The 144,179-nt window shown below is 48.9% G+C and overlaps 2 protein-coding genes across 2 annotated transcripts; one reads left to right on the top strand and one right to left on the bottom strand.

Moving 5' to 3' along the window:
* Window positions 1-12,554: 12,554 nt before the first annotated feature.
* On the top strand, window positions 12,555-16,251 carry LOC134929683 (uncharacterized). The gene is given in 2 exon segments (XM_063925263.1): window positions 12,555-15,068; window positions 15,070-16,251. Coding segments are annotated over 2 exon segments (3,696 nt in total).
* A 35,882-nt stretch (window positions 16,252-52,133) lies between these two features.
* On the bottom strand, window positions 52,134-136,624 carry CCDC13 (coiled-coil domain containing 13). Its single transcript, XM_063924350.1, has 15 exons — window positions 136,509-136,624; window positions 132,335-132,556; window positions 131,948-132,096; window positions 128,916-129,058; window positions 128,665-128,742; window positions 113,613-113,729; window positions 106,165-106,269; window positions 105,110-105,274; window positions 104,182-104,358; window positions 100,031-100,237; window positions 67,154-67,290; window positions 66,681-66,764; window positions 64,534-64,799; window positions 57,075-57,177; window positions 52,134-53,970 (listed from the first exon to the last, which is right to left on the bottom strand). The coding sequence occupies exons 2-15, from the start codon at window positions 132,547-132,549 to the stop codon at window positions 53,805-53,807; spliced, it is 2,112 nt and encodes a 703-aa protein (XP_063780420.1). The 5' UTR covers window positions 132,550-132,556; window positions 136,509-136,624; the 3' UTR covers window positions 52,134-53,804.
* Between the last annotated feature and the right edge of the window lie 7,555 nt (window positions 136,625-144,179).

Here is a 144,179-nt window from a genome sequence, read left to right as displayed (position 1 = left end):
TGTGGACTACGACTGGAACGGTAACCTGTTCCGAGATGCGAGGGGACACGGTGCACTAATTGGGGTTCCCCGTCACTTTACGAAGAAAACAACACCAAAAACAGTCCAATAACTCATGTCGACCTTTTCGCCTGTCGACCTAATACAAGTCGACCTAATTCCTATGTCGACCTAGTGCATGTCCACCTAATGCCCATGTCGACCTTCATTGGTCGACCTAAGTTGAGTCGACCCAACAACCCATACCCTGAGGGGTAAAGTCATCCAGCTCTGGGAAGAGAGCAGATAGACAGCAATACATAAAAAATAGGATTTTAATACCTACCGGTAAATCCTTTTCTCTTAGTCCGTAGAGGATGTTGGGGACTCCAAAAGGACCATGGGGTATAGACGGGATCCGCAGGAGACATGGGCACTTTAAGACTTTAATGGGCGTGAACTGGCTCCTCCCTCTATGCCCCTCCTCCAGACCTCAGTTATAGGAACTGTGCCCAGAGGAGACGGACATTTCGAGGAAAACAACACACCGTACAAAATGGTATACAACTAAAACCAGTTAACAGCGTGAACCAAAGAGATCAGCAACAGGCTGACCTCTACCAAACACAACCTTTGTGCAACATAAGCAATAACTATTTACAATTACTGCAGATAGAGTCCGCACTGGGACGGGCACCCAGCATCCTCTACGGACCAAGAGAAAAGGATTTACCGGTAGGTATTAAAATCCTATTTTCTCCTTCGTCCTAGAGGATGCTGGGGACTCCAAAAGGACCATGGGGTTTATACCAAAGCTCCAGACCGGGCGGGAGAGTGCGGATGACTCTGCAGCACCGATTGAGCAAACATGAGGTCCTCACCAGCCAGGGTATCAAACTTGTAGAATTTTGCAAAAGTGTTTGAACCCGACCAAGTAGTCGCTCGGCAAAGCTGTAATGCCGAGACGCCTCGGGTAGCCGCCCAAGATGAGCCCACCTTCCTAGTGGAATGGGCTTTCACCGATTTCGGTAACGGTAATCCAGCCGTAGAAAGAGCCTGCTGAATCGTATTACAGATCCAGCGTGCAATAGTCTGCTTAGAAGCAGGAGCGCCAACCTTGTTGGCCGCATACAGGACAAACAGCGCCTCTGTTTTCCTAACACGAGCCGTTCTGGCTACCTAAATTTTCAAAGCTCTGACCACATCAAGAGACTTTGAATCCACCAAGGCTTCAGTAGCCACAGGCACCACAATAGGTTGGTTCATGTGAAACAACGAAACCACCCTAGGCAGAAATTGTTGACGAGTTCTCAATTCCGCTCTATCCACATGGAAAATCAGATAGGGGCTTTTGTGAGACAAAGCCGCCAATTCGGACACCCGCCTTGCGGACACCAAGGCCAATAGCATGACTACTTTCCAAGTGAGAAATTTCAACTCAACCTTTTGTAAAGGTTCAAACCAGTGGTGCAAGTAGAAATATTGTCTTAGTGGTACTGAGTGCCGAAAAATGGGCGTGGTCATGTGTTGTGATGGGGCATGGTCACATGCTGCTAGTGGGAGTGGCTACATGACACTAGCTGCGTGGCCACATGACACAGCTCCTTTTTTGGGGGTATTCTGGAGGCAAGGCTAAAAATATATAGTAATTCCTCCAGTATAATAGAAATATATAGTAATACCCCCAGTATAATCTCCTATATATTTGCCTACATCTGTGACTCTGTGCCTCTGCCTGGCCGTAACGCTGGGTGGAGTCACAGGCCTGTCTGGGGCGGAGCCACCTGCTACTGACCAGTGGCTAGAGCACAGGGAACCAGCATTGGACGGACACCCCACTGAGCAAGGTAGCACACACCCTTCCCTTGCTTTCACCCCCACAAACAGGCACTAACCCACTACACCCACACTCCGCTAACCCCCCTCCCTAGCTCCCACCTGCAGCTTCTCAACGGCCGCAGCATGGGACACCTCGCACACCCCTCCCCGACCCAACACACGCAGCCTCCACTTACTTAAGGGGTTTGGGAGGCCTGTCAGATAGGGCAACGTTAAAACCCCATTTAAAAAACACACAGGGAGCCTACAGTGATTGTCCAGCGGATCCGTCACTGGATCCGCTGTCAATCACTGTTGTGGGTGCGGCGGAGGTGCGACGGTCGGCGTGGGCGCTGGCGGCGTGGGTGCGGCCGGCCTGGGTGCGGACAGCGGGGGTACGGCCGCCGGGGGTACGCCCGCCGTGGTTTCTGTTGTGCGGCCGCCGTCAGTGCGGCCGCAGGAGCAGAGTTGGAGCAGCGGAGCGGAAAACCAATTCAAAAATGGCGCCTCCGCGTCATTTTTGAATTTGAAGATGGCCGCCGCGAGCCAATCACGGCTCGCTGCGTCATCGCTCCGCCCCCTCTGGCTGACTTATATAAGTCAGCGCGAGGGAGCGGCCGTCAGTCTGACGGCGGAGGAGGAGCGGAGAAGAGCTCCTGAAGGAAGAAGACGGCGGAAGTCCTGGATGGGCGGCGGCTATGCAAAAGAGCTTAGCAGCCGCCGCCCACCAGGTGAAGACGCTGGAAGCCCTGGGGAAGGCGGCGGCCATGCAAAAGAGCTTTAAGGCCGCCGCCTCCCAGGTGAAGACTTCGGAGAAAGACGCAGGAAGCCCTGGGGAGGTGGCGCCCCCCCAGGTGAAGACGCCTGAAGCCCTGGGGAAGCGGCGGCCAGGCAAAAGAGCTTAAAGGCCGCCGCCCCCAGGTGAAGACCCTGTGAAATAAAACTTATTTGTCAAGACTCTGGTGTTTTTATTTTAATATTTTCTTTACAGGTGGCCACCAGGTGCCAGCGGCCCATTTAGGTCCGGGCATGCTGGCAATTGTGGTTCTCCAAGTGCTAGCATGCTGGGACAGGCTTGCTGGCACCTGTCGGCCACCTGTAAAGAACAATATTACGCTTCTTTACAGGCGGACTACAGGTGCCAGCGGGCCCATTCGGTCCGGCCATGCTGGCACTTGTGGTTCTCCAAGTGCCAGCATGCTGGGACAGCCTTGCTGGCACCTGTCGGCCACCTGTAAAGAACAATATTACGCTTCTTTACAGGCGGACTACAGGTGCCAGCGGGCCCATTCGGTCCAGCCATGCTGGCACTTGTGGTTCTCCAAGTGCCAGCATGCTGGGACAGCCTTGCTGGCACCTGTCGGCCACCTGTAAAGAACAATATTACGCTTCTTTACAGGCGGACTACAGGTGCCAGCGGGCCCATTCGGTCCGGCCATGCTGGCACTTGTGGTTCTCCAAGTGCCAGCATGCTGGGACAGCCTTGCTGGCACCTGTCGGCCACCTGTAAAGAACAATATTACGCTTCTTTACAGGCGGACTACAGGTGCCAGCGGGCCCATTCGGTCCGGCCATGCTGGCACTTGTGGTTCTCCAAGTGCCAGCATGCTGGGACAGCCTTGCTGGCACCTGTCGGCCACCTGTAAAGAACAATATTACGCTTCTTTACAGGCGGACCACAGGTGCCAGCGGGCCCATTAGGTCCGGGCATGCTGGCACTTGTGGTTCTCCAAGTGCCAGCATGCTGGGACAGGCTTGCTGGGGTCTGTAGCCCACCAGTAAAGAACAATTTACCAATGAACCCCGCACCCACCGCCACCAGGGGTGCGGGGCATAGCTCCGGCCTATCAGCCCAGTGCTGGTTATTGCTTGGGAGGGGGACCCCATGTTTATTTTATGGAGTCCCCACTTCCGAGGAATTCCAACCCTGGGCTGACTAGCTTGGGGGGGGGGGGGGGGGGGTTGATTAATGCTATGGCAGGGGGACCCCATACCGAGTGTCCCCTGCTATGGTATTTCCCCTCCCTGGCTGGCTCTGCCTGGTGCTGGTTTCAGGAGTCAAGGGGGGCCCGCGCTTTTTAAAAATTCCCTTCTCCTTTATGGGGGGGGGGGGGGGGGAGGTTACCTGCTTGTGCCTCCCCAGCCACTCGCCTCACCTCACCCCACTGCTCAGCAGCAACCTCCTCCGCTATCTCTGCTGCCGCCACACGCAAAACCCAAGCACCCAAACCCGCAGCACGGGACACACCCGCACCACCCACCCAGACCCAACACACGCAGCCTCCACTTACTCCCCCTCCCCACCTCTCACCTCTAACATGAAGCAGGAAACGCCACCCGCAAATACCTGCGCTGCCGGACTCCAACACCCTCCCTCTACAGCAACCTCCTCCACTCTCTCTGCAGCCACCACACGCAAACCCCAGGCACCCCCAACACCAACACACCACACCCACACTACCCTCATCACCCTACACACCTCCCACCTGCAGCTTCTCATCACCCGCAGCACAGGACCAGCCCGCAACCCCCACCCCACTACCAACACACCTACCCTCCCCTAAACCCCCTCCCCAGCTCAAACCTCCAGCCCCTGTACGGGAGCAGCCCACACACCCAACATCCAGCCTCCTCTAACCCCCCTCCACACCTCCCACCTCTCACACACACCACCCACCACATCCATCCTCCACTAACCCCCCTCCCCAGCTTCCACCTCCAGCCTGTCATAACCCACAGCACGGGGGCAACATGCACGCCCCAAATCCACCCACTCACCACATCCAGCCTCTGCTACCCACCCTCCCCAGCTCCCACCTCTATCCTCTCATAACCCAGCCCAAGAGGCCCCACCGCACCCCACAACACCAAACCACCCCATCCACCCTCTCATCTGCTGCAGCATGCAAACAGCCTGCACCCCCCACACCTAGCCAGAATATGGAGCCTACAATAACCCCCCTCCCCACCTGCCCACTCTCACACACACACCCTACACCAATTTACCACATCCAGCCTACAATAAGCACCCTCCCCAGCTACCTCCTACTGCCTCTCAACAGCCCCAGTACGGGAGCCACCCGCACCTCAAACCACCACACCCACGCTGTCTATGACCAACACACTTTAACCACTTTTTAACACACACATCCTACCAAATCCTTGCCTTTGCAAACCACAGGTAACACAATTTTCAAACACTATCCTCTACAATATACCCTCTTCCCTAACAACAGTCTACTGTCCACCCTTGCTACACTGCATGGAACTAACATATTATGTACACTACACTAGATTGCTATGAATTTGGATGAGGATCCCGTCTTACGAAAAAAACGCAAAAACAAAGAGCGCCAAGCAAGATGGCGAGCCAAACAAAGCCAAGCCTCGCAAGCCACATTTTCAGCAACAACGCCACTACCTCCCCAAACACATAATATCCAAAACATCCAACAAGCAACAACGCACACAAAAGCCAAAGCTGCATCTCAAGCCAGACTCCTAAAACAGACATTGGAGACAACCAAACTAAAAAAAAATAAACATGCAGACTCTCAACTAGAGATGAGCGGGTTCGGTTTCTTTGAATCCGAACCCGCACGAGCTTCACTTTTTTTTCCACGGGTCCGAGCGACTCGGATCTTCCCGCCTTGCTCGGTTAACCCGAGCGCGCCCGAACGTCATCATGACGCTGTCGGATTCTCGCGAGGCTCGGATTCTATCGCGAGACTCGGATTCTATATAAGGAGCCGCGCGTCGCCGCCATTTTCACTCGTGCATTGAGATTGATAGGGAGAGGACGTGTCTGGCGTCCTCTCCATTAGAATAGAGATAGATAGATTAGATAGAGAGAGATTGTGCAGAGTCGCAGACAGAGTTAGTTTACCACAGTCAGTGACCAGTGCAGTTGCTAGTTAACTTTTATTTAATATAATATATCCGTTCACTTCTCTCTGCTATATCCGTTCTCTGCCTGAAAAAAAAAACGATACACAGCACAGTCAGTCACACAGTGTGACTCAGTCTGTGTGCACTCAGCTCAGCCCAGTGTGCTGCACAGTCATCAATGTATAAATTAAAAGCTTATAATTAATTGTGGGGGAGACTGGGGAGCACTGCAGGTTGTTAGCAGGAGCCAGGAGTACAATTATATTAATTAACAGTGCACACTTTTGCTGCAGGAGTGGTGACCAGTGCCTGACCACCAGTATAGTATTGTTGTATACTACTAATATCTCTTTAAATATCAACCAGTCTATATTAGCAGCAGACACAGTACAGTGCGGTAGTTCACGGCTGTGGCTACCTCTGTGTCGGCACACGGCAGGCAGTCCGTCCGACCAGAATTGTATTATTTATTATTATATACCTACCACCTAACCGTGGTTTTTTTTTCATTCTTTATACCGTCATAGTGTCATCCTAATTGTTACGAGTATACTACTATCTCTTTATCAACCAGTGTACAGTGCGGTAGTTCACGGCTGTGGCTACCTCTGTGTCGGCACACGGCAGGCAGTCCGTCCGACCAGAATTGTATTATTTATTATTATATACCTACCACCTAACCGTGGTTTTTTTTTCATTCTTTATACCGTCATAGTGTCATCCTAATTGTTACGAGTATACTACTATCTCTTTATCAACCAGTGTACAGTGCGGTAGTTCACGGCTGTGGCTACCTCTGTGACGGCACACGGCAGGCAGTCCGTCCGACCAGAATTGTATTATTTATTATTATATACCTACCACCTAACCGTGGTTTTTTTTTCATTCTTTATACCGTCATAGTGTCATCCTAATTGTTACGAGTATACTACTATCTCTTTATCAACCAGTGTACAGTGCGGTAGTTCACGGCTGTGGCTACCTCTGTGTCGGCACACGGCAGGCAGTCCGTCCGACCAGAATTGTATTATTTATTATTATATACCTACCACCTAACCGTGGTTTTTTTTTCATTCTTTATACCGTCATAGTGTCATCCTAATTGTTACGAGTATACTACTATCTCTTTATCAACCAGTGTACAGTGCGGTAGTTCACGGCTGTGGCTACCTCTGTGTCGGCACACGGCAGGCAGTCCGTCCGACCAGAATTGTATTATTTATTATTATATACCTACCACCTAACCGTGGTTTTTTTTTCATTCTTTATACCGTCATAGTGTCATCCTAATTGTTACGAGTATACTACTATCTCTTTATCAACCAGTGTACAGTGCGGTAGTTCACGGCTGTGGCTACCTCTGTGTCGGCAGTCGGCAGGCAGTCCGTCCATCCATAATTGTATTATTATTATAATATATACCACCTAACCGTGGTTTTTTTTTCATTCTTTATACCGTCGTCATAGTGTCATACTAGTTGTTACGAGTATACTACTATCTCTTTATCAACCAGTGTACAGTGCGGTAGTTCACGGCTGTGGCTACCTCTGTGTCGGCAGTCGGCAGGCAGTCCGTCCATCCATAATTGTATTATTATTATAATATATACCACCTAACCGTGGTTTTTTTTGCATTCTTTATACCGTCGTCATAGTGTCATACTAGTTGTTACGAGTATACTACTATCTCTTTATCAACCAGTGTACAGTGCGGTAGTTCACGGCTGTGGCTACCTCTGTGTCGGCAGTCGGCAGGCAGTCCGTCCATCCATAATTGTATTATTATTATAATATATACCACCTAACCGTGGTTTTTTTTGCATTCTTTATACCGTCGTCATAGTGTCATACTAGTTGTTACGAGTATACTACTATCTCTTTATCAACCAGTGTACAGTGCGGTAGTTCACGGCTGTGGCTACCTCTGTGTCGGCAGTCGGCAGGCAGTCCGTCCATCCATAATTGTATTATTATTATAATATATACCACCTAACCGTGGTTTTTTTATACCACCTAACCGTGGCAGTCCGTCCATAATTGTATACTAGTATCCAATCCATCCATCTCCATTGTTTACCTGAGGTGCCTTTTAGTTCTGCCTATAAAATATGGAGAACAAAAAAGTTGAGGTTCCAAAATTAGGGAAAGATCAAGATCCACTTCCACCTCGTGCTGAAGCTGCTGCCACTAGTCATGGCCGAGACGATGAAATGCCAGCAACGTCGTCTGCCAAGGCCGATGCCCAATGTCATAGTACAGAGCATGTCAAATCCAAAACACCAAATATCAGAAAAAAAAGGACTCCAAAACCTAAAATAAAATTGTCGGAGGAGAAGCGTAAACTTGCCAATATGCCATTTACCACACGGAGTGGCAAGGAACGGCTGAGGCCCTGGCCTATGTTCATGGCTAGTGGTTCAGCTTCACATGAGGATGGAAGCACTCAGCCTCTCGCTAGAAAACTGAAAAGACTCAAGCTGGCAAAAGCACCGCAAAGAACTGTGCGTTCTTTGAAATCCCAAATCCACAAGGAGAGTCCAATTGTGTCGTTTGCGATGCCTGACCTTCCCAACACTGGACGTGAAGAGCATGCGCCTTCCACTATTTGCATGCCCCCTGCAAGTGCTGGAAGGAGCACCCGCAGTCCAGTTCCTGATAGTCAGATTGAAGATGTCAGTGTTGAAGTACACCAGGATGAGGAGGATATGGGTGTTGCTGGCGCTGGGGAGGAAATTGACCAGGAGGATTCTGATGGTGAGGTGGTTTGTTTAAGTCAGGCACCCGGGGAGACACCTGTTGTCCGTGGGAGGAATATGGCCGTTGACATGCCAGGTGAAAATACCAAAAAAATCAGCTCTTCGGTGTGGAGGTATTTCACCAGAAATGCGGACAACAGGTGTCAAGCCGTGTGTTCCCTTTGTCAAGCTGTAATATGTAGGGGTAAGGACGTTAACCACCTCGGAACATCCTCCCTTATACGTCACCTGCAGCGCATTCATAATAAGTCAGTGACAAGTTCAAAAACTTTGGGTGACAGCGGAAGCAGTCCACTGACCAGTAAATCCCTTCCTCTTGTAACCAAGCTCACGCAAACCACCCCACCAACTCCCTCAGTGTCAATTTCCTCCTTCCCCAGGAATGCCAATAGTCCTGCAGGCCATGTCACTGGCAAGTCTGACGAGTCCTCTCCTGCCTGGGATTCCTCCGATGCATCCTTGCGTGTAACGCCTACTGCTGCTGGCGCTGCTGTTGTTGCCGCTGGGAGTCGATGGTCATCCCAGAGGGGAAGTCGTAAGCCCACTTGTACTACTTCCAGTAAGCAATTGACTGTTCAACAGTCCTTTGCGAGGAAGATGAAATATCACAGCAGTCATCCTACTGCAAAGCGGATAACTGAGTCCTTGACAACTATGTTGGTGTTAGACGTGCGTCCGGTATCCGCCGTTAGTTCACAGGGAACTAGACAATTTATTGAGGCAGTGTGCCCCCGTTACCAAATACCATCTAGGTTCCACTTCTCTAGGCAGGCGATACCGAGAATGTACACGGACGTCAGAAAAAGACTCACCAGTCTCCTAAAAAATGCAGTTGTACCCAATGTCCACTTAACCACGGACATGTGGACAAGTGGAGCAGGGCAGGGTCAGGACTATATGACTGTGACAGCCCACTGGGTAGATGTATGGACTCCCGCCGCAAGAACAGCAGCGGCGGCACCAGTAGCAGCATCTCGCAAACGCCAACTCTTTCCTAGGCAGGCTACGCTTTGTATCACCGCTTTCCAGAATACGCACACAGCTGAAAACCTCTTACGGCAACTGAGGAAGATCATCGCGGAATGGCTTACCCCAATTGGACTCTCCTGTGGATTTGTGGCATCGGACAACGCCAGCAATATTGTGTGTGCATTAAATATGGGCAAATTCCAGCACGTCCCATGTTTTGCACATACCTTGAATTTGGTGGTGCAGAATTTTTTAAAAAACGACAGGGGCGTGCAAGAGATGCTGTCGGTGGCCAGAAAAATTGCGGGACACTTTCGGCGTACAGGCACCACGTACAGAAGACTGGAGCACCACCAAAAACTACTGAACCTGCCCTGCCATCATCTGAAGCAAGAAGTGGTAACGAGGTGGAATTCAACCCTCTATATGCTTCAGAGGTTGGAGGAGCAGCAAAAGGCCATTCAAGCCTATACAATTGAGCACGATATAGGAGATGGAATGCACCTGTCTCAAGTGCAGTGGAGAATGATTTCAACGTTGTGCAAGGTTCTGATGCCCTTTGAACTTGCCACACGTGAAGTCAGTTCAGACACTGCCAGCCTGAGTCAGGTCATTCCCCTCATCAGGCTTTTGCAGAAGAAGCTGGAGGCATTGAAGAAGGAGCTAACACGGAGCGATTCCGCTAGGCATGTGGGACTTGTGGATGCAGCCCTTAATTCGCTTAACAAGGATTCACGGGTGGTCAATCTGTTGAAATCAGAGCACTACATTTTGGCCACCGTGCTCGATCCTAGATTTAAAGCCTACCTTGGATCTCTCTTTCCGGCAGACACAGGTCTGCTGGGGTTGAAAGACCTGCTGGTGACAAAATTGTCAAGTCAAGCGGAACGCGACCTGTCAACATCTCCTCCTTCACATTCTCCCGCAACTGGGGGTGCGAGGAAAAGGCTCAGAATTCCGAGCCCACCCGCTGGCGGTGATGCAGGGCAGTCTGGAGCGACTGCTGATGCTGACATCTGGTCCGGACTGAAGGACCTGACAACGATTACGGACATGTCGTCTACTGTCACTGCATATGATTCTCTCAACATTGATAGAATGGTGGAGGATTATATGAGTGACCGCATCCAAGTAGGCACGTCACACAGTCCGTACTTATACTGGCAGGAAAAAGAGGCAATTTGGAGGCCCTTGCACAAACTGGCTTTATTCTACCTAAGTTGCCCTCCCACAAGTGTGTACTCCGAAAGAGTGTTTAGTGCCGCCGCTCACCTTGTCAGCAATCGGCGTACGAGGTTACATCCAGAAAATGTGGAGAAGATGATGTTCATTAAAATGAATTATAATCAATTCCTCCGCGGAGACATTGACCAGCAGCAATTGCCTCCACAAAGTACACAGGGAGCTGAGATGGTGGATTCCAGTGGGGACGAATTGATAATCTGTGAGGAGGGGGATGTACACGGTGATATATCGGAGGGTGAAGATGAGGTGGACATCTTGCCTCTGTAGAGCCAGTTTGTGCAAGGAGAGATTAATTGCTTCTTTTTTGGGGGGGGTCCAAACCAACCCGTCATATCAGTCACAGTCGTGTGGCAGACCCTGTCACTGAAATGATGGGTTGGTTAAAGTGTGCATGTCCTGTTTTGTTTATACAACATAAGGGTGGGTGGGAGGGCCCAAGGATAATTCCATCTTGCACCTCTTTTTTCTTTTCTTTTTCTTTGCATCATGTGCTGATTGGGGAGGGTTTTTTGGAAGGGACATCCTGCGTGACACTGCAGTGCCACTCCTAGATGGGCCCGGTGTTTGTGTCGGCCACTAGGGTCGCTAATCTTACTCACACAGCTACCTCATTGCGCCTCTTTTTTTCTTTGCGTCATGTGCTGTTTGGGGAGGGTTTTTTGGAAGGGACATCCTGCGTGACACTGCAGTGCCACTCCTAGATGTGCCCGGTGTTTGTGTCGGCCACTAGGGTCGCTAATCTTACTCACACAGTCAGCTACCTCATTGCGCCTCTTTTTTTCTTTGCGTCATGTGCTGTTTGGGGAGGGTTTTTTGGAAGGGCCATCCTGCGTGACACTGCAGTGCCACTCCTAGATGGGCCCGGTGTTTGTGTCGGCCACTAGGGTCGCTTATCTTACTCACACAGCGACCTCGGTGCAAATTTTAGGACTAAAAATAATATTGTGAGGTGTGATGTGTTCAGAATAGGCTGAAAATGAGTGTAAATTATGTTTTTTGAGGTTAATAATACTTTGGGATCAAAATTACCCCCAAATTCTATGATTTAAGCTGTTTTTTAGGGTTTTTTTAAAAAAACACCCGAATCCAAAACACACCCGAATCCGACAAAAAAAATTCGGTGAGGTTTTGCCAAAACGCGGTCGAACCCAAAACACGGCCGCGGAACCGAACCCAAAACCAAAACACAAAACCCGAAAAATTTCCGGCGCTCATCTCTACTCTCAACGCATTCGCCGTCACAACCAAACATATACACAGGGTCAGTCACGGAGAACTAAAGATGCACTCAATCACAAACGTAGACTCCAAGAAGAAACACTGGAACAATTCACAGTACGCCGCAATGCACATGCTAATTCTCAGCGGCGGAGCCTTGCTACCCAATCTGAAAGCAAAACTAAAGCAAGACGTTTAGCAGATGCACAACACCAGCTCACAATTCGAAAGCAAAACACACACATTCTACATAATGTGGACATACCTTTACAAGACCAGCAAGTCACCACACACACTTGCGGACCATTCAACATCATGTGCCAGTTCTGTGGATCTCGGAATTTTCTAGCAGAGCGTCCATCCGATTTTAAATTCACAAGCTGCTGCCGCAAAGGCAAACTTCAGTTGCCAAAACCACAAGACATAAATGGAGTGCATTTACACTATCCACAGTTTCTATGCAACTTACTATCGGACACAACTGACCCCAACCACAATCATTTCCGTGACAATATCCGATCTTATAACAGTGCTGTTTCCTTTGCATCAATTGGAGCAAAAATTGTTAGTTTACAAGGAAAAGGCCCTTACGTGTTCAAAGTACACGGCCAGACATATCATCGCACTTCCCACCTACAGCCTGTTAATAATCATACACCCCAATTCGCACAACTATACGTTATGGACAGCACACAAGCAGCCAACTTTCGGGAGGAACATGTCGCCAATGATGACTGTCGGCCCAACATCATGGACACCATTGACCGTTTTTTTCGCACACACAATCGCCTTGCTCATAGCTATCAGCTTATTCGGAACATTCATAAACAACAAGTCCAACTTGCTGCTGAAACAGGACAACAGGTTCCAGTCGTTAGCATGGCCCTCAGACGGGATCGCCACTCGGATTACAGACGATACAACAAACCCACATCCAACGAAGTTGCAATGATCTTTGTCAACGAAGATGGAGAACCACCATTCCATCGCGACATCAGAATATATCCAATAAATCCTGACGATCCAAACCAACCATTTATTAACCTTAACATTCTAAGCCCAAACATGGATCCTATGACATATGCTCTTCTTTTCCCTTATGGCGAACCTGGCTGGCAACCTAATTGGCACTGTGCTTCTTATAATGGAGCACAACTCAATCCAAAACGCACCTATGTTACCATGTTGCAGTACAAAGCCGCCTTAACAGCCATTAGAGATGAATTCAGCCCCATAATGTATGCAGGAAAATTAACACAACAGTGGTTAGTCGATTCCTATCTGCAGGTAGAGGCTAATCGATTAAACTACATTCGACACAATCAAAAACGCTTAAGAGCAGAACAGTATCAGGGACTAGCTGACCACGTTGCAAACATGGCAGACCATAATCACATTGCCGCTGGGGTTCCCATCATTCTACCATCTACCTTTGAAGGTTCACCAAGACATATGCGCGAACGTTGCTGTGACGCCATGTCCATTTTTGCAAAATGGGGAGCTCCAGATGTTTTTGTTACTTTCACCGCTAATCCAACTTGGCCCGAAATAATTGACAACTTAAGGCCAGGCGAACACACTTCAGATAGACCTGACTTAGTTGCACGCGTGTTCAAAATTAAACTCGATGCACTCATTGATGACCTAACCAAACATAGCCTTTTTGGACAGGCACAAGCCTTTGTCTATACTATTGAGTTTCAGAAAAGAGGCCTTCCACACGCTCACATACTGCTTGCACTGAGAGCAGAGGACAAATTTACCACTGCTGAAAAAATTGATAAAATTGTTTCTGCAGAAATACCCCATGTGGGACATCTACTTTTGCGGCAAATCATAACCCGCTGCATGCTACATGGTCCATGCGGCACAAACTATCCACGCGCACCCTGTATGCAAAATGGCAAATGTACCAAGCAATTCCCAAAAGAATTTAATGACAACACCCTCATACACCGTAATACATATCCTGTATACCGACGTCGCCCTACAGAAACAGTAGAGGTTCGAGGCGTACTTATGTCCAATCAAAATGTGGTACCATACAATCCATACTTAGCCCTAAAGTACAACGCACACATAAACGTGGAAGTGTGCACTTCACTGTACGCTATCAAGTACATCTACAAGTACATTTTTAAGGGCTTTGATTGTGCAAATGTGGTCATAACACCAAATGGTCAACCAGAGCAACAATACAATGAAATACAAAATTTCATTGACTGCCGCTATGTAAGCCCTCCAGAAGCTATTTGGAGATTAAGAGAATATGTCATGCACGATCGCTCACACGCTGTAATAAGACTTCCCGTACTTCTACCTCACCAGCAAACAATCATCTTTGAACACGGTCATGAGGAAGAAGCCCTCCTTGCAGCCCGAACAGGCAGAACAAAACTAGAATCTTGGTTTGCACTAAATGAACATGATCCACATGCACACCAAAAAAGACAACGAGGAGGTGATAACATTGTTGCCAGAATGTACACTGTCAATGTGAAAAATGAAGAACGCTTCTACCTACGCATTTTACTTCTACATGTTCCCGGTGCAATCAGTTTCCAGGCATTGCGCACAGTCAATAATGTTGTCTGTGAAACCTTTAAAGCAGCAGCTTTTGCACAAGGACTACTTGCATCCGATGACGAATGGCATCACTGTTTAACCGATGGAGCCACTTACCTTATGGCTAAACAGTTAAGGGAAATGTTCGCATACATCTGCTGCTTTTGTCAGCCTGCTCAACCACTCAAATTGTGGGAACATCACATAATTGATCTGACTGTTGACTTAATGCAACACAATTCTGAAAACATTGCCCAAAACAACGCACTACATGACATCAACACAATCCTTCAACAACATGGATTATCCTGTTCTGTGCTTGCCTTGCCAACTCCTACGGGAAATGCACCAGCACAACAAAAATATAATCTCATTGAGGAAGCACACGAAGCAAAGAAACTCATAGCAATGCTCAACAACCAGCAGTTACATGCATTCAACACAATTATCATAGCAGCGGATAACAGCCATGTTACCAACCATTGTTTTTATCTGGATGGGCCCGGGGGCTCAGGTAAAACATTCCTGTACACCACACTCATAGCATACATACGAGGAAAGGGACAAATTGTATTGCCATTTGCAACCACTGGCATTGCAGCTACCTTACTCAAAGGAGGACGCACTGTGTGTTCACAGTGGCTTTAAACTTCCTGTCCCACTTCTTGATACCTCTGTTTCTTCACTACGTCTAACTTCACCAGAAGCTGATGTATTCCGTAAATCAACCCTCATCATAATTGACGGAATTACTATGCTTCCAAAACATGGACTACGCTGTATTGACACACTCCTGCGTGACATCATGAACATCAACACACCATTTGGAAACAAAATCATCGTTTTGGGCGGAGATTTTCGACAAACACTTCCTGTTGTTGCCCGAGGAACCCAAACCGATATTCTAGAATGCTGCATTAAAGCAAGTCACCTGTGGAAACATTTCACTCATCTCACTCTTACTACCAACATGCGCACCGAAGGACAAGTTGAACACAATAAATGGCTTCTACAAGTTGGTATGGGTACTCTGCCACCAATATCCAATTTCACCGACAATACCACCATTCTAATACCACAACATATGGTCACAACAGACGATCTAATAGAAACCATTTTTACAAATGCAAGCCATATATCGGAGGAGGACCTAGCAAAACGAGTCATTATTGCACCCACAAACGCTCACACTCTCGACATTAACCGCAAGATTATTGATTTACTAGGAGAACATGGCACCATTTATTACAGTGCAGATTCTGTTGTCACTGAAGATCCAAACGATACTTTAAACTTACCCATTGAATTTCTCCACAGCCAAACACCTTCAGGAATGCCTCCACATGTTCTGCTCTTAAAAAAAGGCGTTATTATAATGCTTTTACGCAACCTTAACCCACTGAAGGGATTATGTAATGGAACACGCCTAATTGTCGAAAAACTAGAACATCACTTCATAACGTGCAGAATTCTATCAGAGTGCAACAGAGGCGACGTTGTATTTATTCCACGAATTGATTTAGCTGCCAATGATACGACATTACCATTTATCCTACACCGTAGGCAGTTTCCCGTCATTCCCGCATACGCAATCACCATAAACAAATCTCAAGGACAAACTTTTGATCACGTTGGCATTCTTCTTCAAACAACAGTTTTCTCACATGGACAACTGTATGTTGCATTATCACGCTCTCGCAACCAACATCACGTCAAACTACACATTACACCAACAGACCAACAAGGACAGCTCCTGGGTGACGACCGTCACTTTACCAAAAATGTTGTTTTCAATCAAGTGTTTCAAATGTAAAACATGCCTTCACATACTTTACCGACTCAAAGCGTTTTCATTTACATTTCATTCCCATCCTAATTCTCTACATCGTACCCTACACACACTCACAACCCCCTACACACCATTCACCATCACATTTCCCTTTTGCCAAACAACATTTAACCAACATCAATACCAACAGTCCACCACAATACATTTGACAACTACTATTCTATACTCCTTAACCTTTATATAGGGGTTACGGGGGCGTAGCCCCTTTCGACGGTGTGAAGAGCGCCCGCAGGGCGCGATGAATCGCCTAGTAGAAATATATAGTGATACCTCTAGTATAATAGAAATATATAGTAATGCCCCCAATTTAATAAGAATATATAGTAATGCCTCCATTATAACAGGAAAATACAGCCACTGTCACACTCCCGGTAACCCTGACAAAGTGGGAGGAGCCGTCATGCTGCCAAGCACCATGGTCTTGTTGCTTTGTGGCACATTATAATTGTGGTATTGGCAAAGTGTATGGCAGGTGGTACTGCGTACCCGCTGCCAAATTCTTAAGGGTACTCCGTACCCAAGTGTACCCGCATACTTGCACCACTGGTTCAAACCAATGTGACGTAAGGAACTGTAACACCACGTTAAGGTCCCACGGTGCCACTGGGGGCACAAAGGGAGGTTGAATGTGCAGCACACCCTTCACAAAAGTCTGTACTTCTGGAAGTGAGGCCAATTCCCTTTGAAAGAAAATTGATAAGGCCGAAACCTGCACTTTAATAGAGCCTAACTTCAGGCCCGCATCCACACCTGCTTGCAAAAAGTGGAGAAAACAACCCAGCTGAAAATCTTCCGTAGGAGCCTTCTTGGATTCGCACCAAGACACATATTTTCTACAAATACGGTGATAATGCTTCGCCGTTTCCTCCTTTCTAGCTTTAAGTAGAGTGGGGATGACTTCCCCGGGAGTACCCTTTCTAGATAGGATTTTGCGTTAAACCGCCATGCCGTCAAACGCAACCGCGGTAAGTCCTGGAACACGCATGGCCCCTGCTGTAACAGGTCCTCTCTTAGAGGAAGAGGCCAGGGATCTCCTGTGAGTACTTCCTGAAGATCCGGATACCAGGCCCTCCGTGGCCAATCAGGAACAACGAGTATCGCCTGAACCCTTGTTCTTCTTATGATCCTTATGACCTTTGGGATGAGTGGAAGTGGAGGGAACACATAGACCGGCTGAAACACCCACGGTGTCATCAGTGCGTCCACTGCTATTGCTTGAGGGTCCCTCGACCTGGAACATTATGTCTGAAGCTTCTTGTTGAGGCGAGATGCCATAATGTCTATTTGAGGAAGTCCCCAATGACTTGTCACTTCTGCAAAGACCTCTTGATGAAGACCCCACTCTCCTGGATGGAGATCGTGTCTGCTGAGGAAGTCTGCTTCCCAGTTGTCCACTCCTGGAATGAAGACAGCTGACATGTGCTTGCATATTTTTCCACCCAGCAAAGAATCTTGGTGGCCTCCGCCATCGCCACTCTGCTCTGACGGGCAGGTCGCGAAGATGTTCCGCTTGCCGAAGGCTGTTGTAGATTGCCCTTAACTCCAGCACGTTTATGTGCAGACAAGCTTCCTGGCTTGACCATTTTCCCTGGAAATTTTGTCCCTGTGTGACTGCTCCCCAACCTCGGAGATTCGCGTCCGTGGTCACCAGAACCCAATCCTGGATCCCGAACCTGCGACCCTCTAGAAGGTGAGAACGTTGGAGCCACCACAGGAGGGAAACCCTGGCCCTGGGTGACAGGCTTATCTTCCGGTGCATGTGCAGATGGGACCCGGACCACTTGTCCAGCAGGTCCCACTGAAAAGTTCTTGCATGGAATCTGCCAAACGGAATGGCCTCGTAGGCAGCCACCATTTTCCCCAGTACTCGAGTGCAGTGATGAATCGACACTCTTGGCGGTTTCAGAAGTTCCTTGACCATGTTCTGGAGTTCCTGAGCCTTTTCCAACGGGAGAAAGATCCTCTGCAGCTCCGTGTCCAGAATCATGCCCAAAAACGACAGCCGAGTTGTCGGAATCAACTGCGACTTTGGTAAATTTAGGAGCCAGCCATGTTGTTGCAGCACCTTCAGGGAGAGCGCAACGCTTTTTAGTAACTGCTCCCTTGATCTCGCCTTTCTCAGGAGATCGTCCAAGTATGGGATAATTGTGACCACTTGCTTGCGCAGGAGCACCATCATTTACGCCATAACTTTGGTGAAAATCCTCGGGGCCGTGGAAAGACCAAACGGCAACGTCTGAAATTGGTAGTGACAATCCTGAACCGCAAACCTCAGGAACGCCTGATGAGGAGGATATATGGGGACATGTAGGTATGCATCCTTTATGTCGACTGACACCATAAAATCCCCCCCCCCCTTCCCTCCAGACTGGAGATCACAGCTCGGAGAGATTCCATCTTGAATTTGAATCTTTTTAAATACAGGTTGAGGGATTTTAAGTTCAGAATCGGTCTGACCGAGCCATCCGGCTTCGGGACCACGAACAGGGTTGAATAAAATCCTTTCCCCTGTTGTAACGGGGGAACTGTGACAATGACTTGCCGGTGACATAGCTTTTGCATCGCAGCACACACTACCTCTCTCTCTGGCTCTCTGGGTGAGAAACTGGTAAGGCCGATTTTAAAAATCGGTGTGGAGGCACGTCTTGGAACTCCAGTTTGTATCCTTGGGTCACAATTTCCAGCACCCAAGGATCCAGGCCCGAGCGAACTCAGACTTGACCGAAGAGCTGAAGACGTGCCCCCACCAGTGCGGACTCCCGCAGAGGAGCCCCAGCGTCATGCGGTGGATTTGGTAGAAGCCGGGGAGGACTTCTGCTCCAGCAGCGCTCCCTGAAAATAATAAACCTAACAAAAGTCTCAGTAGAGCTCCCCTAGTGTGCACCCAGTCTCCCCTGGGCACAGAATCGAACTGATGTCTGGAGGAGGGGCATAGAGGGAGGAGCCACTACACGCCCATTAAAGTCTTAAAGTGCCCATGTCTCCTGCGGATCCTGTCTATACCCCATGGTTCTTTTGGAGTCCCCAGCATCCTCTAGGACGAAGGAGAAATGTAATTAATAATAACATAAATAAAAAAACAGGTACAATGAAGGGCCTGATTCAGAGATGTAAGCAAATGTGATATTTTTGTAGTAGATTGTTAGCAGTGTGTGCAAGTACAGATGGAGCCACGCTAGTCGTGGCTCCGTCTGTGACTAGGCACGCCCGCCTGGGAGCATCTAGTCACTGTGAGCGCCTCCGTCTGGACGGGCGCGCGCGCCCGGACGGAGATGCTTCCTATTCACTTGAATGGAGAGCGTCTCCATCCAGGAGGGCGCACGAGCCCAGACAGAGACGCTTACAATGGGAAGCGGCTCTGTGCACTCCCAGCGTGACTAGGCGGACGGATCACAGAGGCTCCATCTGTATGTGCTGTGATGGTCATGAGGACTTACTTGTAAAGCGATTCATACTCAAAGAACGTTTGAGGGAGGTAAAGGGGAACGGTGGCAAAAACGCAGACATGTTGCAAACGTTTTGGGGGGCGCGTATGAGGCTGCAACCACAATCCCTTACACAGCTGTTATGTCTCCGGCGTCGTACTTCCTGCGGCCATGCTGCGCGACCAGAAGTTTCATAACCGACTGACCTGCGAGCGACGCTGCCTCTTTGTACGCAGTGGCTGGGATATGCAAAGCTGCCGGTGGACGCCTCAATAGAAATCCAGGCAGCTGCAATATTGCATATTTCTCAGGATAAAATGCTCGTGTGTATCATTTCTAACATATTCACTTTTACTCACTGAAATACAAACAACGTGATCAAATTCCTCAGAGACAAACTCAATTCTTGGGTAATTTAACTACAACAGTTAATTACAGCATATGGGGGCAGAACAGGTTTCCGGTTATCAAAGTTACAAACTAATAAGACTGATGGGTCTTTCTGCAGAAAATTCATATCCCTGGTCCTAAATCTCTATATTTTCTGCAATGCCCATAAACAATGACAGAAATTACCATCAGGTCAGTGGCGTATCTAGAATGGGTGCAGGGGGCCCACATTACACCCATTTTTTCAATACCCACCTCTCCGGAGTCCCCAGTCAGCAGCAGAACCTCTCCTCAAATCACCAGGAATATGAAGCAGCGGCCATTTTCCCGGTATTTTGCTCACATGCAGTAAGGAAATTTCAGGGAAAATGCCAGCTGCGCCATTGACCTAGAGTTCTGCACATATGCATCTGTGGGCCTAGTGCTCAGACTTTACTGCGCTGCCGGCTGCAGAGGCGGGGGCCCGGACGGAGGAGGCTGCACACAGGCCCCTGCATCAGGTGATTACACTACAGACATAACCCCACATCTCTTTCCATCATATGTTTCTCCTGGGACTGGGAAACCTTAGATGTGTGAACTAGTAATTCCAGATACAGGCCTTACGATACGATACAGAGTATTTGGAGCCTGATTCAGTATGGATCGCAAAAGCAAAATGTTTTTCTAATGGGCAAAACCATGTGCACTGCAGGTGGGGCAGATATAACGGTGGTCATTCCGAGTTGTTCGCTCGTTGCCGATTTTCGCTATGCTGCGACTTGTTGCTAAATGTGCATGGTACGCAGAGCGCATGCGCTAAGTTATTTAACACAAAACTTAGCAGTTTTGCTGGTGTTCGTGCGGCGCTTTTCAGTCGCACTGCTGATCGGTGAATGATTGACAGGAAAGGGGCGTTTCTGGGTGGTAACTGAGCGTTTTCCGGGAGTGTGCTAAAAAACGCAGGCGTGTCAGGCAAAAACGCAGGAGTGTCTGGAGAAATTTGGGAGTAGCTGGCCGAACGCAGGGCGTGTTTGTGACGTCAAACCAGGAACTAAACGGACTGAGCTGATCGAAATCTAGGAGTAGGTCTGGAGCTACTCAGAAACTGCAAGAAAATATTTAGTAGCAGTTCTACTAATCTTTCGTTCGCTATTCTGCTAAGCTAAGATACACTCCCAGAGGGCGGCGGCCTAGCGTTTGCAATGCTGCTAAAAGCAGCTAGCGAGCGAACAACTCGGGATGACCACCAACATGTGCAGAGAGAGTTAGATTTGGGTGGGTTATATTGTTTCTGTGCAGGGTAAATACTGACTGTTTTATTTTTAAACTGCAATTTAGACTTCAGTTTGAACATACCAAACCCAAATCTAACTCTCTCTGCACATGTTACATCTGCCCCACCTGCAGTGTACATGGTTTTGCCCTTTAGAGAAAGATTTTGCTTTTGTGATACATGCTGAATCAGGCCCTTGGTTTGGTTATCACCGGTAGGTGTTTCTGACAGGGTTTACAGGCCATCACCTCAGGATGTCATCACATAGGACATCTTAAATGTGGACATATTAGTTAAATCATACCACCAAACATCTGTATCTTCTAAGTCGGGAGCCCCGGAAAAGGGGGCATGGTAGGTGGGGAAATGGGCGTGGCTTTGTGGCAATGCCGCGATTGCCGGCCACGCCTCCAATTTTAGTCACAGTGGTGGCATGGCCAGCGGTCTGTGAGCTGGCGGCCATGCCCCCAGTCCCTCTGGCCAGGGCCGGCTCCAGGCATACTAGCACCCTGAGCGAGAAAATGTAAAAGCGCCCCCCAACCCCTATGCGCGCGCCGAAGGCGCGCGCGCTTCGGGAAAAGTGGGCGTGGTCTCCTGGGAAAGTGGGTGTGGCCTCGTAACTTCATATTATTAAACTATAAATAAATATATTTTTTCACACCCCCTCTATGCACACAATTAGCAGCCTTATGCAGAACAGCCACAGTAGTGTTCCTTACACACAATGTCTCCAGTGTAGTGCCAGCTACACATGACATGCCCCGCAGCAGTGCCAGCAACACATGACATGCCCCGCAGCAGTGCCAGCTACACATGACATGCCCCGCAGCAGTGCCAGCTACACACAATAGACCCCCAGCAGTGCCAGCTACACATGATAGTGTTCACGTTTTAGGGCAGGGTGCTGATCACAAGGAGGGCACATTTTTAAGTAAGGAGGGCAAAATGATGTACATACTGTAATGCTTGGTGCTCCTCCACCCACATGCTGAAGCAGGGACAGTGCGCGCCGAAGGCGCGCAGCAAAAATTTAGGGGCGTTGCTTCGTGGGGAAGGTGCATGACCACAGAATAGTGGCAATTCGCATTACACCACATAGTAGTGCAGCTAATACACTTTGCACCAGGTAGAACCTCCTATACACTTTGCGCCAGGCAGAGCACGTTAGACACTTTGCGCCAGGCAGAGCACGATAGACACTTTGCGCCAGGCAGCGCACGATAGACACTTTGCGCCAGGCAGCGCACGATAGACACATTGCCTAGCCACAGACGCCTAGTAGATACACTACATGATATGCCCCCCAGCAGTGCCAGCTACACGTGACATGCCCCCCAGCAGTGCCAGCTACACGTGACATACCCCCAGCAGTGCCAGCTACACGTGACATGCCCCCCAGCAGTGCCAGATACATAAATGGCCACACAGTGCAGATATGCCCCCAGTGCCAGATACATAAATGCCCCCACAATGCCAGATACATAAATGACCACACAATGCCAGATACATAAGTGCCCCCACAGTGCCAGATGCATCAATGACCCCACAGTGCCAGATACATAAGTGCCAGATCCATAAATGCCCCCAGTGCCACAAAACATAAATGCCCCCACAGTGCCAGATAAATAAATGCCCGCCGTGCCACAAAACATAAAAGCCCCCACAGTGCAGATATGCCCCCACAGTGCCAGATACATAAATGCCCCCAGTGCCAGAAACATAAATGCCCCCACAGTGCCAGAAACATAAATGCCCCCACAGTGCAGATATGCCCCCACAGTGCCAGAAACATAATGCCCCCACTGTGCCAGAAACATAATGCCCCCACAGTGCAGATATGCCCCCACAGTACCAGAAAAATAATGCCCCCACAGTGCAGATATGCCCCCACAGTGCCAGAAAAATAATGCCCCCACAGTGCAGATATGCCCCCACAGTGCCAGAAAAATAATGCCCCCACAGTGCAGATATGCCCCCACAGTGCCAGAAAAATAATGCCCCCACAGTGCAGATATGCCCCCACAGTGCCAGAAAAATAATGCCCCCACAGTGCCAGAAAAATAATGCCCCCACAGTGCAGATATGCCCCCACAGTGCCAGAAAAATAATGCCCCCACAGTGCCAGAAAAATAATGCCCCCACAGTGCAGATATGCCCCCACAGTGCCAGAAAAATAATGCCCCCACAGTGCAGATATGCCCCCACAGTGCCAGAAAAATAATGCCCCCACAGTGCAGATATGCCCCCACAGTGCCAGAAAAATAATGCCCCCACAGTGCCAGAAAAATAATGCCCCCACAGTGCAGATATGCCCCCACAGTGCCAGAAAAATAATGCCCCCACAGTGCCAGAAAAATAATGCCCCCACAGTGCAGATATGCCCCCACAGTGCCAGAAAAATAATGCCCCCACAGTGCAGATATGCCCCCACGGTGCCAGAAAAATAATGCCCCCACAGTGCCAGAAAAATAATGCCCCCACAGTGCCAGAAACATAAACGGCCCCACACAGTGCCAGACAGATTTTAACTTACCTGTCACTGCGGTGCTGCTGGGAGCAGGGAATACTGCTGTGGGCGCGGGCGGGCCGCGGACGGAGGATCGAAACTGTCTGCACGCTATGCACGCTGCGCGGCGCCGGCGTCCAACGTCAGACGCCGGCGCCGCACAGCGCGCTGCATAGCGCACACAAGCGGCCGGGAGTGGGACACACAGAGGCTGGCTCCAGGCAGGAATATGGCGGCCGCAGCGTGCGGCGCCCTGTAAGAGTGGCGCCCCGCGCGGCCGCTCTAGTCAAACATGCCTGGAGCCGGCCCTGCCTCTGGCTCCCAGGAATAGCGTCTATTTACGGCTGCTCTGCTTTGCACTAAGCAGAGCAGCAAATTATAGGGGATCTACCAACTGCCCCCCCCACCCCGGACCTCTGCACACTGCGGCCCGCGGGAGGGACAGCGGGACAGACCCAAAAATAAGAGACTGTCCTGCGAAAATTGGGACAGTTGGGAGGTATGGTTAAATACAGGACACAGGAACGCCTGGGCTGGTGTATAAGGGAATTGCCCTTAGAATGCCATGAAAACAAATTCTGATTGTGACCAAAATAACAATGCAGATTAATCCCAAAGAGAGACATGTTTTACATACAGTAGTGATTTCCATTTTTTATTTCTTGCATACTTGCACTGAGTTGTATGTATCCACGTACTGTATAAGCTGGATATTAGAAGATACAAATGTCAGGATCTCACCTCCAAACTGTCCCAATATCTGTGGAAAGCTTAAATTTCAGCCGGAAGGTCGACGCATTTGTCCTCACTTCGGGGAAGATGAGCGGTGCGAGCAGGTGCCTCTGGTGACAATCCAAGGGTGTCTTGGGGGAGGGCGGAGGTGCATGCGGCTTGTCACACTTAGTGTCTGAGTTAGACGCAGTGGCGTCCGTGTGTGTTTTCTGCAGCACTCAGCTTTTCCTAATACCGCTACATAGCCCTTCCCTGGTGTACAGCCGTGCGTCTGAATGTGCAAGTTCCGGGACTCCCACGGTCAGCGTCTCTAGCTGCTTAAATACAGCTTGGTGCATCTTTAAAGGCTACCAGCACCATGGAAACTTGCATCTGCCCCGTGCTAAGGGGGTCATTCCGAGTTGATCACTCGCTGCCGTTTTTCGCAGCGCAGCGAACAGGTTACTACTGCGCATGCACCGCAATGCGCAGGCGCGTCGTACGGGTACAAAGCGAATCGTTGCCCACCTACCATGCCCCCTTGCTGGGTGATATATTTAAGTAAGAATCCATTCGCACAGCCGATCGCAAGGAGATTGACAGGAAGAAGGCGTTTATGGGTGTCAACTGACCGTTTTCTGGGAGTGTTTGGGAAAACTCAGGCGTGTCCAGGCGTTTGCAGGGCGGGTGTCTGACGTCAGTTCTGGGACCGGACAGGCTGAAGTGATCGCAACGGCTGAGTAAGTTCTGGGCAACTCAGAAACTGCACAAAACGTTTTCGTCCCACTCGGCTGCAAAGGCATTCGCACACATGCAAAGCGAAGATACACTCCCCCGTGGGCGGCGACTATGCGTTTGCACGGCTGCTAAAAGTAGCTAGCGAGCGATCAACTCGGAATGACCCCCTAAGTGTAGATTCTCCGCCAGAGTATGGCCTCCAATGTGGGCGATTGAGCGTCTGAGTTCGCAACCATCTCTGCAGCACGCCTGAGACACCTGACTAGCAACCTCCCAGTCACTGCATGGCAACGCCCAATACATTTCTGTGACTGTGCATCTCAATCAGTCCGCGGCTTTGTGTGCTAATGTATGATGTGCGACTTGTTTATGTGCAGATTAAAGACACTGGCCCGTTGTGTGAATATCACGATAGCGTCCAAACCAAGTCCTTCGTGTGAATTTATAGGGAGCAGTTAATATATAAAACAGTGCATTGCTTTTGTGGGGCATCTGCCCTGATAATTGCACTCTTGATACCATAGAATGGGAAATGCTGCGAGACATTGGACCAGGTTTGCTCTCTGTGCCCACAAAGCTTCTGGCTCCTCTCTCCCAGGTATCTTGCAGGACAAGGACGGTAGGTACAGGGCTACGATTGTGCACTGGATAGACAACAATTTAGTTGGTGCTGAAAGTTCTGCTGGTCAGGGGGGAAGTAGCGGTTTTGTATTACAAAGTGACAAAAGCCAAAACAGTCGTAATGTGGGTCAGGATACGTGAGAGGCCGAAACTCTGCAAGAATAGACTCAGCATTGTACCAGATGGAAATTGCTTTAGTAATCACAGAGAAACCGGAATCTGCTGCTGGAACACGGGGGGTAATTCAAAGTTGATCGCAGTAGGAATTTTTTAGCATTTGGGCAAAACCATGTGCACTGCAGGGGTGGCAGATATAACATGTGCAGAAAGAGTTAGATTTGGGTGTGTTATTTTATTTCTGTGCAGGGTAAATACTGGCTGCTTTATTTTTACACTGCAAATTAGATTGCAGATTGAACACACCCCACCCAAATCTCTCTCTCTCTGCACATGTTACATCTGCCTCCCCTGCAGTGCACATGGGGGGTAATTCCAAGTTGATCGCAGCAGGAATTCTGTTAGCAATTGGGCAAAACAATGTGCACTGCAGGGGAGGCAGATATAACATGTGCAGAGAGAGTTAGATTTGGGTGTGGTGTGTTCAATCTGCAATCTAATTTGCAGTGTAAAAATAAAGCAGCCAGTATTTACCCTGCACAGAAATAAAATAACCCACCCAAATCTAACTATCTCTGCAAATGTTATATCTGCCACACCTGCAGTGCACATGGTTTTGCCCAACTGCTAAAAAATTTCCTGCTGCGATCAACTTGGAATTACCCCCACAGTTCACACATCAGCCCTCTCTCTGTATATTCCTGGCATTACACAGTACTGGACACTAAGGATTTACTAGAGCTTCTAACACAGAGAATTGCTCATGTTGCCCATAACAACCAATCAGACGCTGTCTATCATTTCTCTATTGCCTTTTAGAAAATGGTAGACAGCGTCTTATTGGTTGCTATTGGCAACATCACCAAGGCTCTGTTTTAGAAGCTTTAGTAAATTTACCCCTAATGCTGCATGCTTTGTGTCCTGTGATAAAATACTATAATGATGCATTTTGTTTCCTTGTCAATCAATTCTTTAATATAATATTTTTTCCTACAACATCGCCATCACCTGTATAGTCCTATAAGAGTATTTAGTATCAAACAATGGGGGTAATTCAGATCTGATCGCAGCAGCAAATTTGTTAGTAGTTGGGCAAAACCATGTGGACTGCAGGTGGGGCAGATATAACATGTGCAGAGAGAGTTAGATTTGGGTGGGATGTGTTCAATCTGAATTGCAGTGTAAAAATAAAGCAGCCAGTATTTACCCTGCACAGAAACAATATAACCCACCCAAATCTAACTCTTTCTGCAAATGTTGTATCTGCCCCCCCTCCCTGCAGTGCACATGGGGGGTAATTCAGAGTTGATCGCAGCAGCAAATTTGTTAGCTATTGGGCAAAACCATGTGCACTGCAGGGGGGGCAGATATAACACGTGCAGAGAGAGTTAGATTTGGGTGGGTTATTTTGTTTCTGTGCAGGGTAAATACTGGCTACTTTATTTTTACACTGCAATTTAGATTTCAGTTTGAACACACCACACCCAAATCTAACTCTCTCTGCACATGTTACATCTGCCCCCCCCTGCAGTGCACATGGTTTTGCCCTACTGATAACAAATTTGCTGCTGCGATCAGGTCTGAATTACCCCCAATATCCATTTCCTTCAAAGACTTTCCTGTATTCCAGCGAGATGTCAGGTCATTTCCATATAAGGGCCACATAGAGATCACCACGTAGCCCGGGGACCTTCATGCTCATTTAATAGTTTGTATTTATTGGCAAACGTTGTTAGTATGTGAACAGAAACCTTTGTTGGTTGAGGCTGCAGTGAGATTGTGGCTTATTAATTCTGGAATGCAAAGTAATTCATTCTGACAAAGTAAGATCTGCGACCTTGGAAATGTAACGATGCACCGTCCACTGACAGGCATGTTTGTAAATGTGGTCCAGAAATTAGGAGTTATTAAGGAATAATGAGTCCAAAACCCATGGAAAAAGTTATCATTTTCCTTTTACAGACCAAGGTTCCATGGCTAAAGTAGTCCCAACAAGGCATCGCACCTGCAGACCTCCGCCAACGCCCCATACACCCTGTATATAAGAGAAATTAACCTCTTTTAGCCCGGCAGGCATACATAAGGGGGAGGTAATCACTAGACCGCCTGTTGGGATCCTGGCAGTCACAATGCCGACGCCGGAATCCCGACAGGTGGTGAAATACAGACGCTGGTATCCTGGCGCCACAGGCTTTTCTCCCCCTACGCCCATAGAGGGAGAATATAACCTGTGGCGAGCGTAGCGGGACACCGTGTCCACAGCGTGGCGAGCCTGTAAGGGGCTTTCTAGCGCTCGCCCCGCTGCCGGCCGGAATACCGATGTTGGGATCATGATAGCCGGGATCCCGGCCACCGGTAATACGTAGTATTCCACATAAGGTAGTGCTGTATGCCGGCAGCGTTCTCTCCTTTATTACTCATATTTGGGGGCCTAGTCATCAACATTAATGGGAAGTTCTAGCTTCCAGGCACGATTATTATAAGGGGCCCGATGGGAGAGCCTAGCATTCAGCGAACTCTAAAAACTGAAATGACATTAACCACGGAGCCTCGCACCTTCCCAGGACAGAAACTAGGATTTTTGTCACACGGTGTCTCTGCAGCAGGCTGTGCCTCCCCCCCTCCTCCTCCTGGTGTCTCTAATGTAGCTGCAACTCACAGCAAGTTGGATACCTAATCCTGCCCCTGATGATAAATACGCCCCCAAGAGATTCAAGCTGGCAATCTAGGGTCCAAAAAGATGTTTATAATATACATTTTCTTAATTTTTTTAATGAATACAAATAGAATATTTTAAATCACAATTTTCTACTGAATTCCAAACCTTTCTCAACACAACCTTTTGAAGCGGATTTGCTAGCTGCCAAACACAGACATTTGTAGACAGGGTCGGACTGGCCCACAGAGGTACAGGGGAACCCCCCGGCGGACCCCATTGCCATTATAAAGACAATACTACAAAATGATTAAATGTAATATTCCAATGACCCTGCTGCCAGACACGACGGGCAGCAGACTGGTGAGAATGCACAAGTTCGACTTATGCATACATCTTAGATTGACTGGCAGGTCGGCCGTGCAGCCAATCCGTCGGCTAAATGTGTACACAGCCTTCGGGATGGCCATCGACCTTGTTTTGCCGCTGATGGTTTTGCCATTGATGGCGAAGGCCCGCAAAACCCCGCCCCTTTCCCTGATTGGCTAGTCACCTGCTGTTCTCCACAGCAGTTATCCTTTGACATGTGCAAGCCATTAATAAATCCCCCCCCCCCCCATTCATGGTTTAATGCCATGGTTTCATGTTAGGCACCGATAGCCAACCCTAGTAGGTATCATATATATTTCAAGATTTGTGGAACTCAAAATAAAACACAAATCAAAGAGACAGGCGTAACTCGTGTCTGCATACCTGTACTGTACTTGCGCCCTATTTAGAAATCACAGAGGGAACCAATTTATGCGCATGTGTAGTGCATCCATTTTGCACCAAGACGCATTCAAGACGTTGCAATCAGACCCTGAAATTTGAAATAATAGGATTTTGGTACATACCGGTAAATCCTTTTCTCCTAGTCCGTAGAGGATGCTGGGGACTCCAAAAGGACCATGGGGTATAGACGGGATCTGTAGGAGCTTGGGCACACTGAAAAGACTTAAACTGGGTGTGAACTGGCTCCTCCCTCTATGCCCCTCCTCCAGACCTCAGTTATAGGAACTGTGCCCAGGAGAGACGGACATTTCGAGGAACGGATTTTGTTGTTTAACTAAGGGCTACAATACATATACATATATATACCAGCCCACACCACAAACATACCGTACAACCGGAGTAACAGTAAACCAGATAACAGTATGACAGAACAACAGCAACAAGCTGAAAACCATAAATACACAAACCATGTATAAACTAACTTAACCCGCAAGAATTCTGCAAGTAACAGTCCGCACTGGGATGGGCGCCCAGCATCCTCTACGGACTAGGAGAAAAAGATTTACCGGTAGGTACCAAAATCCTATTTTCTCTTACGTCCTAGAGGATGCTGGGGACTCCAAAAGGACCATGGGGTTTATACCAAAGCTCCAGACCGGGCGGGAGAGTGCGGACGACTCTGCAGCACCGACTGAGCAAACTCAAGGTCCTCCTCAGCCAGGGTATCAAACTTATAGAACTTTGCAGGTAGCTGCTCGGCAAAGCTGTAAGGCCGAGATGCCTCGGGCAGCCGCCCAAGATGAGCCCACCTTCCTGGTAGAATGGGCTTTTACTGACTTCGGCACTGGTAGCCTGGCCGAAGAATGAGCTTGCTGAATTGTACTACAAATCCAGCGAGCAATAGTCTGTTTTGAAGCAGGATGACCAATCTTGTTGGAAGCATACAGGACAAACAGCGCCTCAGTTTTCCTGGCAACAGCCGTTCTGGCCGATGTAGATTTTCAAAGCTCTCACAACATCAAGAGACTTCGGAACTGGTACAGCATCCGTAGCCACCGGCACCACAATAGGTTGGTTAATGTGAAACGAAGAAACCACCTTCGGCAGAAATTGCTGACGAGTCCTCAATTTCGCCCTATCCAAATGAAAAATCAAGTACGGCTCTTATGAGATAAGACCGCCAGCTCTGACACTCGGCTGGCAGATGCCAGAGCCAACAACATGACTACCTTCCAAGTGAGAAATCTCAACTCAACCTTACGCAAAGGTTCAAATGAGGAAGACATGAGAAACTGCAAGACCACCTCAAGGTCCCATGGTGCTACAGGAGGCACAAACGGAGGATTGATATGCATCACTCCTTTCACAAAAGTCTGCACCTCTGGGAGGACAGCTAATTCCTTTTGAAAGAAAATAGACAAAGCCGAAATCTGCACCTTGATGGAACCTAATTTCAGGCCTGCATCTACGCCTGCCTGCAAAAAGTGGAGAAATCGACCCAAGTGAAATTCTTCTGCAGGCGCCGTCTTATTCTCACACCAGGAAATATACTTTCTCCAAATACGGTGATAATGTCTCGCCGTAACCTCCTTCCGAGCCTTAATGAGAATGGGAATGACCTCCCCTGGAATACCCTTAGGAGCTAAGATCTGGCGCTCAACTTCCATGCTGTCAAACGCAGCCGCGGTAAGTCTGGAAACACACATGGACCCTGCAGTAACAGGTCCTCTCTTAGAGGAAGCGGCCAAGGATCTTCCACCAGTAATTCCTGAAGAGCCGGATACCAGGCCCTTCTTGGCCAATCTGGAACGACGAGAATCGCCTGAACCCTTGCTCGTCGAATGATCCCCAGTACCTTTGGAATGAGAGGAAGTGGAGGGAACACATAGACCAATTGGAACACCCACGGAGATACCAGGGCTTCCACTGCACTGGCTTGGGGGTCCCTTGACCTGGAACAATACCTCGGAAGCTTTTTGTTGAGACGAGATGCCATCATGTCGATCAGCGGAAATCCCCAACGCTATGTCACCTCTGCAAACACCTCTTGGTGAAAAGCCCACTCTCCCGGATGAAGCTCGTGTCTGCTGAGGAAATATGCTTCCCAGTTGTCCACTCCCAGAAGGAAGACTGCTGACAGGGCGCTCACGTGTTGTTCCGCCCAGCGAAGGATTCTTGTGGCCTCCGCCATAGCCGCCCTGCTCCTTGTTCCGCCTTGACGGTTTATATGTGCCACCGCTGTGATGTTGTCCGACTGTACCAGGACAGGTCGACCCTGAAGAAGGCTTCTTGCTTGTAGCAGGCCATTGTAAATGGCTCTTAACTCGAGAACATTTATGTGGAGACAAGCTTCCTGGAGCGACCATTTCCCCTGGAAGTTTCTTCCTTGGGTGACTGCGCCCCAGCCCCGGAGACTTGCATCTGTTGTCAGAAGTACCCAGTCCTGGATACCGAACCTGCGTCCCTCTTGCAGGTGAGAACTTTGTAGCCACCGCAGGAGAGAAATTCTGGCTCTGGGAGATAGACTTATCTTCCGGTGCATGTGCAGGTGAGACCCGGACCATTTGCTCAGCAAGTCCCACTGAAACACCCGGGCATGAAACCTGCCAAATGGAATGGCTTCGTACGCCGCAACCATTTTCCCCAGAACCCGAGTACAGTGATGGACCGACACACTTGTTGGCCTCAAAAGTTCCCTGACCATCGTCTGCAGTTCCAGAGCCTTTTCTTCTGGAAGAAATACTCTCCGTAACTCCGTGTCCAGAATCATGCCCAGAAAAGGCAGCCGAGTGGTCGGAATCAACTGAGATTTTGGCAAATTTAGCACCCAACCGTGCTGTCGCAGAACCGAAAGCGACAAATTCACACTTCTCAGCAACTGTTCCTTGGACCTCGCCTTTATCAGGAGATCGTCCAAGTACGGGATAATTGTAATCCCTTGCTTGCAAGAGAGAACCATCATTTCTGCCATGACCTTGGTGAAAATCCTCGGGGCCGTGGAAAGCCCAAACGGCAACGTCTGAAATTGGTAATGAGAATCCTGTATCGCAAACCTGAGGAAGGCCTGATGCGCAGGATATATTGGGACGTGTAAGTAGGCATCCTTTATGTCGACTGACGCCATAAAATCCCCCCCTTCTAGGCTGGAAATCACAGCTCAAAGAGATTCCATTTTGAACTTGAAAACTTTCAAGTATGGATTGAGGGATTTTAGATTCAGAATCGGTCTGACCGAACCGTCCGGTTTCGGTACGACAAAGAGGCTCGAGTAGAACCCCTCCCCCCGTTGGGACGGGGGAACGGGAACAATGACCCTCTGTTGACACAACTTTTTTATCGCTGCCAGCACCACCTCTCTATCCGGAAAAAACACTGGTAAGGCCGAAATGAAAAAACGGTGAGGGGGCACCTCCCGAAACTCCAGCTTGTATCCCTGAGACATAATCTCTAGGACCCAAGGATCCAGGTCTGATTGAACCCAGACCTGACTGAAGATACACAGACGGCCCCCCACCGGTCCGGACTCCCCCAGGGAAGCCCCAGCGTCATGCGGTGGACTTGGTAGAGGTAGGGGAGGACTTTTGGTCCTGGGCGCCTGACACGGCAGGCGACTTCCTTCCCCTTCCTCTTCCCTTTGAAGTGAGGAAGGACGAACCCTTTCCACGCCTGTATTTATTTGGATGAAAAGGACTGCATCTGCTGATGAGGTGCCTTCTTCTGTTGTGTGGGAACATAGGGAAGAAAAGAGGACTTACCCGCAGTCGCGGTAGAAACCAGGTCAGCCAAGCCGTCCCCAAACAAGACATTACCTTTGAAGGGTAAAGCTTCCATAGCTCTCTTGGAGTCGGCATCAGCATTCCATTGATGGATCCACAACGCCCTCCTGGCTGATATCGACATGGCATTGGCTCTTGATCCCAAGAGACAAACATCCCTCGCCGCATCCTTCAGGTAATCTGCAGCGTCCTTGATATAACCAAGAGTCAAAATAACATTATCTTTATCAAGGGTATCCATATCATGAGCTACATTCTCAGCCCATTTAGCAATAGCACTACTCACCCATACCGACGCCACAGCAGGTCTGAGCAATGCACCCGAATTAGCGAAAATGGACTTCAGAGACGTCTCCAGCTTGCGATCCGCCGGATCCTTGAGAGCTGCCGTGTCAGGAGACGGAAGCGACACTTTCTTAGACAAACGAGATAGAGCCTTGTCAACATTTGGAGACGATTCCCATTTTTCCCTGTCATCAGTGGGGAAAGGATACGCCATGTAAATTCTCTTGGGAATCTGCCACCTCTTGTCCGGTGACTCCCAAGCCTTTTCACAAAGAGTATTCATTTCATGAGAGGGGGGAAACTTCACCTCAGGTTTTTTCCCTTTGAACAAGCAAATCCTTGTTTCCTGTACCGCAGGTTCATCAGAAATGCGTAAAACATCTTTTATAGCCACAATCATGTATTGAATACTCTTAACTAATCGTGGATGTAAAGCAGCCTCAGTGAAATCGACCTTGAAATCAGAGTCCGTGTCGGTATCAGTATTTATCACTTGATAAAATGGGCGCTTTTGCGACCCCGATGGGGTCTGTACCTGAGACAAAGCATCCTCCATGAATTTTTTCCACACCTGTGTCTGTGACTCAGATTTATCCAACCTCTTTGACAAAGAAGCAACATTTGTATTAATTGTATTTAGTAAAGTGAGTAAACTCTAGACCCGCATCTGCTCCCCCAATGACCTCCTCCGGTGAATAGCATTCAGCCTCAGACATGCCGACACGTATTATCGACACACGGACACACACAACCAGGGGACAGGCCCACAATGAAGCCCAGATAGAGACACACAGAGGGAGTATGCCAGCTCACACCCCAGCACCCATATATCCCGTAAAGGGATATATGTGACCAGCGCTGCACAAATTATAACAAAATGCACCACAAACTGCGCCCCCCCCCCCCCCTTATTAGCTCCCCGTTAGTTTCAGAAGAACAGTGGAGGTCCCGGGCAGCGTCTCCTTCAGCCGCGTGTGGAGGAGAAAATGGCGCTGTGAGCCGCGCGGCTAAGCTCCGCCCCTTCCCGGCGTGCTTCAACCCGCCAAATTTGAAAACCTGAAAATGCCGGCGCGGGTCCGAAAAAGCTTCTGCCGGCTCCCAGACCTCAGTAACATGCTGCCCAGGGCGCCACCCAGCGCCTTGTGAGTGCCGTTGGTGATAGCGTGTGGGAGCATGGAGCGCAGCGCTACCGCTGCGCAGTACCTCCGTTACTGAAGTTTTCTGCCGTCCTGAAGTCTTCTGCCTTCTGCATACTCACCCAGCTTCTGTCTTCTGTGAGGGGGGTGACGGCGCGGCTCCGGGAACAAGCAGCTAGGCGCACCAAGTGATCGAACCCTCTGAAGCTAATGGTGTCCAGTAGCCTGATCGAACCCTCTGAAGCTAATGGTGTCCAGTAGCCTAAGGAGCAGAGCCCTTAACTAAGTAGAAGTAGGTCTGACTTCTCTCCCCTCAGTCCCTCGATGCAGGGAGCCTGTAGCCAGCAGGTCTCCCTGAAAATAAAAAACCTAACAAAAGTCTTTTCTAGAGAAACTCAGGAGAGCTCCCCTAGTGAGTGTCCAGTCAGTCCTGGGCACAAAGTCTAACTGAGGTCTGGAGGAGGGGCATAGAGGGAGGAGCCAGTTCACACCCAGTTTAAGTCTTTTCAGTGTGCCCAAGCTCCTGCGGATCCCGTCTATACCCCATGGTCCTTTTGGAGTCCCCAGCATCCTCTAGGACATAAGAGAAAATAGGGATCATTCCGAGTTGATCGCTAGCTGCATTCGGTCGCTGCGCAGCGATCAGGCAAAAAATCGGCACTTCTGCGCATGCGGCGCAATGCGCACACACGTCGTACTATTACAACAAACTATGTAGTTTCACACAAGGTCTAGTGAAGCTTTTCAGTCACGCTGCTGGCCGCAGAGTGATTGACAGGAAGAGGGCGTTTCTGGGTGTCAACTGACCGTTTTCAGGGAGTGTTTGGAAAAACGCATGCGTGGCTGGCCGAACGCAGGGCGTGTTCGTGAGGTCAAAACAGGAACTGAATAGTCTGAAGTGATCGCAAGCACTGAGTAGGTCTGAAGGGGTTCACTACGATCTGCCGGCGGCCGGCCTCCCGGCGACCAACATACCGGCGCCGGGAGGCCGGCCGCCGGCTTACCGACAGTGTGGCGAGCGCAAATGAGCCTCTTGCGGGCTCGCTGCGCTCGCCACGCTACGGGCACGGTGGCGCGCGCGCCACACTATTTTATTCTCCCTCCAGGGGGGTCGTGGACCCCCACGAGGGAGAATAAGTGTCGGTATGCCGGCTGTCGGGCTCCCGGCGCCGGTATGCTGGTCGCCGGGAGCCCGACCGCCGGCATACTGAAGACCACCCGGTCTGAAGCTACTCTGAAATGCACTTTTTTTTTTGTAGCCGCTCTGCGATCCTTTCGTTCGCACTTCTGCTTAACTAAAATACACTCCCAGTGGGCGGCGGCATAGCGTTTGCACGGCTGCTAAATACAGCTAGCGAGCGAACAACTCGGAATGACCACCAATATATTTGCACTATGCCGATTTATATTTAAATAATGAAATACCAGTGTGAAATCCCAGCACAGGACTATACATCTCTCTTCTGTATCTGATGTGACAATGAATCCAGCGACAGCATTATTAGGAGTGAAAGTGCATACACATGCGTGTTGTATGTTAAAGGTGAATTTCTCCCAGAGGAACGAGCGGACGTATAATTCCCTGGACAGCAGGTGCAGTTACAGTCTGTCACTAGCAGCCACTCCCTGTCTCCGTAACCAAACTCCTCTCCTGGCTCAGAGGGGCCTTAATATAGAGCTGAGCAGGGATCAGTTTCAGGGCTATATTAGTATTTATGACTGGCCGCTTCTCTCCTTGGATACAGAAGTCCCTGACAAGAGGGTTTACCTTCACAATTAAATGATCACTCTAAAGTCTACCTACTGCCAACTCACAGTGGAAATCATTTACAAATCATTCCCTATGTGTCTCCGCAGACCAGAAGTGCTCCAAGGTGTGTCCGGTGGGCGCAAATGCCGAAGAGAGGCGCTGTGGGGTTGGAGACGATTCCAGTGGCAGAACTAGAGAGTGGAGGGCCAAGATGCAATTAAATGCATTGCCCCCCCCCCATATTTTACATGGACAGTTACACAAAGGCACATGACCAAAAAATGTGTCATGGCCTCACTGAGAAGCGGTGTGGCTTCACTGAGTAGGAGCATGGCCACACAGTAGTGCTCCTTATACACCTTACGCCACACAGTAGAGCTCCTTATACACCTTACGCCACACAGTAGAGCTCCTTATACACCTTACGCCACACAGTAGAGCTCCTTATACTCCTTACGCCACACAGTAGAGCTCCTTATACACCTTACGCCACACAGTAGAGCTCCTTATACACATTACACCACACAGTAGAGCTCCTTATACACCTTACACCACACAGCAGAGCTCCTTATACTCCTTACACCACACAGTAGAGTTTCTTATACAAGTTACACCACATGGTAGAGCTCCTTATACACCTTACGCCACACAGTAGAGCTCCTTATACACTTTACACCACAGTAGAGCTTCTTATACACCTTACGCCACACAGTAGAGCTCCTTATACACCTTACGCCACACAGTAGAGCTCCTTATACACCTTACGCCACACAGTAGAGCTCCTTATACATCTTACACCACACAGTAGAGCTCCTTATACACCTTACACCACACAGTAGAGCTCCTTATACACCTTACACCACACAGTAGAGTTCCTATACAAGTTACACCACACAGTAGAGCTCCTTATACACCTTACACCACACAGTAGAGTTCCTATACAAGTTATACCACATGGTAGAGCTCCTTATACACCTTATGCCACACAGTAGAGCTCCTTATACAAGTTACGCACACAGTAGAGCTCCTTATACACCTTTGGTGTTTTAGTTAAACTTGTGTAGTAGGTAAGCGCATAATTACTGGACTTGTACTGTGATTCTGAGTATTCCTGAATGTATAATCCTTTACCTCTTGCTGCATTCCTGTGTTATTGCGCACTTCTCTAAGGTTTCACTACTTCTAACAGAAATAGGTAGCAGGACCTGTGCCATATTACCTTGCTCTGATAAGCTGAAAGCCCTGTGCAATCATTAGTTTCCCATGACAACCGAAGCCCCAAAACAGTGTTAACAATGCACCCTGCAAAATTATATACACAGTGCAGTAGAGGGAGGAGCTTAAACGGGATGTGGTCAGCATCCCGCCGTTCTGGATCCCGGCAGTCATGTGACCGACACTGTAATTCCGACACCACACAGAATCCAGATGCCAGAACACTGTCCGCCGACATTAGGCTTTAGGGTGTCACGGTGCTAGGGTTAGGCACCCCCCCTCCCGAGTCTTAGCCCTCGCTGTCACCACCTGTGACTTAGCCGTAGCCGCCACCCCCATTATCTTAGCCATAGCCACCACCCCAGGCAGGTTAGGGTAGGGGGCAGGAGAGGGGTAAATGAATTACCCTGTTCTCTGTCGGCATTCTAAAAGTCGGGATACATCCGGACCACCGGCATCAGGTATCACACTCGCTTAAATAGCTACAGATATTTTAAAGAGCCAAAGTCATAATGGAGACTCTATACCCCCCATGATATCAGTGTCCCACAAAAAGATTAATGACAAACTGTGATTCCTAACAAAGAACCCGGTCAGGCCGGCCCCTAAATGCTGTATCCCAACATTGCATCATTAGAGTTGGCCAGGGGACAATGAACATAGGCCCTCATTCCGAGTTGTTCGCTCGGTAATTTTCTTCGCATCGCAGCGATTTTCCGCTAATTGCGCATGCGCAATGTTCGCACTGCGACTGCGCCAAGTAAATTTGCTAAGAAGTTTGGTATTTTACTCACGGCATTACAAGGTTTTTTCTTCGTTCTGGTGATCGGAGTGTGATTGACAGGAAGTGGGTGTTTCTGGGCGGAAACTGGCCGTTTTATGGGAGTGTGTGAAAAAACGCAGCCGTTTCAGGGAAAAACGCGGGAGTGGCTGAAGAAACGGGGGAGTGTCTGGGCGAACGCTGGGTGTGTTTGTGACGTCAAACCAGGAACGACAAGCACTGAACTGATCGCACTGGAAGAGTAAGTCTCGAGCTACTCAGAAACTGCACAGAAAAATCTTGTGAATACTTCGTTCGCAATTCTGCTAAGCTAAGATACACTCCCAGAGGGCGGCGGCTTAGCGTGTGTACTGCTGCGAAAAGCGGCTAGCGAGCGAACAACTCGGAATAAGGGCCCTAGTAAGGGACCTTGCCTACTCATGATTTGGTAAATGTGGTCAGTGGTTGTAGGGTGCAAAAAGATAACAAAGGTCACAATCATGCCTTAAACTATTAATATTACTGACCCAATAAGCTTTCTACCCCCTACAGTATATTATAAACACTTTTAGAGGACTACACTTATGAGTGCACAGACCCTTATTCTTTCTATAAAATATTTTCCAATTTTTTTGTCCATTTAGTTACCCTTTAATTTCTTAATGAAAACAAAAAAGTATCCGAAACATCATCATCATCATCAATTTAATGCCTGGGTCCTCGTATGGATTAACTCCCACGGTGTAACCTCTATAGTGCGCCCAACATGGCTGCCTCACCTGGTACGCTCATGAATGGGATAAGAAACACATAGACCTGACCGGTATTTTAGGACCATACTCCTAGTGTTAGGACGCTGCAACCCCCTAACACTCATCTCTGTCGTGTCATCTCTTCTAGGCGTGACCTATGCCACCCAGGGTAATGCTACGTAGTGCACCCAATATGGCTGCCTCACCTGGTACCTTACGTAGGTGGAATATGTAACACCTGGAAGTTGTTACCCAGAATGCCGGCAGCAGCCCTGCATTGTGTTCTAATTTTTTTTTCTCTTTTACTTCTGTATTATTCTTTCGTAGGGATGCAGTTAAAATGCCGCCGGACAGGATCCCGGCAGTTGAAATGCCGACACCGGAATCACGAACAACGGCATAAGCCTGGCGTCTAAATAACGATGGGGGTTCTTATGAGATTTATGGTAAGAACTTACCGTTGTTAAATCTCTGTCTGCGAGGTACACTGGGCTCCACAGGGAATGACATTGGGGTGTAGAGTAGGATCTTGATCCGAGGCACCAACAGGCTCAAAGCTTTGACCTTCTTCCCAGAATGCCTAGCGCCGCCTCCTCTATAACCCCGCCTCCGTGCACAGGATCTCAGTTTTTGTTAACCAGTCCAATGCAGTAGCAGGCAAAAGAGACGACAACTGTTAGTAGCCACATACACCACATTCTCACGACAGGAGAAAGTGTCAGCGGCTAATGCCATACCAACCCAAAGAAGCTAAGTTCGTCAGGGTGGGCGCCCTGTGGAGCCCAGTGTACCTCGCAGAAAGAGATTTAACAACGGTAAGTTCTTACCATAAATCTCCTTTTCTGCTGCGGGGTACACTGGGCTCCACAGGGAATGACATTGGGGATGTCCTAAAGCAGTTCCTTATGGGAGGGGACGCACTGTAGCGGGCACAAGAACCCGGCGTCCAAAGGAAACATCCTGGGAGGCGGAAGTATCGAAGGCATAAAACCTTATGAAAGTGTTCACTGAGGACCATGTAGCGGCCTTGCACAATTGTTCAAGGGTCGCACCATGGCGGGCCGCCCAAGAAAGTCCAACCGACCGAGTAGAATGGGCCTTTATGGTAGCAGGAGCTGGAAGGCCAGCCTGTACATAAGCATGTGCAATCACCATTCTAATCCATCTGGTTATGGTCTGCTTGTGAGCAGGCCAGCCACGTTTGTGAAAACCAATCAGAACAAAGAGAGAATCCGACTTCCTAATGGAGGCAGTTCTCTTCACGTAGATACGGAGAGCCCGTACCACATCCAAAGACCGCTCTTTGGAAGACAATTCAGGAGAGGCAAAGGCCTGAACCACAATCTCCTGATTAAGGTGGAAAGAAGACACCACCTTAGGTAAATACCCGGGACGTGTTCTAAGAACCGCCCAATCACGGTGGAAAATCAGATATGGTGACCTACAAGATAAGGCACCCAAATCAGACACCCGTCTAGCAGAGGCAATAGCCAGCAGAAACAAAGCCTTAAGAGAAAGCCACTTAAGGTCTGCAGATTCAAGGGGCTCAAACGGAGACTCTTGTAACGCCTCTAGAACCACCGACAAGTCCCAAGGAGCCACAGGCGGGACATAAGGAGGTTGAATCCGCAACACACCCTGAGTGAACGTATGAACATCAGGTAAAATCGCAATTTTTCTCTGGAACTAAACCGACAAGGCAGAAATATGAACCTTGATGTAGGCCAGACGAAGGCCCAAGTCCATGCCCTGTTGTAGAAAGGCCAAAAGTTTGGCCGTACTAAACTTGTAAGCATCATGATTGTTAGTGGTGCACAAAGCAAAGTAAGAATTCCAAACCCTATGGTAAATCCGAGCAGTAGCCGGTTTCCGGGCCTTCAACATGGTTTGAATGACCGCCTCAGAAAATACTTTGGCCCTCAAGACAGAAGCTTCAAGAGCCACGCCGTCAAAGCCAACCGGGCTAAATCCTGATATACACAGGGGCTCTGAACAAGGAGATCTGGGCGCTGCGGAAGTAAAAGGGGACACTCTATCGAGAGACCCTGAAGGTCTGAAAACCAATGCCGTCTGGGCCACGCGGGAGCGATCAGAAGTAGGATTCCTCCTTCTTGCTTGGACTTCCTTATTACTCTGGGCAGGAGTGACACCGGAGGGAACACATATGGCAGCTGAAAGTTCCATGGAATTGCCAGTGCGTCCATGAACACTGCTAGAGGATCCCTTGTACTTGCTCCGAAGACCGGAACCTTGTGATTGTGTCGAGACGCCATCAGGTCCACATCTGGAAGGCCCCACCTGTCCACGAGGAGTTGAAACACTTCTGGATGGAGGCTCCACTCTCCGGCGTGTACGTCCTGACGACTGAGAAAGTCCGCTTCCCAGTTTAGGACCCCCGGAATGAATACTGCCGACATGGCTGGCAGATGGCGTTCTGCCCACTGAAGAATCCTTAATACTTCCCTTATTGTCATGCGGCTACGAGTGCCGCCTTGATGATTGATGTACGCCACTGTGGTGGCGTTGTCCAACTGTACTTGAACAGGCCTGTCTGTATTAAATGCTGGGCCAAGTTCAGAGAATTGAACACCGCCCGCAGTTCCAGAATGTTTATCGGGAGGAGAGACTCCTCCTGGGTCCACCGACCCTGAAGGGAGTGTTGCCCCAACACTGCGCCCCAACTTCTCAGACTGGCATCCGTCGTCAGAAGGACCCAGTTGGAGATCCAGAAGGGACGACCCCTGCTCAATCGTTGGTCCTGAAGCCACCAGCTCAATGACAGACGGACCTCCGGAGACTAGGAGATCATTTGAGACCTGATCCGGTGAGGCAGGCTGTCCCACTTGCCAAGAATCAACTTTTGCAGAGGGCGGGAATGGAATTGAGCGTACGCCACCATTTCGAAAGCCGACACCATTAGACCTAGTACTTGCACTGCCAAATGTATCGACACTTGTGGACGAGATAGGAAGCATCGAATCCTGTCCTGAAGCTCCAGGACTTTCTCCTGAGACAAGAACAACCACTGGTTGTGAGTGTCCAACAACGCCCCTAGGTGCACCATGCTCTGAGCAGGGACCAGGGAAGATTTCTTCCAGTTGATGACCCACCTGTGGGCTTGCCGAAATTGGATAGTCAGATCCAGATGGCGTAGGAGAATTTCTGGGGAATTTGCCAGGATCAACAAGTCATCCAGGTACGCTAGGATCCTGACCCCTTGACGGCGGAGTACAGCCATCATTACCGCCATGACCTTGGTGAAGACTCGCGGAGCCGTGGTCAAACCAAAAGGTATCGCCCAAAATTGGTAATGGAGGTTGCCAACCGCAAACCTCAGGTACTGCTGATGCGACACTGCGATGGGAATATGCAGTTAAGCATCCTGTATGTCCAGGGAGACCATATAATCCCCAGGTTCCAAGACCAGAACAATTGAGCGAAGAGTTTCCATACAAAACTTGGAGACACTCACAAATTTGTTCAAGGACTTGAGGTTGAGAATGGGCCGGGAGGATCCATTCAGTTTCGGGACTAGGAACAGCAGTGAAGAGTTTTTGCCTTCACCTGATCCGAAGGGACGTCTGTCAGGCAAAATCGATGAGGGGGACGATTCTTGAAGGATACGGCGTAACCTCGAGTGACGACTTCCCGTACCCAGACATCGGAACTGGTCCTCAACCATTCCTGGGTATACCCTAGAGGTCGGCCCCCCACCCTGGGATCCCCCAGAGGGAGGCCCGCTCCGTCAGGCTTGTCAGTTTTGGAAGCAGGCTGACGGGCAGCCCAGGCCCTTTTGGGTTTGGGCTTACTGGGTTTGGAAGTGCGAAACTGTTTCGGGCACGCCTGACCTTTTGCTTTCCCTGAAGTACGAAAGGAGCAAAATGGAGTACTTTTAGCCTTCAGCACCGAAGGAGCAGTACTAGGTATACATGCTGTTTTAGCAGAGGCTAAGTCAGCCACTATCTTGTTGAGATCTTTTCCGAAAAGAATGTCTCCCTTAAAAGGGAGTATCTCCAGGGTTTTCTTAAGAGTCCAGATCCACAGACCAGGACCGTAACCAGAGAATCCGGTGAGCCAAAATGGACGTAGTAGAAGCCTTGGCCGCCAGCATACCGGTATCAGAAGCCGCCTCCTTAATGTAATGAGAAGCTGTGAAAATATAAGACAGACATTGTCTAGCATGATCAGAAGCGTTGGAAGGCAACTCTGCCTGCAGCTCCTGGGCCCACGCTTCAACAGCCTCTGCAGCCCATGTCGCTGCAATGGTGGGCCTATGTGCAGCACCAGTTAGGGTGTAAATTGCCTTTAAACAACCCTCCACACGCTTATCCGTCGGTTCTTTCAGAGACGTGACGGCAGTTACCAGCAGAGCTGTGGATACCACCAGCCGCACCACCTGCGAATCCACTGGCGGGGGTGTCTCACAATTTTTACTTAGCTCCGCAGCGAGGGGGTAGCGAGCAAGCATCTTCTTGTGAAGAGTGAATTTCTTTCCTGGATTTTCCCAGGACTCTTGACGTATATCAACCAAATGGTCAGAATGAGGTAAAACTTGTTTAGCCACATTCTGACATTTAAACCTGTCCGGTTTCTTAGGGGCAGCATCAGGCTCCGGATCATCAGTAATTTTAAAAATGGTCCTGATAGCCTCCAACAAGTCAGGAACATCCACCTGTGAAACAGAATTCCCATCAGAATCGTCCGGATCAGAATCTGTGGGGTCAGTATAAACACCATCCTCATCAGACGAGGAGTCTGGGACGTTGGTGGATTGTGAGGAAGTAATGGCCCGCTTAGAGGTCTTAGGCGGGCGAGGGTTAGACTTCTGAGTAGTCAGTGATTGGTTCAATTGCTGTAACTGAGCGGACAGTTGATCTGCCCATGGCGGGTTAACCACAGGGACCATAAGCGGTTGCACCAGCACAGGAGGTCCCATAGGGGGCGTTAGTCTAGTTACCAGCGTATTCGATAGCGTGGAGAAGGTAGACCAAGGTGGGTAATTATGAACCCCCGTTGATACAGTCCTACTTGGGGGTAAGGATCCCCCAGAACCTGAACCCTCAGCTGCTATGTTTTCCTCAAATGTGTCTGCAGTGTCACCACCACGCAATGTAGGATCAGCTCCAGCACCATTGCCCTTTGTAGCTGACATATTCAAAAGCTCAATGCAGGACAACCCAGTACAATATCAGCAGCACAATACCTGACAAGAACCCCCTGTACAGTGTATCAGCACAAACAGGGAATTCAAGAGGTATATGGTGGCTAAAAATCACAGAGAAAAATACACACTGAGTATATCCTGTGAACGGGTGTAGTATGGTTTGCCGACAGGTCGGGGTCCCGGCAACCAACATACCGGCACCGGAATCCCGTCCGCCGGCATACACCGGGAGCCCGGCCGCCGGCAACCTGAAGACCACCCCCTGTGAACTACAGTACCTATATTAAATGATAAACCTGACGCACTTAGCCCCCCTCAGGTTATAGAATGTAGGGATAGCAATCTGAGTGAGATACACGAAATGGAGGTCGCACAGCAGCTATATGCACACACATTGTACAATGCAGAAATTATGACACGCAATAAAACTGCACTTGACTAGCAATACAGAGTAGCACTATGTATAGCTATACACTCAAAAGATATAACAATGCACAGTAAAGACTGGATGTATATCACAGGGTACTTGTACTATATAACCCTGACTAAATGCACTCTTTCTTAACTAACACTGTCAGCAAACATGTAGAATACTTAAGTGTCCTGTAAAATGCACACGCTGACATGCAGGCGGCTTTACAGAGGAGGATTTGCCCAAACAGTCCCAGGATCAGCTCAGGTTGTCCTTATGGCGCCCAAACGCTGACAGGGAGGGAGAGATATGCAGCTCGAGGTCGGGAACATTTACTCTAAATGGCGCCCTGTGGCTGGGGGAGGGGCTACAGGTCAAAGCCTTATCCCCCTGCTGGACTTCACCACCGGGTACTGTGGGCTTATAGAAACGGTTTATGAGAGAAAACCGACCTGTGCCCTTGCCCTGGTGGTCTAGTGGGGTCCCTGTACTACCACAGTGTCCATGCCAGCGCGATTTACAGTGGGTCCCGCCGGGGGGACCCACTTACCTCCTCCCTGAGTGCGGCCACGCAATCCAGGAGAACAGCGGTCGTGTGTGTGACTAACTGGAAGAAAACCGGTGCCTCCGCTGTAGGTACCCGGCAACCAGAGCATGGGAGTGTACAGCGCCGCTGGGGGAGGTGATGGAGCTGCAGCAGGAGATGTCTGACTGAGGGCTGCTGAAGCAGCCCCCCTGTTGTATGCCTGCACTGCATGGCACCAACTACAAAACTGAGCTCCTGTGCACGGAGGCGGGGTTCTAGAGGAGGCGGCGCTAGGCATTCTGGCAAGAAGGTCCAAGCTTTGAGCCTGTTGGTGCCTCGGATCAAGATCCTACTCTACACCCCAATGTCATTCCCTGTGGAGCCCAGTGTACCCAGCGGCAGAAATATCGACGCCCAGAATCTCAATCGTTCTTTTAGCAGGACGCGCTTGCGCTGCTGCGGGGGGGTTACGTTTAGACATAAGAAGGGGGTTTAGGGTGCAGGAATGGGAAGGGTAGGGTTAGGTGCCGGGCAGAGGGGGTTAGGAACTTACAAGGGGTGGTTAGGGTTAGGCACCAAGTGGATAGGATTAGGGTTAGGCAGCGGGGAAGAGAGGGTTAGGGTTAGGCACCAACGGGGAGGGTTAGGCACCCACAAGGGAGGAATAGGGTACTTTCTGGGGGGCTGTCAGGATTCTGATGGCCGGGACGCCGCTGTCAGTATTCTGACCATAATAATAAGATTTTACTTACCGGTAAATCTATTTCTCGTAGTCCGTAGTGGATGCTGGGGACTCCGTAAGGACCATGGGGAATAGACGGGCTCTGCAGGGGACATGGGCACTTTAAGAAAGAATTTAGATTCTGGTGTGCTCTGGCTCCTCCCTCTATGCCCCTCCTCCAGACCTCAGTTAGAGAAACTATGCCCGGAAGAGCTGACAGTACAAGGAAAGGATTTTGGAAATCCAGGGCAAGACTCATACCAGTCACACCAATCACACCGTATAACTTGTGATAAACTTACCCAGTCAACAGTATGAACAACAACAGAGCATCAGTTCAACCATGATGCAACAATAACATAGCCCTTATTGCAGCAATAACTATATACAAGTATTGCAGAAGAAGTCCGCACTTGGGACGGGCGCCCAGCATCCACTACGGACTACGAGAAATAGATTTACCGGTAAGTAAAATCTTATTTTCTCTAACGTCCTAGTGGATGCTGGGTACTCCGTAAGGACCATGGGGATTATACCAAAGCTCCCAAACGGGCGGGAGTGCGGATGACTCTGCAGCACCGATTGAGCAAACAATAGGTCCTCATCAGCCAGGGTATCAAACTTGTAGAACTTTGCAAAAGTGTTTGAACCTGACCAAGTAGCAGCTCGGCATAGTTGTAATGCCGAGAGCCCTCGGGCAGCCGCCCAAGAAGAGCCCACCTTCCTAGTGGAATGGGCTTTAACTGATTTTGGCAGCGGCAATCCCGCCGCAGAATGAGCCTGCTGAATCGTGTTACAGATCCAGCGAGCAATAGTTTGCTTTGAAGCAGAAGCACCCAGCTTGTTGGATGCATACAGGATAAACAGCGACTCCGTTTTCCTGACTCTAGCCGTTCTGGCTACATAAACCTTCAAAGCCCTGACCACATCCAGTAACTCGGAATCCTCCAAGTCACGAGTATCCACAGGCACCACGATAGGTTGGTTCATATGAAAAGATGACACCACTTTTGGCAGAAATTGTGGACGGGTCCGCAATTCTGCTCTATCCATATGGAAAACCAGATAGGGGCTTTTATGTGACGAAGCCGCTAATTCTGACACACGCCTAGCCGAAGCCAAGGCTAATAGCATGACCACCTTCCACGTGAGATATTTTAACTCCACCGTTTTAAGTGGTTCAAACCAGTGTGATTTCAGGAAACTTAACACCACATTAAGATCCCAAGGTGCCACTGGAGGCACAAAAGGAGGCTGAATATGCAGCACTCCTTTTACAAACGTCTGAACTTCTGGTAGAGAAGCCAACTCTTTTTGCAAGAAAATGGATAGGGCCGAAATCTGGACCTTAATGGAGCCCAATTTTAGGCCCAAATTCACTCCTGACTGTAGGAAGTGAAGGAAACGGCCCAGCTGGAATTCCTCTGTAGGAACATTCCTGGCCTCACACCAAGAAACATATTTTCGCCATATACGGTGATAAAGTTTAGCTGTCACGTCCTTCCTAGCCTTTATCAGCGTAGGAATGACCTCGTCCGGAATGCCCTTTTCTGCTACGATCCGGCGTTCAACCGCCATGCCGTCAAACGCAGCTGCGGTAAGACTTGGAACAGACAGGGCCCCTGTTGCAACAGGTCCTGTGTTAGAGGAAGAGGCCACGGGTCCTCTGTGAGCATTTCTTGCAGATCTGGATACCAGGTCCTTCGAGGCCAATCTGGAACAATGAGGATTGTTCTCACTCCTCCTTTTCTTATTATCCTCAGCACCTTGGGAATGAGAGGATGAGGAGGAAATACATAGACAGACTGGAACACCCACGGTGTCACCAGGGCGTCTACCGCTATTGCTTGAGAGTCTCTTGACCTGGCGCAATACCTCTGTAGTTTTTTGTTGAGGCGGGATGCCATCATGTCCACCTGTGGCAGTTCCCACCGATATGTGATCTGTGTGAAGACTTCCTGATGAAGTCCCCACTCTCCCGGGTGGAGGTCGTGTCTGCTGAGGAAGTCTGCTTCCCAGTTGTCTACTCCCGAGATGAACACTGCTGACAGAGTTTACGTGATTCTCCGCCCAGCGAAGAATTCTGGTGGCTTCTGCCCTCGCCACTCTGCTCCTTGTGCTGCCTTGGCGGTTCACCTGAGCCACTGCGGTGATGTTGTCTGACTGAATCAGAACCGGTTGGTCGCGAAGCAAGTGCTCCGCTTGACGTAGGGCGTTGTATACGGCCCTTAGTTCCAGGATGTTGATGTGAAGGCAAGTCTCTTGACTTGACCACAGACCTTTGAAATTTCTTCCCTGTGTGACTGCTCCCCACCCTCGGAGGCTAGCGTCCGTGGTCACCAGGACCCAATCCTGAATTCCGAATCTGCATCCCTTTAGAAGGTGAGAACTCTGCAGCCACCACAGGAGTGACACCCTGGCCCTGGGGGGCAGGGTGATTAACCGATGCATCTGAAGATGTGATCCGGACCACTTGTCCAGTAAATCCCATTGGAAGGTCCTCGCATGGAACCTGCCGAAGGGAATAGCCTCGTATGATGCCACCATCCTTCCCAGGACTCGAGTGCAGTGATGCACTGACACCTGTTTTGGTTTTAATAGATTCCTGACCAGTGTCATGAGCTCCTAAGCTCTCTCTATCGGGAGATAAACCCTTTTCTGGTCTGTGTCTAGGATCATGCCTAGGAAAGGCAGATGAGCCGTAGGAACCAACTGCGACTTTGGAATATATAGAATCCAGCCGTGTTGCCGTTACACTTCCAGAGAAAGTGATACGCTGTTCAGCAACTGCTCTCTTGATCTCGCTTTTATGAGGAGATCGCCCAAGTACGGGATAATTGTGACACCTTGCTTCCGCAGGAGCACCATCATTTCCGCCATTACCTTGGTGAATATTCTCGGGTCCGTGGAGAGACCAAACGGCAACGTCTGAAATTGGTAATGACAATCCTGTACCGCAAATCTAAGGTACGTCTGATGAGGTGGATAAATGGGGACATGAAGGTATGCATCCTTTATGTCCAGAGACACCATAAAATCTCCCCCTTTCAGGCTTACGATGACCGCTCTTAGCGATTCCACCTTGAACTTGAACCTTTTCAGGTATATGTTCAGGGATTTTAAATTCAATATGGGTCTGACCGAACCGTCCGGTTTCGGGACTACAACATGGTCGAATAATAACCCCCTCCTTGTTGAAGGAGGGGAACCTTGACCACCACCTGTTGAAGATGCAATTCACAAATTGTAGTTAACACTATTTCCTTCTCGTGGGGGGAAGCCGGCAGGGCCGTCGGTGAGGGGGCATCTCCTCAAAGTCCAGCTTGTATCCCTGAGACACAATATCTATTGCCCAGGGATCCAACAGGGAGTGAACCCACTTGTGGCTGAAATTACGAAGACGTGCCCCCGCCGGGCCTAGCTCCGCCTGTGGAGCCCCAGCGACATGCGGTGGATTTTGTAGAGGCCGGGGAGGACTTCTGTTCCTGGGAAAGAGCTGTGTTGTGCAGCTTCTTTCCTCTGCCCCTGCCTCTGGCAAGAAAGGACGCACCTCGGACTTTCTTGTTTCTTTGTGTTCGAAAGGCTGCATTTGATAATGCTTTCCTAGGCTGTGCAGGAATATAAGGCAAAAGATCAGAATTACCAGCTATAGCTGTGGAGACCAGGTCCGAGATCCCTTCTCCACACAATCCTCAGCCTTCCATATGCCTCTTAAGTCGGCATCACCTGTCCATTGCATATTCTACAGGACACGTCAAGCAGAAATCGACATAGTGTTGACTCTAGAACCCAGTAGACTAATGTCTCTTTGGGCATGTTTAATATATATATATATCTTAAGACAGCATCTTTAATATATATATCTATATATATACATATATATATATACATACTAGGGTCTCAATCTGTGCTGATAAGGTACCTGTCCACGCTGCTACAGCGCTATAAACCCATGCCGACACAATCGCCGGTCTGAGTAGTGTACCAGAATGTGCACGCTATCTGCAGGATCCCTGAGGATAGCTGTTAAGTCAGGGCTACCTTTTGGGCAAACGTGACACCCTAGGGGAAGGTTCCCATCGTATCCTGGTCCTAGTAGGGAAAGGATACTCCCTGAGAATTCTTTGTGGAAAACTGCAGTCTCTTGTCTGGAGATTCCCGCTCTTTTTCATCATGAGAGGAGGGAAATTTACTTCAGCTTTCTTCCCCTTAAACATGTGTACCCTTGTGTCAGGGACAGATGAGTCATCAGTGATATGCAAATCATCTTTATTACAATAATCATATATTGAATACTTTCCTGCCCTTTTGGCTGTAACTTTGCATTATCGTAGTCGACACTGGAGTCAGACCCTGTGTCGATATCAGTGTCTATTATTTTGGATAGTGAGCAGAGAGACTCTGAAGGTCTCTGCGACATAGGGACAGACATGGGTAGATTCCCTGTCTGTTCTCTAATCTTTTGTGCAATAAATTCACCTTAGCACTTAATTACACATATCCAAACAGGTGTCGGCGTTGTCGACGGAGACACCCCTCGCACACACATTTGCTCCATCTCCTCCTTAGGGGAGCCTTTTACCTCAGACATGTCGACAGATGCTCATCTGAAGACAATTCCCCCATAAGGCCCTTTGGAGAGACAGAGAGAGAGTATGCCAGCACACACCCCAGCGCTATTAACCCAGGAATAACACAGTAACTTAATTTTAACCCAGTAGCTGTTGTTTATATTGATTTTTGCGCCTAATTATGTGCCCCCCCTCTCTTTTTACCCTCTTCTACCGTGTATCTGCAGGGGAGAGGCTGGGGAGCTTCCTCTCAGCGGTGCTGTAGAGAAAAAAACATGGCGCTGGTGAGTGCTGAGGAAGAAGCTCCGCCCCCTCGACGGCGGGCTTCTGTCCCGCTTAACTATACATTTACTTGGCGGGGGCTCATACATATATACAGTGCCCAACTGTATATATGCTAAACTTTTGCCAAAGGGGTCCCAATTGCTGCCCAGGGCGCCCCCCCCCCCCCCTGCGCCCTTACAGTGACCGGAGTATGTGAGGTGTGTGTGGGAGCAATGGCACACAGCTGCAGTGCTGTGCGCTACCTCAGTGAAGACTGGAGTCTTCTGCCGCCTATTTCGAATTCTTCTTGCTTCTTATGCTCACCCGGCTTCTGTCTTCCGGCTCTGCGAGGGGGACGGCGGCGCGGCTCTGGGATCGGACGACGAGGGTGAGATCCTGTGTACGATCCCCCTGGAGCTAATGGTGTCCAGTAGCCTAAGAAGCAGGACCTATCTTCAGAGAGTAGGGCTGCTTCTCTCCCCTCAGTCCCACGATGCAGGGAGTCTGTTGCCAGCAGAGCTCCCTGAAAATAAAAAACCTAACAAAATACTTTCTTACAGCAAGCTCAGGAGAGCTCACTGAACAGCACCCAGCTCGTCCGGGCACAGATTCAAACTGAGGTCTGGAGGAGGGACATAGAGGGAGGAGCCAGAGCACACCAGAATCTAAATTCTTTCTTAAAGTGCCCATGTCTCCTGCGGAGCCCATGGTCCTTACGGAGTCCCCAGCATCCACTAGGACGTTAGAGAAAATAATAATAATAATAATAATAATCCTTTTGTAGTATGTGCTATATTTTTGATGCCTGTAAAGCACATTGGCCCAAATGTATTACGCCTTAAAAAGTGATAAAGTGGAGATGAACAAAGGGGTCTATTCATGAAGCAGTGAAAAGATTGGAGAAGTTGCCCATGGCAACCAACCAGCTGCTCCGTACAATTGTATAGTATGCAAGTTATAAATGTTACTTTAATGCTGATTGGTTGCCATGGGCAACTTCTCCACTGGCTCACTTCTCCACACTTTTCAGTGCTTCATAAATAGACCCCATTGAGTGATAAATGACCAGCCAATCAGCTTCCTAACTGCCATGTCACTGGCTGTGTTTGAAAAATGACAGTTAGGAGCTGATTGGCTGGCCAATTATCACCCTTTATCCTTTTCCACTCTATTACTTTTTAAGGTTTAATACATTTAGGCCATTGAGCCCTGTTGAAGAAAGAGCGTTATATAAATAAAATTATTAATGCGTGACAAACGTGGTAACACAGACACAAAGCTTTCGGCAGTGAGATAAATCTTTCCAAAAAATATGAGCCAATAAGAAATATGTCATTACATTTCAATATCAAAACAAAACTAATCAAGATACATTTCTGAACACATAATGTAAAACAAACTGCATTCAGGCGCCTCTATATACAGCACAAACCTTCTACTGCACTGTACATGTTATACAGATATCAATATTGATGTGAGCAATTGCGCCCCCTAGGGACCAATGAGGGTAGTGTTTACAAGTCACAGCTTGTTAAAGGAAATGTAATAAAGCTCAATATCCTAAAACAATCCAGGTTTTAAGGATATCTTTGCTTGAGCACAGGTGACTGAATTATTACCTTAATCAATTTGATTTAACCATCTGGGATCAAACATGGATATCCTTAAAACCGGGACTGTAAGGGTGGAGTTTGGGACACCTGCCTTAAAAGGAGGTAACAGTATTTGTCCTTTATCTTATTTTAGTTTGTAGATGCTGTTTTACACCTAACATTTTCTCAAAACATTTGAAATGTCCGTCTTTGAAATATTAAACATTATATACACATACTGTATCCTACTAACTCCTTTTTATGAAATATGCAACATTTACGTGTGGCAATATAGTTATAACGTGTCCGCCGTCTAACAAATTGATCTGAAAACGCCATCAGTGGCAGATTACTGTGATCATAAGCATTGCGCAGCCGTACCACTGACTGCTCCAAAGGGGCGATACAGGATCAGGCACCTGGGCACTGTGTGTAGTGATGTGGCATGTGTATTGCCAGTCTTAATGATAGAGAAGGTGGGATCAGGATTAGACAGGGCTCATACTATTAATAGTGCTCATTTAATTACTGTTCGTAGCCATGATTGCTCTGGTAACAAACATGTGCACGTCCTATATGTCAGTGTCTGGCGCACTGGCATTCTACTGTATGTGCCCATGTCTGGCACACTGGCGTCCTATATGCCCGTGTCTGGCACACTAGCGTTCTATATGCCCGTGTCTGGCACACTGGCATCCTATATGCCCTTGTCTGATGCACTGGCGCCCTATATGCCTGTGTCTGGCACACTGGCATCCTATATGTCAGTGTCTGGCACACTGGCATCCTATATGCGCATATCTGACATACTGGTATCCTATATGCCCGTATCTGGGGCACTGGCATCCTATATGCCCCTGTCAGGCACAGTGGCGTCCTATATGCGCATGTCTGACATACTGGTATCCTATATGCCCATGTCTGCGGCGCAGGCATCCTATATACCCCTCTCTGGCAGTGGCATCCTATATGCGCATGTCTGACATACTGGTATCCTTTATGCCCGTGACTGGGGCACTGGCATCCTATATGCCCATGTCTGGCACACTGGCGTTCTATTTGCCCGTTTCTGGCACACTGGTATCCTATATGCCTGTGTCTGGGGGACTGGTGTCCTATATGTCCCTGTCTGGCACAGTGGCATCCTATATGCGCATGTCTGACATACTGGTATTCTATATGTCCGTATCTGGTGCACTGGCGTTCTACATGTCCGTGTCTGGCACACTGGCGTTCTATTTGCCCGTTTCTGGCACACTGGTATCCTATATGCCCGTGTCTGGGGGACTGGTGTCCTATATGCCCCTGTCTGGCACAGTGGTGTCCTATATGTCCGTATCTGGTGCACTGGCGTTCTACATGTCCGTGTCTGGAGCACTGGCATCGCTGTGGCCGGAACGCTAGAGTATGTTCCGTTCCTGCTTGTGCTGGCGCAGGGCCTGCAGGAAGATCTGCTTCACTTGCGACATCATCTCGTGGTAAATCTTCAGGTCCTCTTCCTTTGTTCTCAGGGTGCTCTGCAGAGCCATCTTCAGGGCCTGATTGTCATCTACCTGTATCGCCAGCCTGAAATATGGAGGCCTCAATCAATATAATATCATCTACAAAGAAACACCGGAGCATCTACTTGTCAGTTGCTGGTTGTTACTGAAGGCGACAGTGCGGGTTACCTGGTTGCCAGTACAGCATTGCTCACCAAGGGCTTCATTCAGACTGGCACACAAGCCCGTTTTGCACACAGATCTTGTGATATTTTGCACTGAGCATGCGCCCAAGCCGAGCGTATGCAACTAAGAGCTACTGCGAGCGTTTCAGTCATATACATCTCGTGTCCACTTGTAGCTGGTTGGGTGGCAAAACGGTGTTCGCACAGAGGTAAGTTGCAGGCTATGCTGAGCTGTGAATACGCAGAGATCTGGCTGACGAATCTCTTGCACCAGGTATAGGGCAGGTGCAGATGGGTGCAGGCAGTAGTGACGGATGGGTGAGGGTGGTGGAGGTGCATAGATGCGGGAAAGGATTTCCATACATGCAGAGCGGACAGCTGGCTAATCTGAGTCAGGCCCTGAATAACTGAGAATACCCCACTGGATTCTGCCATGTACATTTGTTGGGATGTAGCCAAAAGGTTGACAATGAAAATGTTGACTTTCATAATGTCTACATCACAATGTCGACAGGCAACATGTTGACATTTTGATAATGTCGACAAGAGTAATGTCAACATTGTCAGAAATTCGACATTAGGGTTAGGTTGCAGGGGAAGGTTAGTTTTATGCTGCGGGTGGGGGTTTGGCTGCGGGTGGGGAGTTCGGTTGCAGGGTAAGGCTGCGCGAGGGAGATTGGGGTTATGCTACGGGGGGAGGTTACAGATAGGCTGCGCGAGGAGGAGGGGTTGGTGTTAGGCTTCGGGAGAGCTTAGAGTTAGGCCTAGGGGGTTGGTGTTAGGCTGCGGGAGAGGTTAGAGTTAGGCTGGAGGGGGTTGGGGTTAGGCTGCGGGGGGAGGTTACAGTTAGGCTGAGCGAGGGGGGGTTGGGATTAGGCTGTGGGAGAGTGTTAGGCTTAGGGGGTGTTGGCGTTAGGCTGCGGGAGAGGTTTGAGCTAGGCTGAGGGTGGGGTTGGGGTTAGGCTGCGGGAGAGGTTAGAGTTAGGCTGCAGGAGAGTTAAGCTGCGGGAGAGGTTAGAATTAGGCTGAGGGGGGGGTTGGTATTAAGCTGCGGGAGAGGTTAGAGTTAGGCTGAGGGGGGGTTGGGGTTAGGCTGCGGGAGAGTGTTAGGCTGAGGGGGGGTTGGGGATAGGCTGCGGGAGAGGTTAGGCTGGGGGGGTTGGGGTTAGGCTGCGGGGGGAGGTTACAGTTAGGCTGCGTGAGGGGGGGTTGGGGTTAGGCTGCGGGCGAGTTAGGCTGGGGGGTTGTGGTTAGGCTGCGGGAGAGAGAGAGTTAGGCTGAGGGGGGGTCGGGGTTAGGCTGCGGGAGAGGTTAGAGCTAGGCTGAGGGGGGGGGTTGGGGTTAGGCTGCGGGAGAGGTTAGAGTTAGGCTGAGGGGTGGTTGGGGTTAGGCTGCGGGAGAGGATAGAGTTAGGCTGAGGGGGGTTGGGGTTAGGCTGCGGGAGAGGTTAGAGTTAGGCTGAGGGGGGGTCGGGGTTAGGCTGTGGGAAAGGTTAGAATTAGTCTGAGGGGGGGTTGGGGTTAGACTGCGGGAGAGGTCAGAGTTAGGCTGAGGGGGGGTTGGGGTTAGGCTGCGGGAGAGGTTAGAGTTAGGCTGAGGGGGTTGGGGTTAGGCTGCGGGAGAGGTCAGAGTTAGGCTGAGGGGGGGTTGGGGTTAGGCTGCGGGAGAGGTTAGAGGTAGGCTGAGGGGGGGTTGGCGTTAGACTGCGTGAGCGGTTAGAGATATACTGAGGCGGGGTTGGGGTTAGGCCGCGGGAAAGGTTAGAGTTAGGCTGAGGGGGGTTGGGGTTAGGCTGCGGGAGAGGTTAGAATTAGGCTGAGGGGGGGTTGGGATTAGGCTGCGGGAGAGGTTAGAGTTAGGCTGAGGGGGGGTTGGGATTAGGCTGCGGGAGAGGTTAGAGTTAGGCTCAGGGGGTGCTGGGGTTAGACTGCGGGAGAGGTTAGAGTTAGGCTGAGGGGGGTTGGGGCTAGGCTGCGGGAGAGAGAGTTAGACTGAGGGGGGGTTGAGGTTAGGCTGCGGGAGAGAGAGTTAGGCTGAGGGGGGGTCGTGGTTAGGCTGCGGGAGAGGTTCGAGTTAGGCTGAGGGGGGGTCAGGGTTAGGCTGCGGGAAAGGTTAGAGTTAGGCTGAGGGGGGGTTGGGGTTAGGCTGCGGGAGAGGTTAGAGTTAGGCTGCCGGAGAGTTAAGCTGCCGGAGAGGTTAGAGTTAGGCTGAGGGGAGGTTGGGGTTAGGCTGTGGGAGAGGTTAGAGTTAGGCTGAGGGGGGGTTGGGGTTAGGCTGTGGGAGAGGTTAGAGTTAGGCTGACGGGGGGGTTGGGGTTAGACTGCGGGAGAGGTTAGAGTTAGGCTGCGGGAGAGTTAAGCAGCCGGAGAGGTTAGAGTTAGGCTGAGGGGAGGTTGGGGTTAGGCTGTGGGAGAGGTTAGAGTTAGGCTGAGGGGGGGTTGGGGTCAGGCTGTGGGAGAGGTTAGAGTTAGGCTGAGGGGGGGTTGGGGTTAGGCTGCGGGAGAGGTTAGAGTTAGGCTGCCGGAGAGTTAAGCTGCGGGAGAGGTTAGAGTTAGGCTGAGGGGGGGTTGGGGTTAGGCTGCGGGAGAGGTTAGAGTTAGGCTGAGGGGGGGTTGGGGTTAGGCTGCGGGAGAGGTTAGAGTTAGGCTTCCGGAGAGTTAAGCTGCGGGAGAGGTTAGAGTTAGGTTGAGGGGGGGTTGGGGTTAGGCTGCGGGAGAGAGAATTAGGCTGAGGGGGATGGGGGGGGGGGGATTAGGCACTAGGGGGAGATTAGGGTAAAATGCTAGAGGGAGGTATTGGGGTTAAGGCTAGGGAAGAAACCTCACCAGACTGCTGCAGCCGTCAGGAACAGGTAAATCACCCGCTGGGCCACCAGAGACATTTTTTTCGACATATCACACCCATCCCATATAACAGGTCATATAACCATGTTCCCACATGCTTGATGCAGAATGAACCGTCCTGTGAGCAGAAATAGCCCCGTGAGATGACAGCGCAGCCTTACTGTGTAGTGAGCTCCTCTATCTGTGTCTCCAGTGGGACATTGGAGGACATCTCAGAGATCTCATTGAAATTCAGGAAGGATCTGGAGCTGCTGACAGAGAGTCCTGTAGAGAGAATCTGGCGTTAGTCACAGAGCGGATGAATTCACCCATTACATGCAGGACAATACGTGGATTGGAAAGTGACAAGTGCCGGTCACCATATCTGCAGGCTATAAGCAGGAGGTGACAATGGATGACGGATGGCAACGGAGACGGCAGCCAATTCATCCTCATACAACCCAATATACAGGAGTGCGGCTTCATCTGCACAGCCACAGGTTGTCGGTATAAAGTAGTCCTTATATCTCATGGACAGTTACCTTCCCTGACCACTATGGACTCTTACATAAACACTTCCACAATAACTGGGTGGGGCAGGCTTACTGAGTACATACAAATATATATATTGGTAGATGCTCAATTAGCTTAGTGATATCATTCAGGTGCTTGAAAGGAAGGGGTATTTCTAAGCAAGAAAAAATAAGAATTTACTTACCGATAATTCTATTTCTCATAGTCCGTAGTGGATGCTGGGGACTCCGTAAGGACCATGGGGATTAGCGGCTCCGCAGGAGACTGGGCACATCTAAAGAAAGCTTTAGGACTAGCTGGTGTGCACTGGCTCCTCCCCCTATGACCCTCCTCCAAGCCTCAGTTAGGATACTGTGCCCGGACGAGCGTACACAATAAGGAAGGATCTTGAATCCCGGGTAAGACTCATACCAGCCACACCTATCACACCGTATAACTTGTGATCTGAACCCAGTTAACAGCATGATAACAGAGGAGCCTCTAGAAAAGATGGCTCACTACAGCAATAACCCGATCTTTTTGGTAACCATAACTATGTACCAGTATTGCAGACAATCCGCACTTGGGATGGGCGCCCAGCATCCACTACGGACTATGAGAAATAGAATTATCGGTAAGTAAATTCTTATTTTCTCTAACGTCCTAAGTGGATGCTGGGGACTCCGTAAGGACCATGGGGATTATACCAAAGCTCCCAAACGGGCGGGAGAGTGCGGATGACTCTGCAGCACCAATTGAGAGAAACTCCAGGTCCTCCTCAGCCAGGGTATCAATTTTGTAGAATTTTACAAACGTATTTGCTCCTGACCAAGTAGCTGCTCGGCAAAGTTGTAAAGCCGAGACCCCTCGGGCAACCGCCCAAGATGAGCCCACCTTCCTTGTGGAGTGGGCATTTACAGATTTTTTTGGCTGTGGCAGGCCTGCCACAGAATGTGCAAGCTGAATTGTACTACAAATCCAACGAGCAATAGTCTGCTTAGAAGCAGGAGCACCCAGCTTGTTGGGTGCATACAGGATAAACAGCGAGTCAGTTTTCCTGACTCCAGCCGTCCTGGATATTTTCAGGGCCCTGACAACATCTAGCAACTTGGAGTCCTCCAAGTCCCTAGTAGCCGCAGGCACCACAATAGGTTGGTTCAGGTGAAACGCTGAAACCATCTTAGGGAGAAACTGAGGACGAGTCCTCAATTCCCCCTGTCCGAATGGAAAATCAGATAAGGGCTTTTACAGGATAAAGCCGCCAATTCTGACACGCGCCTGGCCCCGGCCAGGGCCAACAGCATGACCACTTTCCATGTGAGATATTTTAACTCCACAGATTTAAGTGGTTCAACCCAATGTGACTTTTGGAAACCAAAACCTACATTGAGATCCCAAAGTGCCACTGGAGGCACAAAAGGAGGCTGTATATGCAGTACCCCTTTTACTAACGTCTGAACTTCAGGGACTGAAGCTAGTTCTTTTTGGAAGAAAATTGACAGGGCCGAAATTTGAACCTTAATGGACCCCAATTTCAGGCCCATAGACACTCCTGTTTTCAGGAAATGTAGGAATCGACCCAGTTGAATTTCCTCCGTCGGGCCTTACTGGCCTCGCACCACGCAACATATTTTCGCCAAATGCGGTGATAATGTTTTGCGGTTACACCCTTCCTGGCTTTGATCAGGATAGGGATGACTTCATCCGGAATGCCTTTTTTCCTTCAGGATCCGGCGTTCAACCGCCATGCCGTCAAACGCAGCCGCGGTAAGTCTTGGAACAGACAGGGTACATGCTGGAGCAGGTCCCTTCTTAGAGGTAGAGGCCACGGATCCTCCGTGAGCATCTCTTGAAGTTCCGGTTACCAATTCCTTCTTGGCCAATCCGGAGCCACGAATATAGTGCTTACTCCTCTCCATCTTATCAATCTCAGTACCTTGGGTATGAGAGGTAGAGGAGGGAACACATACACTGACTGGTACACCCACGGTGTTACCAGAGCGTCTACAGCTATTGCCTGAGGGTCCCTTGACCTGGCGCAATACCTGTCGAGTTTTTCCCAACGGTTTATAATCATGTGGAAGACTTCTGGGTGAAGTCCCCACTCTCCCGGGTGGAGGTCGTGTTGAGGAAGTCTACTTCCCAGTTGTCCACTCCCGGAATGAATACTGCTGACAGTGCTATCACATGGTTTTCCGCCCAGCGAAAAATCTGCCATTGCTCCTGCTTCTTGTGCCACCCTTGTTTGTTTACGTGGGTGACTGCCGTGATGTTGTCCGACTGGATCAACACCGGCTGACCTTGAAGCAGAGGTCTTGCTAAGCTTAGAGCATTGTAAATGGCCCTTAGCTTTAGGATATTTTTGTGAAGTGACGTCTCCAGGCTAGACTATAAGCCCTGGATATTCCTTCCCTGTGTGACTGCTCCCCAGCCTCGCAGGCTGGCATCCGTGGTCACCAGGACCCAGTCCTGAATGCCGAATCTGCGGCCCTCTAGAAGATGAGCACTCTGCAACCACCACAGGAGGGACACCCTTGTCCTTGGTGACAGGGTTATCCGCTGATGCATCTGAAGATGCGACCCGGACCATTTGTCCAGCAGGTCCCACTGGAAAGTTCTTGCGTGGAATCTGCCGAATGGGATTGCTTCGTAGGAAGCCACCATTATACCCAGAACCCTTGTGCATTGATGCACTGAGACTTGGCTCGGTTTTAGGAGGTTCCTGACTATCTCGGATAACTCCCTGGCTTTCTCCTCCGGGAGAAACACCTTTTTCTGGACTGTGTCCAGGATCATCCCTAGGAACAGAAGACAAGTCGTCGGAACCAGCTGCGATTTTGGAATATTGAGAATCCAATCGTGCTGCCGCAACACTACCTGAGATAGTGCTACACCGACCTCCAACTGTTCCCTGGATCTTACCCTTATCAGGGAATCGTCCAAGTAAGGGATAACTAATATTCCCTTCCTTCGAAAGAATATCATCATTTCGGCCATTACCTTGGTAAAGACCCGGGGTGCCGTGGACCATCCATACGGCAGCGTCTGAACTGATAGTGACAGTTCTGTACCATAAACCTGAGGTACCCTTGATGAGAAGGGTACATTTTTTACATGAAGGTAAGCATCCTTGATGTCCCGAGACATCATGTAGTCCCCTTCTTCCAGGTTCGCAATCACTGCTCTAAGTGACTCAATCTTGAATTTGAACCTCTGTATGTAAGTGTTCAAAGATTTTAGATTTAGAATCGGTCTCACCAAGCCGTCCGGCTTTGGTACCACAACAGTGTGGAATAATACCCCGTTCCCTGTTGCAGGAGGGGTACCTTGATTATCACCTGCTGGGAATACAGCTTGTGAATGGCTTCCAAAACTATCTCCCTGTCAGAAGGAGACATTGGTAAAGCCGACTTTAGGAAACGGCGCGGGGGAGACGTCTCGAATTCTAATTTGTACCCCTGAGTATCACCTGAAGGATCCAGGGGTCTACTTGCGAGTGAGCCCACTGCGCGCTGAAATTCATTGAGACGGGCCCCCCACCGTGCCTGATTCTGCTTGTAAAGCCCCAGCGTCATACTGAGGGCTTGGCAGAGGCGGGAGAGGGTTTCTGTTCCTGGGAACTGGCTGATTTCTGCAGCCTTTTTCCTCTCCCTCTGTCACGGGGCAGAAAAGAGGAACCCTTTGCCCGCTTGTCCACGAAAAGACTGCGCCTGATAATACGGCGTCTTCTCATGATGAGAGGCGACCTGGGGTACAAACGTGGATTTCCAAGCTGTTGCCGTGGCCACCAGGTCTGAAAGACCGACCCCAAATAACTCCTCCCCTTAATAAGGCAATATTTCCAAATGCCGTTTGGAATACGCATCACCTGACCACTGACGTGTCCATAACCCTCTACTGGTAGAAATGGACAACGTACTTAGACTTGATGCCAGTCGGCAAATATTCCGCTGTGCATCACACATATATAGAAATGCATCTTTAAAATGCTCTATAGGCAATAATATACTGTCCCTATCTAAGGTAACAATATTTTCAGTCAGGGAATCCGACCACGCCAACCCAGCACTGCACATCCAGGCTGAGGCGATTGCTGGTCGCAGTATAACACCATTATGTGTGTAATACATTTTAGGATATCCTCCTGCTTTCTATCAGCAGGATCCTTAAGGGCGGCCATCTCAGGAGAGGGTAGAGCCCTTGTTCTTACCAGCGTGTAGGCGCTTTATCCACCCTAGGGGGTGTTTCCCAACGCACCCTAACCTCTGGCGGGAAAGGATATAATGCCAATAACATTTTTATCAGTTGTTATCGGGGGAAACCCACGCATCATCACACACCTCATTTAATTTCTCAGATTCAGGAAAACTACAGGTAGTTTTTCCTCACCGAACATAATACCCCTTTTTGGTGGTACTCGTATTATCAGAAATGTGTAAAACATTTTTCATTGCCTCAATCATGTAACGTGTGGCCCTACTGGAAGTCACATTTGTCTCTTCACCGTCGACACTGGAGTCAGTATCCGTGTCGGCGTCTATATCTGCCATCTGAGGTAACGGGCGCTTTAGAGCCCCTGACGGCCTATGAGACGTCTGGACAGGCACAAGCTGAGTAGCCGGCTGTCTCATGTCAACCACTGTCTTTTATACAGAGCTGACACTGTCAGGTAATTCTTCCAACAGTTCATCCACTCAGGTGTCGACCCCCTAGGGGGTGACATCACTATTACAGGCAATCTGCTCCGTCTCCACATCATTTTTCTCCTCATACATGTCGACACCAACGTACCGACATACAGCACACACACAGGGAATGCTCTGATAGAGGACAGGACCCCACTAGCCCTTTGGGGAGACAGAGGGAGAGTTTGCCAGCACACACCAGAGCGCTATATATATACAGGGATAACCTTATATAAGTGTTTTTCCCCTTATAGCTGCTGTATTGTTTATACTGCGCCTAATTAGTGCCCCCCTCTCTTTATTTAACCCTTTCTGTAGTGTAGTGACTGCAGGGGAGAGACAGGGAGCTTCCCTCCAACGAAGCTGTGAGGGAAAATGGCGCCAGTGTGCTGAGGAGATAGGCTCCGCCCCCTTATCGGCGGCCTTATCTCCCGTTTTTTGTGTATTTTTGGCATGGGTTAAATGCATCCATATAGCCCAGGAGCTATATGTGATGCATCTTTTGCCATTTAAGGTATTTTTATTGCGTCTCAGGGCGCCCCCACCCAGCGCCCTGCACCCTCAGTGACCGGAGTGTGAAGTGTGCTGAGAGCAATGGCGCACAGCTGCGGTGCTGTGCGCTACCTTTTTGAAGACAGGACGTCTTCTGCCGCCGATTTTCCGGATCTCTTCAGGCTTCTGGCTCTGTAAGGGGGCCGGCGGCGCGACTCTGGGACCCATCCAGGCTGGGCCTGTGATCGTCCCTCTGGAGCTAATGTCCAGTAGCCTAAGAAGCCCAATCCACTCTGCACGCAGGTGAGTTCGCTTCTTCTCCCCTTAGTCCCTCGATGCAGTGAGCCTGTTGCCAGCAGGACTCACTGAACATAAAAAACCTAAAACTAACTTTTCACTAAGCAGCTCAGGAGAGCCACCTAGTGTGCACCCTTCTCGTTCGGGCACAGAAATCTAACTGAGGCTTAAAGGAGGGTCATAGGGGGAGGAGCCAGTGCACACCAGCTAGTCCTAAAGCTTTCTTTAGATGTGCCCAGTCTCCTGCGGAGCCGCTAATCCCCATGGTCCTTACGGAGTCCCCAGCATCCACTTAGGACGTTAGAGAAAAAGGCATTTGTTTCCCCCAGCACCCTGAATGATAACCGTAACCAGATATAAATTCCACATAATAATAGAATTCAGAGATCTTCGTTACACATATTTGCGCAAATGTGTGAATAAGCCCCAAAGCCGCATCAAGGCGTCTCTATATATTTGGGGTCCCTAGCGCTATATCTAGGTGCAGGGTGTGGCACCCCAAAACACCAGCATAAGCCAGAAAGCCCAGCGTAGCATACCAGTGAAAAAACATACAAATAACAGACGTATGGAAAGGAGGTGCCTCTCGTTATCTGCAGAACACACCTAGAACGTTGACTCTTGGAATATTGGGCCTAATTCAGACCTGATTGTAGATGTGCTAAATTTAGCACATCTACGATCAGCTTCCCTGACATGCGGGGGGAACGCCCAGCACAGGGCTAGTCCGCCCCGCATGTCAGTCCCTGCCCCGCCGCACAAGTACAAAAGCATCACACAGCGGCGATGCTTTTGTACTGGAAGAGTAGCTTCTTCTGCGCGCTGGCAGGGAGCTACTCGTCGCTGTCCGGGTCGGAGGCTGTATGTGACGACATGTAGCCGCCGTGGCCCGCTCCCCGCACGGTCCAGGCACGCCTGCGCTGCCCGGCCCGTGCCCCTAAAACGGCGGCCAAGTGCCGCCGGCCCGCCCCCTTCCGCCCAGCGCCCACCTATGCCTGTCAATCAGGCAGAGGTGATCGCAGGGCTGAGACGGCCGACAACTGTCTGGCATGCACCGGCGCATTCGCAGTTCAGACCTGATCGGCTGTTGTGCGAAAACGCACAGCAGCGATCAGATCTGAATTAGGCCCATAGTCACAATCTATACTGTGTTCCTGATTCTGAGTCAGACAGAGCGGTGATGCTGACTTTTTTTTGTGTGCGCCACTCAGGATCAGCTCCTTTGCCTGACACGATTACTGGCCATCACACTAAGAAACAAGCTCTGTGGATGTTTTCCTAAATTTCTCCTGTCACTTTTAACCATGCTGTTATATCATCAGGTTAAGTCTTAACAGCTGCTATGGGATATGACACAGCTCTGCTGTTCTCTTTACATTGAATACAATGAAAACCAGAGAGCTGCATTTCTGCCATATCCAAAGGCGAACAAATAAACAACTGTTTGATGATATAAAGATATGCCTGAAAAGCACAGAAGCCAGCAAGATAAAAAAAAAACAATTTAATAGAAAACTTTGGTGTGCATTGGTAACTAATCTTCATCCAGAAATCCAATCTATTTATTCAGATACATTTTTGAATATATTTGTAAATTACTTTTTGATTGCTCCGCTGCATGATAAATCTGCCAGCACTGGCGGCGTGAACTCACCGGCTTTGCCGCGAGCAGTCAGCTTTTGTGCGGCTCCGTTCTTTCCAGAGTCCATTTTCATCTTCTCAACCTGCTGTTCCAGAAGGGCGCAGCGCCTCCTCTCCGCCTGAAGCTTCTTCTCCGCATCCAGGACCTTCATATTACCTTCCTCCACCCTCCTCTGCAGGACGGACACTAGTTCCATCAGCCGGTCCCGCTCCACCTCGGCCACCTGGCACAGTGCCCTGAACTCCGCATTCTGCGTCTGCAAAACTCGCAGCTCTGAGCTGTCGCAAGAGACAGACGAATCATTAACTGCAGTGTTGTACAACACGCCAATCCCAGCAATCAGCATCTCCCTATAGTACATGTCCCACTTTTACCATACTGCAAAATTTCAATTTCAAGCCTATAATCATACATTTTCTCAGTCTTTTATTTTTATTTACAAAGCACATGAATAGATCAATCTGCGCTGCATATTTAGCACCAGCTTTGGGGTCCATGAGAAAATCCAACCTACTAACACGCTAGAAAACCCCGACTTATTTATTCAAAAAGTATTTCTCCTAAAATTCTCCTTGGTTTAGTCTTAATTACGTCTTCAATTAATCATAAAGGTGAGGTGGTATATGGTCGTTCAGTCGACACGGCTTAGGTCGAAAGTCATTAGGTCGACCACTGAAGGTCGACATGCATTAGGTCGACATGATCAATAGGTCAACATGTACTAAGTCGACAGGTCAAAAGGTTGACATGGCAACATTGAGCTCCACTCCAAGCCATGGCAACATTGAGCTCCACTCCAAGCCATGGCAAAATTGAGCTCCACTCCAAGCCAAGGCAACATTGAGCTCCACTCCAAGCCAAGGCAACATTGAGCTCCACTCCAAGCCAAGGCAACATTGAGCTCCACTCCGAGCCAAGGCAACATTGAACTCCACTCCGAGCCAAGGCAACATTGAGCTCCACTCCGAACCATGGCAACATTGAGCTCCACTCCGACCCATGGCAACATTGAGCTCCACTCTGAGTCAAGGCAACATTGAGCTCCACTTCGAGCCATGGCAACATTGAGCTCCACTCCAAGCCATGGCAATATTGAGCTCCACTCCAAGCCATGGCAACATTGAGCTCCACTCCAAGCCATGGCAACATTGAGCTCCATTCCGAGCCATGGCAACATTGAGCTCCACTCCGAGCCAAGGCAACATTGAGCTCCACTCCGAGCCAAGGCAACATTGTGCTTCACTCCGAGCCATGGCAACATTGAGCTCCACTCCGAGCCAAGGCAACATTGAGCTCCACTCCGAACCAAGGCAACATTGAGCTCCACTCCGAACCAAGGCAACATTGACCTCCACTCCGAGCCAAGGCAACACTGAGCTCCACTCCGAGCCATGGCAACACTGAGCTCCACTACGAGCCTGAGTTCATCATTGTGCCTTTATATGCCAATTAATACGTTAGACCAGCACATTATCTTGTTTCTGCAACCTGAACGGTCTGGTTTGCAGATAACCTGCCCTGAACTGTGGTTCTACGTTGTGCTGCAGGACAGTTAAGCTGCTGGTTTACCTTCCAGATCATCATACCCAGATAGATTTACTTTATTGGTGATACTTAGGGGCCGATTCAGACTTGATCGGTGCTGTGCGTTTTCGCACAGCGGGCGATCAGACACAAACTGCGCATGCTCATGCACCGCAATGCGCAGGCGCGTCACACGGGTACAAAGCGGATCGCCACTCAGCGATGGGTTTGTGCGACGGATCCGTTTGCACGGGTGATCACAAGAAGATTGACAGGAAGAGGGCATTTGTGTGTGTCAACAGACCGTTTTTAGGGAGTGTTTGGAAAAATGCAGGCGCGTCCATGCGTTTGCAGGGAGGGTGTTTGACGTCAAATCCGGTCCTGGACAGGCTGAAGTGATCGCAGTGGCTGAATAAGTTCTGGACTGCGCAGAGACTGCACAAAATCTGTTTTTGAAGCTCTGCTACACATGCGATTGCACACTTGCACAGCTAAAATACATCCCCCCATAGGCGGCGACTATCCAATCGCAGGGCTGCAAAAATCGCTTCCCAGCGATCAGCACTGAATTACCCCCTTAGTTGCTCTGTTTACTGATTTGCACACATAAAGATATTTTATGTTGCATACTGTACCTTCGCGGAGAGGCACCCATGCCGACATACTGGGAGGGAGCGGCTGCTGTCTCTACCAGTTCATGCCCCAGTTTAGAAACTTTTCTGTTATGGAAGAAAACAAATTCACATTCTGTGAGTACATCCTCCAATAATAACACAGCAGAAGTGCACATAACACACATATAGACAGGGGAGATACAGTAATGGGTGCAGGGAATATGCACATACGCAGTAAAGGAATCCTGAGATAGACGCAAATGCATTACACTGTGGCACAGTGACAGGGTCTTTACAGTGCATGGGAACAGATCCACACAGAGACTGTGCATGCAGTGACGCATTGGGAAACGAGCCCACTCCTCCAAAGATACGTCTATATGTTCCTTTGCTTAGAACACCCACTAAGGCGATATATAAGTGTTCCGATGAGCCGGCGGGGGGAAAATCCCTATTCCCAATTGCAGTGTCTGAATGTGGCAGTAATCGGTTACCTGGCTGAGTCTCTTGTAGCGCCCGAGTCCTTACCACCTGACTGTGACCTCATAGGTGTCCGCTGGTTCAGTCTCATCCCCTCTTCTGCCTCTTCAATTTCTATACTTTTCCCACAGCCTGGTGTCTCAGAGGGACTCTGCGGACAGAATACCCATGTGCATAAGGAATACATTTCATTTATAAATGTATTGTGATAGTAGCAATATAAATATACTCTGATAGTAGCAATATAAATGTACTCTGATAGTAGCAATATAAATGCATTGTGATAGCAGCAATATAAATGTACTCTGATAGTAGCAATATAAATGCATTGTGATAGTAGCAATATAAATGCATTGTGATAGTAGCAATATAAATGCATTGTGATAGTAGCAATATAAATATACTCTGATAGTAGCAATATAAATGTACTCTGATAGTAGCAATATAAATGTATTGTGATAGCAGCAATATAAATGTACTTTGATAGTAGCAATATAAATGCATTGTGATAGTAGCAATATAAATGCATTGTGATAGTAGCAATATAAATGTACTCTGATAGTAGCAATATAAATGCATTGTGATAGTAGCAATATAAATGTACTCTGATAGTAGCAATATAAATGTACTCTGATAGTAGCAATATAAATGCATTGTGATAGTAGCAATATAAATGCATTGTGATAGTAGCAATATAAATGCATTGTGATAGTAGCAATATAAATATACTCTGATAGTAGCAATATAAATGTACTCTGATAGTAGCAATATAAATGCATTGTGATAGTAGCAATATAAATGTACTCTGATAGTAGCAATATAAATGTACTCTGATAGTAGCAATATAAATGCATTGTGATAGTAGCAATATAAATGTACTCTGATAGTAGCAATATAAATGCATTGTGATAGTAGCAATATAAATGCATTGTGACAGTAGCAATATAAATATACTCTGATAGTAGCAATATAAATGTACTCTGATAGTAGCAATATAAATGCATTGTGATAGTAGCAATATAAATGTACTCTGATAGTAGCAATATAAATGCATTGTGATAATAGCAATATAAATGCATTGTGATAGTAGTAATATAAATGTACTCTGATAGTAGCAATATAAATGTACTCTGATAGTAGCAATATAAATATATTGTGATAGTAGCAATATAAATGTACTCTGATAGTAGCAATATAAATGTACTCTGATAGTAGCAATATAAATGTACTCTGATAGTAGCAATATAAATGTACTCTGATAGTAGCAATATAAATGCATTGTGATAGTAGCAATATAAATGTACTCTGATAGTAGCAATATAAATGTACTCTGATAGTAGCAATATAAATGTACTCTGATAGTAGCAATATAAATGTATTGTGATAGTAGCAATATAAATGTACTCTGATAGTAGCAATATAAATGTATTGTGATAGTAGCAATATAAATGTACTCTGATAGTAGCAATATAAATGTACTCTGATAGTAGCAATATAAATGCATTATGATAGTAGCAATATAAATGTACTCTGATAGTAGCAATATAAATGTACTCTGATAGTAGCAATATAAATGTACTCTGATAGTAGCAATATAAATGTACTCTGATAATAGCAATATAAATGTACTCTGATAGTAGCAATATAAATGTACTCTAATAGTAGCAATATAAATGTACTCTGATAGTAGCAATATAAATGTACTCTGATAGTAGCAATATAAATGCATTGTGATAGTAGCAATATAAATGTACTCTGATAGTAGCAATATAAATGCATTGTGATAGTAGCAATATAAATGTACTCTGATAGTAGCAATATAAATGTACTCTGATAGTAGCAATATAAATGCATTGTGATAGTAGCAATATAAATGTACTCTGATAGTAGCAATATAAATGCATTGTGATAGTAGCAATATAAATGTACTCTGATAGTAGCAATATAAATGTACTGTGATAGTAGCAATATAAATGTACTCTGATAGTAGTAATATAAATGTATTGTGATAGTAGCAATATATATGTACTCTGATAGTAGTAATATAAATGTATTGTGATAGTAGCAATATAAATGTACTCTGATAGTAGCAATATAAATGTACTCTGATAGTAGTAATAGAAATGTATTGTGTTAGTAGCAATATAAATGTACTCTGATAGTAGCAATATCAATATATTGTGATAGTAGCAATATAAATGTACTCTGATAGTAGCAATATCAATATATTGTGATAGTAGCAATATAAATGTACTCTGATAGTAGCAATATAAATATATTGTGATAGTAGCAATGTTCAGATATCATATAATGTTAAAACCTGGGAGGTCATTCCGAGTCGTTCGCTCGGAAAATTTCTTCGCATCGCAGCGTTTTTCCGCTTAGTGCGCATGCGCAATGTCCGCACTGCGACTGCGCCAAGTAAATTTGCTATGAAGTTTGGATTTTTACTCACGGCTTTTTCTTCGCTCAGGCGATCGTAGTGTGATTGACAGGAAATGGGTGTTACTGGGCGGAAACAGGCCGTTTTATGGGCGTGTGGGAAAAAACGCTACCGTTTCCGGAAAAAACGCGGGAGTGGCTGGAGAAACGGAGGAGTGTCTGGGCGAACGCTGGGTGTGTTTGTGACGTCAAACCAGGAACGATAAGCACTGAACTGATCGCAGATGCCGAGTAAGTCTGAAGCTACTCTGAAACTGCTACGAGATGTGTAATCGCAATATTGCGAATCTTTCGTTCGCAATTTTAAGAAGCTAAGATTCACTCCCAGTAGGCGGCGGCTTAGCGTGTGCAATACTGCTAAAATCGCCTTGCGAGCGAACAACTCGGAATGAGGGCCCTCAATCATAAAGACCACAGAGAACCAGTTACATCATGTAAAAGAGCGACTGAGAATATATATTTAAGGGGGTCATTCAGATCCGATCGCACGCTAGCTTTTTTGGCAGTGGTGCGATCGGGTCTGAACTGCGCATGCACAGCAATACGCAGGCGCGTCGGCCCCCGGCAACGGAGATCGCCGGACAGCGACAGATTCTACGAAGAAAGCGATCGCACTGGCGATCGCAAGAAGATTGTCAGGAAGAGGCCGTTTGTGGGTGGCAACTGACCGTTTCTTAGGAGTGCCCGGAAAAACGCAGGCGTGCCCAGTCGTTTGGAGGGAGGATTCCTGACGTCAGCTCCTGGCCGGATCATCGCAGCGGCTGAGTAAGTCCTGAGCTGTGCAGAGATTGCACAATCGTGGCCGGACCGTTGGGGGGGCGTGCCGCGGCGTGCAGCAACAAAAAACTCCCGGCCAGTCGCAGGAGCAGCGGGTTTGAAGCTTTAAGTAAAGTGCCCTCGAAATGCGTTTCTCTAACAGTGCAATGAGAGAGGCAAATTGTGTCTCATTGGGGGTCATTCCGAGTTGATCGTAGCTGTGCTAAATTTAGCACAGCTACGATCATCTTCCCTGACATGTGGGGGGGGGGGGGGGGGGACGCCCAGCACAGGGCTAGTCCGCCCCGAACGCTAAATTTAGCAAAGCTACGATCATCTTCCCTGACATGTGGGGGGGATGCCCAGCACAGGGCTAGTCCGCCCCGAACGCTAAATTTAGCAAAGCTACGATCAACTCGGAATGACCCCCAATGAGACACAATTTGCCTCTCCCATTGCACTGTTAGAGAAATGCATTTCGAGGGCACTTTACTCAAAGCTTCAAACCCACAGAGTGACCACTGTAATGAAGACAGTCCTGATGTCTCCTCGCTCTCATGATTAATGTAAGCCATAAATGAAGATAACTCTAAAAGCAATTGAACTAAAAGAAAGACGTGAAATGTAATAGGGAGTTAGACCTTAATGTGGCATTAACATTACTGCATAGTCTTGAAGAATGGAGGTGTAAATATGGTAGTTGCGAGATGTGGGCAGCGACAAGATTCTGACAATATAGTTAGCTTTGATGTAGCAATTAGTTTTAAGGCAAAGCCAACCTGGTTTTGCCTTAAAATAAGATTTTACTCACCGGTAAATCTATTTCTCGTAGTCCGTAGTGGATGCTGGGACTCCGTAAGGACCATGGGGAATAGCGGCTCCGCAGGAGACTGGGCACAACTAAAAGAAAGCTTTAGACTACTGGTGTGCACTGGCTCCTCCCACTATGACCCTCCTCCAGACTTCAGTTAGGATACTGTGCCCGGAAGAGCTGACACAATAAGGAAGGATTTTGAATCCCAGGCAAGACTCATACCAGCCACACCAATCACACCGTATAACTCGTGATACAATACCCAGTTAACAGTATGATAACAACTGAGCCTCTCAACAGATGGCTCAACAATAACCCTTTTTGTTAAACAATAACTATATACAAGTATTGCAGACAATCCGCACTTGGGATGGGCGCCCAGCATCCACTACGGACTACGAGAAATAGATTTACCGGTGAGTAAAATCTTATTTTCTCTGACGTCCTAAGTGGATGATGGGACTCCGTAAGGACCATGGGGATTATACCAAAGCTCCCAAACAGGCGGGAGAGTGCGGATGACTCTGCAGCACCGAATGGGCAAACTCTAGGTCCTCCTCAGCCAGGGTGTCAAACTTGTAGAATTTAGCAAACGTGTTTGACCCCGACCAAGTAGCTGCTCGGCAAAGTTGAAGAGCCGAGACCCCTCTGGCAGCCGCCCAAGAAGAGCCCACCTTCCTCGTGGAATGGGCTTTCACTGATTTAGGATGCGGCAGTCCAGCCGCAGAATGTCAAACTGAATCGTACTACAGATCCAGCGAGCAATAGTCTGCTTTGAAGCAGGTGCACCCAACTTGTTGGGCGCATACAGGATAAATAGCGAGTCAGTCTTTCTGACTCCAGCTGTCCTGGAAACATAAATTTTTAGGGCCCTGACTACGTCCAACAACTTGGAAGCCTCCAAGTCTTTAGTAGCCGCAGGCACCACGATAGGTTGGTTCAGATGAAAGGCTGATACCACCTTAGGGAGAAATTGGGGACGAGTCCTCAATTCTGCCCTATCCATATGGAAAATCAGATAAGGGCTTTTACATGACAAAGCCGCCAATTCTGATACACGCCTGGCCGAAGCCAAGGCCAACAACATGACCACTTTCCACGTGAGATACTTCAATTCCATGGTTTTAAGTGGCTCAAACCAATGTAACTTTAGGAAATCCAACACCACGTTGAGATCCCAAGGTGCCACTGGAGGCACAAAAGGGGGCTGAATATGCAGCACTCCCTTAACAAAAGTTTGAACTTCAGGTAGTGAAGCCAGTTCTCTCTGGAAGAAAATCGATAGAGCCGAAATCTGGACCTTAATGGAATCCAATTTTAGGCCCATAGTCACCCCTGACTGTAGGAAGTGCAGGAAACGGCCCAGCTGAAATTCCTCCGTTGGGGCTTTCCTGGCCTCACACCACGCAACATATTTTCGCCATATGCGGTGATAATGGTTTGCGGTTACTTCTTTCCTAGCTTTAATCAGCGTAGGAATGACTTCCTCCGGAATGCCCTTTTCCTTCAGGATCCGGTGTTCAACCGCCATGCCGTCAAACGCAGCCGCGGTAAGTCTTGGAACAGACAGGGCCCCTGCTGCAGCAGGTCCTGTCTGAGCGGCAGAGGCCATGGGTCCTCTGAGATCATATCTTGAAGTTCCGGGTACAAAGCTCTTCTTGGCCAATCCGGAACCATCGCATGCGGGTCTCTTGACCTGGCGCAATATTTTTCTAGCTTTTTGTTTAGGCGGGACGCCATCATGTCCACCTGTGGCCTTTCCCAACGGTTTACAATCAGTTGGAAGACTTCTGGATGAAGTCCCCACTCTCCCGGGTGGAGGTCGTGCCTGCTGAGGAAGTCTGCTTCCCAGTTGTCCACTCCCGGAATGAACACTGCTGACAGTGCTAACACGTGATTTTCCGCCCATCGGAGAATCCTTGTGGCTTCTGCCATCGCCGTCCTGCTTCTCGTGCCGCCCTGTCGGTTTACATGGGCGACCGCCGTGATGTTGTCTGACTGGATCAGTACCGGCTGGTTTTGAAGCAGGGGTTTTGCCTGACTTAGGGCATTGTAAATGGCTCTCAGTTCCAGAATATTTATGTGCAGGGAAGTCTCCTGACTTGACCATAGTCCTTGGAAGTTTCTTCCCTGTGTGACTGCCCCCCAGCCGCGAAGGCTGGCATCCGTGGTCACCAGGACCCAGTCCTGTATGCCGAATCTGCGGCCCTCTTGAAGATGAGCACTCTGCAGCCACCACAGCAGAGACACCCTGGTCCTTGGAGACAGGGTTATCAGCCGATGCATCTGAAGATGCGATCCGGACCACTTGTCCAACAGGTCCCACTGAAAGGTTCTTGCATGGAACCTGCCGAATGGAATTGCTTCGTAGGAAGCTACCATCTTTCCCAGGATCCGCGTGCAGTGATGCACCGACACCTGTTTTGGTTTTAGGAGGCCTCTGACTAGAGATGACAGCTCCTTGGCCTTCTCCTCCGGGAGAAACACTTTTTTCTGTTCTGTGTCCAGAACCATCCCCAGGAACAGCAGACGTGTCGTAGGGACCAGCTGTGACTTTGGAATATTTAGAATCCAGCCATGCTGTTGTAGCACCTCCCGAGATAGTGCTACCCCGACCAACAACTGCTCCCTGGAACTCGCCTTTATCAGGAGATCGTCCAAGTACGGGATAATTAAAACTCCCTTCTTTCGAAGGAGTATCATAATTTCGGCTATTACCTTGGTAAAGACCCTCGGAGCCGTGGATAGACCGAACGGCAACGTCTGGAATTGGTAATGACAATCCTGTACCACAAATCTGAGGTACTCCTGGTGAGGATAGTAAATGGGGACATGCAGGTAAGCATCCTTGATGTCCAGTGATACCATGTAATCCCCCTCGCAATAACCGCCCTGAGCGATTCCATCTTGAACTTGAATTTTTTTATATATGTGTTCAAGGATTTCAAATTTAAAATGGGTCTCACCGAACCGTCCGGTTTCGGTACCACAAACATTGTGGAATAGTAACCCTGTCCTTGTTGAAGTAGGGGCACCTTTACTATCACCTGTTGTGAATACAGCTTGTGAATTGCCTGTAACACTGCCTCCCTGCCTGAGGGAGTGGTTGGTAAGGCAGATTTGAGGAAACGGCGGGGGGGAGACGTCTCGAATTCCAGCCTGTACCCCAGAGATACTACTTGAAAGATCCAGGGATCCACCCGTGAGCAAGCCCACTGATTGCTGAAATATTTGAGACGGGCCCCCACCGTACCTGGCTCCGCCTGTGGAGCCCCAGCGTCATGCTGTGGACTTCGTAATTCCTTCCACAGAACCATCCACTCAGGTGTCGACCCCGCAGGGGGTGACATCACATTTACAGGCATTTGCTCCGCCTCCACATAAGCCTCCTCATCAAACATGTCGACACAGCCGTACCGACACACCGCATACACACAGGGAATGCTCTGACAGAGGACAGGACCCCACAAAGCCCTTTGGGGAGACAGAGAGAGAGTATGCCAGCACACACCAGAGCGCTATATAATACAGGGACTAACTGAATTATATCCCCTTATAGCTGCTATATATATATATATACTGCGCCTAAATTTAGTGCCCCCCCCCCTCTCTTTTTTACCTTTCTGTAGCTTGTAGACTGCAGGGGAGAGCCAGGGAGCTTCCTTCCAGCGGAGCTGTGAGGGAGAAATGGCGCCAGTGTGCTGAGGGAGATAGCCCCGCCCCTTTTTCGGCGGACTTCTCCCGCGTTTTTGAAACTCTGGCAGGGGTATTAATTTACACCTATATAGCCTCTGGGTCTATATATGATGTATATTTGCCAGCCAAGGTGTGTAATATTGCCCTCAGGGCGCCCCCCCCCCAGCGCCCTGCACCCATCAGTGACCGGAGTGTGAGGTGTACATGAGGAGCAATGGCGCACAGCTGCAGTGCTGTGCTCTACCTTGGTGAAGACCGAAGTCTTCTGCCGCCGATTTTCCGGAACACTTCTTGCTTCTGGCTCTGTAAGGGGGCCGGCGGCGCGGCTCCGGGATCGAACATCAAGGTCGGGTCCTGCGGTCGATCCCTCTGGAGCTAATGGTGTCCAGTAGCCTAAGAAGCCCAAACTACCACCTGTTAGGTAGGTTCGCTTCTTCTCCCCTTAGTCCCTCGCTGCAGTGAGTCTGTTGCCAGCAGATCTCACTGTAAAATAAAAAACCTAAAATATACTTTCTTTCTAGGAGCTCAGGAGAGCCCCTAGTGTGCATCCAGCTCAGCCGGGCACAAGATTCTAACTGAAGTCTGGAGGAGGGTCATAGTGGGAGGAGCCAGTGCACACCAGTAGTCTAAAGCTTTCTTTTAGTTGTGCCCAGTCTCCTGCGGAGCCGCTATTCCCCATGGTCCTTATGGAGTCCCAGCATCCACTTAGGACGTCAGAGAAAATAAGATTTTACTCACCGGTAAATCTATTTCTCGTAGTCCGTAGTGGATGCTGGGAACTCCGTAAGGACCATGGGGAATAGCGGCTCCGCAGGAGACTGGGCACAACTAAAGAAAGCTTTAGGACTACCTGGTGTGCACTGGCTCCTCCCACTATGACCCTCCTCCAGACCTCAGTTAGGATACTGTGCCCGGAAGAGCTGACACAATAAGGAAGGATTTTGAATCCCGGGTAAGACTCATACCAGCCACACCAATCACACCGTATAACTCGTGATACTATACCCAGTTAACAGTATGAAACATAACTGAGCCTCTCAACAGATGGCTCATAACAATAACCTGTTAGTTAGGCAATAACTATATACAAGTATTGCAGACAATCCGCACTTGGGATGGGCGCCCAGCATCCACTACGGACTACGAGAAATAGATTTACCGGTGAGTAAAATCTTATTTTCTCTGACGTCCTAGTGGATGCTGGGAACTCCGTAAGGACCATGGGGATTATACCAAAGCTCCCAAACGGGCGGGAGAGTGCGGATGACTCTGCAGCACCGAATGAGAGAACTCAAGGTCCTCCTCAGCCAGGGTATCAAATTTGTAGAATTTAGCAAACGTGTTTGCCCCTGACCAAGTAGCAGCTCGACAAAGTTGTAAAGCCGAGACCCCTCGGGCAGCCGCCCAAGATGAGCCCACCTTCCTCGTGGAGTGGGCTTTTACTGATTTAGGATGCGGCAGTCCAGCCGCAGAATGCGCCAGCTGAATTGTGCTACAAATCCAGCGAGCAATAGTCTGCTTAGAAGCAGGAGCACCCAGTTTGTTGGGTGCATACAGGATAAATAGCGAGTCAGTTTTCCTGACTCCAGCCGTCCTGGAAACATATATTTTCAGGGCCCGGACTACGTCCAGTAACTTGGAATCCTCCAAGTCCCTAGTAGCCGCAGGCACTACAATAGGTTGGTTCAAGTGAAAAGCTGATACCACCTTAGGGAGAAACTGAGGACGAGTCCTCAATTCTGCCCTATCCATATGGAAAATCAGATAAGGGCTTTTATATGACAAAGCCGCCAATTCTGATACACGCCTGGCCGAAGCCAAGGCCAATAACATGACCACTTTCCACGTGAGATATTTCAGATCCAAGGTTTTTAGTGGCTCAAACCAATGTGATTTTAGGAAACTCAACACCACGATGAGATCCCAAGGTGCCACTGGAGGCACAAAAGGGGGCTGAATATGCAGCACTCCCTTTACAAATGTCTGAACTTCAGGTAGTGAAGCCAGTTCTTTCTGGAAGAAAATGGACAGAGCCGAAATCTGGACCTTAATGGAACCCAATTTTAGGCCCATAGTCACTCCTGACTGTAGGAAGTGCAGAAATCGACCCAGCTGAAATTCTGTTGGGGCCTTCCTGGCCTCACACCCCGCAACATATTTTCGCCAAATACGGTGATAATGGTTTGCGGTTACTTCTTTCCTGGCTTTTATCAGCGTAGGAACGACTTCCTCCGGAATACCCTTTTCCTTTAGGATCCGGTATTCAACCGCCATGCCGTCAAACGCAGCCGCGGTAAGTCTTGGAACAGACAGGGCCCCTGCTGTAGCAGATCCTGTCTGAGCGGTAGAGGCCATGGGTCCTCTGATATCATTTCCTGCAGTTCTGGGTACCAAGCTCTTCTTGGCCAATCCGGAACCACGAGTATCGTTCTTACTCCTCGTTTTCTTATTATTCTCAGTACCTTTGGTATGAGAGGCAGAGGAGGGAACACATAAACCGATTGGTACACCCACGGTGTCACTAGAGCGTCCACAGCTATCGCCTGAGGGTCCCTTGACCTGGCGCAATATCTCTCTAGTTTTTTGTTTAGGCGGGACGCCATCATGTCCACCTGTGGCCTTTCCCAACGGTTTACTATCAGTTGGAAGACTTCTGGATGAAGTCCCCACTCTCCCGGGTGTAGGTCGTGTCTGCTGAGGAAGTCTGCTTCCCAGTTGTCCACTCCCGGAATGAACACTGCTGACAGTGCTAAGACGTGATTTTCCGCCCATCGGAGAATCCTTGTGGCTTCTGCCATCGCCATCCTGCTTCTCGTGCCGCCCTGTCGGTTTACATGGGCGACTGCCGTGATGTTGTCTGATTGGATCAGTACCGGCTGGTTTTGAAGCAGGGGCCTTGCCTGACTTAGGGCATTGTAAATGGCCCTCAGTTCCAGAATATTTATGTGTAGGGACGACTCCTGACTTGACCAAAGTCCTTGGAAGTTTCTTCCCTGTGTGACTGCTCCCCAGCCTCGAAGACTGGCATCCGTTGTCACCAGGACCCAGTCCTGTATGCCGAATCTGCGGCCCTCTTGAAGATGAGCACTCTGCAGCAACCACAGTAGAGATACCCTGGTCCTTGGAGATAGGTTATCAGCCGATGCATCTGAAGATGCGATCCTGACCACTTGTCCAAGAGGTCCCACTGAAAAGTTGTTGCATGGAACCTGCCGAATGGAATTGCTTCGTAGGAAGCTACCATTCTTCCCAGGACTCGTGTGCAGTGATGCACCGATACCTGTTTTGGTTTCAGGAGGTCTCTGACTAGAGATGACAGCTCCTTGGCTTTCTCCAGCGGGAGAAAAACTTTTTTCTGTACTGTGTCCAGAACCATCCCCAGGAACAGTAGGTGTGTGGTAGGAACCAGCTGTGAGTTTGGAATGTTTAGAATCCATCCGTGCTGTTGTAGCACTTCCCGAGATAGTGCTACCCCGACCAACAACTGCTCCCTGGACCTCGCCTTTATAAGGAGATCGTCCAATTACGGGATAATTAAAACTCCCTTTTTTCGAAGGAGTATCATCATTTCTGCCATTACCTTAGTAAACACCCTCGGTGCTGTGGACAGCCCAAACGGCAGTGTCTGGAATTGGTAATGGCAATCCTGTACCACAAATCTGAGGTACTCCTGGTGAGGATGGTAAATGGGGACATGCAGGTAAGCATCCTTGATGTCCAGGGATACCATGTAATCCCCCTCGTCCAGTCTCGCAATAACCGCCCTGAGCGATTCCATCTTGAACTTGAATCTTTTGATATATGTGTTCAAGGATTTTAAATTTAAGATGGGTCTCACCGAACCGTCCGGTTTCGGTACCACAAACATTGTGGAATAGTAACCCTTTCCTTGTTGAATGAGGGGTACCTTGACAATCACTTGCTGTGAATACAGTTTTTGGATAGCCACCAACACTGCCTCCCTGGCAGAGGGAGTTGCTGGTAAGGCAGATTTTAGGAAACGGCGGGGGGGGAGACGCCTCGAATTCCAGCCTGTACCCCTGAGATACTACTTGAAGGATCCAGGGATCCACCTGTGAGAGAGCCCACTGTGCGCTTAAATTTCTGAGACGGGCCCCCACCGTACCCGGGTCCAACTGTGAAGCCCCAGCGTCATGCTGCGGACTTACCGGACGCTGTGCCTTTTTGAATCGGCATCACCTGACCACTGCCGAGTCCATAACCCCCTTCTGGCGGCAATGGACATTGCGCTTATTTTTGATGTCAGCCGGCAAATATCCCTCTGTGCATCACGCATGTATAAGACAGCGTCTTTTATATGCTCTATTGTCAGCAAAATATTGTCCCTATCCAGAGTATCAATATTATCCGACAGGGAATCTGACCACGCAGCAGCAGCACTGCACATCCATGTCGATGCAATCGCTGGTCGCAATATAATGCCCGTGTGTGTATATATAGCTTTTAGGGTAGCCTCCTGCTTTCTCTCAGCAGGTTCCTTTTGGGGCGGCCGTATCCGGAGATGGTAGTGCCACCTGTTTTGATAAACGTGTAAGCGCTTAATCTACCCTAGGGGGTGTTTCCCAACATGACCTATCCTCTGGCGGGAAAGGGTACGCTGCCAATAACCGTTTAGAAATTATCAATTTCTTATCGGGGGAAGTCCACGCTTCCTCACACACCTCATTTAATTCCTCAGATGCAGGAAAAACTACTGGTAGTTTTTTCTCACCAAACATAATACCCTTTTTTGTGGTACCTGTGGTACTACAGGTTGAGTATCCCATATCCAAATATTCCGAAATACGGAATATTCCGAAATACGGACTTTTTTGAGTGAGAGTGAGATAGTGAAACCTTTGTTTTTTGATGGCTCAATGTACACAAACTTTGTTTAATACACAAAGTTATTAAAAATATTGTATTAAATGACCTTCAGGCTGTGTGTATAAGGTGTATATGAAACATAAATGAATTGTGTGAATGTAGACACACTTTGTTTTATGCACAAAGTTATAAAAAATATTGGCTAAAATGACCTTCAGGCTGTTTGTATAAGGTGTATATGTAACATAAATGCATTCTGTGCTTAGATTTAGGTCCCATCACCATGATATCTCATTATGGTATGCAATTATTCCAAAATACGGAAAAATCCCATATCCAAAATACCTCTGGTCCCAAGCATTTTGGATAAGGGATACTCAACCTGTATCAGAAAATAAGAATTTACTTACCGATAATTCTATTTCTCGTAGTCCGTAGTGGATGCTGGGGACTCCGTAAGGACCATGGGGAATAGCGGCTCCGCAGGAGACAGGGCACAAAAGTAAAAGCTTTAGGATCAGGTGGTGTGCACTGGCTCCTCCCCCTATGACCCTCCTCCAAGCCTCAGTTAGGATACTGTGCCCGGACGAGCGTACACAATAAGGAAGGATTTTGAATCCCGGGTAAGACTCATACCAGCCACACCAATCACACTGTACAACCTGTGATCTGAACCCAGTTAACAGCATGATAACAGCGGAGCCTCTGAAAAGATGGCTCACAACAATAATAACCCGATTTTTGTAACAATAACTATGTACAAGTATTGCAGACAATCCGCACTTGGGATGGGCGCCCAGCATCCACTACGGACTACGAGAAATAGAATTATCGGTAAGTAAATTCTTATTTTCTCTGACGTCCTAAGTGGATGCTGGGGACTCCGTAAGGACCATGGGGATTATACCAAAGCTCCCAAACGGGCGGGAGAGTGCGGATGACTCTGCAGCACCGAATGAGAGAACTCCAGGTCCTCCTCAGCCAGGGTATCAAATTTGTAGAATTTTGCAAACGTGTTTGCCCCTGACCAAGTAGCAGCTCGGCAAAGTTGTAAAGCCGAGACCCCTCGGGCAGCCGCCCAAGATGAGCCCACCTTCCTTGTGGAATGGGCATTTACATATTTTGGCTGTGGCAGGCCTGCCACAGAATGTGCAAGCTGAATTGTACTACACATCCAACTAGCAATCGTCTGCTTAGAAGCAAGAGCACCCCGTTTGTTGGGTGCATACAGGATAACAGCAAGTCAGTTTTCCTGACTCCAGCCGTCCTGGAAACATATATTTTCAGGGCCCTGACAACATCTAGCAACTTGGAGTCCTCCAAGTCCCTAGTATCCGCAGGTACCACAATAAGCTGGTTCAGGTGAAACGCTGACACCACCTTAGGGAGAAACTGGGGACGAGTCCGCAGCTCTGCCCTGTCCGAATGGATAATCAGATATGGGCTTTTGTGAGACAAAGCCGCCAATTCTGACACTCGCCTGGCCTAGGCCAGGGCCAACAGCATGGTCACTTTCCATGTGAAATAATAAGAATTTACTTACCGATAATTCTATTTCTCGGAGTCCGTAGTGGATGCTGGGGTTCCTGAAAGGACCATGGGGAATAGCGGCTCCGCAGGAGACAGGGCACAAAAAGTAAAGCTTTAGGATCAGGTGGTGTGCACTGGCTCCTCCCCCTATGACCCTCCTCCAAGCCTCAGTTAGGATACTGTGCCCGGACGAGCGTACACAATAAGGAAGGATTTTGAATCCCGGGTAAGACTCATACCAGCCACACCAATCACACTGTACAACCTGTGATCTGAACCCAGTTAACAGTATGATAACAGCGGAGCCTCTGAAAAGATGGCTCACAACAATAATAACCCGATTTTTGTAACTATGTACAAGTATTGCAGATAATCCGCACTTGGGATGGGCGCCCAGCATCCACTACGGACTCCGAGAAATAGAATTATCGGTAAGTAAATTCTTATTTTCTCTATCGTCCTAGTGGATGCTGGGGTTCCTGAAAGGACCATGGGGATTATACCAAAGCTCCCAAACGGACGGGAGAGTGCGGATGACTCTGCAGCACCGAATGAGAGAACTCCAGGTCCTCCTTAGCCAGGGTATCAAATTTGTAGAATTTAGCAAACGTGTTTGCCCCTGACCAAGTAGCTGCTCGGCAAAGTTGTAAAGCCGAGACCCCTCGGGCAGCCGCCCAAGATGAGCCCACCTTCCTTGTGGAATGGGCATTTACAGATTTTGGCTGTGGCAGGCCTGCCACAGAATGTGCAAGCTGAATTGTACTACAAATCCAACGAGCAATAGTCTGCTTAGAAGCAGGAGCACCCAGCTTTTTGGGTGCCTACAATATAAACAGCAAGTCAGACTTTCTGACTCCAGCCGTCCTGGAATTATATATATATATATATTTTCAGGGCCCTGACAACGTCTAGCAACTTGGAGTCCTCCAAGTCCCTAGTAGCCGCAGGCACCACAATAGGTTGTTTCAGGTGAAACGCTGACACCACCTTAGGAAGAAACTGGGGACGAGTCCGCAGTTCTGCCCTGTCCGAATGGAAAATCAAATATGGGCTTTTGTAAGATAAAACCGCCAATTTTGACAATCGCCTGGCCGCGGCCAGGGCCAACAGCATGGTCACTTTCCATGTGAGATATTTCAAATCCACAGATTTGAGTGGTTCAAACCAATATGATTTGAGGAATCCCAACACTACGTTGAGATCCCACGGTGCCACTGGAGGCACACAAGGGCTGTATATGCAATACTCCCTTGACAACGTCTGGACTTCAGGAACTGAAGCCAATTCTTTCTGGAAGAAAATCTATAGGGCCGAAACTTGAACCTTAATGGACCCCAATTTGAGGCTCATAGACACTCCTGTTTGCAGGAAGTGCAGAAATCGACCTAGTTGAAATTTTTTCGTGGGGCCCTCCTGGCCTCACCCACGCAACATATTTTTACCACATGTGGTGATAACGTTGTGCGGTCACCTCCTTCCTGGCTTTGACCAGGGTAGGTATGACCTCTTCCGGAATGCCTTTTCCCTTAGGATCCGGCGTTCAAACCGCCATGCCGTCAAACGCAGTCGCGGTAAGTCTTGGAACAGACAAGGTCCCTGCTGGAGCAGGTCCTTTCTTAAATGCCGATGCCACGGTTCCTCTTGGAACAGACATGGTACTTGCTGAAAGCAAATCCCTTCTTAGCTCCCGAGGCCATTAGTCCTCTGTGAGCATCTCTTGAAGCTCCGGTTACCAAGTCCCTCTTGGCCAATCCGGAGCCACGAGTATAGTTCTTACTCCTCTATGTCTTATAATTCTCAATACCTTGGTTATGAGAAGCAGAGAAGGGAACACATACACCGACTGTTACACCCACGGTGTTACCAGGACGTCCACAGCTATCGCTTGAAGGTCTCGTGACCTGGCGCAATACCTGTCCCATTTTTTTGTTCGGGCGGGACGCCATCATGTCCACCTTTGGTCTTTCCCAACGGTTCACAGTCATGCGGAAAACTTCCCGATGAAGTTCCCACTCTCCCGGGTGGAGGTCGTGCCTGCTGAGGAAGTCTGCTTCCCAGTCGTCCACTCCCGGAATGAACACTGCTGACAGTGCTATCACATGATTTTCCGCCTAGCGAAAAATCCTTGCAGTTTTGTCACTGCCCTCCTGCTTCTTGTGCCGCCCTTTCTGTTTACGTGGGCGACTGCCGTGATGTTATCCCACTGGATCAATACCGGCTGACCTTGAAGCAGAGGTCTTGCTAAGCTTAGAGCATTATAAATTTGTTCTTAGCTCCAGTATATTTATGTGGAGAGAATTCTCCAGACTTGATCACACTCCTTGTGTGACTGCTCCCCAGCCTCTCAGGCTGGCCTCCGTGGTCACGAGCATCCAATCCTGAATGCCGAATCTGCGGCCCTCTAGAAGATGAGCACTCTGTAATCACCACAGGAGAGACACCCTTGTCCTTGGATATAGGGTTATCCGCTGATGCATCTGAAGATGCGATCCGGACCATTTGTCCAGCAGATCCCACTGAAGAGTTCTTGCGTGAAATCTGCCGAATGGAAGCGCTTCGTAATAAGCCACCATTTTTACCAGGACTCTTGTGCAATGATGCACTGACACTTTTCCTGGTTTTAGGAGGATCCCGATTAGCTCGGATAACTCCCTGGCTTTCTCCTCTGGGAGAAACACCTTTTCCTGGACTGTGTCCAGAATCATCCCTAGGACCAGCAGACGTGTCGTCGGAACAACTGCGGTTTTGGAATATTTAGAATCCACCCGTGCTGTCGTAGAACTACTTGAGATAGTGCTACTCCGACCTCCAACTGTTCTCTGGACCTTGTTCTTATCAGGAGGTCGTCCATTTTCTTTGAAGACGAATCCTCCTTTCGGTCATTACCTTGGTAAGGACCCGGGGTGCCTTGGACAATCCAACGGCATCGTCTTGAAACTGATAGTGACAGTTCTGTACCACGAACCTGAGGTACCCTTGGTGAGAAAAGGCAAATTTTGGGACATGGAGGTAAGCATCCCTGATGTCCCGGGACACCATATAGTCCCCTTGTTCTTTGCTATCACTGCTCTGAGTGACTCCATCTGGATTTGAACCCTTGTAAGTGTTCAAATTTTTCAGATTTAGAATAGGTCTCACCTAGCCTTCAGTACCACCATATAGTGTGGAGTAATACCCCTTTCCTTGTTGTCGGAGGGGTAAATTTATTATCACCTGCTGGGAATACAGCTTGTGAATTGTTTTCAATACTGCCTCCCTGTCGGAGGGAGACATTGGTACAGCAGACTACAGGAACCTGCGAGGGGGGAAACCTCTCGACATTCCAATCTGTACCCCTTGGATACTACTTGTAGGATCCAGGGGTCCTGTACGGTCCCAGCGTCATGCTGAGAACTTGGTAGAAGCGGTGGAGGGCTTCTGTTCCTGGGAATGGGCTGCCTGCTGCAGTCTTCTTCCCTTTCCTCTATCCCTGGGCAGATATGACTCTTATAGGGACGAAAGGACTGAGGCTGAAAAGACGGTGTCTTTTTCTGCAGAGATGTGACTTAGGGTAAAAAACGGTGGATTTTCCAGCAGTTGCCCTGGCCACCAGGTCCCATGGACCGACCCCAAATAACTCCTCCCCTTTATACGGCAATACATCCTTGTGCCGTTTGGAATCTGCATCACCTGACCACTGTCGTGTCCATAAACATCTTCTTGCAGATATGGACATCGCATTTACTCTTGATGCCAGAGTGCAAATATCCCTCTGCGCATCTCGCATATATAGAAATGCATCCTTTAAATGCTCTATAGTCAATAAAATACTGTCCCTGTCAAAGGTATCAATATTTTTAGTCAGGGAATCCGACCAAGCCACCTCAGCTCTGCACATCCAGGCTGAGGCGATCGCTGGTCGCAGTATAACACCAGCATGTGTGTGTATACTTTTTAGGATATTTTTTAGCCTCCTATCAGCTGGCTCCTTAAGTACGGCCCTATCCGTAGATGGTACCGCCACTTGTTCTGATAAGCGTGTGAGCGCCTTATCCACCCTGAGGGGTGTTTCCCACCGCGCCTTAACTTCTGGCGGGAAAGGGTATACCGCCAATAATTTTCTATCGGGGGAAACCCACGCATCATCACACACTTCATTTAATTTATCTGATTCAGGAAAAACTACAGGTAGTTTTTTCACCTCACACATAATACCCTTTTTTGTGGTACTTGGAGTATCAGAAATATGTAACACCTCCTTCATTGCCCTTAACGTGTGGCCCTAAAAGAAAATACGTTTGTTTCTTCACCGTCGACACTGAAATCAGTGTCCGTGTCTGGGTCTGTGTCGACCGACTGAGGTAAATGGGCATTTTACAGCCCCTGACGGTGTTTGAGACGCCTGGACAGATACTAATTTGTTCGCCGGCCCTCTCATGTCGTCAACCGGCTTGCAGCGTGTTGACATTGTCACGTAATTTCCATAAATAAGCCATCCATTCCGGTGTCGACTCCCTAGAGAGTGACATCACCATTACAGGCAATTTGCTCCGCCTCCTCACCAACATCGTCCTCATACATGTCGACACACACGTACCGACATATAGCACACACACACAGGGAATGCTCTGATAGAGGACAGGACCCCACTAGCCCCTTGGGGAGACAGAGGGAGAGTTTGCCAGCACACACCAAAGCGCTATATTTTACAGGGATAGCCTTATAATAAGTGCTCCCTTATAGCTGCTTTTATAAAATCACAATTTCGCCAAATTTTGCCCCCCCTCTCTTGATTTAACCCTGTTTCTGTAGTGCAGTGCAGGGGAGAGCCTGGGAGCCTTCCTGACCAGCGGAACTGTGTGAGGAAATGGCGCTGTGTGCTGAGGAGATAGGCCCCGCCCCCTTTTCGGCGGGATCGTCTCCCGCTTAAAAATGGATTCTGGCAGGGGTTAAATATCTCCATATAGCCCCGGAGGCTATATGTGAGGTATCTTTTGCCAAAAAAAGGATTTTCATTGCTGCCCAGGGCGCCCCCCCCCAGCGCCCTGCACCCTCAGTGACTGCCGTGTGAAGTGTGCTGAGAGCAATGGCGCACAGCTGCAGTGCTGTGCGCTACCTTAAGAAGACTGAGGAGTCTTCTGCCGCCGATTCTGGACCTTCTTCTCTTTTCAGCATCTGCAAGGGGGCCGGCGGCGAGGCTCCGGTGACCATCCAGGCTGTACCTGTGATCGTCCCTCTGGAGCTAATGTCCAGTAGCCAAAGAAGCCAATCCATCCTGCACGCAGGTGAGTTCACTTCTTCTCCCCTAAGTCCCTCGATGCAGTGATCCTGTTGCCAGCAGGACTCACTGTAAAATAAAAAACCTAAGCTAAACTTTTCTAAGCAGCTCTTTAGGAGAGCCACCTAGATTGCACCCTTCTCGGCCGGGCACAAAAACCTAACTGAGGCTTGGAGGAGGGTCATAGGGGGAGGAGCCAGTGCACACCACCTGATCCTAAAGCTTTACTTTTTGTGCCCTGTCTCCTGCGGAGCCGCTATTCCCCATGGTCCTTTCAGGAACCCCAGCATCCACTAGGACGATAGGGAAATTTCAAATCCACAGATTTGAGCGGTTTAAACCAATGTGATTTGAGGAATCCCAGAACTACGTTGAGATCCCACAGTGCCACTGGAGGCACAAACGGGGGTTGTATATGCAGTACTCCCTTGACAAACTTCTGGACTTCAGGAACTGAAGCCAATTCTTTCTGGAAGAAAATCGACAGGGCCGAAATTTGAACCTTAATGGACCCTAATTTGAGGCCCATAGACAGTCCTGTTTGCAGGAAATGCAGGAATCGACCGAGTTAAAATTCCTCCGTGGGGGCCTTCCTGGTCTCCCACCATGCAACATATTTTCGCCAAATGCGGTGATAATATTGTGCGGTCACCTCCTTCCTGGCTCTGACCAGGGTAGGGATGACCTCTTCCGGAATGCCTTTTTCCCTTAGGATCCGGCGTTCAACCGCCATGCCGTCAAACGCAGCCGCGGTAAGTCTTGGAACAGACATGATCCTTGCTGAAGCAAGTCCCTTCTTAGTATCTCTTGAAGTTCCGGGTACCAAGTCCTTCTTGGCCAATCCGGAGCCACGAGTATAGTTCTTACTCCTCTCCGTCTTATAATTCTCAGTACCTTGGGTATGAGAGGCAGAGGAGGGAACACATCCACCGACTGGTACACCCACGGTGTTACCAGAGCGTCCCAGCTATTGCCTGAGGGTCTCTTGACCTGGCGCAATACCTGTCCAGTTTTTTGTTCAGACGGGACGCCATCATGTCCACCTTTGGTCTTTCCCAACGGTTCACAATCATGTGGAAGACTTCCAGATGAAGTCCCCACTCTCCCGGGTGGAGGTCGTGCCTGCTGAGGAAGTCTGCTTCCCAGTTGTCCACTCCCGGAATGAACACCGCTGACAGTGTTATCACATGATTTTTCGCCCAGCGAAGAATCCTTGCTGCCATTGCCCTCCTGCTTCTTGTGCCGCCCTGTCTGTTTACGTGGGCGACTGCCGTGATGTTGTCCGACTGGATCAGCACCAGTTGACTTTGAAGCAGAGGTCTTCCTAGGCTCAGAGCATTGTAACTTGCCCTTAGCTCCAGTATATTTATGTGGAGAGAAGTCTCCAGACTTGACCACACTCCTTGGAAATTTCTTCCCTGTGTGACTGCTCCCCAGCCTCTCAGGCTGGCATCCGTGGTCACCAGGACCCAGTCCTGAATGCCGAATCTGCTGCCCTCTAGTAGATGAGCACTCTGCAGCCACCACAGAAGAGACACCCTTGTCCTTGGAGACAGGATTATCCGCTGATGCATCTGAAGATGCGATCCGGACCATTCGTCCAGCAGATCCCACTGAAAAATTCTTGCGTGAAATCTGCCGAATGGAATCGCTTCGTAAGAAGCCACCATTTTTCCCAGGACTCTTGTGCATTGATGCACTGACACTTGGCCTGGTTCTAGGAGGTTCCTAACTAGCTCGGATAACTCCCTGGCTTTCTCCTCCGGGAGAAACACCTTTTTCTGGACTGTGTCCAGAATCATCCCTAGGAATAGCAGACGTGTCGTCGGAATCAGCTGCGATTTTGGAATATTTAGAATCCATCCGTGCTGTCGTAGAACTACTTGAAATAGTGCTACTCCGACCTCCAACTGTTCTCTGGACCTTGCCCTTATCAGGAGATCGTCCAAGTAAGGGATAATTAAGACGCCTTTTCTTTGAAGAAGAATCATCATTTCGGCCATTACCTTGGTAAAGACCCGTGGTGCCGTGGACAATCCAAACGGCAGCGTCTGAAACTGATAGTGACAGTTCTGTACCACGAACCTGAGGTACCCTTGGTGAGAAGGGCAATTTGGGACATGGAGGTAAGCATCCTTGATGTCCAGGGACACCATATAGTCCCCTTCTTCCTGGTTCGCTATCACTGCTCTGAGTGACTCCATCTTGATTTGAACCTTTGTATGTAAGTGTTCAAAGATTTCAGATTTAGAATAGATCTCACCGAGCCGTCTGGCTTCAGTACCACAAATAGTGTGGAATAATACCCCTTTCCTTGTTGTAGGAGGGGTACTTTGATTATCACCTGCTTGGGAATACAGCTTGTGAATTGTTTCCAATACTGCCTCCCTGTCGGAGGGAGACGTTGGTACAGCAGACTTCAGGAACCTGCGAGGGGGAGACGTCTCGAATTTCCAATCTGTACCCCTGGGATACTACTTGTAGGATCCAGGGGTCCACTTGCGAGTGAGCCCACTGCGCGCTGAAACTCTTGAGACGACCCCCCACCGCCTTTGAGTCCGCTTGTACGGCCCCAGCGTCATGCTGAGGACTTGGCAGAAGCGGTGGAGGGCTTCTGTTCCTGGGAAGGGGCTGCCTGCTGCAGTCTTCTTCCCTTTCCTCTACCCCTGGGCAGATATGACTGGCCTTTTGCCCACTTGCCCTTATGGGGACGAAAGGACTGAGGCTGAAAGACGGTGTCTTTTTCTTTATACGGCAATACTTCCATGTGCCGTTTGCATCACCTGACCACTGTCGTGTCCATAAACATCTTCTGGCAGACATGGACATCGCATTTACTCTTGATGCCAGAGTGCAAATATCCCTCTGTGCATCTCTCATATATAGTAATGCATCCTTTAAATGCTCTATAGTCAATAAAATACTGTCCCTGTCAAGGGTATCAATATTTTCAGTCAGGGAATCCGACCAAGCCACCCCAGCGCTGCACATCCAGGCTGAGGCGATCGCTGGTCGCAGTATAACACCAGTATGTGTGTATATACTTTTTAGGATATTTTCCAGCCTCCTATTAGCTGGCTCCTTGAGGGCGGCCGTATCTGGAGACGGTAACGCCACTTGTTTTGATAAGCGTGTGAGCGCCTTATCCACCCTAGGGGGTGTTTCCCAACGCGCCCTAACTTCTGGCGGAAAAGGGTATAACGCCAATAATTTTCTATCGGGGGAAACCCACGCATCATCACACACTTCATTTAATTTATCTGATTCAGGAAAAACTACAGGTAGTTTTTTCACACCCCACATAATACCCTTTTTTGTGGTACTTGTAGTATCAGAAATATGTAACACCTCCTTCATTGCCCTTAACATGTAACGTGTGGCCCTAATGGAAAATACGTTTGTTTCTTCACCGTCGACACTGGAGTCAGTGTCCGTGTCTGTGTCGACCGACTGAGGTAATGGGCGTTTTAAAGCCCCTGACGGTGTTTGAGACGCCTGGACAGGTACTAATTGGTTTGCCGGCCGTCTCATGTCGTCAACCGACCTTGCAGCGTGTTGACATTATCACGTAATTCCCTAAATAAGCCATCCATTCCGGTGTCGACTCCCTAGAGAGTGACATCACCATTACAGGCAATTGCTCCGCCTCCTCACCAACATCGTCCTCATACATGTCGACACACACGTACCGACACACAGCACACACACAGGGAATGCTCTGATAGAGGACAGGACCCCACTAGCCCTTTGGGGAGACAGAGGGAGAGTTTGCCAGCACACACCAAAACGCTATAATTTTACAGGGACAACCTTATATAAGTGTTTTCCCTTATAGCATCTTAATATGTAATAATATCGCCACAAAAATGCCCCCCCCTCTCTGTTTTAACCCTGTTTCTGTAGTGCAGTGCAGGGGAGAGCCTGGGAGCCTTCCCACCAGCAGTTCTGTGAGGGAAAATGGCGCTGTGTGCTGAGGAGAATAGGCCCCGCCCCCTTTTCGGCGGGCTTCTTCTCCCGTTTTTCTGACAACCTGGCAGGGGTTAAATACATCCATATAGCCCCAGAGGCTATATGTGATGTATATTTAGCCAGCATAGGTACTTTCATTGCTGCCCAGGGCGCCCCCCCCAGCGCCCTGCACCCTCAGTGACCGTTGGTGTGAAGTGTGCTGAGAGCAATGGCGCACAGCTGCAGTGCTGTGCGCTACCTTAAGAAGACTGGGAAGTCTTCAGCCGCCGATTTCTGGACCTCTTCTCTCTTCAGCATCTGCAAGGGGGTCGGCGGCGCGGCTCCGGTGACCCATCCAGGCTGTACCTGTGATCGTCCCTCTGGAGCTAGTGTCCAGTAGCCTAAGAAGCCAATCCATCCTGCACGCAGGTGAGTTCACTTCTTCTCCCCTAAGTCCCTCGTTGCAGTGAGCCTGTTGCCAGCAGGACTCACTGAAAATAACAAAACCTAATAAAACTTTTACTCTAAGCAGCTCTTTAGGAGAGCCACCTAGATTGCACCCTTCTCGGCCGGGCACAAAAACCTAACTGAGGCTTGGAGGAGGGTCATAGGGGGAGGAGCCAGTGCACACCACCTGATCCTAAAGCTTTTACTTTTGTGCCCTGTCTCCTGCGGAGCCGCTATTCCCCATGGTCCTTACGGAGTCCCCAGCATCCACTTAGGACGTCAGAGAAATGTGTAATACATTTTTCATTGCCTCAATCATGTAACGGGTGGCCCTATTGGAAGGTACACTAGTCTCATCGTCGTCGACACTGGAGTCGGTATCCGTGTCAACATCTGTGTCTGCCATCTGAGGTAGCGGGCGTTTTAAAGCCCCTGATGACATTTGAGACGCTTGGACAGGCACAAGCTGAGTAGCCGGCTGTCCTATGTCGTCAAACCTTTTATGTAAGGAGCTGACACTGTCACGTAATTCCTTCCATAAGTCCATCCACACAGGTGTCGACCCCGCAGGGGGTGACATCACATTCACAGGCATTTGCTCTGCCTCCACATCATTATCCTCATCATACATGTCGACACAGCAGTACCGACACACAGCACACACACAGGGAATGCTCTGACAGAGGACAGGACCCCACAAAGCCCTTTGGGGAGACAGAGGGAGAGTATGCCAGCACACACCAGAGCGCTATATAACACAGGGATATCACTATACAGAGTGTTTTCCCCTATAGCTGCTTGTATTATATATACTGCGCCTAAATTTATTGCCCCCCCTCTCTTTTTTACCCTTTCTGTAGTGCAGGACTGCAGGGTAAAGCCAGGGAGCGATCCTTCCAGCGGAGCTGTGAGGGAAAATGGCGCCAGTGTGCTGAGGAAGATGGCTCCGCCCCTTTTGCGGCGGGCTTTATCCCGCTGTTTGTGTAAATCTGGCAGGGGTAATTTACACCTATATAACCTCTAGGGCTATATATGGTGTCAGTTTTGCCAGCCAAGGTGTTAATATTGCTGCTCAGGGCGCCCCCCCCCCAGCGCCCTGCACCCATCAGTGACCGGAGTGTGTGGTGTGCATGAGGAGCAATGGCGCACAGCTGCAGTGCTGTGCGCTACCTTGGAGAAGACAGAAGTCTTCAGCCGCCGATTTTCCGGACACTTCTTGCTTCTGGCTCTGTAAGGGGGACGGCGGCGCGGCTCCGGGACCGGACGACGAGGTCGGGTCCTGTGTGCGATCCCTCTGGAGCTAATGGTGTCCAGTAGCCTAAGAAGCCCAAGCTACCACCAGTTAGGTAGGTTCGCTTCTTCTCCCCTTAGTCCCTCGTTGCAGTGAGCCTGTTGCCAGCAGGTCTCACTGTAAAATAAAAAACCTAAAATATACTTTCTTTCTAGGAGCTAAGGAGAGCCTCCTAGTGTGCATCTAGCTCGGCCGGGCACAGAAATCTAACTGAGGTCTGGAGGAGGGTCATAGTGGGAGGAGCCAGTGCACACCAGGTAGTCCTAAAGCTTTCTTTAGTTGTGCCCAGTCTCCTGCGGAGCCGCTATTCCCCATGGTCCTTACGGAGTTCCCAGCATCCACTAGGACGTCAGAGAAAATAAGAATTTACTTACCGATAATTCTATTTCTCGTAGTCCGTAGTGGATGCTGGGGACTCCGTAAGGACCATGGGGGATTAGCGGCTCCGCAGGAGACTGGGCACAAAAGTAAAGCTTTAGAACTACCTGGTGTGCACTGGCTCCTCCCCCTATGACCCTCCTCCAAGCCTCAGTTAGGATACTGTGCCCGGACGAGCGTACACAATAAGGAAGGATTTTGAATCCCGGGTAAGACTCATACCAGCCACACCAATCACACCGTACAACTCGTGATCTAAACCCAGTTAACAGCATGATAACAGAGGAGCCTCTAGAAAAGATGGCTCACTACAGCAATAACCCGATTTTTTGGTAACAATAACTATGTACCAGTATTGCAGACAATCCGCACTTGGGATGGGCGCCCAGCATCCACTACGGACTACGAGAAATAGAATTATCGGTAAGTAAATTCTTATTTTCTCTAACGTCCTAAGTGGATGCTGGGGACTCCGTAAGGACCATGGGGATTATACCAAAGCTCCCAAACGGGCGGGAGAGTGCGGATGACTCTGCAGCACCAAATGAGAGAACTCCAGGTCCTCCTCAGTCAGGGTATCAATTTTGTAGAATTTTACAAACGTATTTGCTCCTGACCAAGTAGCTGCTCGGCAAAGTTGTAAAGCCGAGACCCCTCGGGCAACCGCCCAAGATGAGCCCATCTTCCTTGTGGAGTGGGCATTTATAGATTTTTGGCTGTGGCAGGGCTGCCACAGAATGTGCAAGCTGAATTGTACTACAAATCCAACGAGCAATAGTCTGCTTAGAAGCAGGAGCACCCAGCTTGTTGGGTGCATACAGGATAAACAGCAAGTCAGATTTTCTGACTCCAGCCGTCCTGGAAATATATATTTTCAGGGCCCTGACAACGTCTAGCAACTTGGAGTCCTCCAAGTCCCTAGTAGCCGCAGGCACCACAATAGGTTGGTTCAGGTGAAACGCTGAAACCACCTTAGGGAGAAACTGAGGACGAGTCCTCAATTCCGCCCTGTCCGAATGGAAAATCAGATAAGGGCTTTTACAGGATAAAGCCGCCAATTCTGACACGCGCCTGGCCCAGGCCAGGGCCAACAGCATGACCACTTTCCATGTGAGATATTTTAACTCCACAGATTTAAGTGGTTCAAACCATTGTGACTTTTGGAACCCAAAAACTACATTGAGATCCCAAGGTGCCACTGGAGGCACAAAAGGAGGCTGTATATGCAGTACCCCTTTTACAACGTCTGAACTTCAGGGACTGAAGCTAGTTCTTTTTGGAAGAAAATTGACAGGGCCGAAATTTGAACCTTAATGGACCCCAATTTCAGGCCCATAGACACTCCTGTTTGCAGGAAATGTAGGAATCGACCCAGTTGAATTTCCTCCGTCGGGCCTTACTGGCCTCGCACCACGCAACATATTTTCGCCAAATGCGGTGATAATGTTTTGCGGTTACATCCTTCCTGGCTTTGATCAGGATAGGGATGACTTCATCCGGAATGCCTTTTTTCCTTCAGGATCCGGCGTTCAACCGCCATGCCGTCAAACGCAGCCGCGGTAAGTCTTGGAACAGACAGGGTCCTTGCTGGAGCAAGTCCCTTCTTAGAGGTAGAGGCCACCGATCCTCCGTGAGCATCTCTTGAAGTTCCGGTTACCAAGTCCTTCTTGGCCAATCCGGAGCCACGAATATAGTGCTTATTCCTCTCCATCTTATCAATCTCAGTACCTTGGGTATGAGAGGCAGATGAGGGAACACATACACTGACTGGTACACCCACGGTGTTACCAGAGCGTCTCCAGCTATTGCCTGAGGGTCCCTTGACCTGGCGCAATACCTGTCGAGTTTTTCCCAACGGTTTATAATCATGTGGAAGACTTCTGGGTGAAGTCCCCACTCTCCCGGGTGGAGGTCGTGTCTGCTGAGGAAGTCTGCTTCCCAGTTGTCCACTCCCGGAATTGCTGACAGTGCTATCACATGATTTTCCGCCCAGCGAAGAATCCTTGCAGCTTCTGCCATTGCCCTCCTGCTTCTAGTGCCACCCTGTCTGTTTACGTGGGTGACTACCGTGATGTTGTCCAACTGGATCAACACCGGCTGACCTTGAAGCAGAGGTCTTGCTAAGCTTAGAGCATTGTAAATGGCCCTTAGCTTCAGGATATTTATGTGAAGTGATGTCTCCAGGCTTGACCAAAAGCCCTGGAAATTCCTTCCCTGTGTGACTGCTCCCCAGCCTCGCAGGCTGGCATCCGTGGTCACCAGGACCCAGTCCTGAATGCCGAATCTGCGGCCCTCTAGAAGATGAGCACTCTGCAACCAACACAGGAGGGACACCCTTGTTCTTGGTGACAGGGTTATCCGCTGATGCATCTGAAGATGCGACTCGGACCATTTGTCCAGCAGGTCCCACTGGAAAGTTCTTGCGTGGAATCTGCCGAATGGGATTGCTTCATAGGAAGCCACCATTTTACCCAGAACCCTTGTGCATTGATGCACTGAGACTTGGCTCGGTTTTAGGAGGTTCCTGACTAGCTCGGATAACTCCCTGGCTTTCCCCTCCGGGAGAAACACCTTTTTCTGGACTGTGTCCAGGATCATCCCTAGGAACAGAAGACGAGTCGTTGGAACCAGCTGCGATTTTGGAATATTGAGAATCCAATCGTGCTGCCGCAACACTACCTGAGATAGTGCTACACCGACCTCCAACTGTTCCCTGGATCTTACCCTTATCAGGGAATCGTCCAAGTAAGGGATAACTAAAATTCCCTTCCTTTGAAGGAATATCATCATTTCGGCCATTACCTTGGTAAAGACCCGGGGTGCCGTGGACCATCCATACGGCAGCGTCTGAACTGAGAGTGACAGTTCTGTACCATAAACCTGAGGTACCCTTGGTGAGAAGGGTAAATTTGGACATGAAGGTAAGCATCCTTGATGTCCCGAGACATCATGTAGTCCCTTTCTTCCAGGTTCGCAATCACTGCTCAGAGTGACTCAATCTTGAATTTGAACCTCTGTATGTAAGTGTTCAAAGATTTTAGATTTAGAATCGGTCTCACCGAGCCGTCCGGCTTCGGTACCACAACAGTGTGGAATAATACCCCGTTCCCTGTTGCAGGAGGGGTACCTTGATTATCACCTGCTGGGAATACAGCTTGTGAATGGCTTCCAAAACTGTCTCCCTGTCAGAAGGAGACATCGGTAAAGCCGACTTTAGGAAACGGCGAGGGGGAGACGTCTCGAATTCCAATTTGTACCCCTGAGATATCACCTGAAGGATCCAGAGGTCTACTTGCGAGTGAGCCCACTGCGCGCTGAAATTCATTGAGACGGGCCCCCCACCGTGCCTGTTTCTGCTTGTAAAGCCCCAGCGTCATACTGAGGGCTTGGCAGAGGCGGGAGAGGGTTTCTGTTCCTGGGAACTGGCTGATTTCTGCAGCCTTTTTTCCTCTCCCTCTGTCACGGGCAGAAATGAGGAACCTTTTGCCCGCTTGTCCACGAAAAGACTGCGCCTGATAATACGGCGTCTTCTCATGTTGAGAGGCGACCTGGGGTACAAACGTGGATTTCCCAGCTGTTGCCGTGGCCACCAGGTCTGAAAGACCGACCCCAAATAACTCCTCCCCTTAACAAGGCAATACTTCCAAATGCCGTTTGAAATCCGCATCACCTGACCACTGTCGTGTCCATAACCCTCTACTGGTAGAAATGGACAACGCACTTAGACTTGATGCCAGTCGGCAAATATTCCGCTGTGTATCACGCATATATAGAAATGCATCTTTTAAATGCTCTATAGGCAAAAATATACTGTCCCTATCTAGGGTATCAATATTTTCAGTCAGGGAATCCGACCACGCAAACCCAGCACTGCACATCCAGGCTGAGGCGATTGCTGGTCGCAGTATAACACCAGTATGTGTGTAAATACATTTTAGGATACCCTCCTGCTTTCTATCAGCAGGATCCTTAAAGGCGGCCATCTCAGGAGAGGGTAGAGCCCTTACAAGCGTGTGAGCGCTTTATCCACCCTAGGGGGTGTTTCCCAACGCACCCTAACCTCTGGCGGGAAAGGATATAATGCCAATAACATTTTAGAAATTATCAGTTGTTATCGGGGGAAACCCACGCATCATCACACACCTCATTTAATTTCTCAGATTCAGGAAAACTACAGGTAGTTTTTCCTCACCGAACATAATACCCCTTTTTGGTGGTACTCGTATTATCAGAAATGTGTAAAACATTTTTCATTGCCTCCATCATGTAACGTGTGGCCCTACTGGAAGTCACATTTGTCTCTTCACCGTCGACACTGGAGTCAGTATCCGTGTCGGCGTCTATATCTGCCATCTGAGGTAACGGGCGCTTTAGAGCCCCTGACGGCCTATGAGGCGTCTGGACAGGCACAAACTGAGTAGCCGGCTGTCTCATGTCAACCACTGTCTTTTATACAGAGCTGACACTGTCACGTAATTCCTTCCAACAGTTCATCCACTCAGGTGTCGACCCCCTAGGGGGTGACATCACTATTACAGGCAATCTGCTCCGTCTCCACATCATTTTTCTCCTCATACATGTCGACACAAACGTACCGACATACAGCACACACACAGGGAATGCTCTGATAGAGGACAGGACCCCACTAGCCCTTTGGGGAGACAGAGGGAGAGTTTGCCAGCACACACCAGAGCGCTATATATATACAGGGATAACCTTATATACCGTATATACTCGAGTATAAGTCGACCCGAATATAAGCCGAGGCACCTAATTCTACCACAAAAACCTGGGAAAACTTATTGACTCGAGTATAAGCCTAGGGTGGGAAATGCAGCTCTAGCCGTACACAGCCCTCAGTGCCAGATATGCCCTCATAGTGCCAGATATGCCCCCACAGTGCTGCCAGATATGCCCCCACAGTGCTGCCAGATATGCCCCCACAGTGCTGCCAGTTATGCCCCCACAGTGCTGCCAGTTATGCCCCCACAGTGCTGCCAGATATGCCCCCACAGTGCTGCCAGATATGCCCCCACAGTGCTGCCAGATATGCCCCCACAGTGCTGCCAGATATGCCCCCACAGTGCTGCCAGATATGCCCCCACAGTGCTGCCAGATATGCCCCCACAGTGCTGCCAGATATGCCCCCACAGTGCTGCCAGATATGCCCCCACAGTGCTGCCAGATATGCCCCCACAGTGCTGCCAGATATGCCCCCACAGTGCTGCCAGATATGCCCCCACAGTGCTGCCAGTTATGCCCCCACAGTGCTGCCAGATATGCCCCCACAGTGCTGCCAGATATGCCCCCACAGTGCTGCCAGTTATGCCCCCACAGTGCTGCCAGTTATGCCCCCACAGTGCTGCCAGATATGCCCCCACAGTGCTGCCAGATACGTTCCCTCCCCAAGTGCCAGGTATGCCCCACAGTGCTGTTACTTACCCCTCCGTCGATCCCGCGCTGTCTTCTGGAGGGACACGAAGCACACAGCGTGCGCGGCTCTCCTGTGTCCCTCCTGCATCTTCGGCGGGTCTATTATAGGAAGTGCCGGTTCGTGATCAGAGGTCACGAACGGGTATTTCCTGTAATAGAACCGCCGCTGCTGCCGCCGGAGATGCAGGAGGGACACAGGAGCGCCGCGCGCTGTGCGCTCCATGTCCCTCCTTCACACTGCTCTGCCTCTGCCTGCACTGACTCGAGTATAAGCCGAGGTGGCTTTTTCAGCACAAAAAAAAGTGCTGAAAAAGTCGGCTTATACTCGAGTATATACGGTAAGTGTTTTTCCCCTTATAGCTGCTGTATCTTTTATACTGCGCGTAATTAGTGCCCCCCCTCTCTTTTTTAACCCTTTCTGTAGTGTAGTGACTGCAGGGGAGAGCCAGGGAGCTTCCCTCCAACGGAGCTGTGAGGGAAAATGGCGCCAGTGTGCTGAGGAGATAGGCTCCGCCCCCTTATCGGCGGCCTTATCTCCCGTTTTTCTAAGTATTCTGGCAGGGGTTAAATGCATCCATATAGCCCAGGAGCTATATGTGATGCATTTTTTGCCATCCAAGGTGTTTTTATTGCGTCTCAGGGCGCCCCCCCCCCCTGCGCCCTGCACCCTCAGTGACCGGAGTGTGAAGTGTGCTGAGAGCAATGGCGCACAGCTGCAGTGCTGTGCGCTACCTTGTTGAAGACAGGACGTCTTCTGCCGCCGATTTTCCGGACCTCTTCTGTCTTCTGGCTCTGTAAGGGGGCCGGCGGCGCGGCTCTGGGACCCATCCATGGCTGGGCCTGTGATCGTCCCTCTGGAGCTAATGTCCAGTAGCCTAAGAAGCCCAATCCACTCTGCACGCAGGTGAGTTCGCTTCTTCTCCCCTTAGTCCCTCGATGCAGTGAGCCTGTTGCCAGCAGGTCTCACTGAAAATAAAAAACCTAAAACTAAACTTTTCACTAAGCAGCTCAGGAGAGCCACCTAGTGTGCACCCTTCTCGTTCGGGCACAGAAATCTAACTGAGGCTTGGAGGAGGGTCATAGGGGGAGGAGCCAGTGCACACCAGGTAGTTCTAAAGCTTTACTTTTGTGCCCAGTCTCCTGCGGAGCCGCTAATCCCCCATGGTCCTTACGGAGTCCCCAGCATCCACTTAGGACGTTAGAGAAAACATGTTTTTACTCCTCTAAATCTATTGGCAACATGGCTAAAATCTTGCCGCATCTCGCAGGCTATTACATGTAACCTCTGATCTCTGTACACCAGGGGTAGCCAACCCTGGTCCTCAAGAGCTACCAACAGTTCATGTTTTTGAGGCCACCTGTGGATATTAGAATGTGTCGGTAAGGAATGATTGTGTCGGTTAGGAATGAACGCACATGTTTGAAAATGTGACCGTTAGTAATAACTACACCTGCACCAGCTAGGTGATCTGGAAAACATGAACTGTTAGTAGCTCTCGAGAACCAGGTTGGCCAGCCCTGCTGTAAAGGCACCAATGCAGAACAAATAACATTTTTGGTCTTCATGCTGTAGCCTTCGTACCTGAGGTCACAGTCTGCTCATGTATAGGTCCAGCCATGTCAGTGGAGATTCTAATTAATGCTTTTGGAGTACGAGACAAAACTACCTCATCATGTTACTATTTGATGCTATTTTTCATTACACAGTATATTTAGTATTTAATCATCTGAAACTTGACTAATACAGTGAACAACCTGCAACCAAAGGAACTCAACTTCGTTCTTTTTATACTTATAATGCAAATATCAAACGATGAATAATATAAAAAGATGTTTTACAAAGGCTTTTCACGTTAGGTTTACTAGTCCTTTACATTTCCTGGCATTATGAATAGTTTATATCACCACTGTCATAGAACCAACAATGGATGTTCCTTTCGTTCGTTGACCTTTACACTTCAAATTGGTTGACTAACATTGAAGCAACATAATTTAGGTCAATCTAAAATGGATATAAGCGTCCATCACCCAAGCGGTCTCTTTATTTACAGTGATGACAACGTAAGTTTTACCTTCGGGGTCAGTTGTCTGATCTCCGCCTCCAGTGCTTTCACTTTGGCTTCTCTCTCAGCAACCATCTCCTTCAGCTGACTGACCAGAGAGTTCTGCTTCTGGCTCTCATTGTTCAGGTGTAAGTTCAGGCTCTGCTGGGAATCTCTGTGTTTCTGGTCCTGCTGGCTGAGACGAAATAGAATCTCCTGCATGTTCTTCTGCTGGCTCTGTAAAGACATATGAATGCTTCCATATGTATGCCTCCTGTACAGTACATGATGTTTCCATCTGTATTAGACAGAGTCACCAGCTTTTATGTATCGTGCATAGATTTTAAATATAAAAATGGCAGCATGTCTAGTGGGAGGCGGGTGACAAGGTACAATGGTAATGAGAGATGGTACAGTCCAATGGTAATGAGAGAGGGCACAGGGGTAATGGGAGCCGGGTGACGCGGTACAATGGTAATGAGAAATGGTACAGGGGTAATGGGAGCCTTGTGACAAGGTACAATGGTAATGAGAGATGGTACAGTGGTAATGGGAGCCGGGTGACAAGGTACAATGGTAATGAGAGATGGTACAGTGGTAATGGGAGCCGGGTGACACAGTACAATGGTAATGAGAGATGACACAGTACAATGGTAATGAGAGAGGGCACAGTGGTAATGAGAGCCGGGTGACGCGGTACAATGGTAATGAGAGATGGTACAGTGGTAATGGGAGCCGGGTGACACAGTACAATGGTAATGAGAGATGACACAGTACAATGGTAATGAGAGAGGGCACAGTGGTAATGAGAGCCGGGTGACGCGGTACAATGGTAATGAGAAATGGTACAGGAGTAAAGGGAGTCAGGTGACAAGGTACAATGGTAATGAGAGATGGCACAGTGGTAATGGGAGCCGGGTGACACAGTACAATGGTAATGAGAGATGACACAGTACAATGGTAATGAGAGAGGGCACAGTGGTAATGAGAGCCGGGTGACGCGGTACAATGGTAATGAGAAATGGTACAGGAGTAAAGGGAGTCAGGTGACAAGGTACAATGGTAATGAGAGATGGCACAGTGGTAATGGGAGCCGGGTGACACAGTACAATGGTAATGAGAGATGACACAGTACAATGGTAATGAGAGAGGGCACAGTGGTAATGAGAGCCGGGTGACGCGGTACAATGGTAATGAGAAATGGTACAGGGGTAAAGGGAGTCAGGTGACAAGGTACAATGGTAATGAGAGATGGCACAGTGGTAATGGGAGCCTGGTGACACAGTACAATGGTAATGAGAGATGACACAGTACAATGGTAATGAGAGAGGGCACAGTGGTAATGGGAGCCGGGTGACAAGGTACATAGTAATGAGAGATGGTATAGTGGTAATGGGAGCCGGGTGACAAGGTACAATGGTAATAAGAGATGGTACAGTGGTAATGGGAGCCAGGTGACAAGGTACAATGGTAATGAGAGATGGCACAGTGGTAATGGGAGCCGGGTGACACAGTACAATGGTAATGAGAGATGGCACAGTGGTAATGGGAGCCGGGTGACAAGGTACAATGGTAATGAGAGATGGTACAGGGGTAATGGGAGCCGGGTGACAAGGTACAATGGTAATGAGAGATGGCACAGGGGTAATGGGAGCCGGGTGACAAGGTACAATGGTAATAAGAGATGACACAGTGGTAATGGGAGCCGGGTGACAAGGTACAATGATAATGAGAGATGACACAGGGGTAATGGGAGCCGGGTGACAAGGTACAATGGTAATAAGAGATGACACAGTGGTAATGGGAGCCGGGTGACAAGGTACAATGATAATGAGAGATGACACAGGGGTAATGGGAGCCGGGTGACAAGGTACATGGTAATGAGAGATTGCACAGGGGTAATGGGAGCCGGGTGACAAGGTACAATGGTAATGAGAGATGGCACAGTGGTAATGGGAGCCGGGTGACAAGGTACATGGTAATGAGAGATGGCACAGGGGTAATGAGAGCCGGGTGACAAGATACAATGATAATAAGAGATGGCACAGTGGTAATGGGAGCCGGGTGACAAGGTACAATGGTAATGAGAGATGGCACAGTGGTAATGGGAGCCGGGTGACAAGGTACAATGGTAATGAGAGATGGCACAGTGGTAATGGGAGCCGGGTGACAAGGTACAATGGTAATGAGAGATTGCACAGTGGTAATGGGAGCCGGGTGACAAGGTACATGGTAATGAGAGATGGCACAGTGGTAATGGGAGCCGGGTGACAAGGTACAATGGTAATGAGAGATGGCACAGTGGTAATGGGAGCCGGGTGACAAGGTACAATGGTAATGAGAGATGGCACAGGGGTAATGGGATCCGGGTGACAAGGTACAATGGTAATGAGAGATTGCACAGTGGTAATGGGAGCCGGGTGACAAGGTACAATGGTAATGAGAGATTGCACAGGGGTAATGGGAGCCGGGTGACAAGGTACAATGGTAATGAGAGATGGCACAGGGGTAATGAGAGCCGGGTGACAAGATACAATGATAATAAGAGATGGCACAGTGGTAATGGGAGCCGGGTGACAAGGTACAATGGTAATGAGAGATGGCACAGTGGTAATGGGAGCCGGGTGACAAGGTACAATGGTAATGAGAGATGGCACAGGGGTAATGGGATCCGGGTGACAAGGTACAATGGTAATGAGAGATTGCACAGTGGTAATGGGAGCCGGGTGACAAGGTACAATGGTAATGAGAGATTGCACAGGGGTAATGGGAGCCGGGTGACAAGGTACAATGGTAATGAGAGATGGCACAGGGGTAATGAGAGCCGGGTGACAAGATACAATGATAATAAGAGATGGCACAGTGGTAATGGGAGCCGGGTGACAAGGTACAATGGTAATGAGAGATGGCACAGTGGTAATGGGAGCCGGGTGACAAGGTACAATGGTAATGAGAGATGGCACAGTGGTAATGGGAGCCGGGTGACAAGGTACAATGGTAATGAGAGATGGCACAGTGGTAATGGGAGCCGGGTGACAAGGTACAATGGTAATGAGAGATGGCACAGTGGTAATGGGATCCGGGTGACAAGGTACAATGGTAATGAGAGATGGCACAGTGGTAATGGGAGCCGGGTGACAAGGTACAATGGTAATGAGAGATGACACAGGGGTAGTGGGATCCGGGTGACAAGGTACAATGGTAATGAGAGATGGCACAGGGGTAATGGGAGCCGGGTGACAAGGTACAATGGTAATGAGAGATGACACAGTGGTAATGGGAGCCGGGTGACAAGGTACAATGGTAATGAGAGATGACACAGTGGTAATGGGAGCCGGGTGACAAGGTACAATGGTAATGAGAGATGACACAGGGGTAATGGGAGCCTGGTGACAGGGTACATGGTAATGAGAGATGGCACAGTGGTAATGGGAGCCTGGTGACAAGGTACATGGTAATGAGAGATGACACAGGGGTAATGGGAGCTGGGTGACAAGGTACATGGTAATGAGAGATGGCACAGTGGTAATGGGAGCCTGGTGACAAGGTACATGGTAATGAGAGATGGCACAGGGGTAATGGGAGCCTGGTGACAAGGTACATGGTAATGAGAGATGGCACAGTGGTAATGGGAGCCTGGTGACAAGGTACATGGTAATGAGAGATGGCACAGGGGTAATGGGAGCCGGGTGACAAGGTACATGGTAATGAGAGATGGCACAGGGGTAATGGGAGCTGGGTGACAAGGTACATGGTAATGAGAGATGGCACAGGGGTAATGGGAGCCTGGTGACAAGGTACATGGTAATGAGAGATGGCACAGTGGTAATGGGAGCCTGGTGACAAGGTACATGGTAATGAGAGATGGCACAGGGGTAATGGGAGCCGGGTGACAAGGTACATGGTAACGAGAGATGACACAGTGGTAATGGGAGCTGGGTGACAAGGTACAATGGTAGTGAGAGATGGTACAGTGGTAATGGGAGCCGGGTGACAAGGTACAATGGTAATGAGAGATGGCACAGGGGTAATGGGAGCCGGGTGACAAGGTACAATGGTAATGAGAGATGGCACAGGGGTAATGGGAGCCGGGTGACAAGGTACAATGGTAATGAGATGACACAGGGGTAGTGGGAGCCGAGTGACAAGATACAATGGTAATAAGAATGACTGACAAGTACCAGTAAGGAGTCTATGAGCTCGTCGTCGTGCTTTCCTTTCTCCAGCAGGGTCATCATCTGCATCTTGAGGGTTTTCAGGTCATTCGATAGAGATTTACTTCTGGCTTTTGAGGCATCAAACTTCTTTTTCAGCTCCTCGTTCTCTTTCTTCAGAGCCTCATGTTCCCCGGTCAGTCTCTAGGATTACACAGACAACATAACACAACACCTGTAACCTCAATACCCTAATCACTGACCTGATTCCAGCCACAAGGCGACACTGCCCACCCCATGCGTCTGCACCGCTGTTACTGGGCAACACACATAAACCAATTTAAATTAAGAAAACAAATGCATATTATCCTGCAATAATGGCGTGGTAACAATCTCTCATCTATTCTGTATTAGAGACAATACAGCTAATTGGGTGGTAAAAAAGGAATATAGCCTAATTCATAGATGTATGTTAAATCGATGTTAACATAGATCTCCGATGTTTTAATATCTGAAGATGCACTGTACATGTGCAGAGCTGGGGCTGCGATGTCACTTGCAGTAGGGGCGGCGACAGGCAGCGTTCCAGAAAATGGTGGCATGTTGGCCTTTTTTTCTGGGCGTGCTGAAGCCATTGGCTGCATCCTCAGTCACAGCGTCACTGACCCCTTGAGTGTGACTTCACTGGACATCCTGAGTAACCCGAGGGTCACTCAGACGACTGATGTTCATGAAGAGGATTCGTTGCTTTGTAGCGATGCAGCAGCGGATCACAGTAGCCGGCTTTGCATAATTCCGCACAGCCACTGCCTACAAAGATGCAGCGGCTCAGAGAATAGCATCCACCTCTGAATCAGTCCCTAAGACCGCCGGCAGAATGAGGATGCTCACACATTACATGAAGAGTTCTGGTCTTTTCCTGCAGATCTCAGATTTACGTGATCGGATTATTTACCTCCAGCGTTTCTTTCCGCTCCTTCTCCAGGGTACGGATCCGAAACACATTCTTTTCCTGAGCGGCAAACCTCTTTGGTACGGACACGCCCAACATCTCTTCCTCCAAGCTGAGCTCTGATGTTGGACTCCGCATTTGGCCCAGCTGAGTCTCCAGCTCACGTACCTACAGGATGTACAAAATGGAGCTGGTTTGGCTTTAGCAGAATTGTAGGGGCACCTTAACAGGAATCCCGGACAAGACCTGACAGGGAACTCTGGGTAAATCTCCACCCTCACCCCAATTGGAGCTGACTACTGGTCACATTTACGGTCTATTCTAAAAAGTGCTGTGTGATATTGCCAGACAGGAGCTGCTGGTACAGAATTACTGTCAGTAGGTGCTGGTGACGGAGAGAGTATCACCTGGATGGTGGGGAGGGATTTAGAGTAAAGAACACTTTTTTACCAGGAATGCTCCATAGAAGCGAAAGTATATGTCACTCATTTCTAGTAAAATATGCATATGAATGTACAATTATTAATAAATCTGGATGTGTACCCGTCTCCTGCAGACAAAGGGGGGAAGCCCCTGTGTGATGGACCAGTATCCATGAGATGTTGCTATGGGCCAGTGTCAGCGCTGAGAGTAAATGTGAAGTGAAGGTTGCATTCCTCAATTATGCCTATGGGTTTATATTATAGAATGGTTTCTGTGATTGTCTACTGGTACCTATAATAGAATTAACTATTTGTTTAAAGGCAGCAGGTAGCACTGTTTGACCAGGCTTTGTAAGCCATGCCAAATACAAACAGCCGGGGGGCAGTGAAAGGTGAGGTCCATGATGCTGATTAGTAACAAACTACCACTAAGTAAACCCTTTCAGGGCTCATTTACTATGGGAGTGGTTCCAATGCTGATTACATGCATTAGAGGGCAGAGGATAAATGCAAGTAATATAATGGCAGTATGGACACAGTTCACTAACACCAGAGAAAAATCCACATCACTGGCTCCATTAAAGCTTGGCAGACAGCAATTAATTATCCCGGGTACCCAAAGCTTCTAATACTTACCCTTCCTTGTAGCGCTAGAATCTGCTGTGCCCGCCCTCGCCAACTGCCTGATGAGGATATCAGCTGTGAAATGTTCACGTCTTCACCAAGCTCATTGCTTAAGACCTGCAGATAAGTAGATCAGTCATAATATAAATCTCATCCACCAAATGTCTAGCACAATTATACATGTACTAATAGATCGGACTGCTGTTTATCATCATTACGTTACCACTCCCCTATAATTCAAAAATAAGAATTTACTTACCGATAATTCTATTTCTCGGAGTCCGTAGTGGATGCTGGGGTTCCTGAAAGGACCATGGGGAATAGCGGCTCCGCAGGAGACAGGGGGGAATAGCGGCTCCGCAGGAGACAGGGCACAAAAAAGTAAAGCTTTACTAGGTCAGGTGGTGTGCACTGGCTCCTCCCCCTATGACCCTCCTCCAGACTCCAGTTAGGTACTGTGCCCGGACGAGCATACACAATAAGGGAGGCATTTTGAATCCCGGGTAAGACTCATACCAGCCACACCAATCACACCGTACAACTTGTGATCTAAACCCAGTTAACAGTATGACAACAGAAAGGGCCTCTTAAAGATGGCTCCTTAACAATAACCCGAATTAGTTAACAATAACTATGTACAAGTATTGCAGATAATCCGCACTTGGGATGGGCGCCCAGCATCCACTACGGACTCCGAGAAATAGAATTATCGGTAAGTAAATTCTTATTTTCTCTATCGTCCTAAGTGGATGCTGGGGTTCCTGAAAGGACCATGGGGATTATACCAAAGCTCCCAAACGGGCGGGAGAGTGCGGATGACTCTGCAGCACCGAATGAGAGAACTCCAGGTCCTCCTTTGCCAGGGTATCAAATTTGTAAAATTTTACAAACGTGTTCTCCCCCGACCACGTAGCTGCTCGGCAGAGTTGTAATGCCGAGACCCCTCGGGCAGCCGCCCAAGATGAGCCCACCTTCCTTGTGGAGTGGGCTTTTACAGTTTTAGGCTGTGGCAGGCCTGCCACAGAATGTGCAAGTTGAATTGTGTTACAAATCCAACGAGCAATCGACTGCTTAGAAGCAGGTGCGCCCAACTTGTTGGGTGCATACAATATAAACAGCGAGTCAGATTTTCTGACTCCAGCCGTCCTTGCAATGTATATTTTTAAGGCTCTGACAACGTCCAACAACTTGGAGTCCTCCAAGTCGCTAGTGGCCGCAGGCACCACAATAGGTTGGTTCAGATGAAATGCTGATACCACTTTAGGGAGAAAATGCGGACGAGTCCGCAGTTCTGCCCTATCCGAATGGAAGATTAGATAAGGACTTTTATAAGATAAAGCCGCCAATTCAGATACTCTCCTGGCAGAGGCCAGGGCTAGTAACATAGTCACTTTCAATGTGAGATATTTCAAATCCACCTTTTTCAATGGTTCAAACCAATGGGATTTGAGGAAATCTAAAACTACATTTAGATCCCACGGTGCCACCGGAGGCACCACAGGAGGCTGTATATGCAGTACTCCCTTGACAAAAGTCTGGACCTCAGGGACAGAGGCCAATTCTTTTTGGAAGAATATTGACAGGGCCGAAATTTGAACCTTAATGGATCCCAATTTGAGACCCATAGATAATCCTGATTGCAGGAAATGTAGGAAACGACCCAGTTGGAATTCCTCCGTCGGAACCCTCCGATCCTCGCACCACGCTACATATTTTCGCCAAATGCGGTGATAATGTTTCACGGTGACTTCCTTCCGTGCCTTAATCAAGGTAGGAATGACTTCTTCTGGAATGCCTTTCCCTTTTAGGATCTGGCGTTCAACCGCCATGCCGTCAAACGCAGCCGCGGTAAGTCTTGAAAAAGACAGGGACCCTGCTGTAGCAGGTCCCTTCTCAGAGGTAGAGGCCACGGTTCGTCCGTGAGCATCTCTTGAAGTTCCGGATACCAAGTCCTTCTCGGCCAATCCGGAACCACTAGTATTGTTCTTACTCTTCTTTGCCGTATGATCTTCAATACCTTTGGTATGAGCGGCAGAGGAGGAAACACATACACTGACTGGTACACCCAAGGAGTTACCAGTGCGTCCACAGCTATTGCCTGTGGATCTCTTGACCTGGCGCAATATTTGTCCAGTTTCTTGTTGAGGCGAGACGCCATCATGTCTACAATTGGTCTTTCCCAACGGTCTATTAACATGTTGAAGACTTCTGGATGTAGACCCCACTCTCCCGGATGAAGATCGTGTCTGCTGAGGAAGTCTGCTTCCCAGTTGTCCACGCCCGGGATGAACACTGCTGACAGTGCTATCACGTGATTCTCCGCCCAGCGAAGAATCTTGGCAGCTTCTGCCATTGCACTCCTGCTTCTTGTGCCGCCCTGCCTGTTTACATGGGCGACCGCCGTGATGTTGTCCGACTGAATCAACACCGGCTTTCCTTGCAGGAGAAGTTCCGCCTGGCTTAGAGCATTGTAGATTGCTCTTAGTTCCAGAATGTTTATGTGAAGAGACTTTTCCAGACTCGTCCATACTCCCTGGAAGTTTCTTCCTTGTGTGACTGCTCCCCAGCCTCTCAGGCTGGCGTCCGTGGTCACCAGGATCCAATCCTGAATGCCGAATCTGCGGCCTTCTAATAGGTGAGCCTTCTGCAACCACCACAGAAGTGACACCCTTGTCTTTGGTGACAGGGTTATTCGCAGGTGCATCTGCAGATGCGACCCTGACCATTTGTCCAACAGATCCCTTTGGAATATTCTTGCCTGGAATCTGCCGAATGGAATTGCTTCGTAAGAAGCCACCATTTTTCCCAGGACTCTTGTGCATTGATGTACTGACACTTTTCCTGGTTTTAGGAGGTTCCTGACCAGATCGGATAACTCCTTGGCTTTTTCCTCTGGAAGGAAAACCTTTTTCTGAACCGTGTCCAGAATCATTCCTAGGAACAGCAGACGAGTTGTCGGGATTAAATGGGATTTTGGAATATTCAGAATCCACCCGTGTTGTCTTAGCACCTCTTGAGATAGTGCTAAAGCTGTCTCCAGCTGTTCTCTGGACCTTGCCCTTATTAGGAGATCGTCCAAGTATGGGATAACTAATACGCCTTTTCTTCGAAGAAGAATCATCATCTCGGCCATTACCTTGGTAAAGACCCGAGGCGCCGTGGACAATCCGAACGGCAGCGTCTGAAACTGATAGTGACAGTTTTTGAACAATGAACCTGAGGTACCCCTGGTGTGCGGGGTAAATCGGAACGTGTAGATACGCATCCTTGATGTCCAAGGATACCATAAAGTCCCCTTCTTCCAGGTTCGCTATCACTGCTCTGAGTGACTCCATCTTGAACTTGAACTTTTTTATGTAGAGGTTCAAGGACTTCAGATTTAGAATAGGCCTTACCGAGCCATCCGGCTTCGGTACCACAAATAGAGTGGAATAATACCCCTTTCCTTGTTGTAATAGGGGTACTTTGACTATCACCTGCTGAGCGTACAGCTTGTGAATGGCTTCCAACACCCTCTCCCTTTCGGAAGAGACGGTTGGTAAGGCAGACTTCAGGAAACGATGAGGAGGATCCGTCTCTAATTCCAACCTGTACCCCTGAGATATTATCTGCAGGATCCAGGGGTCTACCTGCGAGTGAGCCCACTGCGCGCTGTAATTTTTGAGACGGCCCCCCACTGTCCCCGAGTCCGCTTGAGAGGCCCCAGCGTCATGCTGAGGTTTTTGCAGGAGCCGGGGAGGGCTTCTGTTCCTGGGAAGGAGCTGCCTGTTGGTGTCTCTTCCCTCTTCCTCTGCCTCGTGGCAGGTACGACAAGCCCTTTGCTCTCTTATTTTTGTAGGAGCGAAAAGGCTGCGGTTGAAAGGTCGGTGCCTTTCTCTGTTGGGGAGTGACTTGAGGTAAAAAAGTGGATTTCCCGGCAGTAGCCGTGGCCACCAAGTCTGATAGACCAACTCCAAATAACTCCTCCCCTTTATACGGCAAAACCTCCATGTGACGTTTTGAATCCGCATCGCCTGTCCACTGTCGTGTCCATAAGGCTCTTCTGGCTGAAATGGACATAGCACTCACCCGAGATGCCAGTGTGCAAATATCCCTCTGTGCATCACGCATATAGATAAATGCATCCTTTATTTATTCTAACGACAGTAAAACATTGTCCCTATCTAGGGTATCAATATTTTCAATCAGGGATTCTGACCAAACTACTCCAGCACTGCACATCCAGGCAGTTGCTATAGCTGGTCGTAGTATAACACCTGCATGTGTGTATATATTCTTTTGAATAACTTCCATCTTTCTATCTGATGGATCCTTAAGTGCGGCCGTCTCAGGAGAGGGTAACGCCACTTGTTTGGATAAGCGTGTGAGCGCCTTGTCCACCTTAGGGGGTGTTTCCCAGCGCGCCCTAACCTCTGGCGGGAAAGGGTATAATGCCAATAACTTTTTTGAAATTATCAACTTTTTATCAGGAGCAACCCACGCTTCATCACACACGTCATTTAATTCTTCTGATTCAGGAAAAACTGTTTGTAGTTTTTTCACACCATACATAATACCCTGTTTTACGGTATCTGTAGTATCAGCTAAATGTAACGTCTCCTTCATTGCCAAAATCATATAACGTGTGGCCCTACTGGAAAATACGTTTGAATTTCTACCGTCGTCACTGGAATCAGTGCCCGTGTCTGGGTCTGTGTCGACCGACTGAGGCAAAGGGCGTTTTACAGCCCCTGACGGTGTTTGAGGCGCCTGGACAGGCATTAATTGATTGTCCGGCCGCCTCATGTCCTCAACTGACTGTTTAAGGGAAGATAAACCATCACGTAATTCCACAAATAAAGGCATCCATTCTGGTGTCGACCCCCTGGGGGGTGACATCTGCATATTTGGCAATTGCTCCGCCTCCACACCAATATCGTCCTCATACATGTCGACACCACGTACCGACACACACCGCAAACTCACAGGGAATGCTCTAATGAAGACAGGACCCACTAGCCCTTTTGGGGAGACAGAGGGAGAGTCTGCCAGCACACACCACAAAGCGCTATATATACAAGGGATATCCTTATATTAAGTGCTCCCTTATAGCTGCTTTAATATATATATATATAGCCATTAATGTGCCCCCCCTCTCTGTTTTACCCTGTTTCTGTAGTGCAGTGCAGGGGAGAGACCTGGGAGCCGTTCTGACCAGCGGAGCTGTGACAGAAAATGGCGCCGTGTGCTGAGGAGATAGGCCCCGCCCCTTTTTCGGCGGGTTCTTCTCCCGCTATTTTTCCAGTCAGGCAGGGGTTAAATATCTCCATATAGCCCCTATGGGCTATATGTGAGGTATTTTTAGCCTTGTATAAGGTTTATATTTGCCTCTCAGAGCGCCCCCCCCCAGCGCTCTGCACCCTCAGTGACTGCCCAGTGAAGTGTGCTGAGAGGAAAATGGCGCACAGCTGCAGTGCTGTGCGCTACCTTATGAAGACTGAGGAGTCTTCAGCCGCCGGTTTCCGGACCTCTTCACGCTTCAGCATCTGCAAGGGGGTCGGCGGCGCGGCTCCGGGACCGGACTCCACGGCTGGGCCTGTGTTCGATCCCTCTGGAGCTAATGGTGTCCAGTAGCCAAGCAGCAAATCCACTCTGCATGCAGGTGAGTTTACTACTTTCCCCCTAAGTCCCACGTTGCAGTGATCCTGTTGCCAGCAGGACTCACTGTAAAGAAAAAAACCTAAACTAAACTTTCTCTAAGCAGCTCTTTAGGAGAGCCACCTAGATTGCACCCTTCTCGTTCGGGCACAAAATCTAACTGGAGTCTGGAGGAGGGTCATAGGGGGAGGAGCCAGTGCACACCACCTGACCTAGTAAAGCTTTACTTTTTTGTGCCCTGTCTCCTGCGGAGCCGCTATTCCCCCCTGTCTCCTGCGGAGCCGCTATTCCCCATGGTCCTTTCAGGAACCCCAGCATCCACTTAGGACGATAGAGAAAATATATTGAATTACAAGTTGCTTAAACCTCAATACCATATTTGTGTGAAAGTCCATCCCACTCACTAACAGTAACAGTAACTAATCAGTAAGAAACTAGTTTAGAACGTCACCAATACCCTACCTGTGTTATAGACAACTTATTGAATTTAGGTTATTAATAAAGCTATTTTGTAGGGGATGCAGATATATTAGAGAGTAAAGTCCCAGCGGCAGAGCCTGCAGTTATGTTATGGCTCTGTGAGGCTGGTAACGCATGCCAACTGCCCTGCACCTGAGGCAACTGACGGCATTTCTTCAGGCTTACACTAATGACTGCCCACACACATCGGGTGGGAGTGGATGTAACTGGACAATGCACTCATTTGGGAAACACAGACCGCGGTATTTGTCTGGGATTCAGTATGATATCCCGGCTGACAGGATGCTGGCGGTCAGAATACAGCATCCCGATAGTGTAAATTCCAACGGGAGAGGTTAGACTGTCCTCCCCTTGTCCACTACCCCCTAACCCTCCCTTCCCGCAGCCTAACCCTAACCTCCCCCCTTAGTGTCTGACCTTAACTTCCCCCCCGGTGCTGCCTAACCCTAACCCCCCTCCCTACAGCCTAACCCTAACCCTCCCTCTTTAGTGCCTAACCCTAACCTCCCCCCTTAGTGCCAAACCCTAACCTCCTCCCAGTGCTGCCTAAACCTAACCCCCCCTTCCCCACAGCCTAACCCTAATCTCCCCCCTTAGTGCCTGACCCTAACCTCCCCCCCCCCTGGTGCCGCCTAAACCCCTCCCAGCAGCCTAACCCTGCCCCCCCTCCTTAGTGCCTAACTCAAATCTCCCCCCTTAGTGCCTGACCCTAACCTCCCCCCAGTGCTGCCTAAACCTGCCCCCCCCCCCCCCCCCCTCCCCACAGCCTAACCCTAACCCTCCCTCCTTAGTGCCTAACCCTAACCTATACCCGGTGGTGTCGAACACTCCCTCCCCGCAGCCTAACCCTAACCTTTCCCCCACCCACGGCCTAACCCTAACCACCCCCTCCCCCCAGTCTAAACCTAACCCCCTTCCCAGGCGGCGCCTAAACCTTACAAGGTATATGTTGTGTCTGTTCTGTTTTACCATATGTTGGTATAATATAGACTGTATGTATACAGTACCTATTGCATCATATGTAATATCAGGAAGAATCCAAGTTGCCGGCTGCTGGGATCCCGGTAGTCAGGATACCGACGCCGGAATCCCGACACCTGGTGAAATATCGGCAGTCGCAATCCCAACCGCCGCCTGGAATCCCCATTTGGGTGGTGGTCCACGCCATAACCTGAGGGGGAATATAACCCTGTGACGACCCCTGGCCCGAAGCGTGGGGACACAGTGCACTTGCCGTCAGTATTCCGGCTGTCAGGATCCCGACATCGGTCTCCTGACCGCCGGGATCCCAACAGCCAGGATATCATACTGAAGCCGTAGTATCTACATTGTGTCTCTTATACCTTATGAGCCATTTTTAGTTCCTGTTTAGCGGTCTGGATTTGATTGCGATATTCGGTCAGTTTTTGGTTGGCAGTCGCTAGCTTGTCCTGTAAGGATTTCACCTCTGAAGCCTCCGCCTGTCGATACAGGAGATCAATCAATGAAATCAATTATTTTTAAAATACATTTAACAAGGGTGTGATCATGAGTCAAATCTAGGCTAAGACCCTTACTCCTGCTCCCACTTCCAACCGTACCAAGGAAGTGCTGAATGGCTATACTGTACAGATGGTCAGACTGTACACTGGTAGATGCCCGTCTGTATCTCAGCAGGCTTCATGGTACTGTGAGCTCAGGCTGCCAACACTAGACATGAAAAGGTCTTACCATTACACATTGTCTATTATTATGTGATGCAAGATCCTGACATTTGTATTAAGCAGTGATCCAGGTGTATATAACAAACACAGGAGGACAATACAGGGGAGTAAGGCAGGAACATTCCGAAAGTGGGACATTGGGAAAGATGCCTGCCGGCATTGGTTTAGCAGAAGATATACGATTACACCTGCATGACAGTAAGAAGGATATGTATTGTTTGTGGAAAGGAAGGCCCCTGGGGCTGAGCATACCTAGGGGTCTATTCATGAATCACTGATAAGTGTGGAGAAGTGAGCCCGTGGAGAAGTTGCCCCTGGCAACCAATCAGCTGCTCCGTACAATTGTACAGTATGCAAATTAGCAATGTTACTTCAATGCTGATTGGATGCCATGGGCAACTTCTCCAACCTTTTCACTGCTTCATGAATAGACGGGATCCTAGGTCGACAATGTTTAGGTCGACCACTATAGGTCGACAGTCACTAAGTCGACAGGGTTTGAAGGCCGACAGGTCAAAAGGTCGACATGAGTTTTTAAAAATAAATAAATCTTTTTTTGAACTTTTTCATACTTAACGATCCACGTGGACTACGATTGGAACGGTAATCTGTGCCGAGCGAAGCGAGCCATGCAAGGGGACACGGAGCACTAATTGGGGTTCCCGGTCACTGTACGGAAAAAACGAAACCAAGAAAAAAACAAAAGAAACCTCATGTCAATCTTTTGACCTGTCGACCTAGAAACCCTGTCGACCTTCAAACCCTGTCGACCTAGACACTGTCGATTTGATGATCCACATCCGAATAGACCCCCTAGTCTTCACGCTAGGCTGTTTAGCCCCCTTTTCCAAATTTTAAAAGGCAAAATGCGCCCTGCCCTTTTACCGCCGCCCTGCTAAAGCAGCCTGCGATAGATGCCGTGTGCACGTGGAGAGGTTGGGGGAAGCAGCATGACCCCATTAGTGACGTTGATGGCCGGGCACGCCCCCTTTTGTGATGCTGACGGTGGCCGCACCGTCAGCAATAGTGACGCCGGAGGGGCTGTTCCTCACCTGTGCGCCCTGCCCTCCCCGCTTCCTAGCGGGAACACTAATACCCTGCTAGATATGTGATAATACCCTGACACATCGCTGTAACAAGTGTTTTATCTTCCAGACACATTTGTTTTATTACATAGTAACATTTTATAGCCGCCTCCTCTGGTCACCAACCAACAGAAAGTATTAGTATGCAGGGGCCTCTCTCGTTTCAGTATCCGGACTCCAGGACGACACCAATAAGGTTGACACCACTTAGGTAGACACCAATTGGTCGACACACCTTAGATCGACACCTGAAATCGGTTGACATGGACAAAAGTTCGACATGAACAAGGTCAACATGCAAAAAGGTCGACATGAGTTTTTCACATTTTTTTTACTTTTTCATACTTTCTGATCCACGTGGACTACAATTGGGAACGGTAACCTGTGGCGAGCGCAGCGTTAGAGTGAGCCATGCGAGGGGACACGGTGCACTAATTGGGGATCCCGGTCACATTACGGAGAAAACGACACAAAACAAACAAAAAACTTGTGTCGACCTTTTATTCCCATGTCGATCTATTTAAGGTGTCGACATATACGGTATGTCGACCTTATTGGTGTCGCCCCGGAGTCCCATACCCCTCTTTTCTACCTCCACAGATCTCTTACTGTCCCCTCAATATCTCACTGCTCCCTCGTATGTCTGTTATTGCCCCTTCATATCTGTCTCATTGCCATTTCAGATCTCTCACAGTCCACTCCATGTCTCTCATTTTCCCCTCAAGTGATGTGTTAGGACAGGGCTGCATGTGACAGGGGCAGTGACATGATGTGAGGAGGGGAATGGAGGCAGCAGGAGGCCACAGACTGAGAGTTATATAGCGGGAGGAGCAGGGTCCCCAGCAGCACAGAGTATATCAGGAGATGAGTGATATATTAGTAAGGCTGGGCTGCATGTGATAGGGGCAGTGACATGATGTGAGGAGGGGAATGGAGGCAGCAGGAAGCCACAGACTGAGAGTTATATAGCGGGAGGAGCAGGATCCCCAGCAGCACAGAGTATATCAGGAGATGACTTGATGCGTTAGTGAGGACAGGGCTGCATGTGACAGGGGCAGTGACGTGATGTGAGGAGAGGAAAGGAGGCAGCAGGAAGCCACAGACTGAGAGTTATATAGTGGGAGGAGCAGGGTCCCCCACAGCACAGAGTATATCAGGAGATGACTTGATGCGTTAGTGAGGACAGGGCTGCATGTGACAGGGGCAGTGACGTGATGTGAGGAGAGGAAAGGAGGCAGCAGGAAGCCACAGACTGACAGTTATATAGTGGGAGGAGCAGTGTTCCCAGTAGCACAGAGTATATCAGGAGATGAGTGATGTGTCAGTGAGGACAGGGCTGCATGTGACAGGGGCAGTGACATGATGTGAGGAGGGGAATGGAGGCAGCAGGTAGCCACAGACTGAGAGTTATATAGTGGGAGGAGCAGAGTCCTCAGCAGCACAGAGTATATTAGGAGATGAGTGATGTGCCAGTGAGGACAGGGCTGCATGTGACAGGGGCAGTGACATGATGTGAGGAGAGGAAAGGAGGCAGCAGGAAGACACAGACTGAGAGTTATATAGTGGGAGGAGCAGGGTCCCCCACAGCACAGAGTATATCAGGAGATGACTTGATGCGTTAGTGAGGACAGGGCTGCATGTGACGGGGGCAGTGACATGATGTGAGGAGGGGAATGGAGGCAGCAGGAAGCCACAGACTGACAGTTATATAGTGGGAGGAGCAGGGTCCCCCACAGCACAGAGTATATCAGGAGATGACGTGATGCGTTAGTGAGGACAGGGCTGCATATGACAGGGGCAGTGACATGATGTGAGGAGGGGAATGGAGGCAGTAGGAAGCCACAGACTGACAGTTATATAGTGGGAGGAGCAGTGTTCCCAGTAGCACAGAGTATATCAGGAGATGAGTGATGTGTCAGTGAGGACAGGGCTGCATGTGACAGGGGCAGTGACATGATGTGAGGAGGGGAATGGAGGCAGCAGGTAGCCACAGACTGAGAGTTATATAGTGGGAGGAGCAGAGTCCTCAGCAGCACAGAGTATATTAGGAGATGAGTGATGTGCCAGTGAGGACAGGGCTGCATGTGACAGGGGCAGTGACATGATGTGAGGAGGGGAATGGAGGCAGCAGGAAGCCACAGACTGAGAGTTATATAGCGGGAGGAGCAGGGTCCCCCACAGCACAGAGTATATCAGGAGATGACTTGATGCGTTAGTGAGGACAGGGCTGCATGTGACGGGGGCAGTGACATGATGTGAGGAGGGGAATGGAGGCAGCAGGAAGCCACAGACTGACAGTTATATAGTGGGAGGAGCAGGGTCCCCCACAGCACAGAGTATATCAGGAGATGACTTGATGCGTTAGTGAGGACAGGGCTGCATGTGACGGGGGCAGTGACATGATGTGAGGAGGGGAATGGAGGCAGCAGGAAGCCACAGACTGACAGTTATATAGTGGGAGGAGCAGGGTCCCCCACAGCACAGAGTATATCAGGAGATGACTTGATGCGTTAGTGAGGACAGGGCTGCATATGACAGGGGCAGTGACATGATGTGAGGAGGGGAATGGAGGCAGTAGGAAGCCACAGACTGACAGTTATATAGTGGGAGGAGCAGTGTTCCCAGTAGCACAGAGTATATCAGGAGATGAGTGATGTGTCAGTGAGGACAGGGCTGCATGTGACAGGGGCAGTGACATGATGTGAGGAGGGGAATGGAGGCAGCAGGTAGCCACAGACTGAGAGTTATATAGTGGGAGGAGCAGAGTCCTCAGCAGCACAGAGTATATTAGGAGATGAGTGATGTGCCAGTGAGGACAGGGCTGCATGTGACAGGGGCAGTGACATGATGTGAGGAGAGGAAAGGAGGCAGCAGGAAGCCACAGACTGAGAGTTATATAGTGGGAGGAGCAGGGTCCCCCACAGCACAGAGTATATCAGGAGATGACTTGATGCGTTAGTGAGGACAGGGCTGCATGTGACGGGGGCAGTGACATGATGTGAGGAGGGGAATGGAGGCAGCAGGAAGCCACAGACTGACAGTTATATAGTGGGAGGAGCAGGGCCCCCCACAGCACAGAGTATATCAGGAGATGACTTGATGCGTTAGTGAGGACAGGGCTGCATGTGACGGGGGCAGTGACATGATGTGAGGAGGGGAATGGAGGCAGCAGGAAGCCACAGACTGACAGTTATATAGCGGGAGGAGCAGGATCCCCAGCAGCACAGAGTATATCAGGAGATGAGTGATATATTAGTAAGGCTGGGCTGCATGTGATAGGGGCAGTGACATGATGGGAGGAGGGGAATGGAGGCAGCAGGAAGCCACAGACTGAGAGTTATATAGTGGGAGGAGCAGTGTTCCCAGTAGCACAGAGTATATCAGGAGATGAGTGATGTGTCAGTGAGGACAGGGCTGCATGTGACAGGGGCAGTGACATGATGTCAAGGAGGGGAATGGAGGCAGCAGGAAGCCACAGACTGACAGTTATATAGTGGAAGGAGCAGAGTCCTCAGCAGCATAGAGTATATCAGGAGATGAGTGATGTGTCAGTGAGGACAGGGCTCCATGTGACAGGGGCAGTGACATGATGTGAGGATGGGAAAGAAGGGAGCAGGAAGCCATAGACTGAGAGTTATATAGTAGAAGGCGCAGGGTGCCCAGCAGCACAGAGTATATCAGGAGATGAGTGATGAGTTAGTGAGGACAAGGTTGCATGTGACAGGGGCAGTGACATGATGTGAGGAGGGTAATGGAGGCAGCAGTAAGCCACATACTGATAGTTATATAGTGGAAGGAGCAGAGTCCTCAGCAGCACAGAGTATATCAGGAGATGAGTGATGTGTCAGTGAGGACAGGGCTCCATGTGACAGGGGCAGTGACATGATGTGAGGATGGGAAAGAAGGGAGCAGGAAGCCATAGACTGAGAGTTATATAGTAGAAGGCGCAGGGTCCCCAGCAGCACAGAGTATATCAGGAGATGAGTGATGAGTTAGTGAGGACAGGGTTGCATGTGACAGGGGCAGTGACATGATGTGAGGAGGGTAATGGAGGCAGCAGTAAGCCACATACTGATAGTTATATAGTGGAAGGAGCAGAGTCCTTAGCAGCACAGAGTATATCAGGAGATGGGTGATGTGTCAGTGAGGACAGAGCTGCATGTGACAGGGGCAGTAACATGATGTGAGGAGGGGAATGGAGGCAGCAGGAAGCCACAGACTGAGAGTTATATAGTGGAAGGAGCAGGGTCCCCAGCAGCACAGAGTATATCAGGAGATGGGTGATGTGTCAGTGAGGACAGGGCTGCATGTGACAGGGGCAGTGACATGATGTGAGGAGGGGAATAGAGGCAGCAGGAAGCTACAGACTGAGAGTTATATAGTGGAAGGAGCAGGGTCCCCAGCAGCACAGAGTATATCAGGAGATGGGTGATGTGTCAGTGAGGACAGAGCTGCATGTGACAGGGGCAGTAACATGATGTGAGGGGAATGGAGGCAGCAGGAAGCCATAGACTGAGAGCTATTTAGTGGAAAGAGCAGGGTCTCTGATCAGTAGTGATGGGCTCCTGCCACACTGAAGCAGGAAGCTATTATCTGAGCACATACTGTACATCCCATGTGATCAGCATGGAATTGCTCTTTGCCACCCACTGATAATATGAAAACTTTAAAACTACAAGTTTTAAGACTAATTAGGTCACAGTTACACATTTTCTAATCAGCTAACAACAAGATGGTACTAAAACAAATCTTACTATATAGAACAGGGGTGGGGAACCTCTGGCCCGCGGGCCGTATATGGCCCGCAGAGCCACTTGATCCGGCCCGGATCACCTAACCAAGGGAGATGCCGAGCGCCCGTTGAGATGGTTACTAGTGGGTGCCCAGCTTCTTCCCCTCAGCAGCAGCCGGAGGCAGGAGCTCACTCCTGTGCTCCTGCTCTGGCAGTGTGCATGTGCGGCTGTACGGTGCTATGGGAAAGATGTCATAACGTCTCTCCCATAGTTCTGAGGAGCGGGCGGCCAGGTGGAGGGCAACGGTCCAGAAGCAGGAGCGGGGCTGTTGAGTATTGTGGGTTTTTTTTCTTTTAATGTGTGTGTGTGTGTAAGTGGCTCTACTAGCGACTCTCATATCTAATGGGGCATATTTAATGGGTATAACAACTGACTGTGGGCATATCTAATAGGGCATAACAACTTACTGGGGCCATATCTAATGGGGCATAACAAGTGACTGGGGGGCATACAGTATGTACTGGGGGCATATCTACTGGGCATAACTACTGACTGGGGGCATAACTACTGACTGGGGCATAACTGCTGACTTGGGGCATAACTACCGTGGGCATATCTACTGGGGTATAACTACTGGGGGCATAACAACTAACTGGGGGTATATCTACTGGGGGAATAACTACTGACTTGGGGCATAACTACTGGGGGCAGGCTCATTTTTAAGTTGATAATTTTTATATGGCCGCTGAAGGATTTTATAAATATCCAAATGGCCCTTGGTAGAAAAAAAGTTCCCCACCCCTGATATAGAACATTGTATTGCGGAGCGCTAAAAATCAGGGGGGTCATTCCGAGTTGTTCGCTCGCAAGCTGCTTTTAGCAGCTTTGCACACGCTAAGCCTCCGCCTACTGGGAGTGAATCTTAGCATAGTAAAATTGCGAACGAAAGATTAGCAGAATTGCGAATAGACACTTCTTAGCAGTTTCTGAGTAGCTCCAGACTTACTCGGCATCTGCGATCAGTTCAGTGCTTGTCGTTCCTGGATTGACGTCACAAACACACCCAGCGTTCGCCCAGACACTCCTCTGTTTCTCCAGCCACTCCCGCGTTTTTCCCAGAAACGGTAGCGTTTTTTCGCACACACCCATAAAACGGCCAGTTTCCGCCCAGAAACACCCACTTCCTGTCAATCACATTACGATCACCAGAACGAAGAAAAAAACTCATAATGCCGTGAGTAAAATACCTAACTGCATAGCAAATTTACTTGGCGCAGTCGCACTGCGGGCATTGCGCATGCGCATTAGCGACTAATCGCTCCGTTGCGAGAAAAAAATACAGAGCGAACAACTCGGAATGACCCCCCAGGTACAGATTTACCTAGTGCCTCTAATAGTATATAGAGACATTTGGCAGAATTCAAATCTTATCGTGCCGGCACCCAGCAGATGGCGCCCAAACGGAGCTATTCAATTTTAGCTCCATACGGGCACAATGGCTGCCAGTGTCTGCATTTCAGCTCGCACCCCCTCCCCTCACCCAAACAACACTTTTCGCGATCGCACCAAGCACTTTAGTTGAGCGTGATCAGCACGATAACAGGACTCAATTGAATAGCGCCCCCGCGATCTTCCTTCACTTTAGACGGGAGATCGGGCGAGATCATCAATTAAAGTCCGCCCACTATCACAGTGATATAGAGCCAGTATCTGGCAGCAAACAGCTGAAGCGCATCGGGTTAGCGTACAAGTCTACAGTCCTTTACTTTAATATAAACACAATCAGATAAAATCCTTCCACAAACAAGCATCTCTTTAGGACCTGTTAGACCAGTGGTGACAACTAACTACATAATGGAACTCTCACTTGCCGCCTCCTCCTGCGCACATTACACTTTGTTTACATTTTCTTAAAGATAAACATAAAAAATTAGTACATTTTATTAATAGGTCACCTACAATTATTATTATTATTTTTACATTTTATTTATAAGGCGCCACATGTGTTTCGCAGCGCCGTACAAAGGACAGTACAGGGAGACAAAACATTGCATTACAGTAAATAAATAACAGAAATAATAAGAATTTACTTACCGATAATTCTATTTCTCGGAGTCCGTAGTGGATGCTGGGGTTCCTGAAAGGACCATGGGGAATAGCGGCTCCGCAGGAGACAGGGCACAAAAAGTAAAGCTTTACGATCAGGTGGTGTGCACTGGCTCCTCCCCCTATGACCCTCCTCCAAGCCTCAGTTAGGTACTGTGCCCGGACGAGCGTACACAATAAGGAAGGATTTATGAATCCCGGGTAAGACTCATACCAGCCACACCAATCACACCGTACAACCTGTGATCTAAACCCAGTTAACAGTATGATAACAGCGGAGCCTCTGAAAAGATGGCTCACAACAATAATAACCCGATTTTTGTAACTATGTACAAGTAATGCAGATAATCCGCACTTGGGATGGGCGCCCAGCATCCACTACGGACTCCGAGAAATAGAATTATCGGTAAGTAAATTCTTATTTTCTCTATCGTCCTAGTGGATGCTGGGGTTCCTGAAAGGACCATGGGGATTATACCAAAGCTCCCAAACGGGCGGGAGAGTGCGGATGACTCTGCAGCACCGAATGAGAGAACTCCAGGTCCTCCTTAGCCAGGGTATCAAATTTGTAGAATTTTACAAACGTGTTCTCCCCCGACCACGTAGCCGCTCGGCAGAGTTGTAATGCCGAGACCCCTCGGGCAGCCGCCCAAGAAGAACCCACCTTCCTTGTGGAGTGGGCTTTTACCGATTTTGGCTGTGGCAGGCCTGCCACAGAATGTGCAAGCTGAATCGTACTACAAATCCAGCGAGCAATAGTCTGCTTAGACGCAGGAGCGCCCAACTTGTTGGGAGCATATAGTATAAACAGCGAGTCAGATTTCCTGACTCCAGCTGTCCTTGAAATGTATATTTTTAAAGCTCTGACAACGTCCAACAACTTGGAGTCCTCCAAGTCGCTTGTAGCCGCAGGCACTACAATAGGTTGGTTCAGATGAAATGCTGACACCACCTTAGGGAGAAAATGCGGACGAGTCCGCAGTTCTGCCCAGTCCGAATGGAAAATCAGATATGGGCTTTTGTAAGATAAAGCTGCCAGTTCTGACACTCTCCTGGCCGAAGCCAGGGCTAGTAGCATGGTCACTTTCCATGTGAGATATTTCAAATCCACAGTTTTTAGTGGTTCAAACCAATGAGATTTGAGAAAGTCCAAAACAACATTGAGATCCCACGGTGCCACTGGAGGCACCACAGGGGGCTGTATATGCAGCACTCCCTTAACAAAAGTCTGGACTTCAGGAACTGAAGCCAATTCTTTTTGGAAGAAAATCGACAGGGCCGAAATTTGAACCTTAATAGATCCCAATTTGAGATCCATAGACAATCCTGATTGCAGGAAATGTAGGAATCGACCCAGTTGAAATTCCTCCGTCGGAGCACTCCGATCCTCGCACCACGCAACATATTTTCGCCAAATGCGGTGATAATGTTGCGCGGTTACTTCCTTCCTTGCTTTAATCAAAGTAGGAATGACTTCTTCCGGCATGCCTTTTTCCTTTAGGATCCGGCGTTCAACCGCCATGCCGTCAAACGCAGCCGCGGTAAGTCTTGAAACAGACAGGGACCCTGCTGAAGCAAGTCCCTTCTCAGAGGTAGAGGCCACGGATCTTCCGTGATCATCTCTTGAAGTTCCGGGTACCAAGTCCTTCTTGGCCAATCCGGAACCACTAGTATCGTTCTTACGCCTCTTTGCCGTATAATTCTCAATACTTTTGGTATGAGAGGCAGAGGAGGAAACACATACACCGACTGGTACACCCAAGGCGTTACCAGCGCGTCCACAGCTATTGCCTGCGGATCTCTTGACCTGGCGCAATACCTGTCCAGTTTTTTGTTGAGGCGAGACGCCATCATGTCCACCACTGGTCTTTCCCAACGGGTTACCAGCATGTGGAAAACTTCTGGATGAAGTCCCCACTCTCCCGGGTGAAGGTCGTGTCTGCTGAGGAAGTCTGCTTCCCAGTTGTCCACTCCCGGGATGAACACTGCTGACAGTGCTATCACATGATTCTCTGCCCAGCGAAGAATCCTTGCAGCTTCTGCCATTGCACTCCTGCTTCTTGTGCCGCCCTGTCTGTTCACATGGGCGACTGCCGTGATGTTGTCCGACTGGATCAACACCGGTTTTCCTTGAAGCAGAGGTTCTGCCTGGCTTAGAGCATTGTAGATTGCTCTTAGTTCCAGAATGTTTATGTGAAGAGACGTTTCCAGGCTCGACCACACGCCCTGGAAGTTTCTTCCTTGTGTGACTGCTCCCCAGCCTCTCAGGCTGGCGTCCGTGGTCACCAGGATCCAATCCTGTATGCCGAATCTGCGGCCCTCCAATAGATGAGCACTCTGCAACCACCACAGAAGAGATACCCTTGTCCTTGGAGACAGGGTTATCCGCTGGTGCATCTGAAGATGCGACCCTGACCATTTGTCCAACAGATCCCTCTGGAAAATTCTTGCGTGGAATCTGCCGAATGGAATTGCTTCGTAAGAAGCCACCATTTTTCCCAGGACTCTTGTGCATTGATGTACAGACACCTTTCCTGGTTTTAGGAGGTTCCTGACAAGCTCGGATAACTCCTTGGCTTTTTCCTCCGGGAGAAAACCCTTTTTCTGAACCGTGTCCAGAATCATCCCTAGGAACAGCAGACGTGTTGTCGGAATTAACTGGGATTTTGGAATATTCAGAATCCACCCGTGCTGTTTTAGCACTTCTTGAGACAGTGCTAATCCCATCTCTAGCTGTTCTCTGGACCTTGCCCTTATTAGGAGATCGTCCAAGTATGGGATAATTAATACGCCTTTTCTTCGAAGAAGAATCATCATCTCGGCCATTACCTTGGTAAAGACCCGAGGTGCCGTGGACAATCCGAACGGCAGCGTCTGAAACTGATAGTGACAGTTCTGTACGACGAACCTGAGGTACCCCTGGTGTGAGGGGTAAATTGGAACGTGGAGATACGCATCCTTGATGTCCAAGGATACCATAAAATCCCCTTCTTCCAGGTTCGCTATCACTGCTCTGAGTGACTCCATCTTGAACTTGAACTTCTTTATGTACAGGTTCAAGGATTTCAGATTTAGAATAGGTCTTACCGAGCCATCCGGCTTCGGTACCACAAATAGAGTGGAATAATACCCCTTTCCTTGTTGTAAAAGGGGTACCTTGACTATCACCTGCTGAGAGTACAGCTTGTGAATGGCTTCCAAGACCGTCACCCTGTCGGAGGGGGACGTTGGTAAAGCAGACTTCAGGAAACGGTGAGGTGGATCCGTCTCTAGTTCCAGCCTGTACCCCTGAGATATTATCTGCAGGATCCAGGGATCTACCTGCGAGTGAGCCCACTGCGCGCTGAAATTCTTGAGACGACCCCCCACCGCCCCCGAGTCCGCTTGAGAAGCCCCAGCGTCATGCTGAGGCTTTTGTAGAAGCGGGGGAGGGCTTCTGTTCCTGGGAAGGAGCTGCCTGTTGCTGTCTCTTCCCCCTTCCTCTGCCTCGTGGCAGATATGAATATCCCTTTGCTCTCTTGTTTTTAAAGGAACGAAAGGGCTGCGGTTGAAAAGTCGGTGTCTTTTTCTGTTGGGGAGTGACTTGAGGTAAAAAGGTGGATTTCCCGGCTGTAGCCGTGGCCACCAAATCCGATAGACCGACACCAAATAACTCCTCCCCTTTATACGGCAAAACTTCCATATGCCGTTTTGAGTCCGCATCGCCTGACCACTGTCGCGTCCATAAACTTCTTCTGGCCGAAATGGACATAGCACTTACCCGTGATGCCAGTGTGCAGATATCCCTCTGTGCATCACGCATATAAAGAAATGCATCCTTTATTTGCTCTAAAGACAGTAAAACATTGTCCCTATCCAGGGTATCAATATTTTCAATCAGGGACTCTGACCAAGCTACCCCAGCACTGCACATCCAGGCTGTCGCTATAGCTGGTCGTAGTATAACACCTGTATGTGTGTATATACTTTTTTGGATATTTTCCATCCTCCTATCTGCTGGATCTTTAAGTGCGGCCGTCTCAGGAGAGGGTAACGCCACTTGTTTTGATAAGCGTGTGAGCGCCTTGTCCACCCTAGGAGGTGTTTCCCAGCGCGCCCTAACCTCTGGCGGGAAAGGGTATAAAGCCAATAACTTCTTTGAAATTAGCATTTTTTTATCGGGGGCAACCCACGCTTCATCACACACCTCATTTAATTCATCTGATTCAGGAAAAACTATAGGTAGTTTTTTCACACCCCACATGATACCCTGTTTTGTGGTACCTGTAGTATCAGCAATATGTAACGCCTCCTTCATTGCCAAAATCATATAACGTGTGGCCCTACTAGAAAATACGGTTGATTCGTCACCGTCGCCACTGGAATCAGTGCCTGTGTCTGGGTCTGTGTCGACCGACTGAGGCAAAGGGCGTTTTACAGCCCCTGACGGTGTTTGAGGCGCCTGGACAGGCACTAATTGATTGTCCGGCCGTCTCATGTCGTCAAACGACTGCTTTAGCGTGTTGACACTATCCCGTAATTCCATAAATAAAGGCATCCATTCTGGTGTCGACCCCCTAGGAGGTGACATCCCCATATTTGGCAATTGCTCCGCCTCCACACCAATATCGTCCTCATACATGTCGACACACACGTACCGACACACAGCAGACACACAGGGAATGCTCTTAACGAAGACAGGACCCCACTAGCCCTTTGGGGAGACAGAGGGAGAGTTTGCCAGCACACACCAAAAGCGCTATATATGACAGGGATAGCCTTATAATAAGTGCTCCCTGTATAGCTGCTTTAATAATATAGTTTTGCCACAATTTTGCCCCCCCTCTCTTGTTTTACCCTGTTTCTGTAGTGCAGTGCAGGGGAGAGCCTGGGAGCCTTCCTGACCAGCGGAGCTGTGTGAGGAAAATGGCGCTGTGTGCTGAGGAGATAGGCCCCGCCCCTTTTTCGGCGGGCTCGTCTCCCGCTCTTTAGTGGATTCTGGCAGGGGTTAAATATCTCCATATAGCCCCCGGAGGCTATATGTGAGGTATTTTTAGCCAAAAAAGGTTTTCATTTGCCTCCCAGGGCGCCCCCCTCCCAGCGCCCTGCACCCTCAGTGACTGCCGTGTGAAGTGTGCTGAGAGGAAAATGGCGCACAGCTGCAGTGCTGTGCGCTACCTTAAGAAGACTGAGGAGTCTTCTGCCGCCGATTCTGGACCTCTTCTCGTTTCAGCATCTGCAAGGGGGCCGGCGGCGAGGCTCCGGTGACCATCCAGGCTGTACCTGTGATCGTCCCTCTGGAGCTAATGTCCAGTAGCCAAGAAGCCAATCCATCCTGCACGCAGGTGAGTTCACTTCTTCTCCCCTAAGTCCCTCGTTGCAGTGATCCTGTTGCCAGCAGGACTCACTGTAAAATAAAAAACCTAAGCTAAACTTTTCTAAGCAGCTCTTTAGGAGAGCCACCTAGATTGCACCCTTCTCGGCCGGGCACAAAAATCTAACTGAGGCTTGGAGGAGGGTCATAGGGGGAGGAGCCAGTGCACACCACCTGATCGTAAAGCTTTACTTTTTGTGCCCTGTCTCCTGCGGAGCCGCTATTCCCCATGGTCCTTTCAGGAACCCCAGCATCCACTAGGACGATAGAGAAAGAGTACAAGTAACAGAGCACCACACAGTCTCACAACATAATACAGCTAAGATGTAAGTATTGAGGGAGTGATCATCGTACTACTAGAGGCTGGTGGTCATAGATGGAGATGAGCCTTTACCAGCAGGAGAAAAAGCGGGTAAAGATGGTCGCTGAGTAGGGGAGAGCTGCGAGTGAAATGTGTCGAAAAGAGGACTTACACAACAAGAGGAAAGAGGGCCCTGCTCTGAAGAGCTAGTGAAGATCTAGTAGGATGGGGCGACAGACAGATGACATGAGGTGCAAGCAAGCGGGAGGTACAGGTAGCCTGATGGCAGTATGTAAGCAAAGCTGAGACGTTCAAGGCATGAGGCAGGGGGATGGAGGAGCAGCCTCAGGAATAGGTTATGCATCGGACTTTTGACTGGGGGATGTCCAATACGGTTAAAGTTATGGGACTCAAATTGTTTCAGTGTGAGTCGTCCTCACTTAGAACCTTCCCTTAGGCTCTGGTGAACAGTCATAGTAGCTTTCCAAAAGACCTGGGCCATGCTCCATGCCCGTACAACTCCCTGCCAGTGATCTGTCACCGTAACTGATATAAGACACTTCTTCCTCCAGAAGTAATATGCCCATCAGCAGCAGTAATGACCAGTACTCTGCCAGGTATATAATGATGTCCCCTAGTATATACAGTAATTAAGTACGAGCAGTAGTAAAAACCAATACTATGTAGCAGTAGTAATAGTTCCCAGTAATATGTAATGTCCATTGGTAATCCCTCAGTAGTAGGAATTAATAAACCTCAGGAGTAGTATTAGTACCCAATAAGTTGTGAATACTACTAGTGCTGTGACAAATGTCAGGTAGTAACAGCAATACCAGCAGTAGTATTCTTGTAGTAACAGCAATTCTTAGTATTAAGGTATTGCACAATAATCTGAGCGCCCACTCCATATTACACAGGAGATGCACCAATGGCTTCTAACTGGTCACTACCGGCGTCCAATTAAAACCTGGCAGTGGGTGCTCACCCTTAAGCAAAGTGATGTGATAAATGGGCATTGTTTGGGCAGCACTGCTACCTGCTCACATCCCCATGGGCATCAGTGTCTTATATCATTGTGTATACTGATCTGGAGATTGATAAGGTCAAATCATACCAGTATTGCTTCTGCACTCCGGATAACTTTCAGCCCATTTCCAGAGTCTCTCTGCTGATGGGACGCTGTGTTCTGGAGCTGAAATGTGGAATCCACAAATATTTTAATATCAAAACATCATGTGGAAAATGTTTAAGGGTGGGGGGGTTAGGCTGCGGGCAGGGAGGGTTAGGGTGAGAATACTTATCTGACCCCTGTCCAGATAATGAGCTTTACAAGACAAGGCCATCCGCAAGGAATAAGACTCTTACCTCTCTCTCCAGCTCTTTCACTTTGTTATTCAGCTGTTTAACTTTGGTTTTCTCACTCTCCATTTCAGCGGTGAGCTCTCGGTTCCTTTTGGACAACTCTACGATTTTCGTGGCTGCGACGTCTCCAGCCAAGCCGGCTGTGCCTGGTGGAAAACACACGAGAGCCGGAACATTCACTGTGTGTTACAACGTGGCTCCTACCACTACAGATGTGCCCTCATACGTCATTGCTGCAGTCATGCCAAACAGCCCCTCTCAGCACGCCAGGTCCTGTGAGACCATTGTTTGCTGAAAATGGGTCTTAGGGGGTCATTCTGAGTTGATCGTGGCTGTGCTAAATTTAGCACAGCTACGATCTTCTTACCAGCACAGGGCTAGTCCGCCCCGCATATCAGTCCGGCCCCCCTTCGCACAGTGGCGATGCCTTTGCACTTCAGGAGTAGCTCCCGACCAGCGCAGCTTTAGCATGCTGGCCAGGAGCTACTCCTCGCTCCCTGGCCCGCAGCGGCTGCGTATGAGGTCACGCAGCCGCTGCGGCCCGCCCCCCGCTCGCCCCCCCCGTTCGGTCCGGCCACGCCTGCATTGGCCGGACCGCGCCTATGAAACAGCGGCCAAATGCCGCCGTTTCGCCCCCTCCCGCCCATTGATTGCCTCTGCCTGTCAATCAGGCAGAGGCGATCGCTGTCCTGCTACGGCCTTTGGCCGTCCCGCATGCGCAGGCACACTACGGCGCCGGTGTATGCGCAGGTGCACTACGGCGCCGGTGTATGCGCAGCAGGGACCTGTTCGCTCTGCTGCGTTAAAACGCAGTGAGCGAACGGGTCGGAATGACCCCCTTAGTCAACACAATGTGACTAGGATGCTCAGACTGTGGTTAATGTGATATATGACACTTGTATATCTGTGTGCGACTGAGGCTCTGAGTCTGTACACAAAGTGCTACAATGTAGAAGCCACAGCTTTTTTCTGTTCTGCTCCGTATACAGACTTAGGGGTATATTCAGTTAGAGCCGAATTTTACAACAGTCGGAAATTCTGCACTAATTTGACCTCAGTGTATTCAATAGCGGGCGTTTTCGCAAGTTTTTGAATCCATTGTCGCCCAAGCCTTTTCGTTTTTGTTTGTCGAATCAGCATGGTCGAAAAATGCCCGCAAATTCGACAAACCACGTGGAATGGCGGCGAATTCGTGCAGATTTTTCAACTGGTCAGAAAAAAAAGGGACTAATTGAATATCCCCATAGTCACCCACTATATACAAGTGTCATATATCACATTAATCAGCACAGTCTCCTTGTGCGTCCTAGATACATCGCATTGCGACTAAGACACATTATTGTTAGCAGAGCTGCATAGGATCTAGCGGTCATGGGTTTTATTATCATTTTATTTTTATATTACATTTTTAATTTTGAATATTAGGTGACACACTATGGGGGTCATTCCGAGTTGATCGCTAGCTGCATTTGTTCGCAGCACAGCGATCAGGCTAAAAATCGGCAGTTCTGTGCATGCGTATGCAGCGCAATGCGCACGCGCAACGCACGGGCACAACGAACAATGTAGTTTTGCACAGGGTCTAGCGATGCATTTCAGTCGCACTGCTTGCCACAGAGTGATTGACATGAAGTGGGCGTTTCCGGGTGGTAACTGACCGTTTTCAGGGAGTGTTCGGAAAAACGCAGGCGTGCCAGGAAAAATGCAGGCGTGGCTGGGCGAACGCTGGGCGGGTGTGTGACGTCAAATCCGGAACTGAATAGTCTGAAGTGATCGCGAGTGCTGAGTAGGTTTTTAGCTACTCTGAAACTACACAAACATTTTTTGTAGCCGCTCTGCGATACAACCGTTCGCACTTGTGCTAAGCTAAAACACACTCCCAGTGGGCGGCGGCATAGCGTTTGCGCGGCTGCTAAAACTAGCTAGCGAGCGATCAAATCGGAATGACCCCCTATGTATCAAATATATTTTCCTTATTGCGAAACCATTAAGTAACATACATTTAGTAACTTCTCAGCTTATGTTGCAGCATCATAATACAATTTGAGTCTTGCTAAATCTATGGGCTCACCCTCCATCCAAGCAGGAGCAGTTCTAGGCATGGGTAAGCAGGGCGGATGCCCGGGGCGCTGCGGCCAGCGGGCGCAGCCGCAGTCAACCCACAGGTGCCCGCCGCCCAACCTGCACCCCGGCTGCAGCAGGCGCCACTCTCAGACGCTATAGGTTATAATTGACCTCTAGTGTCTGTGCGGCGCTGCTATGAGAGTAACCGGAGCGTGCTGCCCCAGAGTGACAGGGCTACCTTGGGGCAGTACGCCATAATATTTATTTAGCACTTGTGTAACACTTTTATTTTTCCACTAATTTTACTCTTTTGAGTATTTTACTAACACCCTTATTTTTGTATCACTTTCTAACATATAGCTCCTGCTTCTTTCTTATTAACACTAGTATCTCAATGGTGTGCTGCCCTGGGGTGGTTGGGCCTGAGCCGACTTTGTGGGGTCCACGCCCTGGACTTATACTTAGTATTAGGGACCTCCAGTAATAGAGCGGCCGTGAAGTGGCCTGGAGGCTCATCACATTTTTTGCAAAATATATGTAACGAAGAGCTCTAAAATGTCCTATTATTATATAGTATACAGTTCTTGTTACTAACAGCCCGCAGAGTGCGTGGGAAAAATCCTTTGTTTTCTTGTCCAGATAACCCCTCCTGCAGCACCTGAGGAGTGTTACCAGGTTGATTAGAGCAGTTTGCCATTATATATCGATGGTTATTCCTACATGGCCATCAGTAGGGCATCTATTCATCCGATGGTGGTCATGTCACCGCAACTCTTCCCCCTCAGGACTCTGTGGCAGACTGTTTCAGCGAGACGCTGCCATAAGGGCAGGGCACATTTTAGCGTTCTAAAGTCTGGAAGGGCCTGGCGCCCGCTAAAACAGTCTAGCATGAACACTACTGCCCACACCTCTTCTAAAGCATGCTGTCCGTACTCCTAGGGTAATACATAATATACGGAATTAATAATTACCTGCCAGTGCTAGTTTGTCATCTTCCACTTTCTTCCTGAGATGTCTAATCTCAAACTCTTTCTCCTTCAGAAGTTTGTGCAACCGGCCGTTCTCATCCTGCACTTCCCGCAGATGTCCCTGTAGCTGCTCATTCTCATCCTCCAGGAGCCTACAGCATGGGGAATACTCAGTAATCGCGCACCAGCAAGAACACAACTAAGCAAGCATCAGCTATTCTCAGAGTTATATAAGTTTTTTTTTTAACAAAAATCAAATCCATATTTCTAAATGGAATAACAAGTATTTTAATTATTACTTGCTTCTCCCCCTATATCCACAAGATGGCGCTAGTACCCCACAGAAAAAGAAGCAGATTCTGAGAAAAGGGAAGTCACAGATTCTGACACCTTTTGCCCATATCATTTGAGGAATCGCTGTCCAATTGAAGCAGATTCATCTGGTCCTGTACACCGAAAACATCAGTCTTTTTCTGTTCCTGGCTTTGCTCATTCTGCTTTTCCCTTTTCCTCTCCAGCAGTCTCTGCAGTCGTCTCTGTTGCTGCTCCTGGAGAGCTTTGAACTGTAGCCGCAGGTTTTCATTCACTGCGTCGTCTGACTCCATGGTGAGCCTGGAAAGAGACAGGTCACGGTTACACTTACAGTATCCATGCCTGGGGTACGGACATCACTGGATCAGGGGCAGAATCCCAGTGCAACAAGATATTAAACCAATGCATTAATCCAGCGCCCGGCACACAAGTCAGGTTTGCAGGTGTAGTTTTCATGTTTTCGGGCTCCACACAACTCAGTCGCACCTGTGTACATACTCCTGTTTTTAGAAGCATCTCCCACACCTAGGATATGGCTGGTGCATGTGCACACTGATAATGAGGATGGGCATCAAGCCAAACTTAGGGGGGGGGGGGGGGGTGCTGTGCACGCAATACGACTGCAAACAGAGCTGACTTGCGTTCAGCTATTGGACTATAGTAGCGGGAAATCGTTTCCCCTGGGAGCAATATCCTGAGGACTTTTCCCAGCTGAGCTGATTACCATTATGTATAATACCACATTTACAACCTGATTCAGAGCCACACGCAGGCCGATATTTGTGTATTTGTACAATTCTTCACAAAATGGGCAAGCGCATGAATGAATGTGTAAATACTCATACACAGAATGTACACACAAAGGTGCTACTGCCAAGACACACGTAGTGTTCATTCTAGCACCCTGCATTGTCACAACCTGTGCAGTTTCTCTTTCCTGCCTGGGGAGTCGCTCTCTGCTCTGGTGCTTCTAGCACACTCTGTTCTCAGTGCGGAGATACAGGCCAGAGTGTGCTAGAAGCACTAGAGCAGAGAGAGCGACTCCCCAGGCAGTAAAGAGGAACTGCACGGGTTATGACAGGTGCAGCGTGCTAGGATGAATACTACACATGGTATCAGAAATGTTGAAGACAAGCGATGGCTGTTACTGGGCGGTGACTAGTAGTGCATGCACAAACGGGTCGTTCAGTGGGCGTGTTATGGGAGTGTCTCCGATGTCAGTGAAAGCGGCTGCGTACACAGCTGAAGACATAGGAGACCATAGTCAGACGGAGAAGTGCAAGTACTGATGATGCAACCGTAGCCCTAAGGATGCACCAACTGGCATCACTGTGTGTATGGGCGCCGCAAGTGGGCGTCACAGTCCTTGCACATTCAGCCACACGGATGTGCACAAAGGAAGGAGTTTGTAGTGGAAGCTGCAGATGTGCGGCTGCCAATAGGTGCCTCTGAATCTGGCCCTTAAGGTGGGTACACACGAGACCATGTGTACCCAACGTGACCTTGTTAGTGACGGGACCCGGCGGGGTGCCGGCATCAGCAAGCATAGCACGTTCGCATCTGCATCGTGACAGGGCATATACATGGCACTTTCTAAACTATATGTCGTTTCAATATATCAGAAATGGACATATCTTTTAACCCGTGTGTAGGCACCTTTAGTAAGATAATGGGTCATTTGTGGCAGATACTGAATCTTCAGCAAAATGGTGAAAACATCTTATTACTTTCTATCCCCATAACATACAAGGTCAAAATGAGTCCACAAAGGCTGTGCCCCAGGGTAACCCACGCTGTGGGGCTCATTAACAGCTACTCGCCTCTTGTAAACTCACCAATTCAATTACTGAACAATCAGGAAAAAAAGAAATAACTGTAAGTTGTGTTTGATATTTCTATTCTGTACTTTGTTAGCTTGGCGCATGTATTGCTCTACAACTATTTCTATCAAGCTTTGAGTCACGTGACACTCGCAAGAGTAAAGTGATGTTTGACTTTTACCTGGTCGTTGCTTCTCGCAAATGTTTTGTAGGCCTATCATGTTTGTCAATTCTGCCCATGTGGAGTCTTTATACATCTCAGTGAGAGCTAAAATATGGGATCAATAGGATTTATCAACGATCGTGATGCCGGCCGTCAGTATACCGACAACAGCATCCTGATCCTCACTATGCCAGCAGCAAGGCGAGCGCAAAGAGTCCCCTTGCGGGCTCACTGCCCTCACCACGTTGCGGGCTCGGTGGCTCGCCACTTGTTCTATTCCCACTCTATCGGTGTCGTGGACATCCATGAGTGGGAATAGCCGGGATTCTGGCTGTCGGCATTGTCATCCGTCAGGATCCCGGCGTCGGTAAAATATTACTACCTGTCAGCTCCAGTCATTATCCACACGCAGCGACAATATTGTGTATCCACATTCAGCATAATGATCACCAATGTTGTTATCAACCTAACAATGCAGCCAGATTACTGCAACCCAGTAATGATCATCCTCTGGGGACATAGGGCCTGATTCAGGTTTGTAAGCAAAGCTATTTACTTTGGGGCAGATGTATTAAGTCTGTAGAAGCAATAAAGCAGTGATAAGTGGAAGGTGATAACGCACCAGCCAATCAGCTCCTGTCATTTTCAAACCCATAATGATTGGCTGGTGCGTTATCACCTTCCACTTATCACTGCTTTATCACTTCTCCAGGCTTAATACATCTGCCTGTCTGGAACAATCCATGTTGCAATGCAAGGGAAGCAAATACATTTATATTGTTTCTATGCAGGGTAAATACTGGCTGCTTTTGCATGTAGCCCACAAATGTTTGACACCTTTATTTTTACACTGCAATTTAGATTTCAGCTTGTACACACCCCACCCAAGTCTAACTCTCTCTGCACATGTTACATCTGCCCCACCTGCACTGCAGCACGGTTTTGTCCAATTGCGTGCTTTTCTGCTTTACTTACAAACATGAATCAGGCCCAAAGACATGAGAATGTGTTATACCTTTACACCGGCAGCATATAACACGGGTTATTACACATGAACGTGCATAACCCGTGTTGCTGCTCGGTGTAAAAGGGCAGAGTTGGAATAATCCGGTTCGAGTGACCCGGTATTCCAACTCGGGTAGTTTACGGGGTTGAACACGTGTTCAACTCGGCAAACTGTTCAGTGTAAACGGGAGCCGGATCGCGCGACACCCAGCTTTCAGTTTACACTCTATGTGCGGGCGCGCTGGGCGGTGCTTGGAGATCATGTGATCTCCAAGCGCCGCCCCCCGTCGCGTCACCGGCAACGTCACAACCCGGCAATATGCCGGGCTGGTGACACCGGTCTAAAAGGGGGCTGAGGCGGGTCGCAGCCGTGTCAGGGCTCCCGGCTGCGACCCGCTATAGTGGTCTAAAAGCGGTATTACTCTGTAGTACTATTAGGGCTTGCGGTCTCGGGTTAAGAACTACAGCACCCAGCATCATAGGCAGACCGCAGATGGGTGCCAGCATTGTCTGATATAAAGACATTAGGGACCTGATTCAGAGATATATACGCAGCAAGATCAGCGTCCATCTCTGCACATGCTGAGGGCCGCCCAACACAGGGCAAGGCCACCCATCATGCGTGACGCCGCCTCCCGATGCGTCCGCAATTACATTGCGGCGGCACTGAATTAAGGTTTACCCATGGCAGCGCAGGCGGTCCACGGCCATTTTTTTAACTGGAGTGGCTGAGCGTGATGTCCCCATTCGGTCCAGCACACGAAACGCCGCGATGACGCCGACCGCCACGATGGCCGCCTCTGTCAATCATCTTGCGCCCGCATCTCGCAAGGTGTAGGGTGGCACACTGCGGCTAATGCATGTGCGCAGACCACCCGAATGCAGTCGCTGCATACAGACGTGCAGCTGCGTTCAGGTCTGAATGATCCCCTAGAGGCGGTATTGGAGTGGCTGCGATGCAGGAGATCCTCTCACACAGCACAGTGCTGATCACACTGACAATGACAAGCACATGCTTTATAAGACGGAGGAGCCGTGCACTGCAGTCACACCATCCAATGTCTCCCAGCACAGAGAGGATTACGCTGTAATATTATATGCGGGTCTGTGTGATCACATAAATCTAATACTTCACGTCTGCTAGACCAGGGCATCATGTGGCACTACAGGTCACAGCATGCCCTTTGCTATACGCGGTCCACCAGAGCACAGGAGTTATTTGCCGGCGATCCCCGCCAAGCCCTTTTCCCCGGACAACACTCACTGCTTTCCCCCGGTCTGTCCGCCCTTCCTGCAGAGCCGCGGGAGGAGGAGGACGCGTCACCCCGGGCAACGGTCGCCATGGAGACCTCGCGCCGGCGATGACGGCATCAGAGAACGCCCGCTGATGACTCAGGCGCATGCGCAGGCTGACCCCGCTAGCACTTTCCCTCTGCTTCTACAATGCGCATGCGCGCCAGGCACCGTGTGTAACCCCTGCACTGCCAGAGCTATGTCAATATCTGTCATTTCATTTCCCTCCACTCCAGGAGTCCATACCTCCCAACATGACCCTCTCCAGGAGGGACAGAATGCTCTGCATCTGGACTTCCCTCTTAATTTATGATTGTCGGCACCTGAGTTGAACAGGTTAATGGATAAGAAAGGTGTCTTACCACAGGTGATGGCAATCATTAATTAAGAGAAAAGTCTAGAAGCAGAGTATTCTGTCCCTCATGGAGAGGGTCATGTTGGGAGGTATGGGAGTCCACCTGCGGCTCTGCTGCCCTTGGGGGTCAGAGCATGTCTATCCCTGTCCATGCTTACTGTTATACTACTAGACGCACATACAGTAGTACAGGTTGAGTCTCCCTTATCCAAAATGCTTGGGACCAGAGGTATTTTGGATATCGGATTTTTCCGTATTTTGGAATAATTGCATACCATAATGAGTTATCATGGTGATGGGACCTAAATCTAAGCACAGAATGCATTTATGTTACATATACACCTTATACACACAGCCTGAAGGTCATTTTAGCCAATATTTTTTATAACATTGTACATTAAACAAAGTGTGTGTACATTCACACAATTCATTTATGTTTCATATACACCTTATACACACAGCCTGAAGGTCATTTAATACAATATTTTTAATAACTTTGTGTATTAAACAAAGTTTGTGTACATTGAGGCATCAGAAAACAAAGGTTTCACTATCTCACTCTCACTCAAAAAAGTCCGTATTTCGGAATATTTGGATATGGGATACTCAACCTGTAATAACTAAATAGAAAGTGGAAGTAATGTGTTACAGACAGGGCCGGCGCTACCACTAGGCAGCTTTAGGCAGCTGCCTATGGGCGCCGGGACCTGACGGGGCGGCCTGCTGAGGCTGCCTGGAAGAAAAAAAGAAAGATGTCTCTGAAAGACCAGTGTTCTACTGGCGGGCATAATACAGAGCAGTGTGTGTGACCAGCTAGGGAATCAGGAACTCAGGCACACGTGACTCCCAGCCATAGAGTTCAGCACCAGGGAAAGAGGGCGCAGCGCTCACAGCCTCACACGCACCAACGAGAGAGGAGGACGGAGCGCATGCACAGACGCGGTACCCGGCCAGCAGTGTCAGCTTGTAGTTTGCTGAGTTACCGCCAAACCGCCCTGACCGGAGCCTCCTACACAGCGCTAGATAAGAATCAGAGCCGCCTGGCGAAGGAGAAACTACTCCGAGGTGAGGGAAGAGCCGGCGGCCCTCCCTCCCCCCCCTCACCTCACTTCTCCGCTCCAGCGCTGGACCGCCGGCACAGTGCGATGACAATTCTAAATTCTTTTGTCGTATAAACAACCCTTAATGAAGTCTAAGAACACTGTACGCTGATCACTTAAGAAGTACCGTAAGGGTACGCTAGTTGCGTAACGATCGCTCAGCCGAAGGCGAGGCGCTCAAGCGTCACGTTCGCTCACGGCCCAGTGATCACAGGACAACACGTTATTGGCTATGACTAGAGTAATGATTCGCTACGGCGTAGCGGACGCTCGAGACCACGAGGAGATCACCAGCGGCGCAGACGCTCACAACGCTATACCTTTATGTCTAAACCTTTTATCAAAGTAATACACAGAATACCTTAATGTGAATACAGGGTGTAAGTGCAACCTTGTGTAACCTGACTAACTACAAAGCTGCTTGAGCGTCACCGACGCTCAAGTGAACACTTAACACTATGAGAAAAATACACAGATACCTGTTTAGGGTCCAAAGCCTATTATCTGTATTATAACTATTATACTTGCAAAAAGAATCACAGTACAAATGATACACTACAATATAACAGAGACTTCCTAACCAAATAACTATACAAGAAATACAATACAATACTATGCTGATCTAATACAATACGATAATAGTCAATGGGAGATACAAGAGAAAGAGAAGGGTGAGAGAGAGAGAGACGGAGAGAGAGAGAGAGACGGAGAGAGAGAGATTGGCTGAGAGAGAGATTGGCTCACAGTAAGACAATGATTACGGAGAGAAACTTACGCACAAAGGGTATGATCGCATGCGCCTCGATATCCAGCTCCCGATTATCAGCAAGAAAACCGTTGATGAGAGTGAAAGTTGGATATGGTCGGCCTGCCTATTTATGCCCCACACACAATGCAATCTCATAGTCCCTACAATCCCATTGTCCATTGGACGAAGGAATTCGGCCCCGCATCATAACAAAAGGTCATAGGTTGATTCATACAGGTGGGCTGTGACGATTTCCAACAGCTCAGGTGGGTGGGAAACTGGGTTTCCCGCCGCATACCTGAGTATGAGTAAATAATAGAAATGGACATAAACTTCTTATGTCCATAACTATCCGCACGAGCGATTAATACGCTCCAAACCAACACCGGAATATTGTTAATTAAATACTCTTCCGATGGGTACCAAACACTGCTGTATGATTCCTGTTAGACCCTTCGCACAATACAAAGAGGGATTCCTCCGTTCAGGGACATTCTATATTAACCAAACTTTCAGAATCTATCAAAGGGACCATGGTCTACAAACTACATTAATTGTGAAAATATGTAACGAATGAGTCGCACGCTAAGGTTACATAAACTCTACCGTAAATACGCATACCGTGCGTCCGCGGGTGCACGCTATTGCGGGTATGCGCCTTCACGGGAGAGCGTACGCATGCGCAGCGCAGACCAGTGTGCGGTGCAAATATGGCAGAGTGTATGGGGATATTTTTCTGACTTTGACAGTCCACCCTTTGGCAGTCAATAATAACTGCCACCTTCAAAACATTTCAAAAGGAGAAAAATATAAGTCAGGGGTTAATTGATTTCCATGGTGGGGAAAGGAAGAAGAGTGGAGTAGGTGTGAAGAGGGTATGACCTAGTGAGAAAGCAGAAGCATGTGTGTATGAGTCCATGTTTGGAGGGTCATGTATCATCGTGCCGTACGTGTGGTAAATCAAGCTTCGAGGTATTGCGAAGTATACATTTGAATTCCTTCTTATCCCGTGGTACAGGTCTGTGGATGGGCTGTCAAACTTTACCGAGCTCTTTTCGGCTTTTGAACAAAATGGGGAGCACATTTTAGTTGATGATACATGAATGGGGGAATATGTGATTGCTGATATCTGTGCCTGTATTCCCTATACTATGTGTGTTATTACCTGAGGGTTGTAGAGATGAGGATGAAGAACACTTATGGAAAATGCAATGATATTCTATGTCAGGTAAATGTACATCTGTCGTTGAAGTTTTGTTCGGTATCTGTTGAGAGTCGTCTTCTTTGCGCTGTATTGCTCCTTGGGCATGAGCAAATAGCTTTGTCAGTGCCATCAGATTTACAAAAAATGTTGGGCTAGCGTGAGTTTAAAAATACTAGGGAAACTGGGGATCCATGGCAAAGTTCATCAAGTGTCCATATCATAGGTTGTCAAAACTTCATCTTTGGTGCTTGTCTGTTGTCTGTATAGCGTCTCGTCAACTTCCTCGTCCAAGGGGGGTCTTTGTATCTTGGAGAAAAAGCAGAAAAACAGGTGAAAGAAACGGACCTTATAATCGCATTTTCATCACATCATGGTTTCTATCATTGGGTCATAAATCAAATCCAGGTTAATTACGGTTTCCTCACTCCTCAAGCTCATCACTTTTGTACTTTGTTTGCACCTCATTAAAGCCTGCCCGCATCTAAATATCAATCCAATAGATATAACAACACCTAAGATACATAGGAGAAACTTTCCAACATCCATTATGACTCCTTGAGCCCAGTCTCCTAAACCGGAGAACCAATTTCGCGGGTTCAACCATGACACCCAACTAGTCAGCTCATTACCTACAGCGGCAAGGGTGAGATTGTGTTTTCGGCGAAATTCCCATTTTAATTGGAGAATATCGTCCATCTTTTGGTCTATGACCTCTACCGGATCCTCGGTGCTATTTGTGATATACGTGCAACACTTTATGCCGTACTGTGTTGCCAATGTAACACAATATCCGCCTGTTACTGCTGTAAGATAATTAAGAACCATCCTATGCTGAACTAGTTCTGTTTTATAAGCTTGAAGTTCTCTTCCAGTGTATCTGAACGTGTCATCATACATTTCAGTGATATTATCTAACAAATTGGCGAGTGCGGAAATGTATCTATAATTCATCACTCCTCGAGCGGTGTGAGTGAAATCTAACGCTACCAGAACCTGAATCCCGGTGGATTCATGGATAAGATCAGAGGCCGGATGCTCTAACCTTTCTGACAGTTGTCTTTTAACTCGGTGCTCGTAATGAGTGTGAGTATAAGGAGCTTGGGCACCACGGTGTATGTCCTTCATTTTGTCATGTGTAACAGTCATCACTTCAGGCAATACTTTTCCAATATAACACAATCCTTCAGAGTTTGGGGCAAGCCACTTGTACGCCTTTCTCCCGCATATGAAATATGCATCATCGGGGAGAACATATGGGACGGAGAAGGACATGACCATATTACAAACCTTCCAGGTGAAATCTCCTGACCCTAATTCTTCCATCTGCTTAATGCACGTATCAGACTGTACGATATGTGCACAGTATCCTGGTGATACTTCTCCAACTCTAGTAATCCTATTCCCTAAGGTATATCGATACCGGAAAGATTTTCCTCTACTGGCTATGTGGCGTACAAGCTCTGTATCTGTAGGCATTCTATCTGCTCTGTGTGAAAAGGTCATGGTAAGGTTGCTCCATGACACTTCCCAATTTCCCGGCTTACGGGGATTGGAGATATTAAAACATAAGAGGGACCTATCCACATGGTATTGGTGGAGCTTCAAACTAGGAGGGCTGGAGATGTTAAACCTCCGGTCCACCGGTCTCCCACCACTTAGCTCAAGTACCTCCCCTAACGTTAAAGGAAATGGTACTAGCCCTGATTTGCTATGACCCTGAGGTACTTGAGAGCATACCCAACAATCTGTTTGGTTTAATACGTTACCCACTAAGGAGTGATAGTCACTCAATGGATGCCGGTCCATATGGATATTAAAACTGGATTGGCATTTCTTTATGCACCCATCCTCAATCAAATTGTCACAGAGCCTACAGATACAGTTTTCTTCAGCTAACAATCCATCACAATTTCTTCTATCGGATCGTTTTCTGATACTCGCCTTTGCTTGTTGGTTTGGTTGATCTTGGAAAACTACGCCTCCATCATCATAATCGGAACCCATTCCAGAACCTCTCTCGACCTCTATGGTACTATCGCCGGAACAGACTGCTCTGGTCAACATCATGGTTAACATCAAAATCCGGATCACAGTCTCTTGGGGCAAGTCCATCTTTGAGGAGGAAATAGAGAAGGATGAGAAGGGGGAAAAAGAAATTTTAAGGGAGAGGGGATGGGAAGTGGAGAAAAACAATAAAAGGGAGAAGGGAGTCGACAGCTGCTTTCGGTCTTCAAGGCTCAGGTGCCGCCTCAGTCCTCCTGGAACAGACACTCCAGTGATACAACCTCTACCGTCTGTTCCTTATCACGGGACTTCTCTGGATCAGCAACCTTTTTGCAGTGGGATGAATGGACCCAAGTCTCTCTCTCAGCAACCTTCAATGCTGTGGTGCTAGTCAATAAGACCTGGTATGGTCCTTCCCATCTATCAATAAGACAACCTGAGCGTAGAAAATTTCGTATCATTACATAATCCCCAGGTTCAATGTCATGACAATTACTATCTGGTAAATCAGGAATCACCAACTTCAGATTATCATTTTGATTCCTCAACTGCTTACTCATGTTAATCAAGTATTTTACAGTTACTTCATTGTTACATTTCAAATCATCCTGAGGGTTAATCATGACATGCGGTTGTCGACCAAACAGAATTTCAAAAGGGGACAGGTTAAGAGGGGACCTGGGAGTGGTTCTGATGCTATACAAAACAATGGGTAAAGCTTCTGGCCACGTCAATCCTGTCTCTGCCATTACTTTACTCAATTTATTTTTAATAGTGCTGTTCACTCTTTCGACCTTCGCGCTCGCCTGTGGACGGTACGGAGTGTGCAGCTTGCTATCAATTCCCATTAATTTACACATTCCTTGAAAGACATCACCGGTAAAATGGGTACCCCTATCACTTTCAATGATTCTAGGGATACCATATCTACATACAAATTCCTGTACAATTTTTTTTAGCTGTAAACATAGCGGTATTTGTAGCTGCTGGAAATGCTTCGACCCAATTCGAGAAAACATCTATACAAACAAGTACATATTTCAAATTTCGACATGGGGGTAATTGAATGAAGTCAATTTGTATTACCTGGAAAGGGCCGCCGGCAGGTGGGATATGGGATGGTTCTGTAGGTATTGCTTTTCCAATATTCTTTCTCAGACAGGTAAGGCATGACATTGCTCTTTTACCCGCATGAGAGGAGAATCCTGGGGCGCACCAGTATGCTCTTACCAATTTGCACATCCCCTCCTTGCCTAGATGAGTCAACCCGTGAGCTGCTTCAGCCAGGCATGGAAGATATGCTCTGGGGGCCACTGGTTTACCATGTCCATCCGTCCAGAGCCCTGAGGACTCCTGGCCATATCCCTTTGCCTTCCAGACTGCCTTTTCCTGTGTGGAACACAAATTCTGCATCTCACACAACTTCTGTGTGTTGATGGTATTGAATACCATCAGTTGTGTGGTGTCGGTCTGTATGGGGGTAGCAGCTGCAAGCTTTGCGGCTTCGTCTGCTCGGCTGTTACCAAGGGATACTGGGTCTTGGCTATATGTATGTGCTTTACATTTGATAACAGCCACTCTGTCGGGTTCCTGTATCGCTGTTAGAAGCCTTTTTATATAAGCTGCATGCGCTATCGGTGTACCAGCTGCCGTCATGAAATTTCTGAGGCGCCATAGGGCTCCGAAATCATGTACTACCCCGAAGGCGTATCTAGAATCGGTGTAGATATTGGCTGACTTACCCTTAGCCAATTCACATGCTCTGGTTAGGGCGACCAGTTCAGCAACCTGGGCTGAGTGAGGTGGACCTAGCGGTTCCGCTTCTATGGTGTCTTGGTCATCTACGACTGCGTATCCAGTACACAAGTCTCCCGAGTCTGACTGTCTGTGACAACTACCGTCCGTGTAGAACGTGAGTTCTGCATCTTCCAGTGGATTGTCACTGATGTCAGGCCTTGCGGTAAAATTTTGGGTCAAATATTCCATACAATCATGTGCATCTTCCTTTGTATTAAATCCTCCTTCCCCATCACTCTCACCTTCCACCCTTTGTGTCTGACCAGGCACACCTGGGAGAAATGTTGCAGGATTTAATGTGCTGCATCTCCTTATGGTGATGTTTACTGGGGCCATTAATGCCAATTCCCATCTTGTAAACCTTGCTGATGAGACGTGTCTGGTTTGGGCAGAATTCAATAAGGCAGATACTGCATGTGGTGTATGGATTGTGA

This window comes from Pseudophryne corroboree, chromosome 5 (genome assembly GCF_028390025.1).
Source record: "Pseudophryne corroboree isolate aPseCor3 chromosome 5, aPseCor3.hap2, whole genome shotgun sequence".
Classification (NCBI taxonomy): domain Eukaryota; kingdom Metazoa; phylum Chordata; class Amphibia; order Anura; family Myobatrachidae; genus Pseudophryne; species Pseudophryne corroboree.
Note: the sequence above shows the minus strand (reverse complement) of the source record. Positions and strands in the feature narration are given on the sequence as shown.

Excerpts from the sequence above, each read along its gene's own strand:
- CCDC13 (XM_063924350.1), bottom strand. The coding sequence starts at position 132,549 with ATGGAGTCAGACGACGCAGTGAATGAAAACCTGCGGCTACAGTTCAAA. Across the intron at positions 106,270-113,612 it reads AACTAAAAATGGCTCATAAG|GTCTTAAGCAATGAGCTTGG; the intron begins GTATAAGAGACA and ends ACTTATCTGCAG. Across the intron at positions 57,178-64,533 it reads GACTGCTCGCGGCAAAGCCG|GACTCTCTGTCAGCAGCTCC; the intron begins GTGAGTTCACGC and ends TTCTCTCTACAG.